The sequence below is a fragment of the Anolis sagrei genome, chromosome 2 (assembly GCF_037176765.1).
Source record: "Anolis sagrei isolate rAnoSag1 chromosome 2, rAnoSag1.mat, whole genome shotgun sequence".
NCBI lineage: Eukaryota > Metazoa > Chordata > Lepidosauria > Squamata > Dactyloidae > Anolis > Anolis sagrei.
This window is the reverse complement of record NC_090022.1, coordinates 40,586,770-40,715,408: the sequence shown is the minus strand read 5'-3', so window position 1 is coordinate 40,715,408 and position 128,639 is coordinate 40,586,770. Positions and strand designations below refer to the sequence as shown.

At 40.7% G+C, this 128,639-nt stretch overlaps 1 protein-coding gene across 4 annotated transcripts; it reads left to right on the top strand.

The window, feature by feature from the left end:
• Positions 1–12,150: 12,150 nt before the first annotated feature.
• Positions 12,151–123,478, top strand: SHQ1 (SHQ1, H/ACA ribonucleoprotein assembly factor). Of its 4 annotated transcripts, none has more exons than XM_060766345.2 (12): positions 12,151–12,227; positions 16,482–16,664; positions 18,219–18,280; positions 19,054–19,176; positions 25,641–25,792; positions 28,642–28,754; positions 28,899–29,029; positions 44,269–44,423; positions 47,045–47,098; positions 47,279–47,402; positions 63,990–64,110; positions 122,307–123,478. In XM_060766345.2, exons 2-12 carry the CDS (start codon positions 16,522–16,524, stop codon positions 122,959–122,961), a joined length of 1,833 nt encoding a protein of 610 aa, XP_060622328.2. In that variant the 5' UTR covers positions 12,151–12,227; positions 16,482–16,521; the 3' UTR covers positions 122,962–123,478. The 4 variants fall into 4 exon arrangements, with proteins under 4 accessions (XP_060622328.2, XP_060622327.2, XP_060622330.2 ...); XM_060766344.2 differs by having other exon boundaries at positions 12,162–12,231; XM_060766347.2 differs by having other exon boundaries at positions 12,168–12,227; positions 16,491–16,664.
• Positions 123,479–128,639: the final 5,161 nt, after the last annotated feature.

Sequence of the window (128,639 nt, the reverse complement as noted above, 5' to 3'; positions counted from 1 at the left end):
ACTGGCCCTACATATCCACAGGTTCTGTGTCCACAACTGTAACTATCCACAACTTGAGAAATATATTCAAAAATATCCCAAAAGGAGACATTGAATTTGCCATTTCATATAAGGGATGCCATTTTATTAAACATTGTATTTAACGGGACTTGAGCATCCTCGGATAATTTATTTATTTAAAACATTTATATTCCAGCCTTCTCACCCCACAAGGTGACTCAGGGCAGAGCACAACATATATATGGCAAACACTCAATGCCGGAACATAAAACCATAAATATACACAAACACGAAATAAAATCACCTATGTTATTTATGGGGAATTGGATGATGCCCTGGAACCATACCCTATTGGATATCAATGGCCCGCTGTGTTTCCTTATCCCAGTGCCATATCCCTGACTTCCGAAATGTAAGGAATGTGAAATGTTATGATCTCTGGGCAACAATATGATTTATTTATTTATTTATTTATTTATTTATTTATTTATTATTGCAATGGAGGGGACTCAAAGTGGTTCATAACATAATAATGGCAAAATTCAATGCCTCACATATTTAAAATAAATCACATATCTTACATATAATTATATATTATAATCAATTAACTATAAAACAACAGACATGGACATAGACATAAAACAATTGACAGCACCAGTTCCGAGGTTGTCATTTAACCACTTCAATATTGCTATCACTCTCAAAATGCTTGCTCGAATAGCCACGTTTTCAGTTGTTTTCTCAATGTCAGGAGGAAAGGGGTTGATCTCACTGGGGAGGGAGTTCCACAGCTGAGGGGCCACCTCTGAGAAGGTCCTGTCTCTCATCCCTACCAGTCGCGCCTGTGAGGGTGGAAAGACCGAGAACAGGACCTCCTCAGCTGGTATCAATGATTTAATTAATAAAAATGAAGACATTGGCCCAGCATTGCCTGGACAGAGAATGATTTGAGTGAAGCAAAAGTTTGCCTGCTAGCCTGTTGGTGTTGTTATACATCTTCAAGTTGATTTTGACTTATGGGGATGCTTTCATGAGGTTTTCTTAGCAATATTTATTCAAAAGAATGTTTGCCATTGCCTTTCTCAATGCTTGTTGTGAGTCTCCTTGGATCCAACTCCAGAAGAGAGCACCTAAATCAAATATATAAGAAAGTAACCAATACACCACCCTGGCTCTATTGGTGGACCTTAAAAGATGTATATTTGTTTCACAACTGCCCTGATGTGTGGGGACAATCCCGATTATTCCTCTGTCATCTTAACCTTTTCAGCTGCTTTCAAAAGACTTCATTTTCTCTCTTCTCCTGCTTCCTCCCTTTGTTCTCCACTTAATTTGCTTCTTGCAGACTATGTTCAAAATGCAAAAGTAGTTTGCACTTAGTTAGGAGATGAGATGATGGAAACTACCCTTCTCAGCAGGCTTGGGCCGAAGAAAACTTGGTGCAGCCTCACCTAACTTGTCCTGTCTTCCGAATCAATAAATTTTGCCATCCTCCAATTTTGTTCGGCCACACATGTCCTGATTTTGATCTGTGAAATGTTGGAGGATATGATTTTCATGCAAAATTGAAAAAAAAATCCAGACATTTTCTGTGGCACTTTGTTGGAGTTGCTTCACCCTGCAGTTCTCACTCCTGGCATCTTATGGTCACAGGGTTCAAAGCTGTTGGGTGGGACGAGTCCCTGTGTGGACACTTCTCAGGCCCCATTCAGCATCTGGAACCAATTTAGTGTAGATTTGCCCCCAGTGGGTTTCTATATCTGAGCAAGGAATTGAATCCTGAACTCGAGTCATAGGTCAAAGCTCAGAACACTAGACCATACTGGCTCTGAGCCAGACTAGTAGTGTATTACCTTATTTATTCTAGTGTAATGTGGCTACACATCCAGAGTAAACAAACATCCATCAAATTGTGTTGTATATATGCTTTAGAGGCAATAACCAAGACGACCACCACCTCCTCCTCCTCCTCCTCCTCCTCCTCTCTCTCTCTCTCTCTCTCTCATAGAATCATAGAATCAAAGAGTTGGAAGAGACCTCATGGGCCATCCAGTCCAACCCCCTGCCAAGAAGCAGGAATATTGCATTCAAATCACCCCTGACAGATGGCCATCCAGCCTCTTTCTGTTGTTGTTTTGTTGTTGTTGACACAGGTGCTTCAAGATCCATTTAAAGAAGCATGAGTTTTCATGCTATACCTGCCTAGTTTGCCTCTGCATTTGTTTGTCTTGTGCGGGTTTGGCTATTTGTGCTGATTTCTTAGGTTGTTTCTTTTAATGAGGGCACAAGTTTGCTCATGTGGTCTTTGGTCTACAGGGCAAGTTTTGGCTTCCACCTTCAAAAAAATCTTCATTTTTTTAGTACAAAAGTGTCATGTCACTGACACTACAACTCTAAAAGCATAGATTGATCCTTTGGGATTCACATTTACTATAGTCAACAAATGAATGTGACCTCCTGCCTGCTACTTTTTCAGCCAGATAGCTAAACTGAAGAGTTTCTCGGGCTCTGGAAATTGGAGTGCTGGGAAATGTCATCACTGGTTATGGGACAGGACCCTACTGGGGTCTCTTCTGCTGACTTTTCTCAATCATAGGGAGATTGCTTCAGATATCATTACCTAGTGCACCTATATGTAGTGCCTTAACTGAAAAGGTAGATTTTCAGGGAATGCCATTATTGACAATGAATGGAGCCCTATTGTCACTATTTCTGATGATACAGGATCTTGTCCATGACAAAAGAAGAAATAGAAAGAGGAGATATGTATCAGAATTAAAAAGAAACCCACTTGAGAATGGGAAAAAAGTGCTGCACTGGTATAGGGGATTCCAGAAAATAGTCTGAATGTGCATCTACATCAGTGTTTCTCAACCTGGGGGTAGGGACCCTGCGGAGGGTCACAAAGGGGTGGCAGAAAGGTCACCAAAGACCATCAGAAAACACAGTACTTTCCATTGGCCATGGGCATTCTGTGTGGGAAGTCTGGCTGAATTCTATTGTTGGTGGGGTTCAGAATGCTCTTTGATTGCAGATGAACTATAAATCTCAGCAACTACAACTCCCAAATATCAAGTCTGTTTCCCTCAAACTCCACCAGTGTTCACATTTGGGTATATTGAGTGCTTGTGCCAAGTTTGGTCCAGATCCATCATTGTTTGAGTCCACTGTGCTCTCTGGATGAAGGTGAACTACAACTTCAAAACTCAAGGTCAACGCCCACCAAACCCTTCCAGTATTTTCTGTTGCTCTTTGATTGCAGATGAACTATAAATCTCAGCAACTACAACTCCCAAATATTAAGTCTGTTTCCCTCAAACTCCACCAGTGTTCACATTTGGGTATATTGAGTGCTTGTGCCAAGTTTGGTCCAGATTCATCATTGTTTGAGTCCACTGTGCTCTCTGGATGAAGGTGAACTACAACTTCAAAACTCAAGGTCAACGCCCACCAAACCCTTCCAGTATTTTCTGTTGGTCATGTGAGTTCTGTGTGCCAAGTTTAGTTCAATTCCATCATTGGTGGAGTTCAGAATGCTCTTTGATTGTCGGTAAACTATAAATCCCAGCAGCTACAACTCCGAAATGACAAAATCAATACCCCCCAACCCCACCAGTATTCAAATATGGGCGTACTGGGTATTTGTGCCAAATTTGGTTCAGTGAATGAAAATACATCCTAATATCAGATTTTACATGACGATTCATAACAGTAGCAACATTACGGTTATGAAGGATCAACGAAAATAATTTTATTGTTGGGGGTCAACACAACATGAGAAACTGTATTAAGGGGTCGTAGCATTAGGAAGGTTGAGAAACACTGATCTACATTGTAGGTTTAATGCATTTGGACACTTTAACTGGCTCAATGCTATGGAATTACTGAAGTCTTTAGCCTTCTCAGCCCAGAAGTGTTGGTGCCCACCAAACTACAATTCCCATGATTCCATAGCAATAAGCAATGGGAGTTTGGGTGATGTCAAATTATATTTATACAGTGTTCAAATATTCTTAGATCTTTAAAAAAACACCAAAACTGCAACACATTAGCTCCATCTTAAAATGCTCATAGATAGCAGCAGAGATGAAAGTAAATATAAGGCACAGATTTGAACGCTGTATGCCTAATACACTGGATGTAAAATGAATTATACTTCCTTCTAAAAATTAACACCGAGATGAGCAATTCAACTTTCCTTATTGTATCCGCAGAGATTAAGCAAGGGATTTAGATAAAGACTGAGTGAGCCCTGAAATTTTTAACAGCTAGAAAAATATCACTTGATGTTCATAACACTACAGTGACTGAAACGACTATAGCTTCTACAGTTCTGTGAAATTAAATCAATGACCTGGAAAACAAGATCATGTTAAGGAACATTAGATTAGTGGGGCATCCCTCAGGGCATACGAGAGAAGAGGCACCCACTAAACACACACAATCTCACACATTCTGGTTTGTAATAAGTAGAAGCATATAGTGCCTACATTTTTGAGGGGGGAATTCATTATCTTTCTGTATCACAATCCCCCCCCCCCACCTATTCACAGACATTATATCATTGAATTCTCCAAACACACCTCAAATAACATTTTGAGTATACTTACGAAGTGATCAAGGTACTTTTATAAAACCTACTTGCATGTGCCCTGGGATCCATTGATGCACACTGTAGAATGAATACAGACTGGCATCACTTTAATTGCCATGGCCGAATGTAGGGAATCACAGGAGTTGTAGTTTTACAAGCTCTTTCTCCATCTCGGCTAGAGTGTTGGTGACTCACCAAACTACAACTCCCAGGATTCCATAGCAATGAGCCATGGAAGTTCAAGCAGTGCTGTACTGAATTATTTCTACAGTGTAGATGCACCCTCAGTGGTGCATGACCAGCATCAGTGCCTTCCTTGATGTTCTCAATCCCAGTGTTTCAGAAAGCCTGGACCCAAGCTGTGCAGTGCTTTATAGGTTATAATAGTAGAATTGTGCATGGATTTCATTTCCACAGTTTCCTCCATTTCCATCGATACCTTCGGTACTTTGGGAGCTCATAATGGTAAGGGCTCTCCTGGTACAAAAACCCACTTGATATGAAAGCAAGCAGGAGCTGTCCTCGGCTCGTCCTCCCCTATTCGGAATCACAGTTTAATCTTTGTGATTTTCCTTTATTTTCCTGATTCTTTTTATTTAGTGGGACTGACTGGGAGTTGGGGACCTGAGGGACAATGGGTGGGGTGCATGTGCTTTTGGGGGCTTTCACCCCTTTAAACTTCTTTTTCTCCTTTCCTTCGTCTCCTTCAGAAAATACTTGATGGAGAAAAATACAAATACGATTTTTATATTTCTGGTAACAGTAGCAAGGAGTAGCCTGGCCCAATTATGGAAAACACAAGAAACACCCACCATTGAAAAATGGATTTTAAAAGTAATGGATATTATGAACATGGACTTGCTAACACACACACAAAAAGCACAGAATGACCCACAATCACAAAGAACAGACTGGGGAAAGCTCAAGTAATTCTTAAATAGAGAAAAGATAAAGATACATGTGAAATTGACCTAAAAGAAAGGTAAAACTACAACCAAAGGGAAGAAAGAGGGGAGGAAAGAAGAGAGGGGAGAAGAAGAAAGGGGGAAAAAGAAGGAAGAGGAGAGAAGAAAAAAGAAGAAGAAGAAACCTGACGCGAGGAGAACAAAATAGTAAGTTAAACGAAGGAAGACTCCCCAGCCAGAAGAGACCTGGAAGTATAACTATCTCTTTTTGGTTTCTTCTTCTTCTTTCTTCATTTCTTAAAACTCCTTTACTTTTTCCACTTTCTTTAGTCACCCACTTTTATGTAAACAAATATCTTATATATTTTTCTTTTCTGGAATGTTTTTATTCTCAATAAAAACCATTTGAAAAAGAAAATACTCCTTAAAGATCATAATTATTAATAATAGTAAACCCAGAAAACAAAAAGAGAACCCTACCTCTAGAGTAAAAAGTAGAAACAGGAAGCAAAACCCCAAGCAGAAAGGAGATTGCAGCCTTGCAGGCAGGAGAGAGGATTTTAAAGGTAGTCCAGGAAGAGCAGCTCCACTGAGCTCCAGGTCATTGCTCTTCAATCTTATTCCCTGGGCCTCCTTAAAATACTTTGGAAAGCTGTGTGTGGCATGCTGCTGCTGCTGGCCCTGGGAATGAAGAAAGTGTGCATGTTTGCCTCTCCTCTAGAGTGGAATAGCTTTAAGAAGTAGTAAATCCGGTCTCTCCTTCTCTACAAAGAGAAGGGAAAGAACCCAGAAACTTAAGAGTGGTAACTCTGGTGCTTCTTTTAAAATCCAGGTCTTAATTAAGGATATGGAAGGGCAGCCTGTGGGAAGTTCCCCCATAATGGGCTGGATAGGGTGCTTTCTTAACTCAGTTGCTAACACCCAGGCTCCCTTGACGGGAAGGAAGGGAAGGCTCCCAGGGGAAAGGGGAGCCTTTAAGTTTCCCATTGCAGCGTGGCTCAAGAGAAGTACGTGTGAAAAAAGATCTTGGAGTCCTCGAGGACAACAAGTTAAACATGAGCCAACAATGTGATGTGGCGGCAAAAAAAGGCAATGGGATTTTGGCCTGCATCAATAGGAGCATAGTGTCTAGATCTAGGGAAGTAATGCTACCCCTCTATTCTGCTTTGGTTAGACCACACCTGGAATATTGTGTCCAATTCTGGGTACCACAATTCAAGAGAGATATTGACAAGCTGGAATGTGTCCAGAGGAGGGCGACTAAAATGATCAAGGACCTGGAGAACAAGCTCTATGAGGAGCGACTTAATGAGCTGGGCATGTTTAGCCTGAAAAAGATAAGGCTGAGAGGAGACATGATAAGCCATGTATAAATATGTGAGAGGAAGTCATAGGGAGATGGAAGCAAGCTTGTTTTCTCCTGCCCTGGAGACTAGGACGTGGAACAATGGCTTCAAACTACAAGAAAGGAGATTCCATCTGAACATTAGGAAGAACTTCCTGACTGTGAGAGCTGTTCAGCAGTGGAACTCTCTGCCCCAGAGTGTGGTGGAGGCTCCTTCTTTGTAAGCTTTTAAACAGAGGCTGGATGGCCATCTGTTGGGGGTGCTTTGAATGCAATTTTTCTGCTTCTTGGCAGGGGGTTGGACTGGATGGCCCATGAGGTGTCTTACAATTATGATTCTAAGTGATTTCAGTTATCCACAAAATCCGCAGATTCAGAGCTCAGGTGCACTACACTACACCAATGGTTACTTACTTATTGGTTGCTTACTTACTTTAACAGCTATTCAGAATTTCCACTCTAGCCTCTGATTGGCTGACGTTGGGGCCGGCTAGGATTCCTGCTCCTGTTGGTCAGGAGCTCCAGATAGCGGCTTCAATGATTGGTCTCCCTGATGGAAGGAAATTCATGGTGCCATTATTTGTTGGTTTCAAGCATGGATCCATTTAAAGGTCTGCCCTGGAGGGAGATGCAGACCCCCAGAATGCAGTGTGCAATATGGAAAACAGTCTATGATGGGATTAATTGCTCAGTCCAGTTAATACAAAGGAAGAAGGCTGGTAAAACATAATGGGTAATTACGCTGATGTAAGGTATATGCTGGTAAGCCGTGTGCTTATCTCCAGGAGCAATTACCTCCGGATTTTATCAATACACCAGAAAACCTTACATGATGGTATCTTCACAATGGGTGGGAACCCAGGAGTGCCTCAGGTACATAAGCAGGCATGTTCAATTATTCAACAGGTTTTCTGGGACTAAATGTGCTGAACCATATGAGGATATATCTCTATACACAGCATCAGCGCAAACAGTTACACTTTTATCAACGAACAAATGACCATGCCAGGAAAAGGAATGAAGTTGTATAGGGTTTATGAATGAATTTCAAAAGAGTCCATAGGAAGACTCAGGAGTGGAGAAAAAGGCCCTTTAAATGTCTTTTTACACATTTAAGGAAAATACCAGTCTGAGGTTTGGGAAGCATGCAGGTATTTCCTGTGAAGCCTTCCCTGAGACGATCTGCCCCATCCACAAGGGATATGTTAGTGCTTCTAGAATGTGCAGTCAATCAGCCTTCCTTAGCAGGGCCAATGAACATAGGGTAAAGGGTGGGATGGAGAGGTGCCACCTTTCTGGTATTGTGAAATTGTATAAAAATATAAAATAAAAATAAAAGTTCATGTTTTAATTATACTGAGCTTGCATTGAGCCTATATTTTAGGAGGGGGTCTGATTTCTTGATAACAGAAGGAGGAGATGGAGAAGGAGAAAGAGAAGGAGGAGGAGGAGGAGGAAATGGAAGCGGAGACAAAGAAGGAGAAGAGGTGAAGAGAAGGTAGAGGAGATGGAGAGGTGGAGAAGAGGAGAAAACAGAAGGAATAGTAGGAGGAGACGGAGAAGGAGAAAGTAAGAGGAGACAGAGGAGAAGAGAAGGAGAACAGGAGACAGAAGAAGAAAAAGAAGTGACAGAAGAGGATGAAACAGAAGGAGAAGAGGAGGAGACAGAAGGAGAAGAGGAGAAAGAGAAGGAGGAGGAGAGACAAAAGAAGGGGAAGGAGAAGAGGAGGAGAGAAAAGGAGAGTAGGAGAAAGAATTAGAGCAGGAGGGGGGAAAGAGGAGGAGTCTACATAGGGACCACCAAACGCAGCATTGCCCAAATATGAATCAAGGAACATGAAAGGCACTGCAGACTACTTCGACCTGAGAAGTTAGCCATAGCAGAGCACCTGATGAACCAACCTGGACACAGCATATTATTTGAGAACACAGAAATGCTGGACCATTCTAACAACTACCATGTCAGACGACTCAGAGAAGCAATTGAAATCTACAAGCATGTGGACAATTTCAACAAAAAGGAAGAAGTCATGAAAATGAACAAAATCTGGCTACCCTCTAAAATCAGGACCCTCTAAAATCAGGACAGTAAATAAAGAACAACGCTAAAAAATAGGGGAATTCCAGACAAGAAGCAATAAAGGCCAGCTAATCACCTCCCAACAAAGGATCCTCCAGGCAGCAACCAGCCAGACCTTGAAACTGCAAGGCCATTAAATGTTAATCAAGGTGGCCAACTGCAACATTCACACTTGCCTCAAATAGACAAGTGTTTTTTTTTCCCCACCCTGGACATTCCACAGATATATAGACCCCACTTGCCTAGTTCCCAACAGACCTCACAATCTCTAAAGATGCCTGCCATAGATGCCTGCAGGTGAAACGTCAGGAGATAATACTTCTGGAACATGGCCACACAGCCCGGAAAACTCACAGCGACCCAGTGAGGAGGATAATTCAAAGGTTCAGGGACCTAGGCCTCCTCTATGCTGACCATTCAATGTAGTTTCAAACTGGTATTGAAGAAAGTGGTTTCACTGTGCATTACACAGGAAATCTTGGAAACAATTTGAATGGTGATTACATAAGCCACATGGCACTGATGCGTATTAAGGGTTTTCTTTTGTGGGAGTTTATTGCCTGGCTGCTGCAGATTGCAACTAGCTTGCAATACTAAAAACGAGACACTGTGTAATTTAAAACCGAATACATATAGCCACTAAAATTGAATTAAACATAGGACTATTAAAAATAGTGAAAGCCATTAAATAATTAAAAACCTATTAAAACACATAATACATTACTCAGCACCTCCTGGCCTGGTCTTTAAAATAGTATTATTTTAATAGTAGAGTAGAAAGGAGCTTTCTTCTACTGTGATAAAACAGATAATCTATACAGAAATTTTGAATGAGTGGTATTCATAGTATTTATAAAAAAAGAAGGAACACATTAACACACTTTAAATGTAAGGACAGGTGAAGACATTTGCAGGGTGTCTCCAAATTCCGCTTGGCCATGGGTGCATCTACACTGTAGATCTGATGTAGTTTGACACCACTTTAACTACTTGGCTCAATGCTATGGAATCATGGAAGTTGTAGTTTAGTGAGGTATATTTGGACGATTTAAAGAGATGGCTAGAAACCTTGTAAAGCAGTGTTTCTCAACCTGGGGGTCGGGACCCAGGGGCGGGGTCACAAGGGCGTTTCAGAGGGGTCACCGAAGGCCATCAGAAAACATATATTTCTGATAGTCTTAGGAACCCCTTTGGCAAAGAAGGCTGAAGATCTCTCCATCCGTCCTTCCCTTCCTTTTTGGAAACAGACGCAAATCATTCCACCAAAAACCCTCCTCCGCTGTGATTGTCCGGCCTCTCAGCCAGGTGGGGAGGGGAGAGCAGGCGTACCTGGCGCATAGGAGTGTGGTACACATGTGCGGGCAAGGAAGATGTTGAACAGGACCTGGGCCCGGTCCTGTTCAACATCTTTATTAATGACTTAGATGAAGGGCTAGAAGGCATGATCATCAAGTTTGCAGACGACACCAAATTGGGAGGGATAGCCAATACTCCAGAGGACAGGAGCAGATTTCAAAACAATCTTGACAGATTAGAGAGATGGGCCAAAACTAAAAAAATGAAGTTCAACAGTGACAAATGCAAGATACTCCACTTTGGCAGGAAAAACGAAATGCAAAGATACAGAATGGGGGATGCCTGGCTCGAGAGCAGTACGTGTGAAAAAGATCTTGGAGTCCTTGTGGACAACAAGTTAAACATGAGCCAACAATGTGATGTGGCGGCAAAAAAAGCCAATGGGATTTTGGCCTGCATCAATAGGAGCATAGTGTCTAGGTCCAGGGAAGTAATGCTACCCCTCTATTCCGCTTTGGTCAGACCACACCTGGAATATTGTGTCCAATTCTGGGCACAATAATTCAAGAGAGATATTGACAAGCTGGAATGTGTCCAGAGGAGGGCGACTAAAATGATCAAGGGTCTGGAGAACAAGCCCTATGAGGAGCGGCTAAAGGAGCTGGGCATGTTTAGCCTGAAGAAGAGAAGGCTGAGAGGAGATATGATAGCCATGTATAAATATGTGAGAGGAAGCCACAGGGAGGAGGGAGCAAGCTTGTTTTCTGCTTCCCTGGAGACTAGGACGCGGAACAATGGCTTCAAACTACAAGAGAGGAGATTCCATCTGAACATTAGGAAGAACTTCCTGACTGTGAGAGCCGTTCAGCAGTGGAACTCTCTGCCCCGGAGTGTGGTGGAGGCTCCTTCTTTGGAAGCTTTTAAACAGAGGCTGGATGGCCATTTGTCAGGGGTGATTTGAATGCAATATTGCTGCTTCTTGGCAGGGGGTTGGACTGGATGGCCCATGAGGTCTCTTCCAACTCTTTGATTCTATGATGCTATAAGAGCGTGCAAGGCTGGAGTGAGGCTCATACCAGCGAGTCCCTTCAAGGCATGGGGGTTCTGTGTGGGAAGTTTGGCCCAATTCTACAATTGGTGGGGTTCAGAATGCAATGATGGATCTGGACCAAACTCTACACGAATACTCAATACTCCCAAATGTGAACACTGGTGGAGTTTGGGGAAAATAGAATCTTGACATTTGGGAGTTGTAGTTGCTGGGATTTATAGTTCCCCTACAATCACAGAGCATTCTGAACACCACCAATAGAATTGGGCCAAACCTTCCACACAGAACCCCCATGTGGGCCACAGCAACATGTGGCAGGGGACAGCTAGAATATACATACAATATATTGTATTATTAGCATAGTACAATATCAGTATTATATATTACTATATTGTACTGTAGCATTATATTGTAATATTATTAGTAATATTACATATAATATAAATATATAATTATAATTTATTATTATTATTATATTGCATTACATTATAACATTTTAAATATTATGTATGTTTATATATGTGTGTGTATATATATATCCCATAACATAGCACTGAGCCAAGCAGTTAAAGTGGAGCCAGGCTGCACTCATTCCGCAGCGTTAGATGCAGAATGAATCTCTCTTACCCAGGCGAATGGAGTGAACGCGCATGCTCAGAAACACAATGACGTAGTTCCTCATTCTCCCTCCCTCTCCCTTCAGTGGGATCGCTCACCTTCTCCCTTTTTCCGCCAACCTCTTCTGTCTCACTGTCTGACTCATGATTGGATGAGATCCGCCAATGATCTTGGTTTCCTTTTAGATACAGGAGGAGATCGTTCTAATTGTCAGCAGTCGCAGCCAATAGGATTGCGCGAGTCTCCGGGGAGGGACGGACCTGCAGCTGGGGGGCGGAGTCACGGAGCCCTAAGCGCGTGAAGCAGCGCGTGGACTTGCTGCCTTAGTTGCCCCAGTGGTGGGTAAGCAGGAGGGTTGTGTTTGGGTGTTTTGTACTTTATGAGTATTGCTTTTCTATCTCTGAAGCCGCTTCCAGCGGTGTCTACATTTTAGCTTCAGATAATTCGGTTTGTAATGTTTGTATGTATAGATATAGGTTTAAAATTGTATTGCACGTGGTTTTGCTGTAAGCCACTTCCAGTCTGTTTTGTAGAAAGAGTCAGCGGGGTATAAATAAACACAGCAACAACAACAGCAGCAATAGACCTTGTTAAACTCCCACTCCCATGACTCTATAGCAGTTAAAATCATGTCAAACTGCATTAATCCTTCAGTGTAGATGCACCCTCAATCTCTCTGGGCCTCTTCACATTACAGCCAGCTCTCCATATGCATGGGTTTGGTGTCTGCAGATTCAAGCAATCAAAGCAGTGTTAAGCCATATTCAATTTATAGCATAAATGAGGCAGGGGTAAACTTGGGCCCTCCTGGTGTTTTGGACTTCAGCTCCCACAATTCCTAACAAAACATCTGGAGGGCCCAGGTTTGCCCAGGTCTGGTATAGATGCATCCTATAATTTGTAAACCAGTGGTTCTCAACCTTCCTAATGGCGTGACCCCTTAATACAGTCCACCATGTTGTGGTGACCCCCAGCCATAATATTGTTTTCATTACTACTTAATAACAGTCATTTTACTACTGTTATAAATCATAATGTAAATATCTGATATGCAGGATGCATTTTCATTCACTGGACCAAACTGGGCACAAATACCCAATACACCCAAATGTGAATGCTAGTGGGGTTGGGCGAGGATTGATTTTGTAATTTGAGAGTTGTAGTTGCTAAGATTTATGGTTCACTTATAATCAAAGAGCATTCCGAACTCCACCAGCGATGGATTTGAACCAAACTTGGCTCCCATGACCAATGGAAAACATTGGAAGGGTTTGATGGGCATTGACCTTTAGTTTGGGAGTTGTAGTTCACCTATATCCAGAGAGAACTGTGGACTCATGCAGTGGTGGATCTGGACCAAACTTGGCATGAATACTCAATATGCCCAAATGTGAACACTGGTGGAGTCCGGGGAAAATAGATCTTGACATTTGGGAGTTGTAGTTGCTGGGATTTATAGTTCATTACAATCAAAGAACATTCTGAACTCCACCAACTATAGAATTGGCTCAAACTTCCCACATGGAATTCCCATGACCATCAGAAAATACTGTGTTTTCTTATGGTCTTTGGCGACCCCTCAGACACCCCCTCGCGACCCCCTCAGGGGTCCTGACCCCCAGGTTGAGAAACACTTGTAAACTGAATTGCCTTAAGCATTTGAATGCTAATGGCCATTTAGAACTGATTTGTAAAACTAGGACTAATTGGGAGGTAAAACTATAACTGTAGGCCAGGAGAAGTTGCTTAAACCTTTATCCTCAGAAGCATGTTTATTTATTATTTATTTTATTTACTATATTTGTATACCACCCCTCTCAGCCCGCAGGCGACTCAGGGCGGTTAACAAAGGCAGCAATTCAATGTCAACTATAGCATAAAACATTTTAAAACATTAGCATAAAACACAAAATCACAATAAGATCAGTTAAAACATAAATCATAAGTGTCTCTTAGTTAAAAACATTGTCCAAGACTGGGTTGTTGTAGGTTTTTTCGGGCTATATGGCCATGTTCTAGAGGCATTCTCTCCTGACATTTCACCTGCATCTATGGCAAGTTGTAAATTAATGATAGAAGTCTTCCATCCTGGATCCATCTCAGTTTCCTGGCCAGATGTTGATCTTGATTGGTGTTGATCTTATGTTGACTTCCTTCTTAACATTGTGAACATTTCTGTTATCACTCTCCCATTCTTATCAGAGTTTACTTTTTCAGCTGTCATTAGCAACTTTTAATTACAGTCCAGCAAGCAGGTAGTCAGTCATTGCAGGCCTTAATATTATATTGGTGTCTCCAAAATTATTAACTCCATCCATACACCTTCCAATCTTCCATTCATTCCCACACATCATTTTAAATCCACATTTGTCAAATCAACACATTGAATTTCTTATTACATAAAACTAGACTATAGTCAGCTCTCCACATTTGTGGGTTCTTAGTAATCCTGGCCATTGGTTTTGTTGAACCTTGTCCGGAGCTTCAATGTATGGTAATCTGTTTTCTATACTTTTCTGTTTAGTGTGTTTTTATCTGGCTTGTTGTATTTTATGATGCTTTTATTTTAATTGTGTTTTTGTTTTAATGGTTTGCTTTTGCTTTTATGTCTTGTGGACACTCTGCCCCATATATAAGCTGCTCCGAATCCCTTCGGGTAGATGGTGGCAGGGTATAAGAATAAAGTTGTTATTTATTCATCTTTTTGTGGATTTGATGAATATGTTGTTTCTTAGGTTACACCATTTTAAAAGAAATATTCAGATTTCTTGTGCCCCTAACCCCTACAAAAGTAGAGGGCCTACCGTATGGTTCATTGTCACTCCAAATCTGTCACTCCTTCTCACCTGTCACCAAGGAGGCTGTCCAGACCTTGAACCGGTGCTTGGCTGCTGTGTCGGACTGGGTGAGAGCTAACAAATTGAAATTGAATCCAGACAATACAGAGGTCCTACTGGTCAGTCGTAAGGCCGAACAGGGCATAGGGTTACAGCCTGTGTTAGATGGGGTTACACTCCCCCTGAAGACGCAGGTTCGCAGCTTGGGAGTGATCCTGGACTCATCGCTGAGCCTGGAATTCCAGGTCTCGGCGGTGGCCGGGAGAGCTTTTGCACAATTAAAACTTGTGCGCCAGCTGCGCCCGTACCACGCTCTTGTTACATCCTGGATAGATTACTGCAACACACTCTACATGGAGCTGCCTTTGAAGACTGTTCGGAAACTTCAATTAGTCCAGTGGGAGGCAGCCAGAGAGTTATACAGGGAGCATACCACCCCCCTGTTGTGTCAGCTCCACTGGCTGCCGACCCAGTTCCAAGCACAATTCAAAGTGCTGGCTTTGACCTACAAAACCCTATACGGTTCCGGCCCAGCGTATCTGTCAGAACGCATCTCCCTCTATGTCCCACCTTGGAGTTTAAGGTCCTCCGGGGAGGCCCTGCTCTTGGCTCCGCTTCTATCACAAGTGAGATTGGCGGGGACGAGGAGCAGGGCCTTCTCAGTGGTGGCCCCTCACCTATGGAATTCATTCCCCGGGGAAATTAGATCATCGGCATCCCTCCTTTCCTTTAGAAGGAAATTGAAGACATGGATTTGGGACCAGGCGTTCGGGCAATCTGGCAGATAGATAAATAAAGGACAACAACGACTGATAGGAATGGGAAATTGTGGAATGAAGTTATGGACTCTGAGTTGCGAACGTTGAGCATAAGATTGGTTTTTTATTGATTGTGATGTATATTGATTGTTTTAACTGTCGAAACTGTTTTAATCGCTGTCTATATTTTATCTGTATTACTGTGCAGGCATTAAATTGTGCCTTTTTGTAAGCCGCCCTGAATCTCCCCTCGGGGGTTGAGAAGGGCAGGGTAGAAGTATACGAAATAATAATAATTGTTACAAATGATCAACACATCTTTCAATCATTGTTGTGCCATGAGACATGATCTTGAGACCATGGGGTTCAATTTTCTTTGCTGAATATAACACTATGTAACAAAAAATATCTATTCCTGGTTTGAAAGTGTTATTTCCTGTTTAATTCTGCGGCACTTACTTTGAAAGTAGTAGTTATATTCCAAAAATTTCATTTTTGTGGCTGCTACAAACTATGTTGAATTGATTGAGACTTTATTAGATATTCATTGAAAAACGATAGCAAAATGTGCTGTAGGATGTCCTGCAAAAACAAAGTTTTTGTAATGAAATAGATTTTTTCATGTTTTTATGATAGACCCAATTAGGAAATGACATTTATAACCCAGGAACAAAGTGTCACATAGTGTTATCATACCTTAATGTGGTATCCTTCTTTTTTACTTCCCTTGAATACCATGGCAGAATAAAGGTGGAATAACAGGATACCTTATTAATATACCAAGATAATAATGCTCCAGAAACAAATTGACCTTTGAAATAATTAAAAAATCCTGGTTTTAATCTCAATCCTCCAAATTAAATTTTCTTATCAAACTGAGGCACCAGTTAATCATCTTAGGCTTTACTCTTAGACAAACACTGTTATCACATTCAGATGTTCAGTGCCACTGATACTCATTTACATGTTCTGAGATGATCTTTTATTTCTATGACAGTTTTTCAAGAGGTGTTGCTGATTTTCCAAGAGTATTCAACATGATAACTCCGGCATTTGAGCTGAGTCAAGATCCTGATTTTCTTACCATAATGATCAGAGTACCATATGCACGAGTTTCAGAGTTTGATGTCTATTTTGAAGGAACAGAGTTCAAATTTTATGCAAAACCTTACTTTCTCAGGTATGTGATATCATTTGGTTGAATTCAGTTTTTAATGTCTTGTCTGGTACATTAATAAGCATTTCTAGGAATTAGTTATTTCATGTAGAGCTATGGCAGAAAATCCGTAGTAACTGATAGACTCCAGCATCACACATGAACTAAAGTCAGATGTAAAAATGGGCTGTGGTGTTTATTTAAATGAAATGCAGGAAGCATTGGAATCAACTCTGGTTTCTTAAAAAGGTATGGGTTGTACCAACACTGCCAAACTCATTTTCATCGAGGACCACATCATCCTAATAATTGCTTTCAAAGAGCTGTTGAATTTATGGAAGGAGAATCCATGGATACAAAGGGTAATCTATATATTTTTAATGTTGTGGTTGGTGCTCTTTAGTTTTTCCTCAGTTTGGGTCTCCAGATGTTATTGAACAACAGCTCCCATTAAAGGTTAAAGGACATTTTAAAGTCAGACATCCTATCCACAAGCCTTGCAGATAAATTCAAACTCAACTATCTTGACTAAATAAAACAAACCACAACCTTCCAGATGTTATTGTATCACAACTCCCATTAGCTTTAGTCATGAGGTCTAATTATTGTGTATGTGTGTCAGGAGCGACTTGAGAAACAGCAAGTAGCTTCTGTTGTGAGAGAATTGGCCGTTTGCAAGGAGTTTGTCCAGGGGATGCCCGGATGTTGTACCATCCTGTGGGAGGCTTCTCTCATATTCCCGCATGCGAAGCTGGAGCTGACAGATGGGAGCTCACGCCCTCCACGGATTCAAACCAGTTTTATGATGAGGAATACAGAAGTAGCAGTACAGCATTTGGAAAAGACATGGCAGGCCAGATTCGACCTGCGGCATTGAGTTTGCCATGTGTGGATTATACAAACAATAATGTCTTATATTTGAAAACAAGTCAGAAGCTGTAATTTGTTGTCAGCCATAAACAGAAATTTCAGATTTCTTCTTCTTATGCATGAAGACTTAAAGAAGAACATGTGAGCCCAACAGTCACTGTTGTACTTCATTTTGTTTGACTTTACCAAGTGGTTTCTTACTGTTGCCAGCTAGGAATTTCTGTGGATGCTCATTACAAAATATAGCTTTTGCTCAGTTCTACTATACAAGTTGTAATAGAACTAGCAGCACACTGGTATCTACAATATAATTGGGTGTCCTTTGGTATGCTGCTTTCATTATTACCGCAGGTTTTGTTGGTACTCATGCTTAGCAAGCTTTATGGATAGATAGTGCTAGTAAATTAGATGAAAAGCTGGTTAGGAATTTATAGTTGATGGTTCTTCGGGTTGTGGTGTTCCCGAGTCAGCTGTGCAGACTACCTCTGGGTGATCTCATGTCATATTCTCTGCCCATTTTGGTTTTAACTCCTACTCTGTTTGCCATGTCTCGAGTTGCACAACTTGGCAATTTGGAACCTTTCCCAATGTGTTGTATGTGCAATTTGGTTTCTCAAAAAGTATGATAGTCATAACTCTAGTTGCTCTTTGTCTTCCTGTTTTTACCAGATACATGACAATAAAATAACTCTTAATCTTTTTGAGCAGATTGGTTCTTCCTGGAAGGATTCTCGAAGATGGAAGGGAGAAAGCAACATACGATGACTCAGGTTTTATGTGCTTTTAAAACTGTATTTTGCAGTGCTGTTCACCCCATTCTGATGTGTCATACTGCGGCTGTATAAATTTGCTTCAGCTCCCATTAAATATGGCTTGATATACGTCATGTTGGATATAGTTTGCTTTGAAACATCTCTCTTCACTGATATGTGAAACATACTTAAAATGCTTTATGCTCGCTTGGCAGAGGAACAGGATAGTTCCCATGTTTCACTCAGCTAGCTTAAAACACAGTGTTATCTATTGGAACGTGTTGTCTGACAGATTAGGAATTTAAGAAGAATGCTGCTGTATTACATCCCTCCTAATCTCCCCCATTTCCCCTCCAAATTGCATATTTGTGGAAGATTGATCCAGCAAGTTATTTGGAAGATGTATTTAAGTTAGGGTGATTTCTCTCAATATGGGAAATGCAGAGAGAAAAGCATACATAATGTATGCTCCTGTTATATTTAGGGGGGGAAACTTCATGAGATATATGAACTCTGTGTGTGGAAATGACTTCTGCATCTTTCCACTTGAGGGATACATGAATTCTTCTTTTGCACATTACAGCAGATACGCAGAAGCTTGCATTCCTTCTGTTTTGATTTTCTGATTTCTATGTGAAAGCATTAATGCTTGGGGAAGTCTGGCTTGCACAGTGGCACAGTGTGGCCTGTGCTTACTTTTTGAAACATTGGCAACTTACTGGAATATGAAAATGGCTTGTCCTTAGATCATGAAATACCTTTGCTAAAAAATAACTCCTTTTCCCCCCAAGGGATATTTACAATACGGCTTCCCAAGGAGACTCCTGGAGAGAAGTTTGATGGGTTAGACATGTTGACGGCTCTACTTGCACCGAAGAAATCCCGTTCAGCAAAACCTTTAGTAGAGGAAATGGGTTTGTACACTTTTAAATAAAAAACGAGTTTTTGTAGTTTCATACAGCATGCATTTCAACAGGGATAAGTTTATGGTTCTAAATTTCGACCAGTAGAATTGATATGCACCAATATAGGATGAGTGACTACTGTCACGAAAGCAGCACATGTGAAAAGGATTAGGATTCTTAGTAGATCACAGGCTTTCTTCATCCTGAGAGAAAGGTGGAGTATAAAATAAATGAATAAATAGGAATAAACAATCTGGTGCAGTGGACAAAAAAGACATGATTTTAGGGGATGTCAACAGAAGTATTATGTCACTCATTTCTTCTTTGGTCAGACCTCACCTTGGACATTGAATATCAAAGTTTTAGAATTATATTGACAAGCTGGAACAGGTCCAGAGAAGGTCAACTGAGATGATCAAAAGTCTAGAAATCAAGCCTTATGAACAAAAACTGAAGTTTAGCTTGGAAAAACACATTTTAAATTATCTGAAGGGATGTCATAAAGGAGATGTTTATTTTCTCATATTCAATTGACTGCAACATTTGAATATGAAAAAAAGATTACACCTAATCATTATGAAGACTTTTTTGAACAGTATTTCATTGGAGGTCTTTAAATAGAGGTTGAATAGCTAACTTTCAGAAGTGCTTTAGTTGTTTATTCCAGCATTGCAGGAGATTGGACTAGATTGCCCTTGTGGTTCCTTCCAACTCAGCGTTTCTATGATTCTGCATTGGCTATGTAATAATGCTGACTTTTGTCCAGTATTATTCAGTACAGAGTTTGTTTCTCTCTTGGTTTTTCTATACAACCATATCTTTTATAGAATCTTAAGATTTTTTTAAATAAAGTGGAATGTTTGTTCATTCATACACTTCTTTCATACACCTGCACAGTAGGCCCTTGCTATCTGCTGGGGTTTGGTTCCTTGGAAATATATATTTTCAAGCCATGGATAATTGAATTAGTGGATGCAGATTCTGGATATGGGCTAACTGTTTTCAAAAGGACTTCTAATGTGTGTCGATATTAGATGAATCAGAAAATGTGGAACAGCATGACTTCTAGTTCCTCCGATGTGCTGTTAGATATCTACACATAGTTCTTGTTGTTGTTCATTCGTTCAGTCGTCTCCGACTCTTCGTGACCTCATGGACCAGCCTACGCCAGAGCTCCCTGTCGGCCGTTACCACCCCCAGCTCCCTCAAGGTCAGTCCAGTCACTTCAAGGATGCCATCCATCCATCTTGCCCTTGGTCGGCCCCTCTTCCTTTTGCCTTCCACTTTCCCCAGCATAATTGTCTTCTCTAGGCTTTCCTGTCTCCTCATGATGTGGCCAAAGTACTCTCAGCTTTGTCTCTAGTATCCTTCCCTCCAGTGAGCAGTTGGACTTTATTTCCTGGAGGATGGACTGGTTGGATCTTCTCGCAGTCCAAGGCACTCTCAGCACTTTCCTCCAACACCACAGCTCAAAAGCATCGATCTTCCTTCGTTCAGCCTTCCCTAAGGTCCAGCTCTCACATCCGTAGGTGACTACAGGGAATACCATGGCTTTGACTAGGCGGATCTTTGTTGCCAGTCTGATGTCTCTACTCTTCACTATTTTATCGAGACTGGACATTGCTCTCCTCCCAAGAAGTAAGCGTCTTCTGATTTCCTGGCCACAGTCTGCATCTGCAGTAATCTTTGCACCTAGAAATACAAAGTCTGTCACGGCCTCCACGGTTTCTCCCTCTATTTTCCAGTTGTCAATCATTCTTGTTGCCATAATCTTGGTTTTTTTGACGTTTAGCTGCAACCCGGCTTTTGCGCTTTCTTCTTTCACCTTGATTAGAAGGCTCCTCAGCTCCTCCTCGCTTTCGGCCATCAGAGTGGTGTCATCTGCATATCTGAGGTTGTTGATGTTTCTTCCAGCAATTTTCACCCCAGCTTTGCATTCATCAAGCCCCGCACATCGCATGATGTGTTCTGCATACAAGTTAAAAAGGTTGGGTGAGAGGATGCAGCCTTGCCGTACGCCTTTCCCAATCTGGAACCAGTGTGTTGTTCCGTGGTCAGTTCTGACTGTTGCTACTTGGTCCTTGTACAGATTCCTCAGGAGAGAGACAAGGTGGCTTGGTATGCCCATCCCACCAAGAACTTGCCACAATTTATTATGATCCACACAGTCAAAGGCTTTAGAATAGTCAATGAAGCAGAAGTAGATGTTTTTCTGAAACTCCCTGCCTTTCTCCATTATCCAGCGGATATTGGCAATCTGGTCTCTTGTTCCTCTGCCTTTTCTAAACCCAGCTTGAACATCTGGCAACTCTCGCTCCATGTATTGCTGGAGTCTTCCTTGCAGGATCTTGAGCATTACCTTACTGGCATGAGAAATAAGGGCCACTGTACGGAAGTTTGAGCAGTCTTTCGCATTTCCCTTTTTTGGTATGGGGATATAAGTTGATTTTTTCCAGTCTGATGGCCATTCTTGTGTTTTCCATATTTGCTGGCATATTTATTTATTTATTATTTATTTATTTATTTACTTTGCTTATATACCGCTGTATCTCAAGCCCGAAGGCGACTCACAGCGGTTTACAAACAGTAGAAACAGTAGAAACAGCAGTGGTTCCATACAACATATAACAATTGACTTAACACATTATCCATAAATTACCAATAAGCAATTACAATGCACAATTATTACAAAAAACAACCGTACCCAATCTTCTCATCATCCAAGCGTAGTCCAGGTTCGTCGTCCATTGTTCCATTCCTATGTTCCATTACCAGATTGCACTAAATTACTCAAACGCCTGCACAAACATCCAGGTTTTCACCTTTTTGCGGAATACCATTAGAGATGGTGCTAGTCTAATGTCCGTAGGAAGGGCGTTCCACAGCCGAGGAGCCACCACCGAGAAGGCCCTATCTCTCGTCCCCGCCAGCCGAGCTTGAGAAGCAGGCGGGATCGAGAGCAGGGTCTCCCCGGAAGATCTCAAACTCCTGGTGGGTTCATAGGCAGAGATGCGGTCAGATAGGTAGCTTGGGCCGGAACCGTTTAGGGCTTTAAAGGCCAACGCCAGCACTTTGAATTCAGCCCGGTAGCAGATCGGTAGCCAGTGGAGTTGGCGCAACAGGGGGGTTGTATGCTCCCTGCGCTCCGCTCCTGTTAAAATCATGGCTGCCGAGCGTTGGACTAGTTGGAGCTTCCGAGCTGTCTTCAAAGGCAACCCCATGTAGAGAGCGTTGCAGTAGTCTAAACGGGATGTAACCAGAGCGTGGACTACCGTGGCCAAGTCAGACTTCCCAAGGTACGGGCGCAGCTGGCGCACAAGCTTTAGCTGTGCAAATGCTCCCCTGGTCACCGCCGAAACCTGGGGTTCCAGGCTCAGCGATGAGTCCAGGGTCACACCCAAGCTGCGAACCTGCATCTTCAGGGGGAGTGCGGCCCCATCCAACACAGGCTGTAACCCTATGCCCTGTTCGGCCTTGCGACTGACCAGGAGTACCTCTGTCTTGTCTGGATTCAATTTCAATTTGTTCGCCCTCATCCAGACCGTCACAGCGGCCAAGCACCGGTTCAGGACCTGGACAGCCTCCTTAGTAGCAGGTGGAAAGGAGTGACAGAGTTGGACATCATCCGCGTACAGATGACACCGTACCCCGAAACTCCGGATGATCTCCCCCAGCGGCTTCATGTAGATGTTAAACAACATGGGAGACAATATTGAGCCCTGAGGAACCCCACAAGACAATGGTTGTGGGGTTGAACAGGTGTCCCCCAACAACACCTTCTGAGATCGACCCTCCAGGAATGACCGGAGCCACTGCAAAACAGTACCTCCAAGACCCATCCCTGCGAGGCGTCCCAGAAGGATACCGTGGTCGACGGTATCGAAGGCCGCTGAGAGGTCGAGCAGCACCAACAGGGACACACTCCCCCTGTCGAGCTCCCGGCGCAGATCATCCACTAAGGCGACCAAGGCTGTCTCGGTACCATGTCCCGGCCTAAAGCCAGACTGTGCCGGGTCTAGATAATCCGTGTCTACCAAGAATACCTGGAGTTGTGAGGCCACCACACGTTCCAAGACTTTGCCCAAGAAGGGGAGATTGGAAACTGGCCGATAGTTGTCGAATTTAGTGGGGTCCAGTGATGGTTTCTTCAACAGCGGTTTTATTATAGCTTGTTTTAAGCTCGCTGGAATCTTGCCTTCCCGAAGGGAAGCATTAACCACCACCTTAACCCACTCAGCCAATCCCCCTCTGGCCTCCTTTAGAAGCCAGGATGGGCAGGGGTCCAGGATGCATGTGGTTGGCCTCATTCCTCCAAGTATCTTGTCCACATCCTCGGGTTTCACCAATTGAAATGAATCCATCAAAACTGGACAAGCAGGTGCTCGTGTTACATCCTCAGAGACTGCCATTAACATGGTATCCAGACCAGAACGGATCAAAGCGACTTTGTCTATAAAGAACTGAGCAAAAGCTTCACAGCGAGAAGTCGAATCGTCAGGTGATGGCATGCATCACCTTGACAGCATCATCTTTTAAGACTTTAAACAGTTCAGCTGGGATCCCGTCATCTCCTGCTGCCTTGTTGTTAGCAATGCTTCTTAAGGCCCATTCAACCTCACTCCTCAGGATGTCTGGTTCTAATTCATTCACCACACCGTCAAAGCTATCCTCGATATTGTTATCCTTCCTATACAGATCTTCTGTATAGTCTCGCCACCTTCTCTTGATCTCTTCAGCTTCTGTTAGGTCCCTGCCATCTTTGTTTCTTATCATACCAATTTTTGCCTGAAATTTACCTCCAATGTTTCTAATTTTCTGGAAGAGGTCTCTTGTCCTTCCTATTCTGTTGTCTTCTTCCACTTCCATGCATTGCTTATTTAAAAATAGTTCCTTATCTCTTCTGGCTAACCTCTGGAATTGAGCATTTAACTGGGCATATCTCCCATTATCCCTGTTTCCTTTTGCTTTCCTCCTTTCTTGGGCTACTTCCAGTGTCTCAGCAGACAACCATTTTGCCTTCTTGGTTTTCTTTTTCTTTGGAACGTACTTTGTTGCCGCCTCCTGAACAATGTCGCGGACTTCTGTCCATAGTTCTTCTGGGACTCTGTTTACTAAATCTAGTCCTTCAAATCTGTTCTTCACTTCCACTGTATATTCGCTAGGAATGTTAGTGAGATCATATCTAACTGGTCTGTGTATTTTCCCTGATCTCTTTAGTTTTATTCTAAATTGGGCAATAAGTTCGTGATCTGAGCTACAGTCAGCCCCAGGTCTTGTTTTCACCGACTGGATGGATGTCCGCCACCTTTGGCTGCAAAGGATGTAGTCAATCTGATTTCGGTGTTGACCATCTGGTGAGGTCCATGTATAAAGCCGTCTTTTAGGTTGTTGGAAGAGAGTATTCGTTATACACAGCGAGTTTTCCTGGCAAAATTCTACCAGCCTGCGTCCCGCTTCATTTTGTTCTCCCAGACCATGCTTGCCTGTGATCCCAGTTGTCATTTGACTTCCCACCTTGGCATTCCAGTCTCCTGTAATGAAAATAATGTCTCTTTTTGGTGTATTATCCAGTAGGTCCTGCAGATCCTCATAGAACTGATCTACTTCTGCTTCTTCAGCAGCTGTGGTTGGGGCGTATATTTGGATCACTGTGATGTTGAAAGGCTTTCCTTGCACTCGAATTGAGATCATTCTGTCATTTTTTTGGGTTGTATCCAAGCACCGCTTTAGCGAATTTCTTATTAATTATGAAGGCTACTCCATTTCTTCGATGTTCCTCTTGTCCGCAGTAGTAGATCTGGTGGTCATCTGATGTGAAGTGGCCCATTCCAGTCCATTTCAGTTCGCTGACCCCCAGAATGTCTATCTTTAGTCTTGACATCTCACCAATAACAACATCCAATTTGCCCTGGCTCATAGATCTTACATTCCAGGTTCCTATGGTGTGTTGATCTTTAGAGCATCGGATTCGTCGTTCGCCTCCAGTACCGTCGGCCGCTAGCCTTCCTTTCGGCTTTGAGCTAGCTGCGTCATCACATCTGGGGCTAGTTGAACTTATCCTCTGCTCCTCCCCAGTAGCATTTTGGCCATCTTCCGACCTGGGAGTCCCATCTTCCAATGGCATACCGACATATCTCTGGTTGTACTGGTCCATTTAGTTTTCTTGGCAAGGATACTGGAGTGGTTTGCCATTGCCTTCCCCAGGGATCACTCTTGGTCTGACCTCTCTGCCACAACCGTCCCGTCTTGGGTGTCCCTTCACGGTTTCGCTCATGACATCATTGAGGTGCTCAAGCTCCAGCGCCCCGACAAGGCGGTGATCCTTTGCTGGAGGATAGTTCTTATTGAAAGTTCTTATTGAAAGCTAATTTGATTTCCTGCATGAATTGTTCTCTTAAATGTGGACAAGTAATTTAGAAAGAATTTTCTAGTAGGAAGACTAGTTGTTTTTTTAATGCCAGTCTTTGATTCAGGTGCTGAAAATGTTGAGGACGTAGAAGAAGAGGAAGAATTTGATTGGGAAATAGAGCAGACTCTGTATGAGGAGAACAAAGAGAGCTCCTTGTGTTCTCCTTGTACCTATGGCTTTGGAAATCAGAAATCAGGAGTTTTCAAACGTCTTCAGGTATGTAAGGATATTTTTAAATCTTTGATATATCTTCTGTTTTATTATTATTATTTGATACACAATAAGGTTACATAAAGGTTTCCCCTGACATTAAGTTTAGTCGTGTCCAACTCTGGGTGGTGGTGCTGATCTTAATTTCTAAGCCGAAGAGCCAGTGTTGTCCATAGACACCTCCAAGGTCATGTGGCCAGCATGACTGCATGGAGCGCCATTACCTTCCCGCAAAGGTGGTACGTATTGATCCACTCACATTTGCGTGTTTTCAAACTGCTAGGTTGGCAGAAGCTGGGGCTAACTGTGGGAGCTCACCCTGCTTCCCAGATTCAAACTGCCTACCTTTCAGTCAGCAAGTTCTGCAGCTCAGCGGTTTAACTCGCTGCACCACCAGGGTACAATAAAATTAGTACACAGGGTACTAATTAGTACACAAGCCCCACGGTAAGGCCCAGCGCCTTGCTCCCCCTCCTCTTCTCCTCCTCCTCTTCCTTGGAGGACCCTTGGCCATCGTTGACACCATTTCCAGGCTGGGCCGAGGCCTGGTCTTCCACGCTCAGCGATGAGACCTGTGCGGGGCCTTCTCCTCCTCCGCTGTTGTCGCCTCCTCCTCAATGGCCAGCAGTGAGTGAGTGAGGGAGAGGGGAAGAAAAGAGTGGCGGAGCATCCCGACTTTGCGGATTTTCACTTTCTGCGGGTGTTACTGGAACCTAACACCTGCGATAAGTGAGGGAACACTGTACAGGTAATCCCCAAGTTATGGACATTCAACTTACATGTGACTTCTAGTTACAAATGGGTGAGACAACAGGAGTGAGAGGAGATCTACCCGTAGAAATGGAAATTCACTCCTGAAAGAGTTATGGGGAAAAGGTGTCTCTACTGAAGCTTTCTCACCCATCCTTGTTTCCACAAGCTGGATTTTTTTTTAAAAAAAATTCAAAATCCAATGATTACAGGGACAGAAATTGGGGTGAAATCTTCTAAACGGGCACAGAGAGCAAAGCAAACACCACAAGGGTGTTAACACTTCCCTAAGCTATCTAAAGCTAAAAGATATTTGGCTGGAGCTACACTTAAAATTGTACCTGTTTCAACTTCCATGCAAATTCAACTTAAGAACAAACCTCCAGAACCTAACTTGTTTGTAACCCACGGGGCGCCTGTATTGACCCATGTAAAAGTCAACTGAGGTTTTGTGGGACGACTTTCACGTGTGCATATTTTGTTTCAACTTAATCATTCCCACTTTCATGCTTTGCATTGCATGCAGCTGCAGACTCTGGTTTCAGCTAATATATCTTTAAAGACAAACAGGGAGGGAAGCTTGCAGGAAGAATAATTGTTCACTGTAAAGTTCATAAACATATCGGTTGTCTAGGATACTGTGAACTTTCTCTTTAAAAGTGCATTTCTCTCTATAAACAAAAAAGAGGCAGAAACATGTGAAGGATGCAAAATAGTAAGCAAAAGGATAGTGTTAAATAAACCATGTAGCTTTTCCCATTACGGAAGCAGTGGGATTCCATCATGATTTATGCTGGAGTTTGTGCTTTTCTGCTTAATCATAAATAGTGCAGAGTTTTGTGTGAAGAGGATTTGACTAGGTTTGTAGATCAGTTCTTCAGAGGAGAATATGAAGAGCTCTCTAAGGAGTCTTGCCTCTGAAGTAAGAGCATGGTGGGAGAAAAGACATTGACAGAAGATTTTAACAGTGGCGATAGCAGATCTTATCAGTGGCAATAACAGTGGATAGAGGTGTGATGGCTTTCCTGAATGTCATAGAATAAACTAGGATATAATGACAGCTCAAAATAAATCATGAGTAGTGAGTTGCTGTGAGTTTTCTGGGCATGTTCCAGAAGCATTCTCTCCTGACATTTTGCCCACATATGTGGCAGGCGTCCTCAGAGGTTGTGAGGTGTATTGGAAACTAAGCAAGGGAGGTTTATATATCTGTGGAAGCTCCAAAATGGGAGAAATAACTCTTTTATGTTGGAGACAAGTGTGAATGTTGTAATCATGATTTGTTGGGAGCTCACACCTCCCAACAAAGGATTCCCCCAGGCAAGAATCAGCCATGCCTTGAAGCTGCAAGGCTTTGCAATGTGAATCAAGGTGATTAATTACAACATTAATCACCTTGATTCACATTGCAAAGCCTTGCAACTTCAAGGCATGGCTGATTCTTGCCTGGGGGAATCCTTTGTTGGGAGGTGTGAGCTCCCAACAAATCATGATTTGTTTCCCTAAAATAAATTCAGGCTGTCAAATGAGCAACAGTGGGTTATATATATTTGGAATGTCCAGGCTCTTCCGTCTGTTTGAGGCAAGTGTGAATATTGCAAATGGTCACCTTGATTAGCATTTAATGGCCTTGCAGCTTCAATGCCTGACTGGTTGCTGCCTGAGGGAATCGTTTGTTGGGAGGTGTTAGCTGGCCCTGATTGATTCTTGTCTGGATTTCCCCTGCTTTTTGGGTGTTGCTCTTTATTTACTGTCTTGATTTTAGAGTTTTTAAAATACTGGTAGCCAGATTTTCTTCATCCTCATGGTTTCCTCCTTTCTGTTGAAATTGTCCACATGCTTGTGGATTTCGATGGCTTCTCTGCCTCAAGCAGACAAGAGTTTTTTTCCCCACCCTGGACATTCCACAGATACATAAACTTCACTTGCCTAGTTTCCAACAGACCCCTCAACCTCTGAGGATGCTTGCCATAGATGTGGGCGAAATGTCCATAGAGAATGCTTTTGGAACATGGCTGCACAGCCTGGAAAACTCAAAGCAACGCATTAAAATGGAATTTATGCTGTTTTGCAGATTTTATGCTTATTCTTTGTTGTCTTTACAGGATGAACTTAGCGATGTTATTGATATTAAAAATCCAGATTCAACACCTGCAGTTGAACACAGAGAAAAACGGTTGGCAGTAGAAGCAGCCAAGTTTGATCCTGACCATTACCTGTAAGTTATTGTTGATGGTTTCCTTCAGATTGTTCCCACCTTACAGCAAACTTAAGACAACCCGCTAGATTTAATTACTTTGGTGACATGAAATGAATGCTTAATATCAAATGATGTAGCGCTTCAATCTTTCTGTCTTTCCAGTGCTGACCTTTTTGAAGATGAAGCTGTTTGCCATCTCTTGAAGTATAAGCCATGGTGGGTTGAAGCTTATACAGCCAAGATGGCTTCTCAGGAAGCCAGTCCTTCCAATGAGAGCAATCAAACTGCACTTGGTAAGATGATTTCCCTCTGCTTCCTATAAATGTCCCTGCTCTGTATGGCTTGAAAAACACCCACTCGGTGTTTTTTAAAACTCATTTTTTAACTTTCGGTTTTGAAAAAGGGGTGTTCCAATGTCTTGCTGTTTCTTTTCATAGGATTGTAAGAAGTTTCTTGAGAAAGATTGAAATGTGACTGTATTTAAAAGCATTTATGATTTTAAAAAGAAACCCTTTCCAGCATACTGCTCTTCCACCCCTATTGTTATTTCATAATGCTATATTTAACTTATTATCTTCCCCAAAAGAGCTCAGATTCATTCTAACCAATTTAATGTGATAAGAAGCATTTTTATTTGAAAAGAATCCACCCATATGGCCTTGCATACAATAATGTTATTGACTGAATTAAGATCTCATTAGAAATTTTTCAAATTGAGAGAGAAACTTCCACAAAATTCTGAATCAAGCAAGCTTTTTGAAAAGTTCATAATGGATCATAGTTTGCCTATAGTTTTGAAGGTTCCTTGAAAGTTAAGTGTGAAAATGCCTTTACAAATGGAAGAATCGAGTATCAGCTCCATCTTTCTGCAAGGCCTGAATTGTTATTGTTAGATGTTTTGCTCTGAATTACTAGTTTTTGTGTATTGAAAAAATATATTGTGACTCTCTGATATTTACCTATCAGTGAATATTACTAACAACAATGGAAGTAAATAACAAAGTTTCAAAACAGCAGCAATTTAGTTTTTAAAAAGGACTATGTATTATACACAAAATACTGTATTACCATTACCTCTAGCACTGCTTGCTAATCCCTTTTTTCAGAATATGGGTCTTTCATTTAGAAATAAGTGTATAATAATAGCCCCTTTCATGGAGTTCAAGGCATGTGGGCATAGTTATCTTAGAGCAGTGATTCCCAGCCTTTTTGACAAGGGACCACTTTGATCAGGGTTCAACATTAATACCAAAAGGGTTTAGATTCGGTTTGGGGTGCTGATTCAGAAAATTGCATTGAATAGACCACATCAGCTCTAGTTTCTGATACAAAACATATGCCATGGTCAGCGACAGGGAAGGACTGGCAGGCAGCATGAAAGGAGCAGAAATAAAATAAATAAACTAGAATAAATAAATAAAGAGGAACAAGGCTTGCAGACTAGTCACGGCTCTATCTTAGACTAACAAGGCTCCTATCACACAGCCTCAGCTGAGAAGATGTTGGGTTGGTTAAAATGGTATTTGAATTTAGGCCTAAATTGGATTGTTACCCGAACTGGACTAAACCCCTTGTATCAAGGAGAATGAGGCCACTGGCGCAGTGGCTTAAACCACTGAATTGCTGAACTTGCTGACCAGAAAGTCGGCGGTTCGAATCTGTGGGACGGGGGGAGCTCTTGTTGTTAGCCCCAGCTTCTGCCAGCCTAACAGTTTGAAAACATGCAAATGTGAATAGATCAATAGGTACTGCTTCAGCGGGAAGGTAACAGTGCTCCATGTAGTCATGCCAACCACATGACCTAGGAGGCGTCTACAGACAACGCCAGCTCTTCAGCTTAGAAATGGAGATGAACACCACCCCCCAGAGTCGGACTCAACTAGACTTAATGTCAAGGGTAAACCTTTACCTTTGCCTTTTCAAGGGGAGCTTTATAAGTCAACAGTTACCGTATTAAATCAGATAATAGTTGCCTTTCCCCATGTAATGGTCGCACCCTTAGTTTACTCACCCAGGCAAATGAATTAAGGGTGCAATTGCTCTTTTGGGAGCCAAGTCAAGCCCTATAGTTTTAAAGAAAGTGGAAGGTGGGCAGGGGAGTGAGTTCACTTGTCCACCCACCTATCCCCTCCAGAACTACAGGGCCTTGCTTTGCCAAACTTGGCCACTGGCTGCTTGTCCTCTCTGAGTTATGGAGGAGCCTTGCACAATAGTTGCCACTGCGGATTAGTTACACACCCTTTTTTCTCTGAAAAAAGAGGAAAAAATGTGACCATTGTGTGGTGAAATATGGTATATAAAACCATTTTAAAATGCAGGATTGGAGAAAATACAGCATGTGAGCTGCATGTGGCCACCACCTCATCCCCAATACAAAAATAATCCCTCTAGATCAGTGGTTCCCAATCTTTTTTTTTTTTTTACCAAAGACCACTTTGACCAGGGACTGCTCTCCATGATTAGTACCAAAAGGGTTACAAATAAGTTTTTGATCATCTTTAGATTTGGTTTAGTTATTTGCGGTGCTGATTCAGAAAATTACATTGGATAGACCACATCAGCTCTAGTTTCTGATACAGAACATATGTCATCCAGTAGTCATCATCTGCTTGCCCACAGAAAACCATATCTATTAATCTAGAGCTGATGTGGTAGTAGCAATCTTTCGTGGGTAGTCAGCCTCTCACCTCCTGACATCCCTGTTGCCTCAGCAATATAAGAGGGTTTTGTGGGACCAGTTGCTCTTGTTGCTGTGTGGTTTCAAGGCAATGGTGTAGTAATGGCGAGGCCACAAACCATATTTTTGTTCTTGTGGACCACTGGTGGTCCACGGACCACAAATTGGGAACCACTGCTCTAGATGGTGTGGAAGGGAATATCAACTGTCACTGGCTGTTTTATTTCCAGTCCTAAGAGTCCTAGGACAAACATTGGCAAAAACACCTACATGGAAATTTTGGAGTTAATTGTTCTGCCACCCTCCAAGGTTACTTGGAGAACTTGTGTGGTTCTCCAGGACAGCATTGTTTATCCTTGCTTTAGTTGATCTCTTTGCTAGTTGGGGATGATCATTGGATTTAGGCCTTGGATTTTTCCTTTGCAAATGTTGCTCTATGCTGATTCTTTGCCTTAGACTGGAGACTACCATTACAAATTAATTTATTGCAGGGGTGTTTGGGATTATATTTATTTATTTAAAGAATCTTTTATTGTGCAGTCTCAAGGCAGCAAAGAGGTCAAACAATATGGACTATTTAAACAATTCTCGACTAAAATCAATGAATAATTTAAACAGGGCAAAAGGTATTAAACAACTCAGTAAGTTAAAACGGCTTTAAAAGGCTTGATGGAACTGAACTGTGTACATGTTTAAAAGTAAATTAGGCCTCAGAGGCTTTAATAAAAAGCCATTCTTGACCTGGTTATTGTGTGCTTTTAAAGTCGATTCTGACTCATGGCTACCCTAAGGTGACTCTGTTAATGGGTTTCTTTGGCAGAATGTGTTCAGAAAGGGCTTGCCTTTGCCTCGCTAGGGGAGGGAAGAGGATGGGGCAAAGGCAGGAGGGAAAAAGGGGACACATGTCCATTCCCTTTCCCCCCTGCCTACCATTGTAAGTGAGCAAATGCGTATGCTTGCCCCTGACTTCCCATCCCCTTTGACCAAGCAAACATATGTGCCCTCTCTCCTCCTTTCTCTTTCTCACTCCTACGTAAGTCAACAACTGCATCCTTTGTCTCCTGTCCATCCTTTTCCCATCTCCTGCTGCATGAGTGACCAGAGGAATGTGCTGCCATCTAGATCAAGTCACCCTGCCAGTTTGATTTCCTCCAATACAACACCGGTATTGTCAAAGTCCTTAAAATGGCATAGGACAGCAGTAGAGGTGGCAAACACAGTAAGCTGCAAATAATCAAATTCACAAATGTTCATAACCCACCAGGGAGGAGAGCCAGCTGGACATGATTTCAACTTTCCTGCTGAAGCAGTGTCTTTTCACCTGGCAATAAAATGTAAGTGAGTTTAAAGCTCACTCGTTTTATAATAGGTGAAATGCTTGCTGTAATCATATAAGTGGTGAGGATTACCCTTCAAAAGAAGTTAATCTTTCGTTGATAGCATGTAATACAGTAGGATCAGTAACATTTGTGCCTGGACATTTCTGATACTTGAAATCACCATGGAGTGGCCTTAGCTTGATTGCTTTTTTTAATGGTTGCTGTACACTATAAGAATTGCAGCAAAGAAAGGACATTGTTGCATTTAGTGAAAAAAAACTCTGTAAATTCCTACCTAATTCATTGTCAGTTTTAAATTTTTGAGTTAAGACCCCCCCCCCCCCCCGCAATGGTTGAAGTTTTGGGCATTTGTTAACACGTCAACCATTGTTTGGTGAAATAATCTTTCTAGTTTATTTCCAATCATGTTTTAAGCCCGGTTTTGACACTGACGTTTCCTCGGTTGTTGGGTGGGTTTGTTTACCTATACTCTGGTAGAGGCAGAGAGGGTGATCCTCATTTTTCAAGATCCGTGAGTGTCTTTTAATGCCATGAACGTGATATCCTTCCAGAGAGGCTGTCCAAGGTGGCATCTGGAGATCCTTCTGCTCAGTGGTTCCATTTCTGCTTCAATAGTTAAGTCTGGAGAGTGTTGGAAGGCTATTTTTAAAAAATAACTTTTAGTGCTTGCACTTCAGAGTCCCACAAAATTGTATCTCACTTTCATGGTGTTTAATTACTGTGAGAAGCAGTCAAGTGAAGTCATCCTGAGATCATAGAGTTGGAAGAGACTTCATGGGTCATCCAGTCCAACCCCCTGCCAAGGAGCAAGAAAATTTATTCAAAGTACCCTTGACAGAAGTCCACCCAGCCTCTGTTTTAAAAGCCTCCAAAGAAGGAGCCCTCCACCACACTCTGGGGAAGCGAGTTCTACTGCCGAACAGCTCTCACAGTCAGGAAATTCTTCCTAATGTTTAGGTGGAATCTCCTTTCATGCAATTTGAAGCCATTGTTCTGCTTCCTAAACTCCAGGCCAGCAGAAAATAAACTTGCTCCCTCCTCTCAATGATGATGATATGCTATCATAAATATATACAAAACACCAATTCCCCCCTTCCAAAAAAGAACCCTAGGTGATGTTATGGAAATACTGGGGTTATGCATTAGATGAGGGTCAGTAATTTAAGGCTGTATCCACACAGTTCAGGGGCACTGCTGATGGTATGCTTACACAAGAGATTGTTATTCCACAATGTTTTGGAGGGATCAGTATTTTTTCTAAAGCATTAGAATTGTAGTTTTGGGGTATCATTTGGTCTGTCTTGGCCACAAGTGATGTCTGAGATTGTAAATTCTACCAGTGTATGGCTGTTTGAAACCTACTTAGATAAGGATAACTTTTTTGTAATTGTCCGTGTTCTCCTTAAGTTTCATTTTGATTGTTGCAATGTATTGTTGTGAGGCTGCCTTGATAAACTGTCTGGAAGGGTATGTGGTCTGGAACTGTGATACTCAAAGTGGTGATCCTTGGATTCGTGCCAGTCCACAAACCATCAACTGCTAGTGCCTGGAGAGTTTGCAAGAAAGAAATGTGAAATTGTTGTCAGTTGGCATAGTGTGAGACCATTTTTGGCATGTTTGTGGAAGAAAGAATTCCCAGATCCCCACGTGGTTAAGAAGAACTCATCTATAACATTGCTTCTTAAACTGTGGGTCCCAGCCCCAAATGGGGTTCCCTTAGCTCCATGTTGAGGCAAGAGGAAAAGGTTTCCAAATACCACCTAGGCACACAAACCTGTTAGCAAGAGCATGTAGTGTTTACAGTGAGCTATGTAGAAATTGCTGCAACTGTATTTCACAAAAAGGAAAATCACCTTGTTTAGCAAGTTGTGCAAATTCTGATTTATAATTATCAGTAGATGTTTGATTTTATACCTATTTTCTATACCTGTGTACCTGAGGTCACTAAAAATTTTCTCAGGTGGAAAAAGATCACAAATGGAAAAGGTTTTAAGAAGTTCTGGTGTATAATATGAGTGGGAATCTATCAGTCCTGCAAATGTTGTTCAACTGCATGTTCCAGGAGTCTTGGTCAGAACAACTATTGTGGAGGGTTGCTGGAATTTGCAATCCATCTGTATTTGCATGTTTTCACCTTGGCTGTAAAGTGTGACTCTAATACTGCCAACTCGAGCGTAATAAAATTAACATCTTATACCAGAACTTTGCAGTTTTTCTTCTTCCTGGTTGGTTGTAAAGTACGAGTAAAATTGTCAGTTTTGTTCTTTCCTTCCTTGGGAAGGGACTAGGTCACATGAAAAGATTGCCTCCTCCCATATGTACTTATCAGATCTTTCTGAAGGCCTCTATTTGGGATATAATCGCTGCATGAGATATATATCGGCTACTAGTCCCATTGTATACAATAGCATAGTAAAGTGGTGTCCCTTATTTAAAATGGCCAAATCATGGTTTCCTTTTTTTGGATTTAGCTGCTCTTTCTGATGTTGCTTTGATAAATTTTTGAACTTTGTATAATGCTGTTTTTGTTCCAATTCTGTTAGATCTTTCATTGGTAATCTCTGCCTTACTGCTATTTCCTCATGGTGCCTGCCTACCATTAATAATTGTGTGTACTGTATATGAAAATAACCAAAGAAGGTAGTTGAATCTGAACCATTTCCAGAAAACATTTCCATGATTTTTATATACATAGGATACCTTGATATGTAGGCGTTCATAAATCTGTGGATGACATGATGATGCTATTCAAAATAAACCCTAGAGATACTAGGAGGCTATTTGCAACCTTACTGACTATTGCTGATAGTTGACCAGAGAGAATGAGTAAGAGGATAGTTTTTTTGTGTGTGTCAGGAGCGACTTGAGAAACTGCAAGTCACTTTTGTGTGAGAGAATTGGCAGTCTGCAAGGATATTGCCCAAGGGACACCCAGATGTTTTATCTTCCTTTGGAAGGCTTCTCTTGTGTCCCCACATGAGAAACTGGAGATGGCAGATAGAAACTCACCCTGCTTCCCGGATTTGAACTTCCAAGCTTTTGGTCACAAGGGTTTAACCCACTGCGCCACCGGGGGATAGTGATGATGGGAAAAGAGAAACAACCTAAAAACTACAAAAGCAAATTGTAGATGCCTGTCAGTAAATTTGTAGTTGGAAGCAATTTAGGGTGTGGAATCATTTTGTTAAAAACCAAAAAAGAAACTGTGTGCCCTCTGCTGTTTAAGTAAAGAATTAAGAATTTTTTATAAGAAATCATGTCTCCAAAGTGTTGTGAAGCACAAGGGATTCCTCCCTTGTGCTTTCAGGACAGCCTATCTTTTCATCCATTCTGAATATTTATAGTTGAACACCTGCTTATCAGCTAGCTGCAAAACAAAAACAAAGTGGCAATATTTTTATTCATTTGCTGTTTGAAATCAAGTAGGATTTGCTTTAACCAGCTTTTTCTTATTTTGCTTAATTTTTCTAATCTCTAGTCATTTTGAACACCTCCATGCTGCCACTCTTGTTTTTACCTTTTGCATGCTGTGTTGAGTTTTGCAAGGCTGTTTTTATTTCATTCATTTCTTCTCTTGACTCCCTACTTCCTTGTCCAGAAAGAGATTTTTTGGAAGGACCCAGAGAAACATTGATATGGTTCAAGCAGCGTCATTATTGGCTTGGTGACCAAATATCATTCCAGTAGAGGGCACTTCATTCCTTCAACTGACAGCCCCCAATTTCCTTTCATCATTGGATTGTGTAAAGCAAACCAAATAAACGGTTCTTTACATAAGCAAGACTAATTCCATAGCCTTCCCCATGGGGTGAGGCAGGGTGGGCATGGCAGTGAGCTGTATTCTGCCGCTCTGGTCTTTGCAGTATCCTTGTTCCTACCAGCTCCAGATGAAAGGGTTTTACATTTTTTAAAAGTCACGTTCGGCTTAGTTAACAGCTCATTTTTATTTGGTTTTTCAGCGTAGAATTCTAAAAGACCCGTTTCAGGCAAGAAGCGGTCTTCAAAAGCGTAGGCAGCCCTGCACATTTAATATATCGTTTACATGCGCTGAGGTAATTTATTTTGTCTCTAGTAATCTATCTTGCTTACCAACGATAAGTTTCCAATTTCCTTTTATAGGAGAAGAAAAATGATACTTAATTTTTAAAAAGGTCTGGCCTTTCCCTAAGCATGTAAGTGCCCAAATAAAAAAGTCACAAGCCTCACTTTTATTTATGAGCTCCCTGGATTAGATGAAATTGTTACTGCTTTACGTTCTAGTGTCTTTCATAGCAGCGACCATCAAAATGGTGTGAGTCCAGGCCAGGTTGCACATTAATTTACGTTGCAACTGATGTTGTTTAAGATGTTTGGAGGAAAGAGCCAGTCTTGCATTTGATCTGATGATTGATCCATCCTTGCACAAAATATATTACCGGTGCTTATTCTTTTTTCTAGAGTAAATGAAGTACATTAAGAAGAATGAACTCATATAGGCTGTTCCCTTGTAAAACTTGATGGTTTAAGAAATAGGATCAGTCCCTGCCCTGAAGCAATTAGCTCTGCTTCAGTATTATTGCTTGTCATAATATGCTTGTGTTATCCTCTGTCTACAATAATAGCAGACATGGATACTGAAAGGATTGGCGCCAAAGCATGGATACTGAGAATCAGTATCTACATTCTCAAGAGAACATTGAGGTTTTCAGAAGTACATTAAGAAAAACAATTCTAAGGGGACATGACTACAATGTCCATTTAAGAAAAGAATTAGAGAAACAGGTTGCTGAAAGAGGCTGAAGGATCTAGTTCAGCAGTTCTCAACCTAGGAGTCGGGACCCCGGGGGGGGGGGGGGGTCGGGAAGGATCACCAAAGACCATCAGAAAACACAGTATTTTCTGTTGGCCATGAGGGTTCTGTGTGGGAAGTTTGGCTCAATTCTATCGTTGGTGGAGTTCAGAATGCTCTTTGATTGTACGTGAACTATAAATCCAGCAACTACAACTCCCAAATGTCAAGTCTGTTTTCCCAAAACTCCATCAGTGTTTGCATTAGGGCATATTGTGTATCCGAGCCAAGTTTGGTCCAGATACATCATAAAAACTCTAAAATTACAACAGCACAACAACAAAGAGGAAACAAACAAGGACATCTAATCACCTCTCAACAAAAGTTTGCTCTAGGCACTGTCAAGCCATTATATGCTAATTAAGATGGTCAGTTGAAACATTCACACCTAGCTCCAGCAGACAAGAGTCCTTTGTCTCACCCTGGTCATTCCACAGATATATAAACCCTTTTTCCTAGTTCCAACAGACCTCACTAACTCTGAGGATGCTTGCCATAGATGCAGGCGAAACGTCAGGAGAGAATGCCTCTAGACCATGGCCATATAGCCCGAAAAAACCTACAACAACCCAGATACATCATTGTTTGAGTTCACGGTGCAATCTGGATGTAAGTGAACTACAACTCCAAAACTCAAGGTCAGTGCCAACCAAACCCTTCCAGTATGTTCTGTTGGCCATGGGAATTCTGTGTACCAAGGTTGGTTCAACTCCATCATTTGCAGAGTTTAGAATGCTCTTTGATTGTAGACTGACTATAAATCCCAACAACTAAAACTTCCAAATGACAAAATCAATCCCCCTCAACCCCACCAGTATTCAAATTTGGATGTATCAGGTATTTGTGCCAAATTTGATCAAGTGAATGAAAATACTCCTGCATATCAGATATTTACATTACGATTCACAACAATAGCAAAATTATAGTTATGGCTACAAAAATAATTTTATGGTTGGGGGTGGCCTCAAGCAGACAAGCGTTTTTTCTCCCACCCAGGACATTCAGAGATATATAAACCCCACTTGCCTAGTTTCCAACAGACTTCTCAACCTCTGAGGATGCCTGCCATAGATGAGGGCAAAATGTCAGGAGAGACTGCTTCTGGAACATGGCCATACAGCCTGGAAAACTCACAGCAACCCAGTCATCCAGTAGGTTTTTACAGCAGAGCAGGGATTTAAACCGTGTTCCCAGAGTTGTAGTCCAGTTCTTAAACCACTATGCTATGTTGGCTCCCTGCCTCTTGTGCTGGAGGTAAGCTAGTAGCCAGCAAGAAAAAATGTATCTGCCTTCTATCCAGCATGAATGAGTTCACAGAGGAGTATCATCACCCTGCTCTGTAACTATCACTTTGTAATATTACTGTAGGTTTGGGTTTGCTGTATCCTTTATTACATATATTACGGTTTTTCAAGCTTTACCATATTGGCAAGCTTTATTATTTTTGTAAAATAATCTTTATTGAGATTTTACTTAAAATCAGTTACAATCCTTAAAAGGAAAAGAATAGAAAGAAAAGAAAAAGAAATAAAAAAAATGATCCCTAATATCTAAATGATCCCCAATATAGAATTTGCCTTTTCTGTTGCAGAGGTATATTGGCATTCACCAAGCCAACCACAACTTCAAAACGCCTACTCTGGTCAGTCATTACGAGCACAGATTGTATCAACACAATTTGCTGTCCTATGTTTGTTTCAAAATTTTGGGGTGCTGAAACACTGCCCACTTCTCTGATATGTCTGCTGTTTACAGCCTTCTGTTGTGAAGACTGTCCTCCTGTTCTTTAACTCATTACAAAACTTGCAAGTCAATTTAAACAATTTATATTCTATCAAGACAAGTGGAATATGATGCAGATTATTAATGACAGCTTTGTAAACTCTTTGAGCTAAGGTGTGATTTGTGAAATTTTGCAAACTAAGTTTTTTTTTAAAAAAAAATTAGCTCCATGTGTGGAGTGCTTTTTTCTCCCTCTCCCAAATTTAAATGGACTTTTCTAACCAGCATGGTGTAGAATTTGAGTGTTGGATTACAGCTCTGGATCCCAGGATTCGAGTTCTGCCATGGAAAACACCTGAGTGACCTCAGGCAAGTCACACTGTTTTGGCCTCAGAGAAAGTCAAAGGCAAACCTCATCTGAATAAATGTTGCCAAGAAAATCCGGTGATAGATTTTCCTTAAGTCAGCCTTCAGTTGAAAACAATTTGAATGCACGCCACAACAATAAATTGGTATTTCTCAAGTCTTTTAAACTGTGCTTTATTCCAGGAAGCTTTTAACTCTGCAGTTTGAATTATCTCTTAGTTAGCTCCTTGAGTTATTTTTATGTAGCAGTGTGTGCTTTTGTTGCTTTTTATCTCCATTGTTTGCTGGATTTTGTCAGCCACTGCCTTTGCCAGTGTTGACAAATGGCTCGCAATCTTAATGCAGATAAATGTCAGTTCCATAGTCATGAAGCAGTTCTTCATTCTCTAAAGTGTAAGGACTAGCATGTCCACCAACGCTTTGCAGAAAGCCATGTGTGATTTTCTATACAATAGTGTATTTTATAGCCAATAAAGAAAAGTACAGGAGCAGGGATGATAATGCTATGGCTTGGGATATGAATTCACAAATAGGGTAGTCTCAAACAAAACCTTTGGTACACTTTCTTGTTTGTATGAATGAGCATTGTGTTTTGTCACCTGTGTAACTGCCATGGTTCAGTGCTATGGATTCCTGGGATTTGTGGTTTGGTGAGGCACCAGCACTCTTTGGCAGAATGACATTGTAAAACTAAAACTCCAGTGAGTTCACAGCACTGAGCCACGGCAGTTAAAGTGGTGTCAAAGTGCATTAATTCTACAGTGTTCACACAGCTTTAGAAAGAGATTCAGTTAGCTACAGCACAAAGTAGCAATCTCCTAGATCATTGGTTCCCAACTGGTGGTCCACAGAGCACAGGTCGTCCAGAAGATACAGAAAAGTGGTCCATGGGAGTCTTTCACAGAAAACCTTAGTCAGCATAGTATAGCTGTTGAGGAAGATGTCCTAGAAGCATTATTACCCCCCAACTTTCACACATACTCTTCTTCACCTGCTGGCCCTCCCCTCCTCCTCCTACCCAAACAGAGCCCTAACTTCTGCTAGCACTCGAGCTTAGTGTGCTCCTATCTCACTGGCCCAGCCTTGCTTTCTCATGAGGGGCCAGTGATGATGGAGCTATCTCTGGCCTCCACCTTTGCTGACCTGTGGGCTTTGGCTACCTCCTCCTTTCAGTCCAGCCTGTAAACAGAACTTCCTTCCTTGCCTCAACAGCCAGGTAAGGAATGAAGTATACAACCCGCCTTCCTTTGCCCGACATTGGATCCTTCCTTCCTTACAAGCTCAGATGGTAGGAATGTTGGATTGCAAGGAAGAGGCTGTAAATGGGGCTCTGGCAGCAGCAGCCTCCTTGAGAGCAGGTAAGAAAGGATCCAATGCAAGGATCCAATGAAGGGGGTGGGAAGGGACTCATTGGTTCATTCTTTTTTTTCTCCTTGGGCTGTAGGAGGCTTCTCTGTTGAAGCCCCATTCACAGTCTCCTTTCAACTCAGCCAGCCCCTCCTGTCGCCTAGGCCTGTAAATAGGCCTCTGGCAGTAGCAGCCTCCTGAAGCCTAGGCAAGGAAGGAAGGATCCAAAACCTCCCTTCCCACTCCCTCTCTTTGCCCAGTGTTGAACTCTTCCTTTATTTCCTGCTTCTAGGAGGCTGTGCCAGAGCCCTATTTACAATATATAATATATAAATATAATATAATGTATATAAAACTTTACTATATATATGAGGGACTCAGGGCAGATTTCAACACACAAAAAGGCAAACATTCAATGCCTCAATAATTGTAAATACAAATATAAAAACCCAAAATTTGCAGTCTTCTTCTTGCAACCCAGCCCCTTGCCACCTAGGCCTGCAAGAAAGGAAGTATCCAACATCAGAGAAAGGGAGGGTGCAAGAATGGTAGCATTACATCCTCCCTTCCTTGAAGCTGTTGCTATCAAAGCCCCATATTCAGGGCCAATAGATGGGGAACTAGGTTGAAAGATTGCAAACTGGGCTCTTGCAGCAGCCTCCTCAAGAGCACGTAAGGAAGGATGGGTGCCACGCTGGGCAGAGGGAGGGAGCAGAAAAGGTGGCATTGGATCCAGCAGATCTGTGAGGGCAGGAATTGAGGGAAGTTTCATCAGTGGCTCCTTTTGAGGAGAGAAGGAAAAGAAGCACGTGAGGTCTCAGTAGGGTGAGGAGTTGATTGATCTCAATGGTCCATGGCACATCTAATTTTTGCCTCAGTGGTCCATGGTCTCTTAAACATTGGGAACCACTGCCATAGATGAATGAAATATGAGCAACATTACATCTTATAAAATTAGCAGGAGCAGATCAACATGCCTGAATCTCTGCAAGTGTATAGTCACTTGAATTCAGAATGATGGTGGGGGTATTTATCAAATGAGCAAGTGATGGCTGGATGAGTTTCCCTGTTTCAGCAAGTCTTGCAACTTGATAAGTATCTTGGCTAGCTTTTGGAAATAACTTGCAGCAATAATGCTTTCCCGTCTGAGTTTTTGCAGACATAATTTTACAGCCTGACAGTGATGGGTTGGATTTTTTTAAGAACAAATATCTACATACAGTGAAAATCTTGAATTCCTTTTGATCCCGCTCTGGTGCCTTTATTCTGCTCTGAAAGACTATCCTAAGGGCTTGAAGCAAAGCAAAATACAGATAATGAACAGCTGTGTCAGAAGTTGTTAACAAAGATAAAAATCAATGTTCATTTTTTTGGTATTTCTGCTACTGATTGATCCAAAATCATTTTATAACAATTAAAACAATTTTGGTTAGTCGTGTTTTTGTAAAGTTTCAGTTCAGGATAATCAAATTATTTTCTGCATTTAAGAGAGCCAAAACTGAATATGTTGAACTGTTAGCAATGAGTAATGGATAAAGTTCTCCTAACACTATCCACTCGGCATCAATTATGTATAAAATGAAACAAGCTTGATATTTATTTCCATTTATTTCCTATTATCTTATTCAATGTATTATTGCTGTGGAAATCATATATTCTTGGCTCCTTCATTCTACGTTGAAAAAAATCTTAAAGTCCCAATGTATATTTGAAAAAAAGAAAGATGTGCTAATGTATCTATATATGTTTCAACAAACCTTTGAGAATGACTAGATCTAGCTCAGCCCCAGACATTGTTGAATATGGCCTTATTCTTCCTACCAATTACCCAGGTCACTCCCTCTAACAGGCCCCGGAAATGAACAGACATAGACCGTACCTGTTATTATTGTTTCCTGCTATAGCACTGCCCCTAATTTCCCAGGTCCCCTAGAAATTTTGAGCTTGCACTAGCCTTGGCCCGGCCTTTTAAATTGCCTTGAATACGCAGGATTACTTTTAATATATATGTGTTACTGAGACAATTTTATGCTTATATTATTTTGTTAATTTTATGTTTACGTCATTTACTCTGTATGTATTGTTGATGTTACTTGGAAACCGCTGTCAGTCCCCTCGGAGAGATAGAACGGTATATAAAGTTTTGTTGTCGTTTTTTTTATCATATTGTTCATCTTTTTCATATCTGTTTTCCCGCGCTATGTTCATGTAACATATTACAATAAAATCACCAGGTCTAACTCTCTCTCTTTAATGGAAAGCTGTATGTTAAGTGAGTGTGTGAATTTTCCGTCTGATGCATGATTTGGTGATATACACATACAAATCCATCCTTTCCAGTTCCTGAATCAGGATCAGAAATTTCTCCTTTCACCCATGTCTTAATTCTCATTCTCTTAATCAGATTAAAAATGACCTAACATTTAATTGTCATGGCCAACGTGTTTACTTTTGTTCTGCTTTTTGTATATTTACCAACTACATATACATTTACAAATTGTTAAGATAGATGATGTGTTGATCTCTTTAATAAGTTTTTGGCAAAATTCAACATTAGTCTTGTAAAGAGTAGTAGGCCCAGCGAAATCTGTGTCATATTTTTTCCTTCCTTTTTGAAAGCGATTTTGAGCCTAGACTTCAAGCAGAGTGCTTTTTTGTGCTTAAAGCTATTCCCACTATTTGCATCCAGAGAAATATACCTGAATCTATATTAGCTACTCAAAAGGAACTGTCTTTATTTAACATAGATTTCAGAATAGTTGACAGGTGCCAATATTTCTGTCAGTGAAGGCGGGCTGTATCTTGACGGATATTGTAAAAAAATCTATAGTAGAAGCATTAGGCAAGTCTTAATATGTAAACGTCATTGCTTCTCTCTGGCAAATTCAACTATGCTTTGTGTAAAATCCTTCTCTTGCCTGAAGAGAGTACAATCTAAAGTTTAATATTTTCTTTGTTAACGGCTAGAAGTTTTTACAATGCTTCCCTGTTGGAACACTGCAATAATTACGTAGTTTCTCTGTCTGTGGTACAAGTCCATAGCAAGTTGCGAGGAATGTGCTGTTCTGAATTGAAACAAGCAAGCAGGTGCTGCAGTAGCGAAGGAGTCAATTCAGAGCTTATCGCTGGAGTAATTTGAAGCTTTGGGTGACAGGAGAAATTTCTTATCAGTGCTGTCCTTTTAATTCAAGGTATGTGAGGTTAAGTGTGGCTATGAATATGATGTGTTCAAATTAACCTTTTTGTTTTTAGTTTCCTTTACAGAGGATGAAAAAGAACAGCTGAGAAAATTCAGCAACAGAACTTTCCTTCTTGATAAAAGAGCCTGTCATCAAGTATATCTGAGCTTAGTTGATATACTTCTGGCCTATTGCTATGAAATCTATGCCAGTGAAGGTGAAAAGAATGTGAGTTTCCCTCTCTTTTTCTGCTCTGTTTTTTATGTGGCTTTATTGGCATGGCTACAGGGAATTACTCCATCATTTGGGTGTAATGGCTTTCAAAGTGTACTATAAAGACAGCGTTAAAAGATAGGACCGATATGGTAAATTGCTAGTACATTTGCCAGTATGGTGTTCTGGTTTTGTTTTTTAATGGTTGAGACTGGTATTTCTGACGTCTTTTGGATGTCCTGGGGTTTTGTCCAACAAACAACAACAATAAAACTTTATTTATATACTGCTCTATCTCCCCGAGGGGACTCATAGCAGTTTCCAAGTAACGTCTTCAATACATACAGAATAAACAACGTAAACATAAAATTAACAAAACAATATAAGCATAAAATTGCCACAGTAACACATACTGTATATACTCGAATATAAGCCTTAATTTTCAGCCCTTTTTTAGGCTGAAAAAGTCTCCCTCGGCTTATACTCGAGTCAAGGTTATTTATTATTTTACTCTGTTGTTATTATTATTACATTTATTATTTTATTTTATTCTTGTTATTGTTACATTTTTATTATTACTGCTATTATTACAATTTCTATTACTATTATTATTATTATTACATTTATTATTTCACTCTATTATTATTATTGGAAGGATACTTAAGCCCATTTACATTGAAGGAGGTCAGAATAATGGTTTAATCAGAGTTGGGCAGGCTTATCTTAAATTACAGTTTTATGTAAATATTCAAAAACATTTAACCTACTGGTGCTTCAATTAAGTATTGGTATTTTTTTATTTTGAAATTTACCAGTAGCTGCTGAATTTCCCACCCTCGGCTTTACTTGAGTCAATCCGTTTTCCCATTTCTTTGTGGTAACATTTGGTGCCTCGGCTTATATTTGGGTTGGCTTATACTCAAGTATATACGGTATATATTAAAAGTAATCCTGCCTATTCAAGGCAATTTAAAAGGCCGGGCCAAGGCTAGTGCAAGGTCAAAATTTCTAGGGGGCCCAGGAAATTAAGTGCAGTGCTATAGCAGGCAACAACAGTAACAGGTTCAGTCTATGGCTGTCCAGACTTTAAGTAGGTATATCCACATAGTTGAACCTATTCCATCAAAATCTGGAGGGTTCTGTCCACCCGCACTGTAGAGAATACACAAAAAAATTGCAGGTTCCAGAAGTTGATATAAGTATGATAAATCTTTAATTCATTCTAAGTAATACTTTTCTCAAGTCACTTGCATAATGATGTTGTCCCAAAGATTACTGTATATACTCGAGTATAAGCCGACTCAAATTTAACCCGAGGCATCTAATTTTACAGATAACTGTGAAAACATATTGACTTCAGTGTAAGCTGAAGGTGGGAAATGCAGCAGTTACTGATAAATTTCAAAATAAAAATAGACACCAATAAAATTAGATTAATTGAGACATCAGTAGGTTAAATGTTTTTGAATATTTACATAAAACTGTCATTTCAGATAAGACTGTCCAACTCTGATTAAAGCATTATTCTAACAACCTTCAAAGTAAATGTGCTTACATATTCTTCCAATAATAATAGAGTAAAATAATAAATATAATGAAAATAATAATAGACTAAAATAATGAAAGTATCATAATAATAATAATAAATAGAGCGAAATAATAAACGTAATAATAATAATGATGATTATGATAATGATAAGAGAGTAAAATGATAAATAACTTTGACTCAAGTGTAAGCCGAGGATGGTTTTTTCATCCTGACAAAAAAGGCTGAAAATGCAGCTTATACTCAAGTATATATGGTAATTTTGGCATTCTGGTTTTGTATTGCTCTAGTTAAGATGTTTAATATTTGCCTGAGTTGTTCTTTTGGAATAAGACTTCTTATTACAAAAGTTGGTTTCTGCATTTTTTCTGTGTAGCCTATATCCATGAATGTGGAGGTTTTTTTCCCCAAAAGGTCCTAAATCCACAAAACAAAACAAAACCATGAAAAAGAGATATAGGTGACACCACATTGTTGGCTTGGAATGGAATATTTTGTACAGATCAAAACTATTAATATGTATCAAATCATTTCAGTTCAGGGCATGGAAAACTGCATTTTATAGCAATTGCATTTTATAACGACTGGAACAGCTCCTGGACTATGATTTTGGATTGCGTGGTTTTTAAGAATTGGTTTTAATGTTTATATGTTTTTTTTTAATTTTATCTTTTAAATGTATATGTTTATTTTATTATATGTCTGTTTTATGTGACATTGAATTATTGCGTATGGTAAGGCGTCTCTGAGTGCACTTCAGGGTGAGTAGGACATGGTACAAATACAGTTAATAAAATAAAAAATAAGATCTGTTTAATTTTAGGGCATTCAGGATTGTTTATTAGCTAAATTATATTTTAAATGTTTTCTTCGGAATTCTATGCTTTAGCAAATACTAAATGTAAGCGGCCCCAAGTCCCTTTGCGGAAATGGAAGCGGGATAAAAAAATAAAATGGTTGTTGTTGTTGTTGTTGTTATCATCATTATATAGCATTTCAAACCCTTGTAGTTTTCATTCTCTTAAGTTTATGAGAATATTATTTTGTATTGTTCCTGCATTATTTACCGATAATGTTTTTCTATAACAAGGTTGAATCACCATGGAATATAAGAAAACTGAGTTCAACTTTGTGCTGGTTGGAGGTAAGAAAAACATAACAATGTTTATGGGCAACTCATGTTAAATCCATAGGTGCATCTGTTGTGCCACATACTAAACAGATATATATTTAAAACAAAGCTACAGCCAATATTATCTTCTCTTGAAATAGATATTCATTATCCTCTTACTATTGCATTAATTCTTCAAAATGTTCCATGCAGATGTTCACTGGGATGTCTGACGTCCTGATATCCTTTGGAAGAAGGGTTCTCTGCTATCCTCTCTACAGACATTTCAGTTTGGTAACCCGGGCCATAAACGACACCATTGTGATATTACAACTAGGTAAGACATTTATTGTGCTGCCATGACTTGAGATACTTGTTATCGTCATAGTGTGACAGCTTAAGGGATCAAATACTTTTATGATATGAATACTTCTGTTTAACAAGAGCATAATTTTGGAAAAGTACTTCATTTTTGCCTCTAATATCCTTCCCTCCAATGAGTAGTTGGTCATGTCACTGCCTCCAAACTTTCTCCCTCTATTTGCTAGAGCGTAGCAGCAGTAATAATTTTAGGGTGATCAGCAGGGATTGCAAACTGTTGAAAAACCTTCCTGGTTGCTGAAACATCCAAGTGCTCTATCTCCATTTCTTCTTAGGTTTTCATTTCCCGAGTTAAACACTGTGTCATTATCTGATTGAAAATATCCCTTTCCTATCCACTTTGGTTTACACATTCTTGTTTTACAACCTCTAACTTCCTTAGACTCATGCTTCTCACATTTCATGTTCCTATAATCTGTGTTTTGCAGCTTTGTACTTTCCTTTCATCTTTAGACATGTCAACAACTAAACTGCCTTTCAGCTTGAGGCCAGTTGCATCATTAGTCACAGTGCTACTCATAATTGTCCGTTGTTTTTCCCTGTTAGTTTGTGGAGAGATTTCCAACTGGGAGTCTCATCTTTTGGCATTATTGTTTGTTTCATTTTGGGTTGTCTCATCATAGGGTTTGAATGGTAAAAAAAAAAACAACAACAACCATCCAGACGTGGTTTACCATGTCTCCTCTCTGTAGCATTAACAAGTATTAGTAGCTCTTTGGCACATTTAATCTGTCTCCTCAACAAAAGCTGTTCTGACGTGAGAGATCCTAAAGGCATCAATGCTGCCAGTGGCATAGCTTCTTATGTTTTGCTATGTTTTATTTTAATTGTAGTTTTGTTTTAATGGACTGTTTTACTTTTATGTCTTGTGGACATTCTGTCCCATATGTAAGCTGTCTGAGTCCTTTCAGGGAGGTGGTGGCGGGGTATAAGAGTAAAGTTGTTGTTGTTGTTGTTATTGCCTTCCTGCAATCCCATCACCATGCTATTATGGTGAGGTCTGCAATTACCTGTAGCTATGCCTGTACATATTTATTATTTAACTACTGTTACTTTGCACATTAGGAAATTCCATGCATCAAGTGCACAAGGTGATGGAAGAGAAAGATTTCCCTTCCCTTCATTTCTGCTTGCTTTGCTTCCAGTTTGCTTACAGAGGAGCCCCAAGAAAGTGGAGGGTGCTGATGCTTCTTTTAGGGTCTCTTGGAATGGACTAAGATCTAACCTTTAGCTATTCTACTCACAGAAAGGGATGGTTCTTTAAAAAAAGTTAATCCTGTACCTTAGGATTTATCAAAAAATAAACTATCCTCTTCTCTGAGTCTTCTCTGGGTCTTTGTGAATGTATAGGTGGGAAATTGGCAGCTGTGGGAGTTGGCCCTCTGAGCTGGACGAAATCAAAGTAATTTGAGCCACTTACTTGTAAACCGCTCCGAGTCCCTTCAGGGAGAAGGGGCAGGATACAAATAATTTATTATTGGTATTATATTGTCGCAATATGCTTTGAAAGGTTTTAGGCATTTATAACATGGACAAAGCAAAGCCTTCTCCTTGAGAGAACGATGAGGGAAAATACTACTATATCCCATAGTTTACTGCAAGCACACCACTCACTAAAAATGTTTAAAAGTGTAAAAGTGTTTTTTTTTAAGTCAGTGTTGAATTGGTTCAATTTCTTTACATTGGCAAATGCTTTGTTTTGGCTGTGCAAAGTTACCTAGGAAACAATTGTAGGATGAAATGTGATTGGTGCAGTTGAATGATTGTTAGCATTGTGGGTGGAATTTGAATAACTCGGCCTCCACTTGTGCATGTGTTTGACAAAAATGAGTCCTTAACCACGTCCACTTGCATTATTTCATTCAAGAAAGGAAGGCTACATAGTACATCTATTACAGTTTTTCAGATACTTTGAGAGATGTTATGATGGAGCTAAATAATGGAAGCATGGTCTTGGTAATAAAATTATATAAAGACAATTACTATTGCAGAGTGTTAAGAGGAAAAGTGAGTAATCCTCATATGTCAGTAACAGAGCAGTGAAAGCTAATGCTATAAAGTATGCAGTCTTGTGTTCATTTATCTTAAAATAAGCACTAATTTCCGTGATACCCCAGGGTGAATAAAGCAGATTTTTAAAGAAGAAAATAGAGTGTTTAAATATTTAAAATGGGTAGAAATTGGCACGTTAGATTAAATAGTAAGTTACATTCATTTGGGCCCTGCACTGATGCTTCATATAGTACAGATATGGGCAAACCCAGGCCCGGGTGCCAGATGCAGCCCCTTGGACTCTTTTCTCAGGGTCTCCTATTTCTCACCATCCTATTCTTCCTTCCTTCTCTCTTTTCTTCCTTACTTACCTCCCCTTTTCTCCCCTCCTCCTTCCTCCTCTTCTATCCTTTCGCCATTCCTTCCTTTCCTCTTTCCTCCCTCCTTCCCTCTCTCTCTTTCCCCTGCCCTCCTTTTGTCCCTCCATCCCTTCCATCCCTCCACTCCCTTCCATTCTTCCCTTCCTCCCTCCCTTCCTCCTTTTCTTCTGGGGGATGTTTAGCTGGAAGAAGAGAAGTTAGAGAGGGAACATGAGAACCATATTTCAAGATTTAAAAAGGTGTCCCATTGAGGAATAGGAGGTGGAAAACTGACTTTCTGCTCCGCTAGAGACCAGGGCAGAAGGGAGCAATGGGTTCACGTGGCAGGGAAAGAGATTCAACTGAAAAGATTACGAAGAACTTCCTGAAAGTAAGAGCTGTTGAAGAGTGGCATGGGCTGCCTCAGAGGGTGGTGGAGTCTCCTTCTCTGGAGGCCATAGTGGCTGTCTATTGGGAGTGCTTTGATTGTGCCTTCTTGCATGGCAGGGGGGTTGGACTGGATAATCTTGGGGGTCTCTTCCAGCTCTAGGAGTAGATCAGGAGTAGGCAATACGGGATCTAACGAATACACTCTTTTTCTCCCGTCCACTATTCCATCCTAACCCTTTTGGGATCCAAATGTTTCCCATCTTTCCTTTACTTTCTGCCTCCGAAAGAGAAGAGGAAGGGGAGGAAAGGGCAGGGAGGAGATAGCTCCGGCTTGCTATGTGGCCCCCAAGTTAGAAAGTTTGCCCATGCCTGATATAGTGGGAACACAGTTCTGAATTTCCCTAGTATCAGAAACTGAGACTATATTGGTACTCCTTTTTTTATCTCTTTGCCTCCCAACATCTGCAATTTGGCTATGTCTCGCGTTCTGCACATATATGACTCTAAGTAGCTTGTATACTTGTTTTAAGGGGAAGGCTCCAGATATTCTAGTAATTATCCTTCTGACTTCACAGGCTTTGTCTTCAAGTAAGTGCTATGTAATTCTTCATGCTTGAGAACAAATAGAAAAAATAAGTTTACGTCTTGATTCCTATATTTGAGTAAATACCTTTCTATAGCATAAAAGACACGTCAGCTGCATAATCAAAAGTTACCAAAGTATACTTTTAGATACATTTCTTAAAATGCCAATCCGTATGCCTAATAATATGCCCATTTTTATAATGCTTGTACAGGGAATAAGATAATTACAAAAAGCATGACTGGAGTGTTCTTACAGTTTTTATTAGCTCTCCATGAAGTATCCAAATCATTGGTGGCTCATTTATAATAAAATGTAGACGCAAATCCAGTTGCTACTCTGATTTGGAATAGAGCAGTGTGAATAGAAGGTACAGCAAAATACTTGGGGGGAAAGAGGGGTGATCAAGAGATTGAAAGAATGGATTATGGAATGCTTTCTTTTAGAATGATGAATGAAGTGTTTATGACAAGGTGCTCATGCCTTTATTGCTCAAATATTATGTATGACACTGTGCAGTATCCTGTTATTATAATTCCAGATATTTGTCATTTCTTTTTGTGGGAATCAACATGCTGTGTCTGCTTCACATGGTGGAAAAAGTAGTAGACACAAATTATTACTGTCTCTTCACATTTGTGGGTTTACCCTTGGTGGATTTGATTATTCCCAGATTATTTGCTGTTACCCTACACCATTTTAAGAAGGACTTCAATAACACTGGCATCAGTGTTCAGTTAAGTCTGGCGTGGTCTGTGGTCAAATTTCTGATCACAGGGAGGAAATAGAACTGGCAAGAACTAGACCCAACTATCTGTGCATTTTCTCACTTGCTGAGTGCGCTGATGGGGGGAGGGATGGGATGAAGTAGTAGTGCAAAAGGGAAGGGTCTGCCTGTGTATTACTTCACTTCCTTGGGTGGGTTGACAGGGAAGAAGAGGATGATATGGATAGACACAGCTTATCCCTCTCCCCACCCCATTGCCCAAGCTCTTTCAGTGCTCCCATCCCTTTTTCTTCACTCCAGAATAAAAACATCAGAAAATCTGCTCCACGATTTTCGAATATCTGGAAATTTTATATTAGTGCTACCTCACATGCCCGTTGATTCAGTGACTCCTCTTCATGTGGAAATGTTCAAAGCAGTAAATGTCCTGTTTTGCCCCAGAAACAGCCTTATGACAAAGGTTAAAACAACCAGAAAAGACTTTAACTCAGCAAAATGATAATAACGTAACAAACTGCAGCAAAAAACAAGGTAAATCCCAAAAGCAAAGCAAATGTTTTACATCAGACATAAAACAAGAGTCTTTGACAAAAAGTCTTTGCGAGGCACTTCGCAGATGCTGGAGCTGCAAGCAAGGAAACCGGAGTAAAGAAGCACTAAGTAGAACGCTTGCTGCCAACATTGACTACTTGCTTTACTACTGATTTATAGCCCTGGACTCCCAGAACAGGCATTCCTAGGGCGAGATATAATTGCTCAGTGTCCTTACAGCAATTCTAGCTGACCTTCTCCTTTCTTCTTTTGCCCTTTGGCATTTTTGAAATGTAGGAACCGGCAGTATGTTTTTCTCACCTTCTTCTTCCTCAACACTTGGCCCCAAATCTCCAATTCCTACGTGTTCAACCTCGTGTTCCATCTCCTCCTCAGAAGAAGTTAATTACACAACAGTAAACACCAGAAGCGTTTTTTGGATCAAGAGAAGATAGTAATATAACTAGGCCTTGAATAGTTGTCCGTCATTGCTGTTAGATTATATCTTGTCACTTTTCTAGTGCTTTTCTCTAGTTGAGGTGCAGGGTCTTTCAGAAGATAGCACTTGCTGATTTACAGGTTAGTAGAGAGAAGATTGAAGGCAGTCCTGCCTGCCTCTTCCTGGGCTAGAATTAAAAAAATTAAACTAATGTTTTATTTATAAACTCTATTCATCTATTTCTGTTGTGATTATGTGATGAATTCCGTAGACACATGAGGAGGGGTATGTTCTACCTAATGTCATGCTCTCCATCCCTAGTTCTGTTGTTTTCCTACAACAGCTCTTACTCTCAGGAAGTTCTTCCTAATCTTTTCCGTCGTATCTCTTTCCTTGCAATTTGAGCCCATTGCTCCCTTGTACCCTGGTCTCTAGAGCAGCTGAAAGTAAGTTTTCTCCCTCCTCTTCAATGGGATACTATCTAAACATCCCCCAGGAGGAAGGAAAAAGAGAAGGAAGGGAGAAAGAGAAGGAAGGGTTGAAGGGAAGGGAAGGAAGGAGAGAGAAAGAGAGAGAGAAAGAGAGTTAGGGAAGGAGGGAGGAAAGAGAGAAGGAAAGAAGGATGAAGGGAGAAAGAGGGAGAGAAGGAAATGAGGGAAGGGAGTAAGAAGGAAGGAAAGAGAGAGGAAAGTTAGGATATGATGGTGTGAGAGAGGAGGGCCTGAGAAAAGAGCCCAAGGGGTCGCATCCAGTCCCTGGGCCTGGGTTTGCCCATACCGGATCTAAATGCAATGAACACCTTTGACTATATTGAGCACAGCTATTTGATGGAGCATCTAAAATAAATTAATATGGGAAATAGGGTTATAGAAATTATAAAACAGTTGTATGAAAGTTCAAAAGCTACAATAAGTGTAAATGGTATCAATTCCAGGCAATTTCCTGCATCTAGAGGAACCCGAATGGTCTCTCCTCTTCTTTTTGGTTTAGAACCATTAGCAAAAGGAACAATCAGCTACATCTTGATTGTTTCTCCAAAGTGATGAACTGTTTTCATTTATTGAGGAACACAATTCTCAGCTTTATGAGTTTTTCTTGCCTTTATTATTTTCTAAAAAGGAGTTGCTTCCATTTGTTGAGGGACAAGATGAAATCCAACCCTATGAATTTTTCTTCCTTCATTAAAAAAAAAAAGGAGTGAGTTCCTTTTTCTCCAGTATTTCTGGTATGCTTCAAATTTATGTTTGTAGCCGTGTGGCTTTGAATGCTTAAAGAAAGTAGAAACCTGAAGTTTTTGTTCAGAAGTAGAACTTTCTGGGGTCAGAAATGGCATGCGAGTTGGGAGACAATTGTTGCAATTCAGCAACCAAAAAAGCTGCTTAGGAATGCTATAGAAACTATGTTCTGGTTTGTCTTCGGTGAAAGGCATGACTACCAAGTATTGTCTGTATACTTTCTATTGTCTGTGTTAGTCTGGGTATGAATTTGATAATGTGTGAGAAATATTCCAACTCAGTGCTAGAATAGATCTTATCCTGTGATCTTTAGTGTGGCAAACGTGAAGTTTCCCTTCTACATCAGCTAGTACTTCTTGTGCCAGTCTTTAAACTGTTATTTAAACTTGGACTTTAAAAGTTTCCCTGTTGCTAGGGAAACTCTACAGATAAACCCTGCTCTCGAGACCCGTGCATGCGTCTCATGCCAGCTTTTGTCTAACAAACAAGAAGTATTTGTGATTAAGGTTCCACATCCTTTGATCAGAAGGACATTGAAATGTTAAGCTTCACTTTCGTATGCATTGTTAGATCTAATTTTAAAAGCCAACATATGCAAACTCAATTGAATTTGATAACTATTTCATTAGTGAGCCTGTAGTACATAAAATATTAAAATGCTGCTTGACATAATTAGTAAGCTAGAAGTGATGGTGTGAAAATAGATTAATTGCAAGTAGTTCAGTTATGTGTGTAAACATCAACACTGTTCTTCTGAAAACTACAGATAAAAATTGTTTCTCAGTCACTGCAGGAAAATATACTTGATTCAGATGTTTGCATCTGGTTATATGGATAAGGATTTTGTTTGATCTCTGTATGGTGAAAGTATGGGGATGGGTATATTTTTACATTACTGTGCCCGCATTTCATACTCTCTTCAGATTTTTGCTTTATTGTGTAACTTTAAGTGTTTGGATGTAAATCACTTTTATATTTCAAATTAGCGTAAAACTTTGAAATACTGATTTGGAACACTAGCCCTATTTACCAACATCTTTCACAGAATTCCTGGCACATAACAAATGTTTATATGTGTAGTTTCAGAAGTTTCATAAGAGAGAGTCACTAACAATATGTTTGTTATCTACGCTGACCAATCGTTCTCTTGAAACACAGGTGAAATCCATTTGGGCACCAATATATTTAGCTGTTTTTGAGGTGCCACTCCATCAGACACAGTTATGTGGAACAGGATACCTTGCAAAGTTGTGAAGTTTTCATCTTATCTTTATATACTACAACTACCTTCTAAAGTAACTTGAATTGGCTCAAAGCCCAGCTGGCTACTGTATATTGGCCACAAGGCAGTAGTGGCTATATGAGTATATTTGCTCAAGCAGGGAGGCTTCAAGCTGAGTTTGAAAATGACTAAAAAGAAAAGAGATGTTTTAGTTAGGATTGGTTAGAAAGCTCAATCCAACTGTGAGAAGCAGCTGGAAATGGTGTGCTGGATCCCGGTTCTGGCTAGGAGATTTAAAGAAAAAAATAGCTGGGGCTGTTTGGAGACAGACAGTGTTGACTGCCTGAGAAGAGCAATGGAAGTGAGATCAGAACTGAAGATGAGAAGCAGTAGCTGACTAAAACCCATAGAGCCGATGAAGGAGAAAACCTAGTCTGAAGGAATATTGCTGGAAGATCTGAATACTGAAGATGGGTGGCTGAAGAGTGTTGTGGAATTGCCATGAAGCTTGAAGCAGGCATCAGAGCAGGCACTGGAAGATGTCAAGAAATATCTGACAGAGGGAACTTCAGAGAAACCAGAAGCAACAAGAAGATTTGGAGGCAGAGGAAAGTAGTGGTGCAGCTGCCATTCCTGGTGGTCAAGGCTGAACCTGAGAAGACTTTGGAGAAACTTGGTCTGAGTGAAAAGGTCTTCAGAGGTTCCTGGGTTGGAAAAGATTCCTTTACTCATTAGGAATGTGAACTGAGGGTGCTTCAGCTGAGTATACAGTGGATCCTTGGTATCCATTGGGGCTTGGTTCCCTGTCCCTCTTTGTGGATACTAAAACTGTGGATATTCAACTCCCATTTGTTACAGTGGTAAAGTAAAATCATACTCATTATATAAAATGACAAAATCAGAGTTTGTTTTTTTGAGAATTAAAAAAAAATGTTTTGCAGGTAGGGAATTCACAGATACAACATTGGTGGATATTGAGAGCAGATTGTACATGCACACAATTCTATCTTGCTAATTAAGAAATTAACATTTTATTCCTTTGGGGGGGGTATATATTCTTAAATAAACCTTATTGTTTTGTTTTTAATTTTTGTAGTAGTGTCATTCCGATACCAATCCTGAAAAAAACCCATCAACTAGGTTTCTTAGAGGCTTTGTTGTCAGGCAAAGAAGGCCTTGTAGTTGAGAGACAACTTTGTGGCAGGAAGGTCTATGAACAGAAATCATACTGTTTTCAGAAAGGCAGCATTGATGGGATAATCTGTGTTGCTTTTTCACAGAGGTGATCGTGCACCTCTGTGAAAAATATTTTCCCCATGGCTATAGTGCTCTGGCCCGGGCTATAAAATCTTGACTTCTGCACTGTTTCTCTGTGTTTCTTTGGGTTACTCTGTTTGTATTTCTTCAGGAGTTAATTTTAGGATGCTGAAATGAAAATATATGTAACTATACCTCAATACTAGCTAAAGTTTGTATTCAGTTGTTAACTTTTTGTCTCCATCCATTCTCATACTAAAAGCACAACAGTTGGTTGTGATTGTTAGACTTTGCTTTATAGAACAATTGCTTTTTGCAAACCTTTTCCTTGTCCTGTTCTGTTTTGATCCCTGAAGACTGGAGATATTCCAAGGCATAATAACCTTGGGCAGCAGGGGGAGTTTTGAGTTGAATTCTTAGGGTTGTTAATTTCTCACATACTGCATTTTTTTACCCATGCGGAGTTAGGGACAAAAAATCCACATACTTCCTTGTGCTGATGTTTACATATTCTGTATTCCCAGTGACCCATGAACATTTCATGAAGCGATGCCTGAATCTTTTCCATTCCTTTTGTAGAGGGAAAAACCCATGAAACCCCTGTATAGTGGTAAAGAAAGGTGTTGAAGCTTTCCAGTCAAAAGGTTCTGTGCTTTAGAAATCTATTTAATGTGTCTTTATAAGTAGGCTCTCATTCCCTTTAAAAGCTTCTTTCATTTTTCTACCAGTGGTGGTTTGCAATGGCACTGTGCCTATAATAGCAGCAATCTGACAAATTGCAGCGGCTTGTCGTGTCATTTTATGGGAAATGGTTTATTTCTTTAATATCTAGGCACCTAAGCTGAAATATAAAACTAATGCTACACCTGAACTAATCCTACCCCTAGATTTTTCTCTCCCTGCAATTAGCAAACCTCTGACTTTCCTTGCAAATGTAAACTTAGTATTACCAAGCATATCACATATCTGTTTATTGGTAGGATATGTGAGTTTGTTTACTTTATTACATGTGGTTTACAAACTCTTCAATTTGATGATTCTGTGTTGGTTCAGAATAAGTATAGTATTTTAAAATAGTATGTATTTCCCACATAGTAACATGAAACTGGTTGTGGAAGCACCATCAGTAACCAGCTTTTAAGGAAGAGTTCATTGAAGGCTAGTAATTGTACTTAAGTAGAGGGTCACTTCTGGTTATCTTTTATTGCAGTTGTACTCAGTATGGCACTGTCTTGGTGATGGAATTGTGTATTTTTGTGAGAGAAGAGGTTATACTTATGGTAGCATTGCTACTAGTAGGGTCTCCCACATCAAATAGGCTTTTGCTGAGAGCCAAGCTAAATGTGCTAAATGCTAGGCGGTGGCAGCAATAGCAATGGATGTCACTGGGTAGGACTTTTCAAAGACAACAGCTGTGGCACTTCAGATCATGTTAATAGTATCTGGAAGGAGGCACTGATAAATCACCTCTGGATATATATATATATATAGACAAGCCTGTGATGAGACTCTCCAAAATGAAACAAGGGATAATGCTGTAAGGTGAGCTTCCCTCCTTGGAAGGCATTTGTTCAATGGTGGGGGGAATAGCAGAGGACATCTTTATGTAGTACTGTGTTTTATGGTGCAACTGGATTCAAGCCAAAAGAGGATCTGCTGATCTGCTCATATGTGAAAGGAAAATCTGAAGCTGTTGAACTTGTATAATGGGAACATGGAATGAATCATGGAAAACGAGACATTGCAAAACAAGAAATGGAACAAATAAGCATACCTGGATGGGTCTGAGACCCCAGTGGCATACCGAGTTAAACTGCTGAGCTGCTGAACTTGCTGTCTCAAAGATTGGCAGTTCGAATCCATGGAGTGAAGTGAGCTCCCATTGTTAACCCCAGCTTCTGCCAGCCTAGCAGAAGCTGGGAAGGTAACGGCGCTCCATGCAGTCATGCTGGCCACATGATCTTTCAAGCATCTACAGCTTAGAAATGGAGATGAGCACCACCACCCTAGAGGCAGACACAGCTAGACTTAATGTCAAGGGGAGACCTTTACCTTTTACCTGGGTGGGTAAGCTAAAGTGAATGGTAATGGGACATTCCACTGACTGATTTGTTCCTGCTGATTTAGTTAATTGACTTATTTCTGGTTAGATTTTTATATACTTGAACACATGCAGGCGTGTCTTCTGTCTTTATTCTGATAAAACAATGCAGACATGCCTGCTGCCTTTACTCTGTTGTCATCCAAGATGTGCTGTTATAGCTCCACTAGGCTTCTCTTTGCTCATGGGTAGGAAATGGGATTTCTCCTGATCATGATAGACTACATATTTCACAAATTCTCGTCAGCAAAGCTAGTGACAAGGAATTCTCAAATTTGCAAGTCCAGTCACATATTGAGGACTTCACTTTATCAATTTTAAGCGACTGATTGAATGCTTTTTGGCTCTCTTTTGGCTTGTTCTACCATCTTCTGTCTTGTTTGTCATTACTCATTCAATGCTGAATCTATATTTTTACTTGTTGCTTAGATTTTTAGTAGTGGAATTCTTAGTGTGCATAAGCCATGGCCAAAATACACTAAAGGCACTACTTATCCTGTCTGATCTTGAAAATCAAACAGGTCATACCTAATTGGTATTTGAATGGTAAACCATCAACAAATACCAGGGGCTGTAGACTGTATTTCAGTAGAAGAACCTGCCAGCCCATCTCTGAATCTTCCTTGCCTAAGAGAACCCTATCAAATTGATGGAGTCACTATCAGTCATTAGGCAACTTGACTATACAAAGGTTTTACCAATGAGGACCAGTGTCGTGTAGTGGGTTAATGGTTGGTTTAGCTCTCCAGTAGACCAAGACTCAAATCTCTGTTCAGTCATGAAAATGCACTGAGTGACCTAGGGAAAGTCACATTCTCTCAGCCTTAGAGAGGAAGACAATGGCAAACTCCCTCTCAATAAATCTTGACAAGAAAACCCTACTGTAGAGTCATCCAAAATCTGAAACAACAGTTTTATTCCTTCCCACATATTTCTGACAAAAACCAATTACAGAACATTTACTTTCTAACCAAACATAGTAGACCACTTTTTGTTTTCATGTGTATGAAAAATAGTCAGAACAGCAATTTAATATTCATCCTAATAGTTAAATAAAATAATTCTTCACTGGCACAAATCACCAGTAAAATACTGTTGGTTCCTGGAATCCGTTGGGGTTTGATTCCAAGACAATCTCATCCATGCCCTATGGATACCAAAATCAGTGGGTGCTCATGTCCCATTATAGATAATGGCATAATAAGCTGATGGTCCTTATATTAAGTGGCAACATCAAACTTCGCTTTTTGGATTTTTAAAAATACTTACAAATTGTGGATGGTTGAATCCATAGATGCAGTCTCTGTGGATACAGGGGGCTGAATCCATAGCATTTTTCTTACATCTCCGTTTCAGCTAACCATTTCTTCATTAGTTATTATGGAAAGCCAGAATATATTAACATATTTAATTTCCCTCCTTGGCAACAACAGTTTTTTTCACATCTCCCTTGTGAATTGGTATGCTGCACAACTGCTTGATGGATGCTGATGCTGCTTATTTTCCATAGGGAGCTTCTGGGAAATATCATTCATTTATTGAATTACTAAATCTATATTCTAACTTCCTTTCATATGAGACTCTAAATTTTTAGAGTTGATCATTATCAATATGATGATAGCCTTCTCCATTTATTTCAACATTTATTATGCTTTGTTGCTCCTAAAATAGCATTTAGAAGGTGTGGTTGGGTGGGTGAGGCTGAGAAGCAAAGGTAATGATCCCAGTTCCCTGGAGAGATTTTGTTACCTGTGATGATGAAGTTACTATTTCCCTATCTAAGTAAGCTTAGAATCCAGTGTGCTCCTGTATTCTGTACAGTGATTGCACAGACAATTAAAGGTGGATGGAGCTATCACTTGTCAGCTATTAAAAAGTTTTGTTAGCATTGTTTCTGAATTGAGATCTTTAACTTCTGTGCTGATTTTAATCATTTTATTGGCTTTAATTTCTTAACTGTTCTAAGCTGCTTGGAATATCCTCAGTCTGAACATAGAATATTGTCGTAAATAATTGTAACGAATTCAAGTTGTGGTATGTTATCCTCATCCACGCACTTGTACATGCCAGAAAGGACTAATGCACTCTTTTGGGATGCCCTTCAGAAGCCTCTGGTGGCGCAAAGTGCTGCTGAGTGCCTCTTATGCATCCTTGGAAGCATTGATCAGTCAATTGTGAAATGGTTAACAGTGACTGTTTGCCTCTTGATAACATTCAAAAGGCTGCTGGTTTTGTTTTGAATCCTCGCATAGCTTGGGATTTCTAAATTATATTTCTAAAATGTTCTTCTGCCTATTAGAGCCACTCTCTTGGACATGTGACCCTGGATGTTCATCCTTGTGGTTCCACACAACCTTTTGCAAAATGTAGGGTTTTTCTCGGCTACAGTCATCAAATTGAATGTGTATCTGAGTGAAACATTGCCCAATGTACAACACAGTCAGGTTTGATTTCAAAAAGTAAACTAAAAAATTGAGTAGACTAGTTTAAAGGAAACTGAAATGTGGAACTCCAAAGTCAGGTCTCCAAAACATGTGAAATTGTTCAAAACTGCAGAAATACAAACTGAAGTTCATTCCATAGAAAGCTTTCAGTACTCCAAAATTGGACATCTTGGCTCTCCATATCCACGGATTCTGCATTCATAGATTTAACCATCCATGACTGGAGAAATCAGAAATGCTTATCTCGTCATTTTGCTACACTGTTGTATGTAATGGGATTTGAGTATCTATGAGTTTTGTTATCTATGAAAGGTCTTGGAACCAAATCCCAGGAGAAACTAAAAGCCCACTGTATGTGTTTAATGTTTTTGCAGCTAGCAGGCAGAACTTCGGCCACTTCATTGTAAAGTGCAACTCCAGGCCTTTTTCTGTTTCTTGGTCCCTCCGGATTCCCCAGAGTTACCTTTTTGTGATATTCTAGAAGAGTGCATTGATTCATATGGAGGCTCCTAGAAATAGTTTTGTTCCATTTTTGAGGTTGTTTTTGGCAATCTGCACAGCCATCAAAGGGATTCAAGAGCAAACAATTGCCCCCTGGGCTCATTGCAGTTCTCCACCCTTGCCTTATATATGAAGTCTGCCTCATAACAAATCAACCTTCTGTTACAGAAGAGGCAAAGTTACACTTGGGATGGAATGCTGACTTGTGAATTAAATGCAAATTTATCATTAATACTTTCTGAATAACACTGATCACCAATAGTTGCTATTACTAGATACCATATATAGAGTGATTATATTTATAGACTTCTATTTTGGAACTGGAAACAAGGGTGACAGGCTGAAAACTTGGTAAAAGTACAACCCATGTACTTAGAGATTTGAGGAGCCTTTTAAGGTTAAACACTGGAGATTGATGTGTCTGAGGTACTCCACATTCAGCCCACAGAGTCCTCTTGTGGCCATTCAAGTGATAGAAATGTGTAATGGCTTTAACTATTGATTCATAGTTAAGGCCATTACACAGAATCAGATATGTAGTTATTGAATGTAAAGTTGAAATAAAGGTCATCTGGACGGATCTATTAATGACCTTCTAGGTCATATGTGTCAAACTCAAGGCCTGTAGGCAAATCCGGCCTTCCAGGTCATTTTATGTGGCCCACAAGATAGATGCTGGACTACAACTTCTGTATTTCTCATCATTAGACATTATGACTAAAATTGATGGAAGTTGTGATATAATAACATCTGAAAGGCTGCAGATTGTTCTGTTTAGCCAGGATAGTGGTGTTTGAATTGAAATACAAGGTTTCTGGATATGATGCCTGGCATTAAAATTATTGTTATTATTGCTATATTTATTTATACCCGCTTTGCCTCTTCCAAAGGATACTCAAAACAAATGCCTTATGATCCTTCTCCAACCTTAGAGCCACAAGAGGTACCATATATTCCGGCATATAAGACGACTGGGCGTATAAGACGACCCCCAACTTTTCCAGTTAAAATATAGAGTTAAGACGACTCCCATGCATAAGACTACACCCGCGTATAAGACAACCCCTGACTTTTGAGAAGATTTTCTTGGGTTAAAAAGTAGTCTTGTACGCCAGAATATACTGTAATTGGAAGTGATGGATGTTGCTGTTCAATAACATATGGCAACCAAAATTGGGTAAAAACTAAATGTAAAAACATTATCGTTGACCTCTGTATCTATGGATTTTCCATCCATTGATTCAATGGCCTTTTGAAGGTCACCATAAAGCTGATATGACCCTTGATGAAAAAGAGTTTGCCACCCCTGTTCTAGGTGATCTGGAAGTCTGCAGCCTTTTACTGGGCCATAATATATAGATATACTTATTTATAGGTCCAAGCATTTCAGTTAAAAATGTACTAAAAAATGAGCTGGCTTATCCACAAGTCTGTCTAAACTCTTATTAACCCTTTCTCATAGTAGAATAGCAAAATGTGACAGCTTAGTAGTCTATCCTGAGATAACAACAGAAGTGCTGAATACAATCTCTTTATTATCTCCACCATGACACCACCTTTCTCCTTTTTGAATATCTACATGAGGAAATGCCAACAATAATGGCCAGAGTTAGCTGGCTTCCTGAGGCAGCACTGGTGCTTTCCCCTATCTGTGGAATGACCATTGATGTATCCACAGGTCATATCAAAATCTATAATTTTGGCCCCAAAATGTACTCTAAATTTATTATATTAGGTCAGCTTATACACTCGTTTATATGGATAAATTTGCTGACTGACACAGATATTTTATAAAGGAATGCAGTCTGTTCAAAACAGGATGATTAATTCTGTTTGTAGAAATTTAATTTTAGAACCAATTATTTTTTAAAGTCTGCTGTTGTGGGTGAAGCTTCTCAAAATTTATTCTTAATTTCTTTAATAAAAGTTTATTTTTAAATATTATTCCCATCACCATTGTCTACCCCAGATAGGGATGGAGCTTAGCATGAGAAAATTCTGTCCTTCATGAAGCTGACTACAGAGTTTGTGTCATAATTGAAATTTAAAATGAGAATTGATCTGCTCAAAGCACTGGAATATTTGTCATTTTAATACTGCTGCTGTTGCCTATTTTTCTTGAGTAGTCAGTGTTTTGGATAATTCTATAGATAGCAGGACTGAGGAGCAAGGGTGGGGAAGACATCTACTATTTAGAGTGAATTTTCTCAGTGTAATTTTAAGAGGGGTTTTTTTTGTACAGTAATAAGTCAAGTGTGAAAATTCATAGGTAGTCAGACTGTATCTCCCTGCATTCTTACTAAAGCTAAAGCTGTTGGAAGTTATGTCTCATAGTATTTGATGTCTGCTGGAAGTTAGTTTTGTAGTATTTGAAGGCAAGCAGTCAGTACCATATTTATTAAAAGGATATTTTTTGTCAAGGAGGGATAGTTTTCTGTGTTCTAAAATGAAATAACTTCATTGTAGATTTAAGTAGAAAATGTTTTTTTCAGTACTTTGCAAGCATCACTTGTTATGTTCTGATTCATTGAAGAGTCCTTTGTTAACTCCGATAGTTACAAGGAATTTCACCAAAACTACCAATTTTCTTACACTTTCCGCTACCATTGATTGGCGGCAACTAAAGAAATAATAATGGCCTTCGGGATTTATCTCGCAGCTTAAAAGCGTGGTGCCAATAAGAATTTCTACAGTAAAGTTGAGAAGAACAGTTGTAGGAACTGGAAATTACATGTGTATTTTCTTCTTTTTATCTGTTTCAGGCAAAAGTGCAGTTTTGAAGTGTCTGCTAGATATTCACAAGATTTTTCGAGAAAATGATCCTGCGTATATTCTTAATGACCTTTACATCACAGATTATTGCATTTGGATTCAAAAAGCCAAGTAAGTTAAGAAATCTGTTATTCCCCTTACAAAAGCATTTTGTCACATTTGATACAGTAACTTTGTAGAATACTAATCAACCAGAGCAAATATATTCACTTCTCTTGAGATTCTTAGTACAGATTTTATCAATTCCTCCTTGGATTTGCTAGTTATAGTCTTCTGGGAAGGAAGAATCAGGAACTCTTGAATTCTACATAAATTAAAGGGTCGTTGTTGGGTTTTTTTTTTGTTAAATTTGTACTTATGGGTCAATATCCAATATGTGTACGTGGCCCTCACCAAAAATTTAGGAATTGAAACATACTCCATACTTCTTTGCTTTAGTTTTGTAAATCTCAGAAAGCTCTCAAAATCGGTTTCATATTCAATGCAAGGAAGCAAAGTTGAAAAAGCAAAGCCAAAAAGGCTGCCTTAGTGTCTGCCTTGCCTTTCCTTTGTAAATTTATGGCCTCTCGCCTTTAGGAGTGGGGAAAATAGGGAGAAGCCCTATGTACCCCTATGTAGTTTGGGAAGGGAGGAGCCCTATGCCAGAGAATTCAAAAGGCTTCGCTCTAAACTACATTTCCCAGAATGCAATGCACTGCTCAGCATCAAAGAGATTTGGCCCTGTGTAGCCAGGCAGAATTCTAATAAGTTATGATTTTTGTTTTTGGGTTATAAATGTCATTTCCTATTTAGTTCTGTCATAAAAACATGGTGAAAGTTTATTAAACTGCAAAAATTTTGCCTTTGTGCGAGGGACATCATGTTATAGCACATTTTGCTATCTAGTCCACGATTTACCATCGTCATCCACCCATTTAACAAAGTTTTTGGCACAAAAACAAAGTTCCCACTGTAGAAACACCACCTTTAAAGTAAAGACTACACAATTAAAGAGGAAATAATACTTACAAACTATTTATTTATTATTAAAAAAAGTTGTTTACAAAAACTTTGAAAATTCCCCAAAATCCATAGATAAGTGAAATGTTCTAAAATTTGGTGGGCTAAGAGTAGTAAACGTGTTCTAACATAGTAGTAAGTTTCACCCCAATAGCTGTAAAAACGATGGAGAAAAGAACCATGGAAGTTTCCCCAAATATCATAATTATTCGCAATTACTATAACGATATAGTAACAAAATTTAGATACTTTCATTATAGTAACTAATTTTTCACTTACTATACTTTAGAAACACTTTAGAAACAAAATGCCAGTGCCCCCAGTTTTGCAATGACTTTTGAACCAATTTTAAATGGATCACACATCCTTACTGTATAGTCTAGGCCCAGATGATGCTTAATCAATGTAAATCAGTTTTCATCTTGGCCTTAGAATAATAATTCTGTATAATGATAAACTCAGGTTTAAAACATCTAGAATATCATGCATGTTTGATTGCTGACATACCTCCATGTTAGTGAACACCATGAACCATTCATAAGCAAATTTAAAAAGTAATTAAAATTAAATTAGTTTTAAAAAATATTTCCCCATCAAGAAAAGAATTTGAAACATCCATATTACTCCTGCTGTCAATAAACATGACATCTAGCGAGTCTGTCATCAGCAGATAACTAAAACAAATATAGATTGTCTGGTGCGTTAATATGCATCATGCAAGAATGAATGGTAGGCATAGTTAAGCAGAACCCACTTTTTCTAGAAAGAGGGCAACAAAGGTGTCTTACTGTGGAAAAAAAAACATGTCACATTTCTTGCTTCCCTTTGGAAATGTCTGGAAGATGGGAAACTTAAAATTGTCTTGTGTTGCTAATATTTGATATTAGCATGTATTGCGTTGGATTGTTAAAAACAGATTATAGAATAATATCTAGACTCATTTAAGGGTTTTTACTTTTGTGACCACACATAAAGTTGACTTCTTAGATACAGAAGAAGGAATCTAGATTAGGCTATTAGACAAGGGGCCCTTCTACACATCTGTATAAAATTCACATTGAACTGGATTATATGGCAGCGTGGACTCAGATAAAACTAGTTCAAAGCAGATATTGAGAATTATCTGCCTTGATATTCTGGGTTATATGGCTATGTGGAAGGGCCCAAGGTTAGGAAAAGTCATATTAGATGAAGTGTTTTCTTTCAGACTACTTACTCAGCAAACAATTGTCCTTTGACCAAACTATTATCTTTTTGGTTTCGATTTTTCCCCCAGTATCTGATGACATATTACAACTATGGTTTACAAGAATGTGCCATAGGTCTGCTAAAAGAGTGTGTATGTATGTGTCTGTACACCATGAATGTTTTATGGAGTTATTAGATTATGTCTATTCCGGATCCCATTAATTTTACTTGATTTCATGGACTCGTGGATTATACATCTCCGCTCAGGGGGTGTTCCTTTTCAATCATGTTGTCTTCCTTTTAGCCTCTCCGCTGCATGCATAATCTCTGAGACATTCACTTTTGCTTATTGGATCCTACTGAAATTTGATTTCATCTGCTTTGGAGGGTGGTGGGGAATTGATGGCTTGAATTCTAGAATGTCTTCTCTAAGAATTTTTCATACTGAAAGAAAAAATACACACAGGACCTCATTTTTGCCATTATGAAAGCTCAGGCCATATAAAAGTCTGCCAGTAAGATGCCACAAAAAGCCATCCTTGTTTACTCTACCAGGCTAGTATGATGCCAGATTTTGAATTAAAGATACAGGATCCTTACCCATCTTTATAATTTGGTCAGATGCAATCCAATTTGGCCCCTAGCATGATATGTAATATACGGACCTATTTCTTTGGGTAAAATCCTCACAACACTGTATTTGTACCAATGCCAGACTGACTTCCTATTTCCCAAATTTACCAGGCTTGGGGGCAATATATAAACAGTTCCTTAACATTTTTGTGCTGTTGATATAATGGTTTTTATGTAGAGATCCTCTGAGACTTGTTTCAAGGTTTCCTCCATGGTAAAAAAAAAAGTATAAAAAAGGCTTAATTGAAATTTCCTCTTTCAAATACATTTTAAATGTAGACTGTCCTGACTTTGCCCTCATAAAGGCCTTTGGTTCTTGAGTACAATTCAAATAAAGCATTCTGTTTTTTTGGCATAATTCCCATCATTATATCTGTGACTATACAAAGGGGGATAGTTGGAGATGATTAGTACAGTATATACTCGTATATCTCGTACCATTTTAGTCAAAAAAATTGATCCCAATAATCTGGGTTGATTTATCCATGGGTAAGTGTGAGTCCTCTATATTAACTCTTATCTAAAAAGGAAACACCCTGCTTTCTGAATCAGGTGACAAAAGGTATGAGCTTTGTCTGTCCTGGGAAAACCTATAAAAAACACTGACGCTGTTTACTTTCTCCAACACTGTGCCACTTCTGGCTATTGAAAAAGATATGAAAATAGTGGCAGCTGGTGTCATTGTCACTTGATTTATCTATGGGTTATATCAAAATCCACTATTTTGGTCCCAAATTCTGCCCTCAACTTGTACATGAAGTCACAGTATACATGAGTATATGCAGTATTTGAAAAGCCCCTGTAATAATTGTGTGTATCCAGGCCCGGAGCCAGGATTTCGTTTCGGGGGGGGGGGGGGGGCTAAAAAAATTTCAAGGGGGGTTTCGGGGGGGGGGCTGAGTTTCGGGGGGGGGGGGCTGAGTCTGAGTGAAAGAGGGTCTAGCCTAGCAAACCTTTTGTATCATTACCCGAATACCCCCATGCATATGGGATATATTGAGTATGGTGATCAGATCATGATATGAATAAACATAATAGTTTAAATAATGCACCAGTAAGGCCTTCTCGCGGACCACCATGAGAATTTCGGGGGGGGGGGGGCTAAAGCCCCCCGAGGCCCCCCCCTGGCTACATGCCTGTGTGTATCTCAGGACTCCATGTTGATTCTTTCGGGGATGTCCACATTTATGAACATTTAATAGAAAGCTATTCTTCCGTTCAAAGATCATGGAAACATAGAGAATGTCCCAATTTAGAGCCTTAGACCTAATTCGTTCAGTAAGTTGAGTTCAGCGCAATCAAGTTATTATATTAGAATAGATTCTGTCTGAAATATATCCCCAACTGGATGAATGCCCAAAAAGTTAGGCCTTTTTGTCTTTCAAGCGATACAACTATTCCATTACTTCCATGATGGAGCCCCCAGTGGCTCAGTGGGTTAAACCTTTGTGCCGGCAAGACTGCTGACCGAAAGGTCGGCGGTTCAAATCTGGGGAATGGGGTGAGTTCCCATGTCAGCTTCAGCTTCCCATGTGGGGACATGAGAGAAGCCTCCCACAGGATAGTAAAATATCTAGGTGTCCCCTGGGTGACGTCCTTGCAGAATGCCAATTCTTTCATAGCAGAAGCAACTTGCAGTTTTTCAAGTCACTCTTGACATGAAAGGAAAAAAAAAACCTTCCATGATTATATGATCCCAGTGAGAAACATTACACGCTGGGCTTTTCCCAGTCCCATCTGGAAATGTGCGGAACTGATACAGTTGACTTGTTCTTCTCCTTTCTATCTAACTTTCACACTGTTGCACTTTCTCCAGCTGTTCCTTGAAAGAGAGACTTCATGATGGCATCTCAGGAGGCCTGGCCTCAGTCACTTCCTTTCTTCTGACCTGCAGTGCCTCCAACTACTAGTTTAATTGTTATGGCACAGAAGGTGACACCTTGGAAAGGAATTTGTACTAGCTACTGACAGGTCCTACTTCGCGATTTCCTGGTGAAATCAGCTTCAGTGCTCACTTCTGCCCAGCCTTTCATCTTCTGAGGCAGTCAACCCAACTCTCTTGGGTAGATGGTGCTAACATATGAAGCCTAAGGTGCCGAGTAAAGTGTAAATTGCATTTCGGGTATTACGCAAGCTGTTTCTAAAGAGTCCTTTATATAATCACTTCATTTCAAAAGTGTAGAGCTGTTAATCGTGTTCCTTCTACATTATTTAAGTTGAAAATGATTTTTTATTCCGTCATTTTAGTGGGAGTTGCCAAAGCAGCTAGAAATTGTAGCTTTCCCAGGGAGACTGCACACTCCCACAGGAATCAGGCCTTTTGTTGGGAAATTATTACTGTTTACCAGCACATGAAACAGTTAGATGCATGTCCTTAAGAACAGCAGTTCTCACCTCTACAATTATGGCTGTGCTTCAAACATTATTTATTACACATAGGAAACTCTAAGCAAAAAGATCATTCTCTTAGATCCAAAGTTAGTATACATTTACTGTTTTATAATTCCATAACTATTTGTTAATAGTTATATCTAAATAGTCTTTGAAGAGTCAAGGACAATTTTTGAATGTTATAAATGTTTTTGTTATATGGTTTTAATTGTAAGGAGAGTGCATTCTGTTGGTATGATTAGAGGCCAATAAATGTCTAACTTTACCAGAGTTTGATGAAATTTGCCATGATACTAGTCTCATAGAGGACTATACCTGTGAGAACTTAGATGCATGTGCCACACATCTTTAATGGTTACAGAAACGGCTTATAACTTTAATTTTTTGGCAGAATTAGGTTAATTTTGCAGCTGTCACTGCCATTTTAAGGAATAAATATTTGACAACATTCAGAAGAAGTATAGGAAGTACAGATGCATGGACTAAGGAGTTGGCATCAGACATAAAAATGAAAGCGAACAGAGGTAGATGATGGGCATAGATCATAAATTGACAAAGATAAGCACTTTTGAGCAAGCACTCAGCTTTTCCAGACAAGACCTAGTTCTATATCCTCCCAGGGCTCACAAATTCCAATGAAATAGTTTCGATATTCTTGTTCTTTGGAGAGATAGCTACTAAAATCACTAAATATTCAACAACAACAAGAACAACAGCAACTTTATTTTTGTATCCTGCCACCATCTCTCTGAAGGCGGCTTACACAAGACACAAGGTGCCTAAAACAAGACATGACATAAAACACAATATAAAATACAATTGAATAAAACATATAAACAAGATAAAACTTGGAATAAAACAGTGCACATCTGTCAGTGGCGATAGCTAATGTAAACATGGCCAGGTTGTAAACAATAGGGCCAGGGAATGGGAAAAGTACAGAGCTGTAGTCATGGGATGAGGGCCATAAAGTGCAAGGCTGCATAACGAATTCATAGATCAACTAGGGACTAGACATTCTGAAAAGCTTGTTTGAATGGTCAGGTTTTCGGGTCATTACGAAAGGAGAACAGTGTGGGGGCTTGCCTAATCTCCCTGGAAAAGGTGTTCCAGCGCCGGGGGGGGGGGGGCGGGCACCACTGAGAAAACCCTCTCCCTTGTCCCCACCAACCATGCTGCAAGGAGGGTCTCCCCAGAAGATCTTAGAGCGCCTTTCAATTCATAGAGGAGGATGTGGTCACAAAGATTGGCAGGACATAAACCATTTTTCCAGTCCTGCAATATGTGGTTTCACCATCCCTTTCTGAAAGCACTGGGATTAATAATGCCATGATAGAACCATTTGCTTTGATCTGAAGCTACAATTGCCAGTTTTAAAACATAATATTCAGCTCTTCTCGTTATGCTTTTTTCCTATATCAAAAGTTTCCTATTTGAAAAAGATCCATTTCTGAATACACATTGTAGTATTTCGCTAGGTCCATACTGCTAAAAGATTTTTAGGAATGATCAGATCTGGATTGAGTTCACTTTGGAACTAAATCAGCCTGATTTGGTTTTGGATTTGAGGTTCATCCAAACTTGAAACACACCATTATTAGACATGTAATGGTTAGTGCTTTTTGCAAGTTATGTCAGAAGTGCCTGAATGTTTGGGTTTTTTTTTGCTCCAGGAAGAATTTTTAAAAGGAAATTGAGAAGAAACCTCAAAGATATATTGCAGGCAGGCAAATATCTTTCGTTGCCAGCAAGCCTTTGGGGAAGGATAAGGGGCATATTGCTGGGGAGGTTGTGGTTTGGATTCAGGGGGAAAGGGGGTTATGAGGTTTAAATGCTATTTTAATTCTCTTCCTTATATTTAATTGTATTTTAACCTAAATTCACACAGCACTATTTGCTGATTTTTTTATTTTTGTATTCGCTTTGTATTAAACTGTGTCCCATTGTGTGGTTGTTAACCGCCTTGAGTCCCCACGGGGAGAAAAACAGGATATTATTATTATTATTATTATTATTATTATTAATAATAATGGGTTAAACCGCTGAGCTGTTATATGGTTTTATATGGATTTTTCAGCTTGCTGACTGAAAGATCAGCAGTTTGAATCTGGGGAGTGAGGTGAGCTCTTGCTGTTAGCTTCAGCTACTGCCAACCTAGCAGTTCAAAAACATGCAAATGTGAGTAGATCAATAGGTACCACTTTGGTGGGAAGGTAACAGCATTCCATGTAGTCGTGAACTGGGATGTGTCTACGGACAACACTGGCTCTTTGGCTTAGAAATGGAGATGAGCACCACCCCCCAGAGTCGGACACAACTAGACTTAATGTCAAGGGAAACCTTTACCTTTAATAATAAAATTATAATACCTCTGAGAGCACCTTTAATTTGAAGTCAGTTGTGCAGGTTCAGTTGTGCAGGTTTCTGCTTTCTGTGACAAAACATGAGCAAATGAAGATAATTTCTTAGTTGTGAGAGACTCTGTGTGACCTCTTTTTAAAAGTTTTTAAAGTTTCCTCTTTCAATTCTTTTCAGCAAAACAGTTGGCAATCTTAGATTCAGCATATGCTGTCCTATAAAGCAGACACTACATGCCCGGTAATTTTCTAATACTTATTGTTCTAACGACTCCCTTATATGCATTCCACATAAAACCTTCTATTTGTATGCAGTTCAGCAATTACGGATGGGTGCGACATATTGGACGGATCTGCAAAACATGAAGGGAGAAAGCTGGTAATAGGCTCTCCCAGGTTGCAGCAGGTATGGAGAGAGCACTGGAGGCAGCTCATACAAGAAACTCAGCAGGTGTTGTCAACGTTTTATGTTGAAAAGCCAGATGCGGCCAGATGGAAAATTGCATCCTTAACCCCTGAGGTCATACAGCATGTCGCCATTTCACTTGATCCTCTTGCTAAGCATGCTTATAACACTCCCTGCTGTCAGCTTTTGTAGCACTTTCCTTTTCACAATAAAATTTAAATTAATTTGTCAGGGATTTTTTTGTAAGATATTTGTGAGGTGCTTAGAAATCTGGTTGAGAAGAGAACAGCTGGATTTTCTTTACGTGCTTACATTTTGTTTTCTCTCGTTGCCTGTCATCAAATTGCTGAGATTTTGGCATCCTTATGGATTAACCTAGACATTTTAATGGAAGAGGACAGGTATTTTATTGTAAAGCCAGTGCAGAAGTTATGAGGTGAGGGGCTTGAACTTGACTTCTCAGTCGCTTTGATGTTGCACAGTGAAACCATCCTAGTTACTTGGCCTTCAGAATGATTTCAGAGAACTACGCCCTGCCCCAAAGGAGTTTGTATTGTCCAAATTAGCTCGTCTGCCTAGGATAAAGGTTAGTCTCTTCTGTGCTTTGAATTGAGAGGAGAAGCATAAAATTTCTCTTTGGTTGAGTGACTCTGGATCGTTTTTTGTTGATCTATTAGATGAGATTTCACGTGAACTTTTTATGTTGGGACTTTTTCTTCCAGATTTAATATCCCCAAACTCCCTTTAGTATGACAATGATGTCCTAGCTGGACTGGTATGGAGTCCATTCTCTATTTATTTAAAGCGCCCTTTAAGCCAGGGCAACTTGAGAAACTGCAAGTCGCTTCTGGTGTGGGAGAGTTGGCCATCTGAAAGGACGTTGCTCAGGGACACCTGGATGTTTTGATGTTTTATCATCCTTGGGGGAAACTTCTCTCATGTCCCCACATAGGGAGTTGGAGCTGACAGAGGGAGCTCATCCGCGCTCTCCTCGGATTCGAACCTCTGACCAGGTCTTCAGTCCTGCCGGCACAAGGGTTTAATGCATTGCGCCACTGGGGGCTTTTTCATGCCAGCTGGTCACATAAATCAGATAAAGGTGTAATGCTTGATTATCATAAATCAGATTCCAGTGTGGAAGTGTCTGCTTCCACTGCCTTCTTAAAGTGGCAACCTAAACATGGGTAGTGATTGGTGTACATTCCTTGCTAAAATATTCGTAAGACAAAAAAGGAAATTAAGAAGAGAGCTTGATTTGGCACAGGGAGAAGGGCGTATGCACTCCTAAGGCTGTCTTCATTTTAAACAGTATAGTTTGGCAGAAGATATTATTTTACCAGGTCATAAAGTCAATATTCAAACAATCTCAGCTAAATTTGAAGGTCTTGTCTTCTGTACTTGTCAGGTTTGGTGAGGGGGGGGGGGGAGTCCTACATATTTTCTATGTATAGGATTGTTTATTTTTACATAAATTATTTCAGCCAAAGAGATGTCCATATACTGGTTCCCTTACTGCAATTAAGATGGATGGATTTAAAATCGGTTTTTCACGTACGTAGTAGAAAACACCGATATTTCAGTTGTTGTGAGTGTGAGGACTGAAAGTGATTCATTGATATGCATTAAATCTTTAAGAGTTTGTCCTTCATAGTGCTTCTGATTAGGTCACTTTCACAGCAGTCCCAGAGTGTCGATTCGCCTTTGAGTGACAAATATGCCTTGGATATAGAGCAATCCATGAAGGCTTCAGCTTATCCTGTGATGACTTAGCAACGGCAGCTCAGCCCTTCATGACCCAAAGGCTCAATTATTGTAATTCCCTCTTAGCACAGCTTACAAGCAGAGCATCGCTGTAGCTGGCAGCACTTTCAGAACATAGCAGCACATCTGCTTATGCCTCTGAGCAGACACGCTGGGTTAAGCTTGTCGCTTATTCATTCCTTGGGTGGCCTATAGCCATGGATAGATAGTGTTAAAGCCCCTGATTGATGGAAGCCATTGTTACCTTTTTATCTCTCTGGGACTTGGCTGTAAGAGTGTGTCTGCTCATCTTGTGCCTGTCCTATTAGAATCTCCATGGGAGGTAGAGCTTAGAGGTAGGTAAATGCCGTTACACCTTCACCTTATCTAAAGCTGTATGTAAAAACCATTGTGGAGCAGTAGCTCAAATGTTTATCTTCAGTCAGAAAGGTGAGGTTCATATCCCACAAAGGATAGGTTGTATGTTTCGGTGTCTAATCTGTGTAGTGTTTGTTAAAGGATGTTGGGATAATGGAAGAAAGAACTTGACCATATCTGCTTCTGTGAACCAAGAGCTGGAAGAACCAACTTGTTAAAGCGCCCTTTAAGCCAGGGCAAGGCATGGAAAGAAAGGCCAAATGACCCAAGGGATGACTACTGAGAAGCTAGAAAAGTGCTGAAAATGAGAAGATGGAGGGCAGTGAATATAGCATATTTTAAAAGTGGGAGACAGTGGTAAGAAAGGTTTGATGAGAAGGAAACTGAGTGGATGGTTAGGAGAACTGGCATGGTTTGTGCTTTAAGGTAAAAGGGGTGCTGCTATGGCTGTGACCTTTAGGGTCCAAATACATTGATGGAGGAGGCTGGGGCTACTGCAACTTCCTTATAGTCTGACAAGTCAGCAGAAATAACAGCTGATGTCAATAAATAGAATTTTGTTGTTGTTGTTCAGTTGTTTCCGACTCTTCGTGACCTCATGGACCAGCCCACGCCAGAGCTCCCTGTGGGCCGTCACCACCCCAGCTCCTTCAAGGTCAATCCAGTCATTTCAAGGATCCCATCCATCCATCTTACCCTTGGTTGGCCCCTCTTCCTTTTTCCTTTCATTTTCTCCAGCATAATAGTCTTCTCTAAAACTTCTTTAAATAGAATTTTACATGGAAATATAAAAGCAATTTAGAGTGTTGTTGAAGGTTTTCATGGCCAGAATCACTATTTTGCTGTGAGTTTTTCCAGGCCGTATGGCCATTTTCCAGAAGCCTTTTCTCCTCTGCAGGAGTCTATTGTATACAATGGAGCTGTGGACAAGTCTACATAGGGACCACCAAATGCAGTGCCCAAACACAAATCAAGGAACATGAAAGGCACTGTAGACTAATTCAACCAGAGAAGTCAGCCATAGCAGGGCACTTGACGAAACAACCTGGACACAGCATATTATTTGAGGACATGGAAATGCTGGGCCACTCTAACAACTACCATGTCAGACTACACAGAGAAGCCATTGAAATCCACAAGCATGTGGACAGTTTCAACGAAAGGAGGAAAACATGAAAATGAACAAAATTTGGCTACCAATATCAAAAAAACTCTAAAATCAGGACAGTAAATAAAGGACAACACTTAGATAACAGGGGAATTCTGGACAGGAAACAATCAGAACCAGCTAACACCTCCCAACAAAGATTCCTCCAGGCAGGAAGCTGCCAGGCTTTGAAGTTGAAAGGCCATTCAATTCTCATCAAGGTGGCCTATTGCAACATTCACACTTGTCTCAAACTGACAAATGTTCTTTCTCCCACCCTGGACATTCCCTCAGATATATAAACTCCACTTGCCTTGTTTCCAACAGACCTCACACCTCTGAGGATGCCTGCAATTGATGTGGGTAAAATGTCAGGAGAGCATGCGTCTGGAACATAACCATACAGCCCGGAAAGCACACAGCAACCCACATTTCAGAGCTTCAAAAGATTAACAGACTTAGGCTGTGAGCAAGTGGCATTGATCCATTCCATTCCAGCTTCCTATATTTGGGTATTTAGAACTGTGCCAATCCACCTAGAAGGATTGGGGCAGGAGTTGCCATCTTCCATAAGGATTGCATCTACCAAACGAAGAAACCTTTCCATTTTAGTGCCAGTTTCGAGAGTTTATACCATGGCTAAGGTGCAAGAAACAGAACAGGAATGCTGCTCTTCTATCACTCACTGTTCTGCCAGGTAGTGTCTGTGGTTGAAGTAGTCTTGGAGGTGGTGCTGGAGAATCCCAGGACAGTGGTTTGGGAGACTTCAGTGTCTATCTCCAAGCTGTCCTGACTGGATTGGCTCAACGCTTCATAACAATAAACAGGCTGTCTCAGCATGTTGTTGGTCTGATACCTGTGGCAAAACATGCCACTGACCTGGTCTAATCCGGGTGGGTGCTGTTTGGAGCAGGTAGTGGATAGGTGGGTGTGAAGTGGCCTTGAGTCATGGTCTGATCATTTTGTTGTGAAATTTGGTTTCCTTGTACTGAACCCTCCCTGCAGGATGCATTAAGAGGACATGTTTATAAAGACTTATGAAATCTGAACAGTTACTATATAGATACTTTGGGAGATTTTCCAGGTGATGGGGCTAGCAGTGTAATGGAGACTTTGTTGACTTTATGGAAGCATATGATGAAAAGAACTTTTTAAACAGTTGTTCTTAAATACCAGTCCAGAGCTGATGGGTCTGTAGTTCGGTGGTTCTTAACCTGTGGGTCCCCAGGTGTTTTGGCCTACAACTCACAGAAACCCCTGCCAGTTTACCAGCTGTTGGGATTTTTGGGAGTTGAAGGCCAAAACATCTGTGCACCCACAGGTTGAAAATCATTGTTATAGTTCATCTTTATATATAGGAGATCTATGGGCAGTGAAGCAGTCTAGACAAAGGATAGAGTGAGGATGGCACAGGGCAATGAGCAAGAAGGCCAAAGATCAACTAAAAGTCTACATTGTCCCTATGATGCAGTTGTGACGTTTTCTCACTGCAGATGTTCTTGTAGGAACAGAGTATTTGGATCATTTCAGTCTGGTTACAGGGCAGAGCATGCAAATTGTTGTAGCTTTTAACCATTGCCTTGTTTAATATGTTTTTGATTTGTCTAAATTGAAAGGCAGTATGGTGTAGTGGCTTGAGTAGTGACAGATTACACTCTGGAGACAAGGCTTCAAATCGCTACTCAGCCATGGGAACCCATTGAATGATCTTTCATCTTCATGAGGAAGGCAAAGGCAAACTTCTTTTGAACAAAGCTTGCCAAGAAAATCCTGTTATAGGTTCACCATAGGTCGACTTGAAAGCACATAATAACAACAAAATTATTTATGATTTTAATCTGTAAGTGTTTTCAATTGTTTACATTTACTCTGCCCTGAGATCCCAGGATAAAGGACATTACAGAAATATTCAAAGAAGTAGCTGTTGACTAAATAAGCCTGCAAGGGTCTAATCCATCTTTCTGCATTAATTTCCTGGATTATTAGGAAAGAGGATATGAAGTTGATGATGTTGAATTGGCTCCTGTGAGCGCAATAGGTGTGGCAGTGCCATCTTGCTTCCTTAGAGAGAGACTTCAATAAAAACAATATGCTCTGTGTTATCAGCAGTTCTACTGAGCCGATGTGGACATAAATCCTTTGACAAGAAATACTCTTGAGAATCACTGATTTCATGCTCTTATTAAAGATTCTAACCTGCATTTTTGCAGATCTAAGAGACTTGGTAGAAAGGTTTAAAATACAGTCAATATCTATTCAAAGCAGTGGTTCTTTTTCAAAGAACGAGCCTAGGTGACTGAATCATGGTGCATGGGTCCCTCTCAAGCCCCTCTCTGTCATATTACAAACTTATTTTTGAACTCCCTTATCATATAGCAATGGATCCTACTGTTCTGTTGTCCATGAAGAATTGATAGTGCTATTTGCATGCCAATAGCAATAGAAGAACTCTAGGCTTTCTTTCTTTCTTTCTTTCTTTCTTTCTTTTTGAATTGTTGTCTTTGAAAATTCAGCCAAGCGTGGTTCATATTGGAATCTGGTTGTGTTCAGGACTGATGAGTAAAGGTCATCTTAAAAGATGCTATGAGGAAGGCAGTCAGGGAAACTTGCCACATCTCCCCTCCCTTCTGATATTGTAAACCAGTCCAGTGTGTCATGGTCAGCATGTGCCATAACTTGAAGGGAAGTGTCAGGGTTCCTTTCCCTGCTATAGCTGGTAGTGGAATTTCTATATATGCATGGAATTAAGTGGCAGTGAGAGGCACTGAGTGCCAGAGCTTAACAGAATGGGACAGCTGAACAAGAACCAGAGCAGAACATTTTTTTTATCAGTCTGATGTTGGATACATCTATACTAGGCATGGGAAAGCTAAGGCCCAGGGACCAGATGTGGCCCCTTGGGTGCTTACCTGAAGCCCTCCTCATTTTCCATGACCTCTTGGCATAAGGACACAGTAGCCCTCTGCATTCTTAAGCCAAAAAGATGGGGGAGGGAGGCACGTAGCAGCTGAGAGCCCTCTGGAGCACTCTCAACCACCGCCTGTCTTGCCCTCCTCCTGGCATAATACCAAGAGAACAGCCTGAGGATTGGAGGAGGAGGATCGGGGCAGTCATCCCCTATTCCACCTTCCTTCCAGCATAAGGATGGGGCAAGCAACCCTGTCCTTAGGCTGGGAGGACATCCTGAGGATGACCCAGGCCCCGCCCTGCCGTCTTCTGGGCCCTACTCCTCACAGGCCTGCCCTGCCCTGCATGCAACCCCCCTCTCCTGACCCGGTCCTACCATCCGAGCCAACAATGTGGTCTCAACGCAAAAAAGTTTGCCCATGCCTGATCTACACTGTAGAAATAATGCCATTTGACACCACTTTAACTGCCATGGCTCAGTGCTATGTAATCCTGGGAGTTGCAGTTTGGTGAGGCACCAGATCAGTTTGGCAGAGAAGGTGAAAGACTTTGTAAAACTATGATCCCCTGTGATTCCATAGCATTGAGCCATGGCAGTTTAAGTTGTGTCAAACTGTAATATTTCTACAGTGTAGATGTTCTCATTGGCAGAGAGACCACCTGAGTTGAAAATGCCAACCTGACGATAGTTTTGTTGGCCTGCAGAAATTTCTATTCTTTTGCTTCTTAAAATTTCCACACTTCCTTGCCTCATCTTTCCCCTCTCCCCCTGAAAAAAACCCTAAATTACTCAGAAAACAGAGCTGAACCTGTAGCAAATGTACACGTGTCTCTATTCATCATGTAGAAGTTGAACACAGATACTTTTGGATTTTTATGATTTTTTGGACAACCCATGTACAATTCTTATCAATTCTATAAAAGTCATGAATTCACTGTGATAAAATATGTGCTTTAGTGACATTCATACCCTTTTATAATTATATCATGCTTCCAACACAGATCAAGAATGGTGCCGCCTCAATGTAAATTTGTCAGTCTCTTCCTCCTTGTGTGCTTTCTGTTGCTTCATCTTGTTTTCTGCTTCCTTGGAGACTAGGACGCGGAACAATGGCTTCAAACTACAAGAGAGGAGATTCCATCTGAACATTAGGAAGAACTTCCTGACTGTGAGAGCCGTTCAGCAGTGGAACTCTCTGCCCCGGAGTGTGGTGGAGGCTCCTTCTTTGGAAGCTTTTAAGCAGAGGCTGGATGGCCATTTGTCAGGGGTGATTTGAATGCAATATTCCTGCTTCTTGGCAGGGGGTTGGACTGGATGGCCCTTGAGGTCTCTTCCAACTCTTTGATTCTATGATTCTATCTTTTTCAGAGAATGCTTGTGAGACTTAACGCTACTGCTTTCAACTTATGGAGGGACGGCAGGCTATGAACATCACAAGTTAGGGAAAGAAAGCAATTATATGTTTCATGATTGCAATGCAGCAGCAAATGTTATGCCCCTGCTTGTTACCACAAATACTTACAAGTCCAGAAGGATTGCAGGGGTGCGTCTGCATGATAGTATGAGCTGCTATGGCTCATTGCTAAGGGAATGATTAGAACTGTAATTTTACAAGATTTTCAGGTTCTTGGCCTTTTCTTGCCTAAGACTGAATGGGATTTCACCAAACGATAACTCCCATAATTCTGTAGCAATGGAGCCACGGCAGTTAAAGTGGTCTCAGACTACATTTATTCAATAGTGTAGGGTCAGCCCTGGACACCTGACTGATACAGACATGCTATGTTTTCCCCATTAAATCACACTAGTGGCATGGCCTAAGTACAGTTGCTTTTGCATAAACTTTTGAGGTCCTGGTAATAGTTGCACACAAAATAAGTTGCAAATGCAAAGACAGTCATACATCGTCTCATCTCTTTTCAGCACTGTTAGCTTCTTAACAATGTGCCGTGACACACAGCTTTCCAAACAACGTGTCACAGCACATTGTTGTGTTGGCTGTAGTGTGTAGATGTGTCCCGCAATTGAATGAGAAACCTTGGAGTCTATGCAAAATAAGCAATAAAAATATAAATGAAAGATTTTAATGAGCTATGTTGTGTTCCCATACATTTCATTATTTCAGCTTATGTATGTGCCCGTAAGGGGTTCATTTAACTTGTGTTTTGCTAGTAAAACTGAATTACTGTATCAAGAAACGATGCATGTCTAAAAAGTATGTCACCAATATGCAATGTTTGGAAAGCTCTGCTCTATGTATTCCAACACAGATTTAACTTATTTGAACATACATCCAACTTCTGTTTCCTTGTTCTGTTTTTCTTTCTGCTGAAAGGCTTTTTGTTTGCTTCGCGAAGGAAATAGCCTTTACACACACTGAGGACAAATTGCAGGTGTGCGATGGTCAACTAAGTTGTACAGAAAGGATCTGTTATGGTACAAAAGCTTTGCATCCTAATTGAAAACATGCCTGCCCTGATCCCATTGTCTCCTGGGACAAAGTTCAGCTGCTTTGTTTTAGAGCAGGAAACTAATATTGTTTTGATCAAGGAATGTCAGACATAGAGTTTTGTAAACAGGCTTGATGCAATATGCATGGTTGGTTTATAGAAGTGGTAATAAAATTACATCTCAAAGTCAAAATTAAGGCCCATCTAGTCCAGCAGCCAGAATATGCAGCCAGAAGTTTTTAGGAAATAGGTCCAGGCTCTGATAACCATATCTTGTTTGTCTTGTGTCTTGAATCTCAGTAACCCATCTTCTAGAAAATTAATACAATTTTCAAAACCAAGAAGCTCAATCAATGATAGAAGCAACAAAAGAAAGCCTAATAAGCTAGCAACAGGAAAGCACAATTTGGTCTAGTGGTTAGTTACAACTGGGTATGCTAATTCTAGAGTTTCCCGTTCCAAGGAAATGTCAGGAAAAAGCAACAAGTTTTTCTTCCTGCAGGATCAAGGTACTCAGGAACATTTTTTAATTTTATTTTCAGTAATTCAAAGCAGCACAGGTTTCTCATGAAAGCTACAGAATTTCTCAAAAAGAGAGAGGGGAAAGTACAGTTTCACCCGTACCATGGAAAATCGGACTTGGCTATGGTAGTCCACACTCTTGTTACATCCTGCGTAGACTACTGCAATGCAGTCTACGTGGGGTTGCCTTTGAAGTCTGTTTGGAAGTTTCAAATGGTCCAACGGGTAGCAACCAGACTGCTCACTGGAGCGACATACAGGAAACATACAACCCCCCTGTTGCGTCAGCTCCACTGGCTACCAGTCTGCTACAGAGCACAAGTGAAAGTGCTTGCTTTATTATATAAAGCTCTAAACAGTTCCAGCCTAGCTTAGCTATCCAAATGTATCTCCCTCTATGATCCACCTTGGAGGTTAAGATCGTCAGGGGAAACCCTGCTCTTGGTCTCACCTCCTTTGCAGGTGTGGTTGGTGGGGACAAGAGACAGGGCCTTCTCAGTGGTGGTTCCTCGTCTGTGGAACTCCCTGGTGAAATTAGATCAGCCCCCTCCCTTCTGACCTTCAGGAAAAAAACTAAAAAGGTTTTTTATTTGTATGTATTTGTGTGGCATTGAATTGTTGCCTTTTGTAAGTCTGCTCTGAGTCCCCTCTGGGGTGAGAAGGATGGGGTACAAATGTGGTAAAAACATAAATAAATAAATAAATAAATACAGAATGTTGCACAACTTCAAATGTACAGTTTAGAAAGCTTTTTTTCCTAGAGAAGGAAAGCACAGAATCGAATGATGTGCATCATCAAAAGATACAGAAAGACGGAGGAAGATAAAAGCATGAAACCAAATTTTGCACAGCTGTAACTGTTACATAACTTTAAATGTTGCACAACTTTAAAATGTAAGCCTAGGATCATACTTTGCTGAGCTCTGCTTGGGGACAGATCATTATGCTGTGTTTCTACATTGCCTTTGATGGGAAGAAAGGACATTCTCCCTAATTACTGGAAGCTGTTGTAGGTTATGTCCTCTATTTTCTATAATTTTATTTTGAGGAACTTGGGTGAACACCAACACAGGCTTCTCAACTGCTCTCCTATTTGGGCACTTAGGTTCAATGATGTGGTTGTATCTGTTGGGTTTCATCCCTGGACTGCACAAGTCTCTTGTGTTGTCAGGTCTCCAGTCCTCAATAAGTAGCTAGACTAGAGATAGGATTAGGCTAGCGATTCCTCCCCCACATTCTTATGCATGTTTTTCCCAGGAAGGGCTTTGTCTTTCCTCTTCCTGCTAGATACTGTCTCCTTCCTCTTTGAATATGTAGGAATGGAATTCTGTGAAGGAACTTCCTTTTTAAAGGTATTTTTATTGCCCTGGGCTTATTGCTCATTGTTTCTTCTGCCTTTCCTTCCATCCAGTGAGGACCACATTTTGCCTCTCTTTAGGCAAAATGTAGTTGCATGGATTTTTTTTTTTTACTTTTTACCCTTTTAGCTTTTTTAGAAGTTGAGACTTAGTAAGCTAGCTAGCTCCAAGACCTATTCTATCAAGAATGTACTTCTTTTACTTCAATAAATGTAAGTTTCTGCTGGTTATGAAGTTTGCTTCTAGTACTCTGCTATATTTATGGTGGAATCACCCCAAGTGAGGGTTATTTTTGAGCCTAACAGCTCGGATTCCCCAACAATATTATGGGCTCCAGGCTATGATTTGGGACCACTTCAAACATTAGAGCTTGGTTTTAAGAATGCTATGTCTCAGCCTTCTTTTGCTTTGGACAAGCTTCTCCTGCTTTTATGTTTCAGTGTCCCAGTCTCCACTATATCCTTTTTTGTTTCACTTGCCCTGCAGTACAGAGCCTCTAAAATGGATAATTGGAGTCCCCTCCCCGCAGTTTGTTACCACAATATCTCTATTATGGCGTATTTTATGAGTAATAGAGGCTGTGTAATAATAGTGTATTATGGAGATAAAGTAACAATAGGCTTGCCTGGCAGGCTAGAGAAAGTGACAGGCAGGCATGGTGGATGCCAGAAATTTGTCTGCCTGCTTGTCTTCTTTTTTTTCCAGGCAACCCTGTAAAACATAGCTTTTAAATGAGGGATTTGAACTCCCTTCCCAGCTGCTCGTTCTTATTTCCCTTAGATCTTTCTTCAACCCCCCACTGTTTGTTCCCTGTCCTTTCCCCTCCGCAGTTCCGATTCCTTACGGCTGTGCCTGAATGGTGCACCTTGCCACAGGTAGAGAAGAGACGCGAGGAAGGCTCTTCTCCCTTCGGGTTCTTCCTTTGATTTCTCTGAAGTTGCGGGGCAGGAGGCTGTTTGCTACCAGCTTGCGGAAAGGGGGTCAGTGATTCATGTCATCTCTTTCCAGTCGGCACTTATCCGCTGTTTCCTCCTGTTTTGACTACAGGGACGACATGTAGCCCGTGTAGCTGTTGCCTTTTTAAGCAGGTGCAGCGTGCAGCTGTGATCAAAGAGAGGAAGGCTGCTCGCCATGCAAATAGCGTCTTTCTGTTCTGTTCTCAGGCTTGTCAGGAGCTGACATCCTTTGGCAGCCGCTCTACGATCAGCCACTTAACGGGGGTGAGCAGAGACAGAAGGAGAGGAAAGGAAGGGCAAATGTTCCTTTCTCGTACATTCTTTTGATGCTGGATTGAAGTGATAATCTCCTGTTTTGCGAGAGGGCAATAGGAGCTGGAGAATGTCCCTCTTACGTCCCTTATTTGGCAGAGATGCCCTGTGTCACCAGAAGGGCTTGAAGCCAGTGCCCGGGGTCTTGCAGGAGCAGCCAGAATGAAATGCCCTGTGGACAGCTAGAAGGGTGGAAATCAATATATTACAAGAGATGTAGCTGTGTCAACGGATGGGAGAGAGCAAACCAACTCCTGCCCTCTCTTAGATAGCTTCAGAATCTTATAAATCTATAAATCAGTATTCTGCACTAAATTAAATACGGAGAGGGGGGAGCGGTGTAGTTTTATTTTGTGTGTTTTTCCCAGTTATCATTATATACACGTGTTTAAGTCAATATTATGTATGAGTTGAGAGCAGATTTTGGGGCCAAAATTGTGGATTTTGATATGACCTGTGAATCAGTCAAGCATCATTCCACAGAAAGGGAAAAGCATCAGCCCTGCCTCGGGGTCAGTCACCCCTGGCTACTGTTGACATTTCCCTGTCCATGCATTCAAAAAGGCCAGAAGCGGGTCAGTGCTTCTTTTAGGTTCTCCTGAGACAAACTAAGCCTTTGCCTTTCACCACGACTCAATGAGCGGGATGTTCGTTAGCTCAAACAATTACTTGTAGTCAATTTTTGGCTTGGCTCTGAAGGAGCTGGGGGTGGTGATGGCTGACAGGGAGCTCTGGCATTGGTTAGTCCATGAGGTCACAAAGAGTCAGAAGCAACTGAATGAATAAACAACAACTATTTTAAAGTGTTTTAAAGAACTTGTTATGTGTAAAGTTATTATTCATTGGGTTGTTGTAAGTTTTTCCGGGCTATATGTCCATGTTCTAGAGGCATTTTCTCCTGACGTTTCGCCTGCATCTATGGCAAGCATCCTCAGAGGTAGTGAGGTATTTTTTTAATAAAAAAAATACAGCACTCACATTGACCTGTAGATAAATCAACCCATTTGGGGTGGGGGGGGGGTGGGGTGGGGTGGAGAGTGTTGATTTTTAAACTAATGTTTCTAGACTTATACTTGACTATATAGGGTATTTACAAAAGTTGTGAAAAGTGGTAGCTTCAGTTTAAACCAGCCATACTTAGCAAGGAAATCTTTATAGTTCTTTTCCATCTGTTTATGCAGTACAAAGTACAAAGGTGGAGTCATGTTCTAAGCCTGTTGTTTGGCGGGTCATTTTCCTCATGGTTTTTGTATGTCCGGAATCCAGACCAGTTTTAACTAATGTTTCCCTTGAAAGCAACTCAGTATAAGTTCAGAATTGAGTCCTACTCATCACATTGAGGTGATAGTGACAAAGAAAATTTAGCTAGCACTGTAACTTTCCATCCATTTCACTTCTCTTTCCATGTAAAAAGGGAACATATGTCATTTGATTAATGAAGGAAGAATCACAAAGCTGATGTCATTGGCTTACTTCTGGTTTTATTTAGGGCTGGTTTGTAGCTTGTTCAGAGGCATTCTTAATGAGATGCAAGTGTGGTTTGGGGGGAGAAGTGGCAGCAAACCAAGCACAGTGATTAAAGAGGGAAACAGGGATTTAGCAGGAACAAGTGGGGCTCACAGTTGGCCTCCTAGGTGGACCTGCACTGCTACCACCTCCTACCACAAAACATGAAACGATTGGCCATATTGGATCCAGAGGGAGTAGCTTCAGAACAGTACAAAGCCCTGAGCTCTCCTGGTTCCGGAGAGTGGGGAAACAGGCATGGCAGGGGAAAGTCTGGGGGAAGAGAAGGATATGGTTACTTGTCTGTGGGATCTTCTCCCTCTTTTGCTTTTTCTCACTCCTCTGCCTTCACTAGTACTCAGGTAAGGAGGAAGGAAGAAGTATGTGCTGAAGTTGTATCCCTAATTGGGCACATTGAAAAGAGGTGGTGGTTGTGATGGGGAAACAGGATGTGAAGAGAGAGGGAGAAGAGGGGGGAATTAGAGAGGTGAATGGGACTGAGAAGCTGAACTAAAGCACCAGCTGCAAGGCAGCTTTGGTGGAGGCTGCACTTCTTCAACTGCTGTTGCTGCTCCAGGCTCACTTGCTTACTAGACATGCCCAGATTTCTGTTGCCATTCGAGTCAGGCTTGGTTTTGAATGTACACAGAGAAGGCAGCATTTTCCCAGGAGATACAGCCACCCACCTCTTCTCTTTCTGCTCTTTAAAAATTATTGAATTACTAAAACTCATTAATTCAACACATGCTCAAAAGAATTGGTCATGCGTTAGATATCCAGTACTGGGTATAAGGGGGAGAAAAATATTTTCAAGTTGTGGGTCATCCAATTTGTGAATACAGATTGTGTCCTCATGAAAGAGGCTAGCAAAGGAGGAGCTGTAGTCATCGTGCACAAATCTGATTACATGCCCATTACTACATTGTGCAGATCTTGAGTAATGATCCCACAGATGGATTCCAGAAGGAATGAGACTCTTACAGAATTTTCTGTAGAGGTGTAGAACCAAATCTGAATTGACACACCTCAGAAGCCTCAACCAGGCACAGTCTACTGTATCTCTCAAGCAAAATGCATAAACAGGGCAGCCCAAGATGGTTAATTTTTAGTCTTCCTCTGTTTTTCCACGGAGGGAATTGGTAGGACCTGGTTTAGATTCCAAGGCTGTCACGTCTAATTGCATCCTTGGTTAGATGGACAGGTATTCAAGAATTTATTCCTGAAACTGGTACTCAGAACTGCAATTAAATTACAGTATGCTCATTCATATTTTTTGGATTGTGTGTGTGTCTGAGTGTGTGCAATGAATGAGTCATCTGTTTCATTATTAATATTCTTTTCTGTTGCACTGCTGGAACAAGACTTGCTTTTTCTGGCTCACGCAAAAGATCCGTCTAGTTTGACGTTTGGCCTCCAGCTATGGGCAGCCTATTGCCAGGAAATTGTGTCGCTGCTGAGTGGTTTGATTGGCTGCCAGGCCTAGGATGTTGTTGACCTTTTTTTGGCACTATCAAGCTATTACTGAACCCTGAGCAAAAAGCTGCTATCCCTAAAGAAAACATTAAGTGTAATGTTTCTTTAAAAAAAATTATGAATCTTTGTCCGTCTCTCACTTAACTCCTCCTCATAGCTTATTTGTTCTCAGTCAGTACAGTTTAAGAGATTTTCTGTTTAGACCATGAAAACAGATGCCACATCTTCAGTGTTACAAATTCAGAGTTCATTTAAGGGCCAGTCATTTTCATGTATTTGTATTTTCTGTTCAGAGAGTGGGACTGTTCACAATAATCATGACTTTGGAAAATCAGTGTCCAACCTCAAATACATGTGGCAGGAGGTCTCCATATCAGTCACCCTAAGTAGATAGGAAATTAATGACACCAGAGATAGAGGAGGCAAGACTTGGCAATTCTTATTTTAAAAACACCAGAATCAAGACATTAAATAATGAACACCACTCAGAAACAGAATTACTCCAGACAATAAGCAATCAATGGCCAGCTAACACCTCCCAAACAGAGAGTGACTCTAGGCTACAAAGGCCAGGCTATTCCTATGCCGATAACTTCACTGACTGACTGAAACATGGCAATATGGCCCGAAAAACTCATAACAACCATAGAATCATAGAATCAAAGAGTTGGAAGAGACCTCATGGGCCATCCAGTCCAACCCCCTGCCAAGAAGCAGGAATATTGCATTCAAATCACCCCCGACAGATGGCTATCCAGCCTCTGTTTAAAAGCTTCCAAAGAAAGAGCCTCCACTACACTCCGGGGCAGAGAGTTCCACTGCTGAACGGCTCTCACAGTTAGGAAGTTCTTCCTCGTGGCCAGATGGAATCTCCTCTTGTAGTTTGAAGCCATTGTTCCGCGTCCTAGTTTCCAAGGAAGCAGAAAACAAGCTTGCTCCCTCCTCCCTGTGGCTTCCTCTCACATATTTATACATGGCTATCATATCTCCTCTCAGCCTTCTCTTCTTCAGGCTAAACATGCCCAGCTCCTTTAGCCGCTCCTCATAGGGCTTGTTCTCCAGACCCTTGATCATTTTAGTCGCTCTCCTCTGGACACATTCCAGCTTGTCAATATCTCTCTTGAATTGTGGTGCCCAGAACTGGACACAATATTCCAGGTGTGATCTAACCAAAGCGGAATAGAGGGGTAGCATTACTTCCCTAGATCTAGACACTATGCTCCTATTGATGCAGGCCAAAATCCCATTGGCTTTTTTTTGCCGCCACATCACATTGTTGGCTCATGTTTAACCTGTTGTCCACGAGGACTCCAAGATCTTTTTCACACGTACTGCTCTCAAGCCAGGCATCCCCCATTTTGTATCTTTGCATTTCGTTTTTCCTGCCAAAGTGGAGTATCTTGCATTTGTCACTGTTGAACTTCATCTTGTTAGTTTCGGCCCATCTCTCTAATCTGTCAAGATCGTTTTGAATCCTGCTCCTGTCCTCTGGAGTATTGGCTATCCCTCCCAATTTGGTGTCGTCTGCAAACTTGATGATCATGCCTTCTGGCCCTTCATCTAAGTGATTAATAAAGATGTTGAACCTTAGCAGTTCTCCTTGAAATAGTCATAGTTCCCCATCTTTATCTGTTTAAACAGAAGGATTCTTTGCTGTCTGTTCACTAAATGTGTTTGGAGGTCCCTTTCGGCACTCTCTGGTCATCTGGATCCCCACTCGTGATCAGTGATGTAGTCCAAGCTGTCACAGTTAACATCAACACTCTACTTAAGCACTCCTTATGTTTCTGGTCCCAATTCAAGGTGCAGGTTATTACCAACAAAGCCCTACACGGTTTGGGTCTAACCTATCTATGCGATTGTATCCCCCTCTATGAATCAGCACAGGCTCAAAGATCTGCCGGGGACGCTATCCGCTCGGTCCCACCTCCACCCCAAGCGCGTTTGGTGGAGACGAGAGAGAGAGCCTTATCAGTAGTGGCTCCCCGGCTTTGGAATTCCCTCCCCAGTGAGATCAAGCATGTCCCCACACTTTAGTGCTTTTGAAGGGAGTTGAAAACTTTGCTTTTCAAACTGGCCTTTGACAATAGTTAAGACATCTGCTAAATCAGATGGCCAAAACAGACTGACATTCCCCTCTGGAACTTTGATATTTTAACTTGCAACTATTGCTGCATTTTTATTTGAGATTTTATTTAATTGCATTGGGTTTTGTTAATTTTTGTAAGTGTTGTTTTATGTGAATTGGTGTTGTTCTGATGTTTTAAAATGCTGATGTATTTTATGTGTTTATGTGACACTATTATGTGCTGCTCTGTAAGCCATCCTGAGTCCCTTTTGGGAGATGGTGGCGGGATATAAAGAAGTTGTTGTTGCTGTTGTTATCAGCAGCAGCATTAACTAGTACTAGAGTAATATAGTGGTTTCAGTGCTAAACAGGATGGCTAGAGTTCAAATCTCTATCCAAACATAGAAACTCACTGGTCTTGGGCAAATTCCCCTCAGTCTTTGAGGAAGGCACTGGCAAACTGTCTCCGAGCAAATTTTAAGAAAATCCCACAACGGGTTCATCTTATGGTTGCCATGAATCAGAAATGATTTGAAGGCACACAACAAGAAAAGGCTTAAAGAGATGTTTGATGTCTACACAAACATTATCTCTCTTTTTGGAATACCGGACAACCTTGAGTAGAATATCAGTGAGGAAGACAGCATACACTCCGACTGGTTTGAAATAGAGCATTCATTCCCCTGTCAGCTTCAACTAGGGGAGCCAGGACACAACCATCATTCAGGTTGTGTTTCCTAAGAATAAGGCATTAAAAAGAAGGTGATGCACAACAACTCTTTGTAAGTGTGACTTTGATCTTTCCCTAGTCTACCTTGGGAACATACCTCCCAGGAATCTTTTAAGGAGTACTGAAACCATTTAAATTACCTTCCTTGATGTGATACTCAGTATATTTTAACTAGAACTCTCATCTGGTTCAGAAAGTGGTGGAGATGATAAGATTTGCAGTCAAATATGTATTGAGTTGGAGAATGTTTCATTAGAGGGTCTTGCCTGTCTATTCCTGTTTGCCTCTTCAAACTACAAGCAGCTGTTCAGTGCTGAAGTGTAACACGGGATTAGTGGTGGTGACATTTTTAGAATCATACACCAAGGAAACCACTCTGACATACGTGGACATCTGCATGTGGTGATTCAAAGCCCTAACAGCTAATCAAAATCCTCAGTGCTTCCTGCTTGGAGATTATGCATGAAAACCTTCATTTTAGGATAGAAAAGACATTTCTGACTGGAGTCTCAGATGGCTTGTCACACCCACTTATATCCTAGAGGGCACTGATATTCCCCCCAGGTTTGCCTAGTCTAAGCCCCACTTCTAAGCTGTCATCACTGCATAAAGCCTTTGCAATGTGGGGTTGATAACTTTGTTTTGACAGGAGTAATGCAGCCAGGAGAGTTATCTCTGTGCCGTACAGTGCACTGATGTGCCTCAGTCCACCCAACGCAACTCCCCTTCCCCCAAAAAGACCATGCAGCAAGATCAGAAATATCTGTTGTGCTAAATCAGTGGTTCTCAACCTGTGGGTCCCCAGATGTTTTGGCTTTCAGCTCCCAAAAATCCTAACAGCTGGTAAACTGCCTGGGGACCCACAGGTTGAGAACCACTGTGCTAAATGCATGGATGTCGCTACCAATGCCATAAATGATTTGCTTCCTCACATCTAGTGCGACTTGTTGACATCCTGATGTCAAGTTTCATATTATGATAGCCCTGTTTAATATCATTGCTATTCTTGGCACAGGGTAAGGAAATGCAAAATGTCACAAAAGTCATGTTGGAGTTGAAAAGGAAGAAGTTCCTGATTGTGGAAAAGGGCTCCCCTGTTTCATGTCCAACCTTTAAAGCAGTTAAGATTAATGAATAAACCTAAGCAGCATTTGACAGGATCACCTTACAAGTATGCCCCCCCCCCCAGCAGATAACAAAATGGCACTGAAGCTTTAATAGACTGAGCCAAGAGTAACATACTACATGTCTACATTACCAATCCCTTGCCCTTAGCTGTTGACCTATATTTATGGAAGGCTGAGGATCAGAATTTAAGGAAATGGTAAGGTCAACACTGTTCATATCAGTGGTGGACAGTCTGTGTGCCTCTCCCACCAAAGTTGTTGAACTCTGACTCCCAACAATCTGTTCAGTGTTCAGAGATCAAGGAAACTGTATTTCAGCAACTTCAAGGAGCCACAGGTTCATTGCCTGCTTTACATCTTTTAGTCACTAATGTCTTAACAGACTTTGGTAGGAATTGTGCAGTTTTTTGCATGTTGTTGAAGTGCATTTTCCATCAGCTGTAGCCAATAGTCAGTAATGAGTGCTGGGAATGCTATGCTAATAATATAACATATTGTATATACATATAATAATATTATAATGTAATACAATATAATACTACTAATAATACAGTATAATAATTTTTATTATACATTACTAATAATATTGCAGTATAGTGGTATAGTACAGTATAGTAATATGCAATACTAATATCGTGCTATGCTAATATATTGTACGTACATATAATATTGAACATAATATTATAATGTAATACAATATAATACTATACAATATAATACTACTAATAATACTACTAATAATACAATCTAATAATATAATATTTATATATTATTTATATATTACATGAAATACTAATAATATTGCATTATAATTGTATAGTACAATATAGTAACATAGAATAATAGAATCATAGAGTTGGAAGAGATCTCATGGGCCATCCAGTCCAACCCCCTGCCAAGAAGCAGGAAAATTGCATTCAAAGCACCCCCGACAGATGGCCATCCAGCCTCTGTTTAAAAGCCTCCAAAGAAGGAGCCTCCACCACACTCCAGGGCAGAGAGTTCCACTGCTGAACAGCTCTCACAGTCAGGAAGTTCTTCCTCATGTTCAGATGGAATATCCTTTCTTGTAGTTTAAAGTCATTGTTCTACGTCCTAGTCTCCAGGGCAGCAGAAAACAAGCTTGCTCCCACCTCCCTATGACTTCCTCTCACATACTTATAAATGGCTAGCATGTCTCCTCTCAGCCATCCCTTCTTCAGGCGAAACATGCCCAGCTCTTTAAGCCATTCCTCATAGGCTGTCATTAGTTAACCAACTAATATACCAGAGTAAATAATCAGTCTTCACATACACTCATTTAAGTCTATGCAATGTCAAAGGCCCATCTAGCCAAAAACCATGTTTCTGGGCTAGATCGAAAGGTTTGGAGAGTGGGGGCTAACCTAATTGCTCTAGGGAGGGAATTCCAGAGTCAGGGAGCCACCACCGAGAAGGCCCTCTCTCTCTCTCTTATCCCCGTGGACCGTTCTTGAGATGATGGCGGCACCGAGAGAAGGGCCTCCCCCATTGCATCGGTACATAGAAGGAGATGCAATCTCAAAGATATTTCAGATAAGCTCAGAAAGTGATTTTGATATGAAGCCAATACTAATTAGCTGTGTAGCATACTGATATAATTCTGCTCACTTTGTGGCCGTTGGTTATTAATTCTGTAATGTGGATGACAAGGTAGCAATTGTTAAGGATGAGAATTAACAGCAAAGAAACATTAGTGCTGAGGGACCAGATCTGGAAGCAATGACAGTAAATATAAAAAGGATGAATATTCCCCAAATTAGGCAACTCCATCAAATTTCTTTGCAGAAGTATTGATCTCTGTTACTAAAAAACATAGTGTACCCCTGGCATTTAATTTTAAGATTAATATTTAATCTAGGCATCAGCAGAGCTGCTAAATCAATAAATATTTTTCATGTTCCTGGGATTCTTCCCTTCCATGCCCTAAGTTTTGTGTGTCCCCCTTCCTCTCTCGTTCCTTTTATTATTATCAGTTATTATTATCAGCCAGCGGGCAAGAGAGTGTGCTGCCAGATTTACTGTACGTTTGTTTTGCCTTAGGGTAGATTTACAAGTTACAATATTCATGTGATGAGTTGCAGGTATAACTTAGTCTCACTGTACCTATGAAATTGTGTTCATCAGTTACAAGTCAAAGAGTTCTTTGTTCCTTGGATGTTTTAGTCTCTCAAGTGCAGAGGCCAAGGAGGTGGATAATGAAGCCTTGCTGAGTTTGACTGACACTTAATTTGATGGCGTGAACTCATTCATAGCTAACTTTTGGGTGGGTTGAAAGAGTTATCTTTTATCAGTGAGGATGTATGTTGTGACACAGACACGACTTGACTATGTATGGCATGTTCAAAAGGAATTCTGATATCAAAAGTAAATTTGGCAGGGTCTGGGCATACAGAAATGTTAGCAAAGAGAGTATACTGTTTTGAGCAGGAGTGGTAGGTGACTTATTAGAATTGTTGCATACAGAGTTACATGATTTTTTTCAAAATCTGATTTAAATTAAATTTAAAGTACCATTTTTAATAAAATGAACATAATTTTTGTTCATGAGAGAGGTGCCTATTGAAAGCTATAGAGAAAATCAGTGGAAGTATTTCTCTACTTGTAGCAAAAGACTGGTTGGACATCTGTCAGAGTGGTTTAACTGTGTCTTTCTGAATAGCAGGGGATTGGGCTGGATAGCCCTGATGGTGTCTTCCAACTCTATGATACTTTATTTTAATTTGGCTTTTATTTTCTGTCGGGATCCACCCTGTATTTTTCTAAACTTATGAAACAACAATATGTCTGTATTGAAATCACATAATCCTTCTGCATGCCGTTGAGGGATGGAAACAGATTTATCTTTGTGTGCAGCCGGAGAAAGGTTTTGTATGAAAGGTTCTTGTCCTAAAATCCCTAAATGCTTTGGTCCCAGTTTATTTCTGGTATTTGGTACGAGTTGATCTCTCCCCGATTTCTATGAGGAACTCTTTTTATTTTCTTCCTTTCATGAAGGGAATAATCCCAGAGGTTCTCTTTATTACTATCATTAGTCTGTGCTTTTTCCTTCCCCCGTAGTCTGTATCCTTGCCCCCTTCCCATAAACGAACTTGGAGGAAGTACAGTCAGGATAAGTGTTGCCGATTTATTTATACTCGCTCCAGGAGTTTGGGTTTCCGGCTTCAGTTTTGGGCTCTCTGCTTTATTACTCCACCTTCTCCGCTCATTCTCCCCGCCAGATCTCTTGTGTACTGTGTGGAATGGGCCGTGTCATTGTTTTGACAGCTGATAACCGCCAGAGGAAATTTCACAGCTACTATGCTGCTTGTTATCCTTCCCTGTTGAAGAGCTGCCATTTGCCCTGAGATGTGCTAGTAATTGAACTCTGCTTTCCTCCATATAGCCTGAGCTGTTTGCAATGATCTGACGGAAGCCATGAATGTTTTAAAAATAACATTCTCTGGAATGAGATGGACTCAACCCATTCATTGCCCTTATCTGTTCATCTTTTATCTCTGTTGTGTATGTTTACATTAGACACATACACTACTGTATTTCTTCAATTCTAAGGCTCACTTTTTTCCCTAGATAAACATATCTAAAAATGAGGTGCGTCTTTCTTTCCTGGACTGCACAAGTCTCTTGTACGAGCATCATCAAGTCTCCCATTCTCTGTGAGTAGCTAGACTAGAGATAGGATTAGAGCAGTGGTTCCCAACCTTTTTTTGACTAGGGGCCACTTTGACCAGGCCCATTTTGACCAAGGCCTACTTGAGCAGGGACCACTTTTACCAGGGACCACTTTCCAACATTAGTACCTAAAGGGGCAGGTCTGGTCAGCTCTGCAGAAAAGAGTGGAAAAAGAAATAAAGAGGAAGGAGGGTCACAGACTGGATTTTTGTTCTTGCAGCCCACTGCTGGGTCGCGGCCCACAGGTTGGGAACCACTGGATTAGAGTGAGGGTTTCCTCCCCCCACATTCCTGTTCATGCTTATCTCAGAAGGGGCTTTGTTTTTACTCTTCCTCCTTGCCACTATCCCCTCCCCCTTTGAAGATGTAGCAATGTAGTCTCTGTGAGGTCACTTCTTTTTAAAAGTATTTTGATTGCCCTTGGCTGGGCCATGCCATCAGCCTTCATTGTTCTTTCTGCCTTTTACTTCCAGTGAAGACAAATTTTGCCTCTCTCTAGGCAAAAAGTAGTTGCATGGATATTTTTGACTCTTTATCTTTTTACCTTTCTTAGAAGATGAGATTTAGTTAGCTCCAAGACCTTTCCTATCTATAATGTATTTGTTTTTCTTGAATAAATATTTTTGAACCTAAAGTTCTGACTCTGCAATCCTGTGCTATCCTGTTGAATGGAAGCTTATCCTGGCTCACCACATGTAAGCTTCTGCTGGTTATGAAGTTTACTTCTAGTACTCTGCTATATTTATGGTGGAATCACCCCAACTGAGGGTTATTTTGAACCTAACAATTCAGGTTCCCAACAGTCATGTGTATCTTATATATTTTTGTTGGGTGTTGATTGAACTGAATAGGGTGCATCCTATAATGAGTGGCATCGTACATGCAGTTTCACACCACTTGAATTGCAATGGATTAATTCTGAGAGATTATGGAAGTTGTCTCTTTGCAAGGTCTTGAGCTTTCTTTGCCAAAGAATGCTGGTGCCTTGCCAAATTACAAATCCCAGGATTAAATACTATTGAGACATTACAGTTAAAGTGGTGTCACAGTGTATTAATTCAGCAGAGTAAATGTACCCTTAGTATCAAATGCAGCACATATCTAAATCTATTCCTGCTACTCTTTCCCCCTTGACATTTAACATCCGTACAATAGAATGAACTTCTGTGGTCTTTTATTGGCTTTGACTGCTTACACAGAAATGCAAGAAAGTAAATAGGAAGATTTGAGGAATGTACTGTTTGTTTCTGATATCAGGTGTATTTGAGCAGTGGGCCACTTGAGCTGCCTCCCTTTCAGCGCTCTCCAGCTGAGTAGCCTCATGATGAGTCTCTTTGTGTGCGGAGAGCTCTCCAGGGAACGATCTTGGAAGGGCTAGAAGTGGCGTGTGGGTGAGTCACACTTCTTGCTCTCTTCGGCAGTGCCTGACAGGTGCTTCAGGAAGCGCTGTGCCTTAGCTTCTTTGCCACAGCAGAGGTTGGAAATGCATCTCGACATCTCAGCTTCTTCGAACAGCCTGTATCATTCTCCATAAAGCCTGAGAGATTCTCTGCTTTCCAGCTTGATCAATATGCACTTCTTCTTTCTTCCATCTTTGTGTCCTTCACAGAAAAGCCAGAATTCTATATCTGAATGTATTACACTATGTAACAAAATGAGAAAAAATTCTGTTCCTGGTTTGAAAGAGTTATTTCCTGTTTAATTGTTCTGTACTTAATTGAAAGTAGCTGTTATACTCCAGAAATTTGGCTTTTGTAGTTGTCCCAAACTGTGTTGAATTAGTTGAGACTGTTTGAGATATTCATTGGAAAGCTACTGCAAAATGTGCTGCAGGATGTCCAATGTTTTGCAGTTTAATAAACTTTCTCAATGTCTTTATGATAGAACCAATTAGGAAATTACATTTATAACCCAGGGACAAAAATTGTGCTACATTGTGTTATTGATTTGATTTTCCTTTTCCCTAGGCCTGGGGCTCAGGGTGTCTCCAGAATAGGCGATGGATCTAAATTATTGTGATTGTGATAGAATTTCATATTTTAGAATTCTCTTGGAAAAGCAGGAAACTGTACTTTTGGCCCTCCATATCCACGGATTCTGCATCCACGTTCAACTATCCATGGCATGAAAATATTTTTAAAAATCCAAAAAGAGGAAGAAGAAGCAAACCTTGATTTTGCCATTTTACATAAGGGAATCTATTTTATGATGCTATTGTATATAATTGCATTTCAGCATCCACAGATCTTGGTATCAACAAGAGAACCAAACTCCAATGGAAGCCAAGGGCCCACTTTATCTTTAACATTGCATATTACAAGAAATGAGATTCCACACAAACATTAGGAAGAAGTTTTTTAACTGAGAGAAACGCCTGAAAATGGAATAAATTGACTCAGAGGGTGCTGGACTCTCCATCCTTCGAGGTCTTTAAGTAGGCATTTTTCAGGAGTAATTTTGTTCTGATTTTCTGCATAGCAGAGGATTTGATTAGCTGATCCTTATAGTCCCTTCCATTTCTAAGGTTTTGTGATTCAACATATAACTAGAAATTTATCTCCCCTCAATTCTCTCAGATTTTAGAAATGTCGCTTTTGGATCATACATTTGAGATTTCTCAGCCACTTACCTAGACTACCTAGAATAATGGGAATTTTGTAGTCCAAAAGGCAATGTTTCTAAATTCAGCATATTCATGTGAACTTCCAAATATTTCATTTCTCTACTTTTCACAGCTATTAACTGAAGCCAAGGCAAGAATAGTGCAGCATTACAGATATTGCTAAATTACAAATTCAGTAGTCCTAGCCATCATAATCAATGGTGAGGAATCTGTAAGGTCACACAATTCCCATCCCTCCACAGCTGCTAGTCTCAAACTGGTGCCTGTTTGGCCTCTGTTTTCTTTAGGGCTCCCTAATTTTTCTATTTTGTATAAAGTTCATTGGGTCATATCACTTCATTTCCTTTTCCTTCCACTTCTACAAGTCTAAAGAGTATTCTGAGTGGTAAATAAAACCTTGAGTGGTCCTACACTAAGTACCATACATATGGGTTTTTTTATAGTCTACCATCCACTTTTCTTCTTTAAGAGAGTGGTCAGTCTGGAGGCAACTTTGAGATGAACAGGACCTGTGGCAAAAGGTTCCCTGAAAACAAGAATGGAATGATCAAGCTTTGGCTGGTCAATCACACTGTTGGCATCTATTTAGACCCAGCAGCAAGTGCCAAGGGAGTTCTGCGTCACTGCATTGAATATAAGGAACAGATGCAAGAGCTCTTCTTTCCGAGGTTCCTCAGCTAGGCTATTTGCACAGCTACTTAGTAAAAGCTGCAATCATAAAACCAGTGGTATTCAACTGGCATATAATTTGTGTACACAATACCACGAAAGACTAATCCGCCCTTTAGGCTAAGTTCCTGTTGAGTCTCGCTAATTACCACAGGACACATCATGTTGCATGCATTTTGCAAGGAAGCCAGGGCCAATTCTCAGCACTGGTACAGCATGCAACCCTTCAGATTGCTGTGATTTTGACTTAGTCTTCTGTTTAAAAAAGAGGAGGGTGAGAAAGAAAAGTCCACAAGCTGTTTAGTTTCTAAATTCTGAGCACAGGAGTGCCTCTCTCTTGTTTTCTACAGAGCAAGTGTGGAGTATATTGTCAATTCTTAATAAACTTACATGTAGAGTTGAAAAAACACATTATTTCAAAGGTTTACAGACAGCTCATTGTGGGAGGCTCATTAGAAAAAGTCTTGAAAGTTCAATGAAGGACATTCTCAGCCAATTTTTGCACTGTTAATAGTGTAATTACAGTGAAGTAGTTGTCCACATATACTTTCCAAACCTTTTACCTTCTGAAAAGAAATATATTTGTTTTGAACACGGACTGATTTTTAAGTCCTTGTGATTAAAGTTTAATTTGTTTTTTAAAAAATTAATGTCGTTGCCTTGAAAATCATACTAATTGCTTGATTTAGAAATATGCAATGCCTTTGACACATAATAATAATAATAATAATAATAATAATAATAATGCCTGCCCTAGATGCAGGTGAAACGTCAGGAGAGAATGCTTCTGGAACATGGCCCTACAGCCCGAAAAACTTACAGCAATCCAATTTTAGAGGCCCTCTCTCATTTTATGATAACATATATGCTTCAATATCTCTTAACTGATTATATCCATGTGAAGGGGGTTGCTTTAGCATTCTCATTTGTGGTAGCTTGCTTTCTTTAATTGAAGCTCAACTGAGGTGATGTATTTTAATTCTGTGCCTTCCGTCGTTAAATTATATCAACTATCTGTCTGCAGTCACTACCCTTGATGTATTCAGGAATTTTATTCCTGAGGGCTCGATGATTTCTTAAAGTTTTAGAAGGTCAGTAGAGATGGCCTCCTTGACTCTCTGGATGTTGAGCAGCAACAGCAACCCTTTGTAAGTGTTATCATTGGCAGGTATTCAGTTCCTCTTTCTAGCAGGTTGTTCCAAATGGTTGTATGACATTCCCAGTGGCTTTCTTGTTTATAAAAGCTGTTTTGTGGAATGTGGATGAGTAACAAGCCTAGCATTTAGATAAAACATCATCAAGGAAGATTATATATATATATATATATATATATATATATATATATATATATATTTGTGTGTGTGTGTGTGTGTGTGTAAGCAGTTTATTGTCTGTCTGGATCAGACATTGAGGCGGAATGCTAATAGCATCTAGTTAAGTTAAATAGCCTTGGTTTTGCTATTTGTTGTCAACTTTTCTTCCAGACCTTCTCTACTGCCTTTGTGCACACACAGTAGAGAGCTGAGAAGGAAAAGGAAATGTATGTAATTCAAAATATGTTTTAGAGGCTCCTGTCCCCAAGCTTCATGTATGAAATGATAAATGGAAAGGAGGAAGGGGATGACTTTGGTGGAAAAGAAGCAGGCTGTCCTCTTTATACATCAGTCCTCTTAGACTTGGGGTGGAGGATGAAAGCCGATTACAACCAAGTGAAGTATTCTTCTGAATTGTCAAGTCAGCAGTTTGTGCTGAATGTTACTCAACCACTAGTGCAATGGTTCTCAACCTATGGGTCCCCAGATGTTTTGACCTTCAACTCCCAGAAATCCTAACAGCTAGTAAACTGACTGGGATTTCTGAGAGTTGTAGGCCAAAACACCAGGGACCCACAGGTTGAGAACCACTTCACTGGTGCAAGAATTTCTCCAAATTTCTAAGAAGAGTGCTTAGGGTTCCTATTAGCATCTTGAGTTAAGAACCATAGATTTTGTATTTACTCAGAAAGCTTTTAAGATTATTGTGAAAGAGTTTTGAATTGTTTCTGTCCATGTCTTTCAAGTCATTTCTGAGTTGAATATATCATGGGCAGTTCTCAGCAGGTTTGTTTAGAGCAGTGGTTCTTGACCTGTGGGCCCCCAGATGTTTTGGCCTTCAATTCCCAGAAATCCTAACAGCTGGTAAACTGGCTGGGATTTCTGGGAGTTTTAGCTCAAAACACCTGAGGACCCACAGGTTGAGAATCACGGGTTTAGAGGTTATTTACTGCTGCCTTCCACCACAGCAGAATATGTGTGATCTAGCCAAGTTCACTCAGTGGGTTTTCATGGCCAAGCAGGGCTTCATACCCTGAGCTTCTGGAGTCATACTCCAAACTATCTCTGATTTGGTGTTCTTCCATACTAATGAGTACATTCAGACATAGGTGTAGTGAGAGAAATAGTATTAATAGGCAGTGGCAAGAACATAGGATGGATTGCCCATCACAGTGTTCAGTCAGCATTTCAAATCCCAACTACCTAGTGGTTTACAGAAGCACCGAATTTACAAAAGCACAGTACATTTAAATAACTGCTTTCCCTGAAATAGTCTTAGCAACTATGACCTGAGGCACAAAGGTAAGGCCAAGCCATGGTGCCACTTTATTACTGTGCAAAATACACAGTTTGTATCCAGAGGGAAATGCCAGCAGCTCAGTGCCACTCCTACCTCTCAGCTGGATCTGATCTCTGGTTTGCAGTCTTTTTTTTTTCTTTTTTTTTTCTTTTGGGTGAAAGGAAAAGGTATACTCTGCTTAAACTCTACAAAGTGAAGGCATTGTGTTTGTTTGTGTGCATGCACACATATGTTAAAGGAAGTGAATATTGGGAACCATTTCTTCCAAAAATTCTTAGGCAAAACTTTTGGAGAAAAATCGAAATTCTTCAAAAAGACAATTGGGTCCATCATATGAAAGCAGACAACCGACCACTTCTCCTGTTCAGTATATACTTAGGTCCTGATATACGTTCACAGCCAGAAAGACACCATCCTGTGCTCAGCAGTATAGCTGGCTGATTTTACAAGAGGGTGTTATTTAATTTCTCTAAACTCGGCAGGAGACCTGAGCAATGAATAGTTGCATTAGTGGTGTGTGCGTGTGCAAAATGCTGAACTGTAGCATGTGGCAGATCATCTTGCTTTTCTATTATCTGCCCTGCCAAAAAACCTAACAGCTCTTCACAAGAACAAAGGTCTAGAATGTGAGTAATCCTGGGCAAGGCCCATCAGAAGTGCAGAGGTGAGAGCTGAAACTGCAGCATAATTGCCTTACTTACAAAGCGAGAACTGCCTAGACAGATTACACAGCAGAGGCAGTGCCACCTGCCAGGAGAAGCAATTTACCTGATTTCTGATTACTGCCAGGCTTCAAGGATCCCTCTTCACAGTAGTCCTTAGAGAGATGGGCCTGCCACTTGCACACTGTCCAGGCATCTAACGTTGTTTCTTCGTGACATCTCCACAGCTGAAGCTTCCAGATGGATGGGTTCTACCATAGTCTTCTGGAATGAATAATTGTTGCTGAAATATTAGTGGGGTGTTTGTGAACACTTACAACATTTAAATTGCAAAATGTGCAAGATCCTCCAAACAAACAGATTATTGCAGAAAGTAAGAGGTAATTTCACAAATCCTCTTACTTTACTTCCTCTCTCCCCTTTTTTTCGTATTGATAGATGCAAAAAAACCCATACAAACAAAAAACCAGGTGGAGTCTTCACGGGGTTTTGGTTTAATAAGATCTATCAACCCAAACTTTTCTCATCTGTATGTGTTCTCAACATTATGTCCCAAAGGATAATCAGCGCCCTGCCATTTCCACAATTTTCTAAGTATAGTTTTCCAATGACAGATTTTCTGATATTTTGGAATATTGTCAAATACTGTGATGCCCTATTTAAGCCACCTCAGTGTCTTGGGTCTTTTCATTTATTTTTTTAAAGTTCTGTCTGAATAGGGTTTCTTAAACTTGGGACCCCTTTTTGCCAAGTAATTTTTTGTGACCCTGAGTATATAATTATATAAAATGGGTATACAAGTCAAACTTTTTTTAATATTGGATGTTTAATTCTGTGGATACAGAGGACCAGTTGTACCATAGCAATAGCAATTAGGTTATGCCTAAGTTTCAAGTACATAAAAGCCAAACCCCTTAGGTAGAATACACTGGCTCTCAGTATCTGCTGGAGTTTGGTCCAGGACCCCAAAAATGGATGCTCAAATCCCATGACATACAAGGGTAAAATGGTATATCTTATATAAAATGGTAAAGTCAAGGTTTCCTATATGTGCATATGTATATATATTTTCAAGCCGTGTATGGTTGAATTTGTGATAGAAGCCAAACTCTGCAGGAAGATTCAGGTGTAATCCTTAAAATAACAAGAATTAAATCAGATTTCTGTCAAGCAAGGGGAGAAGTTGGGGAGAAGGAATGGCAATAAATATCTGGAGTTTGGGAGAAGGAATGGCAGTGAATGCCTGGAGGAGCTGACAGGGTTCCTTCTTCTCCTTCTGCTTTGCCCTTACATACCTCCCTTATCTTTCCTCATCCCTCCTTCTCTGTTGCTAGGCAAGTTTCTTCTTCTCTCAGCCATCCATGTAGCCAGCTGCCTCTGCTGGGGCCCCTTTTCCCTTTGCACAGTGGTTCTCAGCCTTTTTTTAATCAGGGACCACTTGACCAGGGACCAGTCTCCAGCATTAGTCCCAAAGGGTTACAAATCACTTTTTGATCAACTTTGGATTCAATTTGGTTATTTGGGGTGCTGATTCAGAAAATTGCATTAGATATACCAAATCAGCTCTAGTTTCTCATACAGAACATCTGCCAGCCAGTAGTTGCCATCTGCACGCCCACAGAAACCATATTTATTAATCTAGACCTGATGTGGTGGTAGTAATCTTTTGTGGGTAGTCAGCCTCTCCCCTCTCGACATCCCCATTGCCTTGGCACTGTAAGAGGGTTTCGCAAGACCATTCGCTCTCGTTGCTGTGTGGTTTTAACGCAACGGTGTAGTAATGGTGAGGCTGTAGACTATATTTTCGTTCTTGCGGACCACTGGTGGTCTATGGAGCACAGATTGAGAACTACTGCCTTAGCACCTTGGACAGGGCTTTTTCTTTTCCTCCTTTGATAGTGCACCAGCTGCTAATACTCTGCTCAGGGAGTGGGGAAGTGGAGGACGAATCCTGTCATGACCTCAACATTGAGCTAAGGGAACTCCATTTGGGGTCAGGACCCACGGTGTAAGAAGCTTTGTATCGGAGGACCTATGTTAGAAGAAAAAATGGGTTTTCTGATTTAAAAGTTGTGTTTTCTGTTTCTTTCTTTGTAGTTGCAGAGCAATGCAAATAGTGATAATGTACATCTCTTATTAGGAGTAAGGTTTTGAATGTTTTCTGTGTCTGTGAGTGTGTATCTTTAAAAAGTCTCTACATATATAGATTAGTGCAACAAGAACAGCTTGATGCACTGGTCACTGAAACATGGAGTCTTTCAACTCAAGTATGAAAAGTGCTTTCAACAAAGTTAAATAAAGTGATTTAATGCAAAGGCTGTATTCCTGTAGGGATCACTTGACACACGTTAAGCTGTCAAGTTCCTTTATTAATTATCCCAGTACTGTCTCGACAATGCCACAGATCTGTAATTATCCTGCTAATGACACCAGCATGGCCCAGGAACCTTTCATATATGTGGGGACAATGTTTCCCTTAATATTATGACACCAGCTCTGCACCTCCACAATAGAGAGATAATGGGAGTGGAGTATATACATTGGTCATCAATTACGGCTATCCTCATCTACTACTTTAATACAATCCCAGTGACACCTGTAATTCTTTAGCTTTACTCTTTTTCAAGCTTAACCCTAGTTAACTCAGGGGCTTTACTGTTAGGAGCTGATATTTAGTTTCTCTCTCAGTATATTATAGGGACTCTTATTACTTCTTCCTGAAGTCTTCAGTATGGGCCAGCAATTGCTTCCTCAGATCTGTGGAATTCATGCAGAATTCATGCATTCTCTTTGCCTGAAGGCTTCCCCAGGAGTCTTCTTCTCCCGGCAGAAACTTCTTCAGCCCTGGGCTGTGGGTGATTTCAGTATACAGGGTGGCTCTCTCATTTTGATCATAATGCAGCTATCACTGCTTCTCATTTTCCAGCTGATGGAAGCTTTTCAGCTCTTATTCTCTCTATAGGGTTCTTCGTAGCTCTTTGCCTTCAACTACCCATTTCCAGATCCCATTCCCAATTGAATTGTTCTAGTTCAGACTTCTTAAACTCATGATCCATTTCTATCTGAGAAATGTGTATGCATCCCAGGATATATAGGTATATAAAATAGGCATAAAAACCAAACATTTACTGATAATAAATCAGGATTTCCCAGATTTGCTAAACAGGCAGGTTTTCCTTTTTACAAAGTACTGCTGAAGCATTTTCTGCAGAGTCCACTGTAAACACTGCACATTGTTGCTAACAAATTTATGTAATTGTCTAAAACAGCCACTAACCAGTCTAAAATTTGTAGCCAAATTTTTCGGAAGCCAAACACATCAGACGTAACCAGTTTGAATTCCTTAAACACTTGTTTGAAACTTGGCTTCCTAAGCTATATTCCTCGCAGTTAATAGCTTTTATTTGTTAGTTAGTTAGTTGGTCACCATCTTGCCACCAAACTAGTAAATGTAGAGGAAAATTTGCATTTTCATCTTGCTCCTGTTAATCCCTCAATTTTTAACAAATATTATTAAATAGTATGTGTAAACCAATTACAGTAAGTGTTTACCAGACAAATTCACAGTTTCTTCACAAAGGCAGCACACATTTACCTATAAGGAGATGTGTTAATTTTTTTTCATGTCAGAAGCAACTTGAAAAACTGTCTGGAAGGATGTTGCCTGGGGGAACATTGATGTTTTACCATCCTGGGGAGGCTTCTCTCATGTCCCTGTACTCAACAGATGGGAGCTTAGTCTGCTCACCGGATTCGAATTGCCAGCCTTTCAGTCGACCACTCCTGCCAGCACAAGGGTTTAACCCATTGTGTGACCAGGGGCTCCTAGGAGATGTGCTAAGAAATCATAACTGTCTTTGCAACATGTGTAGTTGTGTGTGTGAAATCCGGGATAATGCCAGTATAAAATTACAGTGCCGGTGCAGAAACCATAAAAGCAACCTTATTGGTTTTAACTTCTGTTTGGTATCCTTAATAACTAGTTAGTTTCAAATGTTATCTTGGAGGCATTTTGTATTCCTAGCTGTAGATACAAATTATCTAACACAGTACTGGTCATATTTTACAAATCTATAGCTATAGGGATATTTGAATACTTCAGGGTTAGCGACGCTTGAAAGATGAATTGAGTTGTAGCAAATTGCACCTGCGGACTGTAAGGGATATTGTGGAAGCTTCAGTCATGCTCAGTACTTGTTATGGCTTGAACTGGTAAAACACAGTACAGTGTTCCCTCACTTATCGTGGGTGTTACGTTCCAGGATCACCCGTGAAAAGTGGAAATCCACAAAGTAGGGATGCTATATATGTATACTGAATTCCGAGGATGAGGCAGAAGCGAGGAGAGATTTAAATGCACCGTGCATTTTTTTTTTGCTAGCTATATCTGCTTTTTTTTTTGCAATCTCTCTTGATTGGCTGCCTCTCTCCCGAGGGGGAGGGTGAAATTTATCATGTCAGGAGCAAACCATACAGTTGTACTGCATTTTTTTAAAATGGGGTTCCACACTCCATCGTTGCCAGGAGATGAGATTAGAACGGTGCTCTGGGCAATGGCAACCATTCATAAACAGAGAGGCAAAAACCCGCGAAACAACAAGTCCGCGAAAAGCAAACCCCAAAGTAATGAGGGAACACGGTAGTTCTCCTTATTATTTTTAAATTGGATGATGGAAAATTTAACATCAGGTGGATTTGAAGATGAAATTATCTTTGTCAGTAGGCTGATTCCAACCTGATACATTTCCTGGAAGAAAATTCTTTAGTCCTGCTGACTTGGTCAAAGTGTGCTAATATTCAACGAGATCAGCAAAGACGTTTCTCAAGCATGGTTGGTGGGGATGAGAGAAAGGGCCTTCTCTATGGTGGCCCCCCAGCTCTGGAATACCCTCCCAAGAGAGATTAGATTACCCCCCCCCCCCACCCTTCAATCCTTCCGTTCCAACCTGAAAACATGGATGTTCAGACAAGCCTTTGACCTTGAGAAGACTGAATGGGCCCATACGATGCTGACACTTGGCACCTTGTGAATTGATAGCAGTTAGTTTTATCCACTGTTGTTTTAAAATTTTATTGTTTTGATTTTATGCTACATGTGTTAACAGGGCTGTTGTCTTAATTTTATGTGACTTGTTTTATACTTTTGTACCGTTTTTACGTGTTGCATGTTATATGTGTCCTGTAAGCCGCCTTGAGTCCCTTCGGGGAGATGGTGGCAGAATATAAATAAATTATAATATTAATATTAATATTATTTCTGAATTTTTTTCGTGGCTGATTTTGAATGGTTTTTGAAAATGGTGAAGATTTAAGAATCTGAACATGTAACTGGAAACAACAGAAGAAAAACAAGGTGATGGTACTGGGCTTGCCCTCAGCAGTATGTGCTGACTCTCAGTTGTCACTCAAGAGATGTGCACAGCTTCTCGGATGCTGCCTTCATTGCTTTGTCTCTTCCCTAAAGCTGTATGTTAAGGAAAAACATGCATAAGATCAATTTAGCTTTCAATTAAACATTTTCCTTAAGCAGTTGGCACTACGACAGCCGATAATTACCATGCACAACACTTTGAAAAAGCCTTATTATGCTTGTTTATGTAGGATCACTCCTGGCATAATAATAAGCTATCATTACTACAAATGTACTTACTGTATAAGCACACCTTAATGTAATCACAAGTCTCAATTAATCACATGGGAGAATTAAAAATGAGTGGCTTTAATCTTATGAAATTAAATGGTTATCAGAAGAGCTTTAAAACTTCAGGGCACATTTCCTGGGTTCCTCTGTCCCTCCGCTTGGCTTCACACAGTTTCTTCTCTCAGCCAAGCTGCCTGGGGTCCCATTCACACAGCATTTTTGTTTTTCTCTTTTAATGCCTAATGACGATTGAGCAGTGCCCCGTCTTCAAGTTCTTCTCTTGGGAAGATGTTTGCACTGTGCTGCCTGCAGCTTGGCTCAGTTTTCTGCCACTGGCATAGATGCCTTTTGCTAGTAATCTTGCCTTGCTTAGCAGCAAATAGGTTTTTGATACTTGGAACATCAAATTACAAAGTTTGTTTACTTTTACAGAAGAACAAAAAAAGCTTGCATGAACATTCCTGTTTAACAGGTTTCTGTCAGCAGTAGTCGGGTTTGGCAAGGAGTGACTATAATTAAATGGCAGAACACAGTGTTTTGCAAACAGGAAATTCACGGCTCAGTTCCAGGTATTTCTAAGGTGTATGTACACATGCACATGAGTGCATTCTCAAGATTGTGGTTAGCATAATTCCTTATTCGATGACATGCTGACGCATGGTATCTGGCATGGAGTTAGAGTCAGGATAATAAAGTTGGGATGAGCCTCATGGGCCACTGAGTCCAGCTCTTTGATCAATGCAGGATCTCCAACCAAAGCAGGCTGCATAATCTGTGACCCTCCAGATGTTTTTGGACTTCAGCTCCCAGAATTCCTGGCCATTGGAAGAGCTGGCTAGAGTTTCTGGGAGTTGGAGGTCTAGGTCATGCAGGCCTGATCTAAAACATGTTCAACAGGTAGTTGTTCAACCTCTTTTTGAAGATGTCTAGAGAAGGAGACCTCACCATTTAGGTAATTGCTTCTATTGTAGGAATATTTAGTGTCCATAGCAAATTGTAGTGGAGCCACTGCAGTACAAGGTTTGTGGTAGGAACAGGAGAAAGTACTCAAGATGCCTTTGTATAGTGAAAAAAGGAAACTTGTACTTGTTTCAGGAAACCAATCTTGAGGTGTTAAAGGAGATAGCCAAAAGAAGATTGTAGATACTTCAATGCAAGAGCCCCTAAAAACTGTTCCTTATGTGGTTGTAGCTTTATGTAGCTTACCTTTGTAGCTTTATGTAGCTTACCTTTATGAGGTTGTAGCTTCATGGATGCTTCCCAGGTAAAGATAGGAAAAGGACAACTCACTTCCTGAGAGAAAGAGGGAGTGATCTCTGTGAGCATAAAGGAAGCCAAAGGGATTGAGTGTTGGAAATCAACCACAGCCTGGCACAAGTTTGTAATCCTCATCAAGGACATAGATACTACAGGCAGATGAGTTAGCTGGCAAGAAAAAAGTCCTGCCTCTCAGTCCACCTGTCTTCATTTTTTCCTCCTACCCCCTTGTTTGTTAGATTTGCTTGTTAGGGACACACCTCTTTCTATACAAAATATCTTGACCACATGGCAAAGCTCAGAATCCTCTATTCTTCTTTGAGTTAGCTAGTTAGAAAGTTATCTAGGCCCTATGTTAATTTTCCTATCTAGTTATGTAGTCCTTTAACTAAAGTGGTTTATAACTTTTTAAGCTTGTCTCTGTTTCCCAATTGCTGAAGCTCAGTTGCTCTACTGCTGGCTCTAGAAGCTTCAGATCTGCCACTTTAACATTTTGAATGCTTTTTCCTTTTTTGAAAATCACCCTCTGACATTAAGCACATAGAGCAAAGAAAGAACCAAAAGTAAAACAAAAGGGCAGGTGTTCTCTCTAGTATTCCTTCCCTCACTTATCACTTCTAAAATGTTGGTTGCTTCCAACACCTCTTACTCATCCTCTCTCCCTGTCAAAAAGTTCTAGAGTTCGATCAAAAACGACTCTCCTGTAACTTCAAACTCTTAGACCTGGTCCTACCTTCTGGGGCAGCAGAGAACAAGCCTGCAGCCCTTGAAGTATTCAAAGAGTGCAGTCATGTCTCTTCTGAGTCTTCCTTTCACCAAGTTGAACATGCCCAGATCCTTCAACCTTTCATCATGTGTTTTGTTCCCCAACCTTTTATCATCCTTATGCTTTTCTGAACTTGCTCCAACTTGTCTGTAGTCTTCTTAAAATGAGGCGTCCTCAACTGAATCCGGTACTCCACATGCACAGAATATAGGAGTACTGTTATAGTACTCCCCTTGCTTGGAAACGATGCTTCTATCAGTGTAGGCTAAAATAGCATTCACCTTCTGTGTCGCAGCATCACACTGTTGATTCATGTTCAACCTATGATCAACAACAGTTTCAATGTCCTTTTTGCATGTGGTGCTGCTGAGCTATGGATTCCCATCCCATACATCTGCATTTGGTTTTTATGGCCTACATTTAGAATTTTGCATTTATTATTAATTTCTGCCCAAATTTGTTTAGGCCTTTTTAAATTCTGTGCTAATTTTCCAATGTATTAGCTGCCCATTCCAGTTTTGGGTCTTCTGCAAACTTGATTAGGATTCCCTTCCTGCATCTTTCTCTGTACCCCCATCGGCCACCGACTTCTGCCTTTGAAAGGAGTGAAGAGATAGAGAGGTGTTTCCTTGGACTCTTTCAAGTTCACTGTGGATCATAGTGCCCCTTGTTGGAAATAGTAACCATCTCAATCCTCCACTAGTTGTTTGCTATGTATATAATTGCTTGCTGTATTGTATGTGTGTATATTGTTTACAGTTTTCCTTAACTCTTTTTTTTGTGGGAGGGGCTTCAGACTATGTGATCAGGTCTGGGCTTGTTCAGGACTCAGACTCCATTTTAGAACGGTACAGTTTAGACTTCAGTAGAGAAGTATGCTTTAGAGCAGGGGTCCCCAAACTACGGCCCGCGGGCCGTATGCGGCCCGCCGAGGGCATTTCTCCGGCCCGCGCGGCATGGCCTGGCCTGGCCACGCCCACCCGGCGCCGCTCCGCCAATAGCGGGAACCCTCTGCTCCGGCCACTCTGCTCTTCAGAAGGCAGGCTCGGCCGGGGGAAGGGACAGGCGGCGCTGCACCGAAGCCGCGCCACCTGCCCCTTCCCCCCGCCTTCCCCTGGCTTCAGGAAGCCAGGGGAAGGCGGGGGGGAGGGGGAGGGAAGCGGCAGGCGGCGCGGCTTCGGTGCAGCGCCGCCTGTCCCTTCCCCCGGCCGAGCCTGCCTTCCCCTGGCTTCCTGAAGCCAGAGGAAGGCAGGCTCGGCCCGGGGAGGAGACAGGCGGCGCTGCACCGAAGCCGCGCCGCCTGCCCCTCCCCCCCGCCTTCCCCTGGCTTCCGGAAGCCAGGGGAAGGGGGGGGGAGCGGCAGGCGACGCGGCTTCGGTGCAGCGCCGCCTGTCTCCTCCCCGGGCCGAGCCTGCCTTCCTCTGGCTTCAGGAAGGCGGGAGGGGGGGGAGGGAAGCGGCAGGCGGCGCGGCTTCGGTGCACCGCCGCCTGTCCCTTCCCGGGGCCGAGCCTACCTTCCTCTGGCTTCCTGAAGCCAGGGAAGGCGGGGGGAAGGGGCAGGCGGCACGGCTTCGGTGCAGCGCCGCCTGTCCCTTCCCCGGGCTTCAGGAAGCCAGGGGAAGGCAGGCTCGGCCCGGGGAAGGGACAGGCGGCGCTGCACCGAAGCCGCGCTGCCTGCCCTTTCCCCCCGCCTTCCCCTTACCTACCTCGCGCAGCCCCTTGTGCGAGCCAGACGCTCGCACTAGCCATCCCCTGCCATGCATTGCTGTGGCCCACATGGCTGTTCTGTGTGGGAGGTTTGGCCCAATTCTATCGTTGGTGGGGTTCAGAATGCTCTGTGATTGTAGGTGAACTACAAATTCCAGCATCTACAAATGCCAAGATTCCATTTTCCCCAAACCCCACCAGTGTTCACATTTTGACATATTGAGTGTTCTTAGAGTTTGGTCCAGATCCATCATTGTTTGAGTCCACAGTGATCTTTGGATGTAGGTGAACTACAATGCCAAAACCAAAGGACACTGCTCACCAAGCCCTACTAGTATTTTCTGTTGGTCATGGGAGAACTGTGTGTCAAATTTGGTTCAATTCCATCCTTGGTGAGGTTCAGAATGCTCTTTGATTATAGCTGAACTATAAATCCCAGCAACTACAACTCCCAAATGACAAAATCATTTTTTTTAGTGAAGGACATACATTGGGTTGTTAGGTGTCCAGTGGATTTTGAGTCCTGTTAATCCCACAAACAAATGTTACATTTTATTTATATCGATTTATTTCCTATATTTATGTTTTTGTGATTAATCACTATGCTTTATGTTCAGATTGTAACAAAAAAAATACATCCTGCATATCAGATATTTACATTACGATTCATAACAGTAGCAAAATAAGACGTGCAGTGTGCATAGGAATTTGGTCACTTTTATATATATATATATATATATATATATATATATATATATATATATATATATATATATTCCGGCCCTCCAATGGTCTGAGGGACAGTAATCTGGCCCCCTGTTTAAAAAGTTTGGGGACCCCTGCTTTAGAGACTTCAGGGGGAACAGTATGCTGTACAGAAGCCATTAGACTCCACTGGACTTTCAGACTACCAGTGGTTCTCAACCTGGGGTCCCCAGATGTTTTTGGCCTTCAACTCCCAGAAATCCTAACAGCTGATAAACTGGCTGGGATTTCTGAGAGTTGTAGGCCAAAACACCTGGGGACCCACAGGTTGAGAACCACTGGATTAGACAGACACTCATTGGACTCTCAAAACAGCGAGATTCTTTGGACTATAGACTGTTGATTCTGAGAATGAAGCCCTGTGTTACCTACAAAGAGAAACTACTTCAAATATTATCTGTAACTGGATTGATAAGCAAATTACCTGTATGCTGAATACATGAAGTTTGTGTACCTATATGCTGAACTCATGAATTATGCTAAATGTGTGTGTGTGTGTGTGTGTATGAATGCTGGCAAATGCCATTTTACAAAAAGGTTATGACTCTTAACAGGCCATGCTTTTACCAAGAGGTTACGGCATCATTTTTCAAAAGGTTGTGAGTTCTAACAAGATCATTCCTTTCCAAAGATCATAAAATCTCCAAAAGGGTTAGGGAGATTTCCCCTCCTACTCCAAGAAGGTTGGGCAGATATTTACTGATATTCTACATCCACAGGAGACTTCTGTCCCTAACCCTGGGGAATGTGCAAAACTATCTGTACACTCTCAGGTAATCAGTAACACATGCTTTCATCCTTTCTTCTACACAACCATTACATGTAGAGGAGCCATTTCCCATTTCACTGTAATAGCCCTACTTCTGATGCATGTGACATTATAACAGGATTCCTTTCTTCCTTCCCTTCCTCCCTCCTCTTTCTTTCTTTCTCTTTGTACAACACCTACAGTATATCTTCCACCCATTATTAATAAGATCCATTTATTTATTTAAAACATTTGTACCCCATCCTTCTCTACCTCCATGGATGGACTCAGAATGGTTTCTAAAAAGGCAACAATTTGATGCCAAACATAATATAAAACACATAATAAATACATCCACAAAATTAAAATAGTTCTAAATATGCATTACAAACCTTCTCGCCAGATTAAAATCACCAGAATTAAAATAATCACCCAAAGCAGTCCAAGTCCGGTCCAATAAATCTTGTCTTTCCCAGTAAACGAACTATTCTGTGAACGCCTGATCCCATAACCAGGATTTAAACTTCTTCCGGAAGATCAGGAGGGAGGGGACAGATCTAACCTCATTGGGGAGGGAGTTCATTGGGGGGAACTTAACTGTATTTAAATGGCTATGGAGACATGACCTTACTATTTTGCTGCTCTTTTTTTTCTTTTTCTTTTTTTTTTTTGCACCACCTTATACTATTCTTTGTAAATGATGAATGGAACAGAAAGGGGCACAACTGTTTCAGGATGTACATTTATGTGTCAGTCTGCAATCAAATAACATGTACCTATTCTCATAGGGGTTTAATTTTTGATATGATATAGTGCAGACAAAGTAGTGAAATACAGCCTAAGGGGGAAAAGGCAGAATTGCTTAGTTTGGGAATATTATCTATCTTATTCAAAGAAAAAGAGAGTCACCACTACTCAAGGGGAATCATGGAAAATTATGACAGAGAGGGAATATTTTTCCAAAGGGAGCAAGTAGTCGATAGGGAAAGTAGGACAAGATAGGGGATGGGAGACCAAAAATGGAGGGTGCTTACACTAACAGAAGCTAGCATGAAAAAGCTTAAATTTTGATACTTTCAGAGAAAAAGGGCCTGGAGCTATAGTTAGAGCTGAATATTTGCCTGCAAGGAGATGAATATTCTGAGAGTCCCAATGGATGTAAGTTTTCAACAAAGCTTTTGTTTTTTAAAAAAATCAGGTCAACGTGAAAACAATAATGGAAACTTTGGAAGGGAGAAATCATTGTTCGGCAGCATAATATGCTCCCCACCAAAAAGATCTCAGAGCATCTTCAGCTTATTCTGGCAAGGATTTTCTTTTCCTGGGCCAACAGTCCAAGGGCCATTCTTGGCAACACAAATGCCTTTTCAAAATGTGTGCTTGCTTCAGCCACTTGTCGCTGTGGTTGTGCTCCTTTGATGGGGAGGCGTTTGACTTCTCTTTGTGTGTCATGGAAAGGGAGACCTGTTGGGGATGCTCATGTGACAGGAAATGATCTTTTTCTTCCCCTGGGCAGATAAGCTTCTCTGCTTCTCATCTGGTCTCAGGACTGTGTTTTGCAGCAGAACTGAGAGACGAGCGATTGCTTCCACATCTCGGAAAGTAAATGCCAGGGTCTTGTTTGAATGAGTAATGCGTGTGTCTGGCGCTGAGCCAGACCCCTGGGCTGCTCTAATGCTTCTGGAGTACTGAAGTTTGCTGATCTGGCTGGGAGCCCAACATATGTAATATTCATTCTGATAACGTTGCTGCTTGTCTTTGCAAAGGCGTGGGCGTGTTGCTCTGTAGTTTCTGTGCACATTTCCAGAGTGTGCACCCTTTCATGCTTGAATACCCTAATTGCTCCAGATTTGGGATTGAGGAGAGGTGGTAGCAACAATGCAACAAAGTTTTTATCATGTGGCACAGAAATCTAAAGTATATTGCACTACGGGACTAAAGGACAGAGCTGTTTCAGCCTCACAGATTAAACATTTATAGGCCTATACTTTATAATGAATTATTTGTAAATTATCTTTAAATGTCTTTTAAAATTGCCCACAAATATCTGGCAACCGTACCATGATTGTGCACCCTTTTTCTGTATCAATCTATCTCATAAATCCCTTAACAATTTGTATCTTATATAGTTCGTCACCACTTCCTTGTCTTTGTCCTATGACGATTTTACAGGCCTCTGGAAATAGTTCCCAGGTACTTTCAGTGATGATTTGTGAGCAGTCAGAACGTCCCTTGCTAGATATATAACTAAGTAGGCTTCAGTTATGAGCATTTATTCTTGGCACTGATTGACATCTACCCAGTAATGGCTAAGTGTTACTATGTATGAGCACTTCTTCCAGTACTTGGAAAAGGCTTTTACTGCCTTTTAACAACACCACTGCCTATGACAGCATTTCTCAACTTGGGGGTCGAGACCCCTTGGCGGTCGCATAGGCGGTTTCATAGGGGTGGCCAAAGACCATCAGAAAACATATATTTCTGATGGTCTTAGGAACCCCTTTGGCAGAGAAGGCTGACAATCTCTCCGCTTGTCCTTCTCTTCATTTTTGGAAACAGATAGTGAATCCTCCCACCAAAAGCCCTCCTCCTGCTGTGATTGACTGGCCTCTTAGCCAAGGGGAAGGCTGTTTCTGAGACTCCAAGCAGAGAGGGGAGAGAAGGTGTGCTCGGAACATGACAGCGTGGTGCGCTGTATGTGCAGGTGAGGGAAGGTATGTGACGCTGGAGGGATGTTCACGCCATCCCTCCAGCATGGTGGTTCTATGTAGGTAGTTTGGCCCAGTTCTATCATTGGTGGAGTTCAGAATGCTCTTTGTAGGTGAACTATAAATCCCAGCAACTACAACTCCCAATTGACGAAATCAGTCATCGTCCCCCAACCCCACCAGGATTCAAATTTGGGCATATCGGGTATTTGTGCCAAATTTGGTCCAGTGAATGAAAATACATCCTACATATCAGATATTCATATTACAATTCATAACTGTAGCAAAATTATAGTTATGAAGTAGCAACTAAAACAATTTTATGGTTGGGGGTCACCACAACATGAGGAACTGTATTAAGGGGTGGCTGCATTAGGAAGGTTGAGAATCACTGGCCTATGAGGTCTGAGTTTTTCAAGTCACTGGTGTTTCCCAAAGGGTAACATTTTTCCGATCTCGCATCTGTTAACTCATTATGTTCTCAATTTATTTACGCTTTGCTTGCTTCAGACCAGTTTGCCATGCTAGTTTGTGGGGGGGGGGGGGGGGTCTCTAATTGGGAGGTCCAGAAATAATGAATGGAAAATTAGAAAATGTGCAAAAACAGGATTTTTTCTTATATTGTTAAATTTTGATACACTTTTTATGTTAACTGGGTTGTGTGTGTGAATGAACAAATGTTATTTGAGAATCTATTGGATTTGGCTACAGTTTATCTCTAGTATATATTAAGAACAGATGGTGCCTACTCTGAACTTTGTTGTTTATTCGTTCACTCACTCCCGACTCTTTGTGACCTCATGGACCAGGCCACACCAGAGCTCTCTGTCAGCCATGGCCACCCCCAGTTCCTTCAAGGTCAAACCAGTAACTTCAAGGATTCCATCCATCCATCTTGTCCTTGGTCAGCCCCTCTTCCTTTTTCCTTCCATTTTCCCCAGCATCATTATCTTCTCCAACCTTTCTTGTCTTCTCATTATGTGGCCAAAGTACTTCATCTTTGTCTCTAATTTTCTTCCCTTCAATGAGCAGTTAGGTATTATTTCCTGGAGTATGGACTGGTTGGATCTTCTTGCAGTCCAAGGCACTCTCAGAATTGTCCTTCAACACCACAATTCAAAAGTATCTATCTTCCTTCTCTCAGTCTTCCTTATAGTCCAGCTCTTGCATCAATAGGTTACTACAAGGAAATACCATTGCTTTAACTATGTGGATTTTCATTGCCAGTGTGTTCTTTTTACTCTTACCTATTTTATCAAGAACTTATCTGAAGTAATATCCTTCAAATTCTAGGTTCAGAGAAAGAAAGAGCACATATTTGACCTACTGAAACCAAAGCACTTTGAACTTTAATGCTGAAAGTGAGACAAAGTAGTTGCTTGGTCAACACTCTGTATGTGTGTTAGGTTGATTACCCAGCAGCTTCACAAAATTACATGTGTGTCGAAAAGATGCTAGAATTCCTCTGATTTCAAGGGATGTACAAATGTCTTTGTGTTGGATGCTATAACCTCCATATCCACAGAGGATATGTTCCTGAACTTACCATGGAAATAGGAAACAGTGGAGAATAGCATACCCTGTTGAATGAATTTATTATGGAGTTGGCCTAGAGGACTTAGAAAATCCTTAGAGGACATATTTTGTTGGATGAAACTGTGGACATGGGGTTTGTACTATATATAATTTAGCCTTCCAGATCATCTTTTTATTCATATGCATCTGGAGGAGCATGTGTTTGTTTTTTATTTAATTTATATACCACTGGCTACATCTGAAGCATTATCTCAAAACAGTGTTTTTTTTTCTGTGTCAGGTGTGACTTGAGAAACTGCAAGTCGCTTCTGGTGTGAAATAATTGGCCATCTGCAAGGATGTTGCCCAGGAGATGCCCGGATGTTTTGATGTTTTATCATCCTTGTGGGAGGCTTCTCTCATGTCCCCGTGTGGGGGCTGGAGCTGATAGAGAGAGCTTATCTATGCTCTTCCCAGATTCGAACCTCCGACCTGTCAGTCTTCAGTCCTGCTGGCACAAGGGTTTAACCCATTGCGCTACTGGGGGCTCCTTCAGATGCATATGAATAAAGAGATGATCTGGAAGGTGCCCTCGGTGGTGCAGTGGGTTAAACCTTGTGCTGGCAGGACTGAAGATCAACGGTCGTAAGTCCGAATCCGTGGAGAGCGCGGATGAGATCCCTCTGTCAGTTCCAGCTCCATGTGGGGACATGAGAGAAGCCTCCCATAAGGATGGTAAAACGTCAAAGACATCCATGCGTCCCCTGGGCAATGTCATTGCAGATGTCCAATTGTCTCACACCAGAAACAACTTACAGTTTCTCAAGTTGCTTCTGACACAAAAAACAAAACAAAACAAAACTGAGGGCTCAAAACAGTGATGATCTTTCAGGGTGATAGTTGAGTTTTAATAGCACATCCTTGAGGTCAAACATATTTTTCCCTCCATTATATAAACTATTGCAGGGACAACAATTAGATGAGGCTCTTTGTCCTGGTATGTGTCATAAAACTGTGGCCGGCAGGGGGAAGAAAATAAAGGAATGTCTGCAGTGTTTGCAGATTGAAAGCATTCTTCACCTGAAAGCTTTTGTAAAAAACAAAGAAGGGAATGAAAAAGCAATAAAATTGCATGAAATATGGAGCAGGAGGGAGAAAGAGAGAAAGAAAGAAAGGAAGAAATGGAAACCAGGTATAAATATGAGGGATACGTCCTGTTTTTTTGCAGGAGAGTTTTGTCTCAGGCTATCAATCAACTTTTCACCACTTCCTGCAACAGCAGGTCTGCTATAAATCCTGCCGTAACTGACTGGGTTTCATTTCCTCTGCCAAACCCTGCTAACCTGCGAGGCATGACACAATGACACCGGAGCGAACAGCTGATAATGTAATACACAGCTCCTGCGAGGCGAAAGTTAAAGTGCTTGTTCTCTCAGCTGAATGATTTTAAAGATCTTTATATTCTAGTTCCCAGGGGGGATAATTACTCAGTATAACGCACAGTGAATTTTTTTATCTCCTTCAGGAATTTTACTTAAAGCATGTGGAAAGGATGGGATAACGTTTCTCGTGCACTCACCGTTTTCTAAATTGCATCCATTACAGGAGGTAGTGCAACATCTTACAAAAAAAAATACTCCAAAAGAATATTTCAGTTCAACCCCAATTATAAGAGTGTTAAGGGAAAGGTTGCAGCTCTGCAGCAGAGCCCATATATGAGGTCCAAAGTTCAATCACTGTTGCTTTGAGTTAAAGAATCTCAAGCAGCAGCCAAACTACTGCCTAAACTCTTGGTGAATGGCATGAGAGAAGAGGGTCACTGTACTGAAGAACTGAAAGTTCCTCAATGGTTTATGTCTGATCCCACTGCATCTTTGCATCCCGAGATGAGCAAAAGTACAACCCACTTCACTTTCTGTGAGAGTATTTAAAATCGTTCAGCCAGCATAAACATCTGGATTTGATTTACTCTATATACTAATATATAGGACTAGACATTTTAGTCCGTCCCCCCAACTCCTCAAGTATTTCCTGTTGGTCACGGTGAGTATGTGTGCCAAGTTTCGTCCAGATTCATCTTCAGTGGGATTCATAGTGCTCTCTGGAAGTGAGAGCAATCTTGGAAAATACATGCACAGATAGGTGCATACATGGATATTTTCACTGTTTTAAATATATATAGATATTGTTGGGAATCGGGAGCTGTTAGGCTCAAAAATAACCTTCACAAAATATAGCAGATTGCCAGAAGCACAGTTCATAACCAGCAGAAACTTACATGTAGTGAGCAAGGATTGGTTTCCATTCAACAGGATGGAACAGGATTGCAGATCCACAACTTCATAGGATCAAAAATAATATGTTTATTAAAGATAAAAGAAATCCATTCTGGATAGAAAAGGTTCTTGGAGCTAACTAGCTTCTCTGAGCTATCTTCTAAGGAAAAGGAAAAGGAAAAGGAAAAATAAAAAACATAGTTATATCTACTACATGTTGCCTGGACAATGGCAAGATACCTCCTCACTCTAGAGAGGACAAATGAAGAAGTGTGAGACTAAAAATGGAGAATTGACCACATGGCTTCACCAGGGCAATAAAAATACCTTTAAAGAGAAAGTTGTTTTCCTTGAAGAGATCACATTGCTAAGTATTCAAAGGGGGAGGAAATAGTGGAATGCAGGATGAGCAAAACAAACCCCCCTTCTAAGCCCCTTCTTGAGATAAGGCATGCAAAAGGAATTTGGGAAGGAATCCCTCATTCTAATCTATCTAGGCTAACTGCTCATTGAGGTCTGGAGACTTCTGCAGTCCGTGATGAAACCCAACAGATATACCTGAGGTCATGTAAAATGGAATGGAAAAGGTTTAAGAAGTCCTGCACTAGAAAATATAGTGGTGTGGTTTTTAATCCTATGAATTTGAATGGTGTAATGCCAATAAACCTTTTCTTTTGTACTTCTTGGGATTCCATCTAAGCATCTTTTTTGCACATTCATTTCCTCCTTAGTTCCATCAGAACTGTTGATAAAGCTCTTTTCTTGTTAAACTTATCCTTGAAGACTTCGGGGAAGATGTTAGTCAAAATGGCTTCAAACTATAGAAAAGGAGATTCCACTTGAACATTAGGAAGAACTTCCTGACGATGAGAGCTGTTCAGCAGTGGAACTCTCTGCCCTGGAGTGTGGTGGAGGCTCCTCCTTTGGAGGCTTTTAAGCAGAGCCTGGATGGCTATCTGTCAGGGGTGCTTTGAATGCAATTTTCCTTCTCGACAGGGGGTTGAACTGGATGGCCCATGAAGTCTCTTCCAACTTGATGATTCTATGGTTCTATAAAAATGCAGCATGGTGTAGTGAGGGGAATCGGATGAAATATCTATTCTTACCATAGGGCAGGGGTGAGGATTGTCTGTCCCACAGGCTGTATAAGGATTACAAGGTCATTTGATCTGGCTCTGTGGCATCCACTACAGTGCAGTGGAGATGCAGTTAGAGTGGGTTGGGGGACTGTTCCAGATGGAGGACTCGTAACCCGGACAGACTCCCCATGGCCCAGACACCCCTTTGCCTGCCCCTCCCTGCCTGGCAGCCATATTCCACTTCTGCCCCTCTGCCTGGGTTGCAACACCACCTGAGAAGTTGCCAAGGCTTCCTAGCCCACAATTGCTGGTCAGGTCTGCCCATGTGCCCCCCTGCTCCCATGGGTCAAGTGTGGCTTCCTTCCCTGGGCTTCTCTCTCTTCCAACTTCCCTGGACCCTCCCCTTCCTTTGATTTTGTATGGGTCATGAATGATGCTGAAAATATCCAAATGACTCAGGGCAGAAAAAAATGTTCTCCAACCCTTCCATAGGACACCAGGAAGCAATATGTTGGGGTTAGGAGTACTCAGCATTAAACACATGGCATTTTAGTAGATGATGTTAAGCTGTTGACATCACGTGTTCAGCAACTGTGCAAATGCTTGTTGTGAGACCGTCTACCATCATCAACTAGTACCCAAAGGTAGGAGCATGATTTTCTCTTCCCCTTTTTAGTTTTCCCAAGCAAACTATCTCTCTGGCTGCCACAGCTTGGTTGTAAAGCAGTGCAAAATGTGTGAGAAAGTTCTCTTGTGCTAAAAGATTAAATATGTCACTTGTCGAGATACTTCTCTTTCCAATCGCTCTCTTCTTCCATCCATCAATGGCAGATAAGTAACTGATAAAACCAGAAAATGAACTACCTTGTTCTTTCAAGTGTTTAGTGGAAAATAAGTTAACTGTTACACTAAGGATGACACAGTTATGTGTAGAAAAAGCATGATGTTTTTGGGGGGGGGGGGGGGGGGAGAAGACCTGAAAAAGCAGAGGTTGGTTTTTTGGTTTTTGTTTGTTTTGCTTTTAAAGTATAAAATACATTGAAATATAAAATTCTGTAGAATTTTATAAAAAGTGAGGTACCCATTATGTTTTGAGGAACAATGTCTTATAGCTCCATGTTGTAGAACTTCAAAGCAAGCAGTTTCCTTTAAGGAAAAGAACATCTGGAAATCATATATCAGGTTGGAGTCAGAAATTGAATTGAGTGCCAGTATGTTTCCGGTCTGAGTTCAAGGTGCTAGTAATGACATTTAATGTCTTAAATGAGTATGAAACATATAGAACATATAAGAACAGGAGCAGGAGCCCAAACCTCACATGGTAAGCAGCAGTCAGTGAGATGGGAACCAGCCTTAAAAGGGGGGATGGGGGCTTCATTTGCTTTTTCCCAAATGAACAGCTTACTTCAGAGTAAAAACTGTGCAGTTTCAAATTTGGGGTGTGAATAGCAAAACAATTCCCATATATTACAAGTTGGTGTGATGCTAGCAAGATGGATCTGGGCCAGCTGATGGTGTACACAAGACCTAGGTTGGCATTGTCCCTCTAATTCAGTGGTTCTCAACCTGTGAGTCCCCAGATGTTTTGGCCTTCAACTCTCAGAAATCCTAACAGCTGGTAAAGTGGCTGGGATTTCTGGAAGTTGTAGGCCAAAACATCTGGGGACTCACAGGTTGAGAACCACTGGTCTAATTCTTCCTGCTTTTTTGTTTCAGTAGTAGTAGTAGTAGTAGTAGTAGTAGTAATAATAATAATAATAATAATAATAATAATAATAATTTATTTCTATACCACCCTGTCTCCCAGAAGGGACTCCAAGCGGTGTACAGCAAAAGAATTGGCAAACATTCAATGCCTAAAAAACATACATAATAAAGCACTTCAAATAATAAACAATCAAATAGAAAACATCAAAATATACTTAGAAAACAACTCAAAATAGCAGGTGAGAGATTTAAATATACAAAATAAAATGATTGGGACACGTTTCTCAAATTTTACACACATTTAAAACATAAATAAGTTAACAATGGGCCGTCTGGACAAAGGTCAATTTCCATGAGCTGAGTCAGAATTTAAATAAGGTGCTAATCCTCCTCCCTCCTGTATGCTTGAGTACACAAGTAAGCTTTTAACAGCATCTTGAAAGAGGGAAGGGCAGTTTTCAGTTCTTTAGGGAGGGAATTCAGTGATCACTGAGAAGGCACTTTCTCTCGTTCCAACCAGCTGTGCTTGAGATGGGGTGGTGGGGGGTGGGACTGAGAGGAGGGCTTCCTCCACTGAACTCAGCGGTCATGTTGGTTTATATACGGAGATGTGGTCATTCAAATTGTCTGGGTCCGATTAAATTAACACTAGATTTGGGAAGACCTATCTTTTAAAAAATGGAACCTGCAAAGCCCAGATCACCTAACGTCACCTTGTTGCATTTAGGAACAGTGTCCTTCTCATCTTCACCAAATATGGGATGTTATTAAGAGAGCCAGCATGATGTAGTGATTTGAATATTGGACTAGATCCTGGTTGATTTTAGTTCTAATTCCTGCTTCTCCATGAAAACCCACTGAGTGACTTTAGGCAAGTTGCATCCTCTCAACCACAGAGGAAGGCATTAGCAACCCCTTTCAGACCAAATCTTGCCAAGAAAGCCCCAGGATAAGATTGGCATAAGTCAGAGCCAACTTGAAGGCACATAAAAACAACAGTAGCAAATGTTTATTAACTCCTCAAAGAACAGGGAATGTAAATACTGTGGAATGCACATCAGTGTTTGGGCAATGTGGCTAGTGCCAGTAACAGGGGTTCTCATTATTGCTTAATTATATCCTTGTCATGAGTGAAGTCAGTTGGTTCAATTATATTTGCATTTGTGGCAGTCAAATGCTAAAACGCCTTGTGTGTTGTTGACCTCCCTCCTCCTCTTTTTTTTCTTTTTAAGGTCAAAGAAGTTGGCAGCTCTTGCCGAATGTATGCAGCAAACAGAGCTGACGAAGACCAAATTAGGTTTCGAGCTCAATGAGCTGGAAGCAGCTGCTCTTCTTGTGGAAGAGGAAGAAAAGGAGTTAAAAGCCAGGGGCGCAGGCGGTTATAAGCAGCCGCTGCCTCCCTCCGAAGGAGAGGCGAGTGACTCTGAAGATTCAAGCAGCACTTCATCATGCGAGACAGGAGACTCTGATTCAGAGGAACAAGAGTCCTCAGCCAGCGAAGATGGGGAAATAAATCCTTTACAAAGCACACTCCAAGACGAGAGGACAGCCCCACTTATTGACTGTAATGGATTAAGGCGAGACACAGGCGCTTTGACGTTAGATGTTAGGAATGAGAAATCAAAGCCTCCTTTACAATCTACATCTGTTCCTGGGAAACTGATAGAGGAATTAGGAAACCAAATGCAGACTGCAATTAGGCTTACGGAGGAGCCTGAAGGTTGCTCTCTGGGATGCGACGATGGCAGCAGCACTTTGCAAGAGACAGGGACAAGCCACGCAGCTCCAGGACCTTCTCCGGATCACAATGGAGAGAGACATTTCTTGGAGGTGACTCCAAAAAACAGCGCGCTTCTGCTTCTTGCCACTGCAAACCAAGATTCATAAGCAAACGTGGATGGAGAAGGCTGTAATGGATGGGTTTTCAGCTCTGGTTATTATGGTTCATTTAAACATTCAGAGACAAAATAGGATTTTTAAAGAATTTACTCTCCATTTCTCTGTGGGTTCTTAATCTAAAGTCATCGTGAAAGATGGTATTGATTTTCCTGTATTGATTTTCACTTGATCCACCCAGCTAAAATATGAATGCCTTATACATGTCATAGACATTCTTGGGTCCTGCATAAGGAGAAAGACAGGATATAAATCAAATAAATAAAAGGACAACTTCTGTGATTTTGAATTAATGTTGAAAGAGGCTAATTGCGTTAAAATAGTGTGTTCAAACTGGTGAGGGTTGCTGTCTTCTGTGCTGTCAATTGTTTATACAGAAAGTTTAAATGTAAATGCAGTCTGTTTATACTTTGCAATTTAACTTGGCTCTCAGTTGCCAAAAAGTAGTACAGCTTTGTTTATTTGCTTTTTAACCATATTGAAGTGTCCAGTAAACTTGTAGATTGAAGACATTTGGATTCAATGTTTTTCTTTCCATATTTGTTGTGTGTGTAGCATAATCCATGTCAGTGTAACCTGATCTAGTGTATGACTCCTTCCGTGTGGAGAACAAAGTCTATTCTGCTAACATTTTAATGCAAAGCTACCTAATTTGCACTTCTTAAAGGAGTATGCAAATGAAAAAGGCACCTCTCTAAATTTTGCAATTCATTTCTGTCAGAGTTGTACACAAAAGTGCAGAGATTAGGTCGCATAATATAAAAGGCATTGTATTTGGAGGCATTCCTTGCAGAATATGAAATGAGTATAAATGTTTACACACATTTCCATGTAGTCTTTTAAAATTTGCAAATTGATGCCAAAATGGGGTAGATGAGAAGAACTTACAATGTAAAATGACGGGATCGAACATGGGTCGATGCCGCCATCCTCACTGATAGGTAAGTAAACAGCACTGCATTCATTACTAGTGTTTGTGAAACGTGATTTATTTTTAGTTTTTTTTTAAAAAAAAAAATATTGGAAATGCGGTAGCTAGAATACTTTCTCTTTTAATGAAGAGTTGGCTTCAGGTTGTCATTACTCTACTAATGGCCTGTGGCTGAAATGAAAAAAAAAAGATGAAATTTGTAAGGCAGGAAATGTTTGTTAGCTGCAATTTTTCCAGTGGCTCGCAGAAAAAGGCTCCATAATTGAGTGACAGTGCTTAAACTCTTAATGTATCTTTCTGTTCCAGTGTCTAACCTATCTTCACCTTGTTATTTGTCACTTAAGTTCCCTTTGCTAGGACCAGACAAAAGTATGTGCATTTTATATATCTGTGATGACAGAGGATGTTATCTTGTATCCATTCCTCCCTCCCTTTTTAGATGTTTAGTGTGTTTCTTCCAAGGTTGGCAGAGACATAATAAATAATTTCACAAGACCAAAACACATCCTCTTAAGGTGCCTGACTTGTGTCAATTAAAAGTAGAAATAAGATTATACTATATAAATAAATAAATAAATAAATAAATAAATGTGCTCGACCAAAGCATGAATGCCTTAGAAATGCTGCAAAAGGTGATGACTCCTGTTCTTCATATTTGCATAATCATAATCATAATCATAACGAGTGATTTTCTGATACGAAAGCCAGGATATAGATCTCATTTGCTGTGAGATACTGTGTGTTGTGTCAATAACAACAACAACTTTATACTGAAAACGTGGTTGTTCCAGTGTGCCTTCCCAGAATAAGGAAAACTCTTAGCTATATGTCCTCAAATGCACTTTAATATTGATTTAGGATTGTCTGCACACCCTCATCTTTCTTGAAAACCCTATCCTAGTTTACCCTACTTAGTTCATGCCCAGCATTATTTTAAATTTTAATTATTACATTTGGCCCGGCCATAGGTTTTTAAATGCTTGTATTTTATTGTTATTGTTACTGTTTATTGTGTATTTTTTTGTTTTTGAGTTTTATTTTAATTGTTTTGTATTGATTATTTGTTATTGCCTTCGTTTATTGATGTATTGTGGGCTTGGCCTCATGTAAGCCACACTGAGTCCCTTGGGGAGATGGTAGTGGGGTACAAATAAAGTATTATTATTATTATTATTATTATTATTATTATTATTATTATTCTTGTATGCCGACACCATCCTCCCAAAGGGACTCCGGACAGCTTACACATGGTTCATAGGGCACAATGCAGTCATGAAGTTAGGCTGGACCCGAACTATTTAGGGCTTTATTACCTGCACTTTGAATTGGGACCGGAAACTTATTGGTCGCCAATGGAGCTGCTGTAGTAGGAATGCCACACGCTCCCTATAGCCAGCTCCACTTAGTAGCCTGGCTGCTGATCTTTGCACCAATTGCAGTTTCAGAACCATCTTCAAAGAGATGCATTGCAATAGTCCAAGTGAGTCTTTTCATTTAGTGGCTGGCAGCTTGAGAAAATTTGCTTTCCTCTTCTCTGAATAACGCTGTTTCTCTCTGAAAAGTGACAAATTCTATACTAATGAAATCATATTCTTTACTTTATCTAAAGCCTTTCCTTTCTACCTTTGAGGGAACAATTTCTACCTCAGTCTGACTTTGTTTCGGCATTTTGGAGTTTAACCTGCCTCCATCCAATGCATCGTTTCTTCCCGTGCTTGGAAATTTTGCTAGCTTGGAAAAAAAGCTTTCTTTTTAAAGTACAAGAAATCACGGAACTATAAAATACTAGGTGACACCTTCTAGTTAAGTCTCTTTTTGTGTGAAGCACAAATTTCCTAATGAAAATGGTATCCTGTGTGGATTGTTTTCCCAAAACAATTAGCAACACTTAATCCTAAATAGTCATGATACATGTCATATCTCAAATAACCAGTGACATGAAGCAAGAGAAGACTGTGATGATGTCAGAAGGCACGGCTAAGCATTTTGGGGAAAGGAAGGAGAACTTTTATATCTTACTGGAAATGGAGAAAGAGCTCTTTATAACCCACCAATTATAGTTGCTATGCTGAGATTGTAGCCATGTCACCACCCTGCATCCCTTGACATCTTTGGCCATGATGTTTTGTGCCCAGCATTTTAAGTTTCCTGCTTTCAGATAACTCAAAACTTCCAGTCAACTTTTTTCATTCGTCAAATTAATAAATTGGAGGCTCTAGCTTTGTATGTTGTAATCTAGGGATTCCTAAATTCTGATCCTCCAGGTATTTTGAACTTCAACTCCCAGCAGCCTCGGCCACTTTGGCAAAGGTTCAAAGATTCTGAAAACTGAAATCCAGGCAGACTAGAGTTGCGAATCACTGGCGTAGAATCCCTCAAGGCCAACAGCAGGTAGTACAACCAGTTCAAAAGTAGTGGGCACCATTCTAGTGCAGATGTTAGGGGAAATGCTGGCATGGTTACTCACTTTAAGGCAGAGGTTCTCAACTTTGCTAATGTCGTAACCCCTTAACACAGTTCCTCACTTTGTGGTGACCCCCAACCATAAAATTATTTTTGTTCCTATTTCTTTTTTCTATTGTTATGTAATTTTTTCTATTGTTATGAATCGCAATATAAATATCTGATATGCAGGATGTATTTTCATTCACTTGACTGAATTTGGCACAAATACCCGATACACCCGAAATTGAATGCTGGTGACGCTGGGGGGGGGGGGGGGGGGGGTATTTGAGTTGTAGTTGCTGGGATTTATAGTCCACCTACTTCCACAAATGCATATATAATTGAACCAACTGATTTCACTCATGACAAGAACTCCCAACAGAAAATACTGAAACAGTTTGGTGGGCATTGACCTTGAGTTTGGGAGTTGTACTTCACTTACATCCAGAGAGCACTGTGGACTCAAACAATGATGGATTTGGACCAAACTTGGCACGAATACTCAATATGCCCATTGGTGGAGCTTGGGGGAAACAGACGTTGACATTTGAGAGTTGTTGTTGCTGGGATTTATAGTTCAGCTACAATCAAAGAGCATTCTGAACTCCATCAACCATAGAATTGGGCCAAACTTCCCGCACAGAACCCCATGACAAACAGAAAATACTGTGTTTCTTGATGGTCTTTGGCGAGCCCTCTGACACCCCCTCATGACCCCCCCCCCCCCCCCAGGTTGAGAAATGCTGCTCTAAGGGACAATGCTTAGCTTTTAATTTTGGTTATTGGATTTTTTTTCCAAAACATTTTTCATCTAGGCACCATCTCTTCAAGGACTTTAGTTGTTACACTTCCCCTGTCCCCACATCAGACACCAAACCATGCTTTTATTTTATTTTTTTCATACAAGGTGTTCTATATTTTGCAACACCCTTTCCTGTGTGGTAATGTGTCCACAGTCCTTATCAGCCATGACAGAGCAGGCATGGGGAGTTGTAAGGTAAAGGTAAAGGTAAAGGTAAAGGTTTCTCCTTGACATTAAGTCTAGTCATGTCTGACTCTGGGGGGTGGTGCTCATCTCCATTTCTAAGCTGAAGAGCCGGTGTTGTCTGTAGAAACCTCCAAGGTCATGTGGCCAGCATGACTGCATGGAGTGCTGTTACCTTCTTGCAGAAGCAGTACCTATTGATCTACTCACATTTGCATGTTTTTCAAACTACTAAATTGGTAGAGATTGGACCTAACAGCAGGAGCTCACCCCGCTCCCCTGTTTCGAACCACCGACCTTTCAGTCAGCAAGTTCAGCTCAGCGGTTTAATCCGCTGTGCCACTTTCTAAGCCAGACACATTACATTGGTGTACCACTAGTCTTTAATGCAGTAAGCTTCATAGGACATCATATGTCCTTAACTGAGGCTCCTTGATAATTTTAAAATTTTGTTGAAATGCATTATTACATTCATACTTGTCCTGTAAGGAGCTCAAGATAGTGTATATATTTCTTTCATTGCCCCATAAACTAGCCTAGGAGGTAGGTTTGAGTGAGAAGGAGCGACTGGTCTCAAGTTCACAAGTAAAAGGAGTGACAAAGTTAACTAGGGCCATTTCAATACCAGTGCAATATTTAATGTGGAGGGAACATTTGTGCTGTTTTAACCTGTTTGTGACTTGTGGAACAGTTCTGGCTTTTTTCACTTGCCAAAGATAGTATTCTGTGTGTCCCACTGCATGCTTGAGAAAATCCTTAAACAACGATGCCTGATTTAGACAGCAAACGGATATAGAGAAGCTTTTCCTTTGCTTGGAATTCTGTCCCACTGAATATCTTTTTATTTTAGGGAAAAAAATTGTAATGTATATTAGCCAAAGCAAAAAAAAATGTGTAGAGTCTCTCACTCATATGTAGTTGATAGTCAAGCTTGTAGAACAGCTGGTTCACATAGCTAGCTTGCATAACCATTTGATCCATTTCAAAATGAAAATAGTGTAAAGAATGGATAGGCCCCCATCTCCCCAAAAAACAGATCAAACAATTCAGTCTTTCCCACAAGACAGCATTCCCTGTTGCTTCCATGTCGGAGCGGAGCTATGCAAACAAAATGTTATCATCTTCGCACCTGGTTATCAAAACATTACAACAAGTTCCTCCAGATGTTTTTGGATAAACACACCCAGCAGGTTCATGAGTAAATTTGTGTTTTGAAACAGAAGCCTTCTGGCTGGTTGCCTGTGTTGTTCAAGTACTACACAAGAGTAATGTAGTAGATTGCCCAAAGTATGATTTTTCCTGGGCTTC

Bases quoted from the DNA above. Each gene is read 5' to 3' on its own strand.
- SHQ1 (XM_060766345.2), top strand. From the start codon at position 16,522: ATGATAACTCCGGCATTTGAGCTGAGTCAAGATCCTGATTTTCTTACC. The intron at 19,177-25,640 runs GTTTGTACACTT...TCTTTGATTCAG, and splicing joins ACCTTTAGTAGAGGAAATGG to GTGCTGAAAATGTTGAGGAC. The intron at 47,403-63,989 runs GTAAGACATTTA...TATCTGTTTCAG, and splicing joins CATTGTGATATTACAACTAG to GCAAAAGTGCAGTTTTGAAG.